This window comes from Leptosomus discolor, chromosome 13 (assembly GCF_034619465.1).
Source record: "Leptosomus discolor isolate bLepDis1 chromosome 13, bLepDis1.hap2, whole genome shotgun sequence".
NCBI classification, from domain to species: Eukaryota; Metazoa; Chordata; class Aves; order Leptosomiformes; family Leptosomidae; genus Leptosomus; species Leptosomus discolor.
The window spans coordinates 1,047,699-1,191,877 of NC_141403.1; the positions used below are offsets into that span (position 1 = coordinate 1,047,699).

Here is a 144,179-nt window from a genome sequence, read left to right on the forward strand (position 1 = left end):
GGGCCCGGCAGGCTGGGGTACAGGAGCTGCAGCCCCCCGGCTCCGGCCTGCCGCGGGGCACAGGCCTGCAGGCAAACATGGCGGCGGGCCGGGCCGGGCCGGGCCGGCCTGCGTGAGGGTCCCCTCGGGCCCACCCCCAGCGCCAGCACCGCCCCAGCGGGGAGGCTCCCCGGGGAGGCGCAGGGGGGGTTTCCGCAGCCAACAGCCTCTGAAACATCACGTCGCCTCGCGCTGGTACCCAGGTACTCTCAACCCACAGGGACCGGCATCTTTTTTGACATCACCAATTTCACACCACTTCCAACGGTTTGAAGATTTGTTAAAAATATTTATTTCCCAGGGTTTTAGCTTTCTGGCTTCTGCGCAAACTAACCACCAAACCGTGGGCAGCAAGGGCAAGCGCTTGTTTCGTAAGAGGACTACTTGCTGCTAACTGAAAACAAGCATTTTCAACGAGGCAGCTGTGTCAGTGCTGTGAATAGACAAATCAGCATCACATTGAAGATCCAATAACCTGCTAATGAGCCTTAATTTTTGGAGCCCCCTCCCTCCCCCATTTCCAAATTTCAGTAATTTCAAAACCATTGATGTGTGCTGCCAGAGAGTTATTTAGCTATGCCCTCTGACATCTTTTAATAAAAACCAGAAAAATGGTAGCGGTTTTTTTTGAGTTATCAGAGTATATTAAAAACCTTGTTACATGTATTTAACAATTTCTTTTTTTTTTTTTTTTCTTAAATAAATAGCAAAGTGTCCCCAAAATGAATGGAACGCCGGCACCATTGCATCGATAGAAACTTCCATACTAGGATGAATACACAGTCATAGTCTGGAATATTGCATAAAAAGGTACTTTGGAGGAAAGGTGGCGGTTGCTGGTGCATCTTAGTCGGTGAAAGCATCAACCCGTGAACGGTCCGTGCAGCGGTATCGTGACGTGGCATCTTTGCAAAATCTCACCGTCCCGAACCAGGCGGCTGCAGAGGTGGCCTCGGTGAGACTCTGCAAGAGAACAACTCAACGCAGGACATGGACTCACCACCTGCTCCCGAGAGCAACGCGGCCGATGGCGTCACACGAGGGGCTGACCATCTCGCTCTCTAGGCAGAACACCACTAGCTTTAACCGAGGGAAATGAACCACGACAAAACCAGACAGGCTGACTAACACTCAGCAGGGCAAGGGCTTGGAGAGCTGAAGTTGCCAACTCCTTAGTCAAGAGGGAAGAACGCAGCTATTTGCCGTGACATCAAAGGGTACAGAACCAGGCGGCAGTTTTTGACGGGCTTCCCTGGGCTGAGCTGGTGTTACGCTCAAGTCTGACCAACAGCCTCTCTTCAAACCGGGCCAAAGCCTCAAAAGGACAGTGCTGACGGGAGAGCAGCCATGGTCGGCACGCCAGAGAGAGCCTGCTGCCTTTAACTCACCCCACTGCGCGCGGCAGCGCTGCCGGAGCAGCCACGACTCCGTGCCCTGGGGTGCAGCGAGCTAAATCCCACCTTTCTGCTTCTGTTGGCTTAAATCAGACCCTCGTTACTTTAAACAGACTTTATTGTATTTAATACATTATAAAATTTGAAAAAATTGTAGGAAAGCAGCAGATTCAAACCAGAGCATCTCTACCAAATATTAATTATTCTGGCCCCCTTTGAAAAAACACAAAACAAAACAAAAACAACAGGAAAAAAAAAACTCATTCAAAAGAAAAGTTAACCTTTCACATCTGTGAGGGCAGACAAAAAGTGTGCGACTTCTGTACAAACTACATTTAAAGTTTCAGTCGACTAGCTTTCCACTGCAATGGATGGTCCTCTCCTGAACACCTGCCCATCCACCTCTAAAAAAGACAGACATAAACCTCCATACGCAAATAAAGTTGAGTCAAGGTGTGTACACGTTAAAAAGTGGATGGCTGTTCGGCAACGGAGAGTGGGTGAAGAGTAGCCTACGTATCCCCCATGGCAAGGGCTTGTACACCGTTAAGCGGGCCCGAGTAAGGCCTAGGACACTTAATGGCCATCATAGCAAGCACCAACCCCATTTACCACATTTCTGTCGTTGCATTTCCTACCCTTTGACATATACATACATATATATATGTACATACATACATATACATACATATTTTTAATATATATGTGTGTGTGTGTGTGTGTTTCCTTTTACACCTTGAGGTTATTATTATTACTACTATTCCAAATGTTCCCATATGAATTCAGGTGTGGTCTCTATATTTGATATAAATGTGTCTTTTATTCAATTTTAGTTCCAGGACTTCAAACGTTTGGAGTCCAAACTGCACATGAAACGTCCCCCTTTTTTTCCCCTCTCTCTTTTCCTTTTTTTTTTTTTTTTTTTTTTTTTTTGCATAAAGAAACACGTCCATTTTAGTCCAGAGGCTCTTGCTTTATTCGAATGACGGAGGGTGCACGAGATGTCCTTCTGAGTTCTCGTCTCAGTACGTATTCACTGAATTGGGAAGAGTCCACCCCACCTCCACACGAGCCAACAATCTCAAAACCTCTTTGCTGTAACCTCTCAAGTACCTGCAAAAAAGAGGAAACAAGCGCCAATGTATGAGTAAATAAACAGACCACGTGCTGTTCGAGGGTGATAACTGCTGTTTCCAAACGGATCCAGCCAGGAAACAAAAATGGTTACACACATCTGCTAACTGGTTCCTTCAGCGTCATTGTAGTGGACTGACTTCTGCTAGCTTAGGCCACTCAGCAATAAGAAGCGAAACGAAGAAAAATACATTTCATTTTTTTAGTACTTTTAGCAAATCCAGTATTCTTTTAGCCACAGAAACCTGCCTGGAAAAACGCATTCTCTGCTCCACAAAATTTACAACACAAAAGGGCAAGCACAGGATTGCACAGCAGATGCTGGAGGATGCTGAGCAAACACCTCAACTAAACGGTGACAACGCAGATATTGCTGTCGTAATTTCAGAAAAGCTACCGTCGTATTTTCTAGAGACTTAAAAACCAACCGTGACAACGGCTTGTGGCTTCAGTTACCTGTGGTAAAACCTGGGACCTTTTAACTTTAATTATGGGACTAATGAGTTCTGCCTATTCTCCTCCTTTCCTTCCTTTTCACAACCTGAGTGGTGCTTCCACTGGGAAATACAATGGCAAAAAGAAAAAAAAAAAAAAAAGGAAAGAAAAAAGACCCACAAGGAAAACGAAGAGCCAGGCAGGGCTCTCGGAGCAGCAGGGGGATGCGCCCGACAGAGCTCACCCAACAAATGATGGTGCAAAGCCCTCAGCTCCCAGCACCAGCTCCGGGACAAGAACGTGGTCTCCTTCCACACTGCTGTTCCTCTGTATTTCTTTTAATTACCCATGTTCAGGCTGTAACCGCAGGGCTGAGGCATTCTGCCCCTTCTCTACACTCTTTGCTGCTTTCATCATCACCTTCATCTGTTCTGCTGCCCATCTGTTCGCCTCACCCGTGAAGGAGACTCTTCCAGGGCTTCACCAGGGTCAGCCGTGATGGTCACCGGCCCCAAGGAGGGGCTGAGGCTCCCGTACCCCACAGGATGTAGGACCCTCTGTCCACCATGACCAGACCTCACTGGGGTTGTGCTGGGAGCAGGTACCTACCGAGTCTCGCCCAGCCATTTCACCAGTTAGCAAACTGGCTTGCATGCGTGCTGGGTCAGCAAGGGCAAGCAGAGCAGCAGAAGGCTGCAGAGGATTGGGGTGAGGGGAGAAACGAGCTGTGGGTTAAAAACGCTTAAAGAGAGAGACATGCCACGTCTTCACATGTATTGCTTCAGGCTGGCAAATGTCTTTCCAGAATACCTGAGCACGGCTAACTGCACAGCACATCTCAAAAAGGAGGGGGTGGGAAAAGAGACTTGAAAGCGACCATCAAAACATCCGCGCAATTTTTGTTTACCCGGATCTTTAGCTTTTAATAATATAAGCCAAAATCCCCCACAAATGTCTCAGTGGAAGCCACTGAAACAATAAAGCAGGAGAACTTAGGTCCTGAGAAAAAATGTGGTGGAAGCAACTGGTCAGGAAACCAGCCCAGGCCTGGACAGACCTTTTGGTCTGTACCTCGTTCTCCAGGTCTACTGGTAGTCCCTGTCCTGCCCCGCATTGTTATACAGACCAGGAGATGCTTATGTCCCTCCAGAACGGAAGCTGCAGCAATATCCATGTGGGATCACCATCTCTCCTGACGCCTGTGCCTATTTCGCCGCTCTGATTCGAGTTGTCCACATCAGTCGATACGCTCGGCAATTCTCGTGTGGTAAAAATGTCAGCACCGGAGTCAGTCAGCAGCAGCTAAAGGATACAACTGCTTTGAGAGCTTCCATACGGCATGTGGCTGAACCACCCTCCTTGGAAGCCCTATCCCTCTTCAGCTCTACTCTTACACCTACGGCTGGTCTGAATTTGCATTAGTCACTGCGACAAAACAGCTTTGATGTTTCAGCCGGACAGCAAAGGCCAGTAAGAGACAACTGTGCAAGCCCAACAGGGGTTAACCCTATCTTGATAGGCCTAGATCGGCCTGCCCAGATGCCTGTGTTACGCGCTGGCATGCACGCTGTGCCTTCTGCGCGTACTGCGGCGCTCGGCTCCCCTCCTCTGGGGAGAGCAGAGCCTCCGCACCTGGACAGCGGGACCCGGCGGATGGAAAGAGGCCAAGCTCAGCTCGCAAGTCTCTTCCGTGTGAGAAACTACTCACGAGTCTGCAGCATTTAGGAGGCGTATCTAAACCACACAGCGCCAACAGAGCTAGCGACAACTCCAGACGTGAAGGAGCGTTCTCGCTCCAAAGTGCTGGCTGTGCAGGATGTGCTAACGAGCTGGAGACAGGTGTGTGAGCTTGTTTGGTTTTAACCCACAAAGGATAAAACAGATCACACTATAACTTACAAGTTTATTATAATTATTCCAGAAGTTACCTGCACTTGTCTCCCAGACTTTTTCTCACCCATTTCGTTCACTACTGATTTTAGATATTGCTACATCGAATCACAGAATGGTTTGAGCTGGAAGAGACCCTCAAAGGTTATCTAGTTTGTCCCTCTTCAACTAGACCAGGTTGCTCAGAGCCCTGTCCAACCTGACCTGGAATGTTTCCAGGGATGGGGCATTCACCACCTCGCTGGGCAACATGGTCCAGTGTTTCAACACCCTCATTGTAAAAAATTTCTTCCTTACATCATGTCTAAATCTACCCTATTTTAGTTTAAAACCATTACCCCTTGTCCTATTGCAACAGGCCTTCACCATGCCGTAAGAAAATTAGGAAGAACTGCTGAAAGGGAGAGAGGAGGGTCTTCCCTGAGACCGCAGGAATGGACAGGTCCCTGTTTGCAACAAGCAGGCGTGGCTTCGGGCTTGTTACCAGAGCGAGGCGGAAGACTGAACGTGTTTGTCCAAAGTAAAAAGTAGATGGGGATTTATTCAGGAAGTATTAGAGGGGTCTTTATCAAACGCAAGAGACCTGGGTAACACTGGAACAAGGACGCACCAGTTTTTAACCACACCTGTAGTAACTTTCCCCCACTGTTCCCTTCCCATGACATGCCTTGCCTGGCAGTCTCGTTGAAGGGTCGAAGTCTCCCTAAGGTGTCCCAGTCTGAAGGACAGCAGAGGGGGCTGAGGCAAAGTCCCCTCTACGAGGGTAAGACTTGCCAGACGCCTTCTGCTGTGGCCACAGGCTGCTCCCTTCTGCAGAAATACCAGGTCCTTTTTCAGGAGGAGGGAGAAGAAAGGAGGAGGACGCTGGCTGTGTTCTCCCTCTGTGGAAGTGTGGCCCCTCCTTTCAGTAGCTGGTCAATGCTAAGGTCCCATCATCTCTTTCTCACGTTAATTCCCCTTTCCCCTCACTTCTCACTTGTTACACCCAGAATAAGAGACCGGGACTACTACTTTTTCCTCCTCCGTTCCTCCTGTTTAGTTTCAGAGCTCCTCTGGACTCTGGCAAATCAGAACATCACCTTTCTCAGGTGGAAGGACAGCTCCAGGCACCCTCACAACAGGCTCCGTGGGGATGTGGCATCTCCCCTCCCTGCCTCGAGACATCCTTGCGCCCTCTCATTAAGCCAGAAAACAATTTATAATGAGCAGGGCAAGGGACTGGAAGCAGGCTTTAATGGTCACCTATATTCAAATGTCACAAAAATGTTTCTCCAAATGTGCAATGTCTTTATATTGAGGCAAACCTATATCTCCTGGAGCAGGTTTTTAACACTACTGTAGTTTGCTTGAAAAGAAACTTGGTGATGGTCTGTGTGAATTAAGTCGAGACAGCAGCCCTGACTCCAGAGAACGAAATAACTAGCTCAAAGTCTCCAGTTCGTTTTGTTCACCAAAAGGCTCCGGTGACAGGGAAGAGGGTCAACCCACCGGCGCCGGGCCAGCAGGCTGCCTTCCCGAAAACGCACACGGGACCTCCTACCTGCACTGAGTTGAGGTGACAGTATCCGTTCAGGGGGAACCTGATGACGTGCGTCGAGTCGTGATTCCAGCCAGCGTTGACAGAATTGCACATCACGTCACCGATCTCTGGAAACACTTCTTCTATCAACGACTTGTCGCCGCTCAGCGTAATCCTCTCGCCAAGGTCTGGGGCAACTCGCACCACCAGGCACTCGCAAGACTTTGAGAAGCGGCCACTCTCCCGGTCCTGTTTCCACCTTTCCATCTCTCCCAGCATGGGCTGAAGCTGGAAATACTTTGCTTCTTCATATAACAAACTGTAGTCCTGAAAGACACGTATATCACCGTGCACAATTAAGGAAGAGGCATTGCTAGCGCACCGCTTAATGTCCGTGGTTACTCAGGCTGATGCCGCTCTGGATCTGGAACCCTTCAGACACAGCTGGTAATTACTGGGGAGGGAGGTGTAATAAAGTAACGGCGCAGGCGAAAAATAACCACCAGCCACTTGAACAGACTGGGTATAGCAGCCGTCGTGAGGGGAGGGGGAGGCTGTGCTTGCTCAACTCCCTCCTGCTATGGAATTATCCAGGCAAAAATCACACTTTTCCCCGTATTTCATCCCCACAGTGATGTCATAGAATAATGACCTCATTGAACAGATGGAACAGAATTCAATCAGGATTCAGAAAATTCATCACTAGGATCCATCGCGTCTTACAGCAATACTAGCAGGCACTGTAACAGGTATAAGAATTTAAATGAGGGAGCCTGCAATGGTTCTAAGTGTAAAATGATCCAGATATTTGCATAATGAATTGCACATATTACTGCATTTTAAAAATTAAGTATTTTTTAATACCTCCCCATTTTGCCGACAGTATTGTTTACTACATTGTCTCAAACGTCAGAGCAGAGAGAATGCATTTCTAAGCACAGCCAGTACAGAAGTAATTTAGAACTGATGATCTGGAGTCTGTCTACTGCCATTTTTTACATGAAAAAAAAAAATAAAATAAATCTTGTTTTTCTAGGTTTAAGAGCGTAAAACCATTTGGAAATTTTTTATACGGAGAAAAGCAACACATGAGAATTGGGGAAGACAGAGGAAGAGAGTGACAACAAAGGAAGACTGCTGACAGGCAAGAGGGCCCTGAATTTGAGCTACAGACAGACTGCTTTATGAGAATGGGACACCTAAACCATGCTCGAGGTACTGCTTACATTTAACGTGTAAGAAAAAGTAATCTAATCTGTATATTTCTGAGAAACAAGGACTGCTGTTCATTTTAAACACCGATCTTTAGGACACCTTAAAGCGTAACTGGGAAGGAAACCCCTTTGAACCCCGTGTTGGTTGGGTGAACTTGCCAGCAGTTCCATTTTTAATTTCAGCACAGCTACAGTGCATTTATGTGCTAAAAGGCTCTGCATGTATAATTCCTTAACATGGCACGGGAGGTGGCTTTTCCTCTTTCTGCGTTTCTGATCACCTTCAGGACGAGTGCTGAGAGCAGCACAAAACCACGCCAAGGCTTCAAAAGAGGGAGCAGATGCTTATCTCCTGGTTCCACACGCCCACGGTGCTCAGGCAGACCTACCCTTGTCACGCACGGGAGAAGCAAGTGTGTGTCTGCAGCAGATGATTCAAAGGCCGCTGCAGTACGGCTCTTGAACTCAGCCTCATACCCACTATGTCCCAAACACCCGAAAATCTGCCTCAGATAGAAGGGATAAAAGACCGCGCGCCAGCGTGAACTCCTCTGACCCCTCCCCGTCACCTCTCCAGTCCGCATCGCCGTATTTCCCACAGGGAACCAGTGGCACAGCCAGCCCGGCGGACAGGCGCCCATGAAGGGAGGATAAAGATCTGTTCTGAACGCCCCCGCGGGTCCCCAGCGCTCCACTCGCTGCCACCACCCCCCCACCCCGCACAGCTAAACGCGGCTGGACACAGAGCAGCGCGCAGAGGCTGAACTCCGCCCCTGTAGGCTAACAGCTAGCAGGGTGAACTACCACAAACTTAGTTTGTTATTAAAAAGAAAAAAGCAGGCTCTTTACTATAAAGTTTAAATAATAAACGTGGAACTATTCATCCCTGACTTTTCTAAAACTCCCAAATAAAGTATTGCAGTATGCATTCAAGAGTCTGGGGGAGAAAATATTCTACGACAATGCTCAAATATCACCATGTGCGCAGTTTGTTTTGTCAATACTGTGATTCCCACACCATTCTCTGAATTTCAGCGTGGGAGTGGAAGCTGGAGCTGCCGCAATCAGAGGGGAAGCATAAAAGCAGATGAGAGGACAAGAAACCAGCCAAGCTCATGAGCAGTCGGCTCCAGACTGTAACATCCTTTCTGTCTCCATCAGCATCCTACAACATCTAGTTTCCCTAGGCCAAACATGGCAAGGTTGCGGCACGATGTTAGAGCCAGGAGGGGAAAATTTACTACTGACACCGCTCTCGGAGAGGCTGACAGATGCCCCTTTAGCAACCCCAGGCGTACTTCTGCCACGCACCCGAAAGCAAGCACCGTGCTCCCGTCCCCCACCTCCTCGTCTAGGGCTCTGTTTTGACTACAGGCCAGACACTTGCTTTACCAAGGTACATGCAAAACACCCAAGTCCCTTGAAATCTCACCTTGAAATCATCAGGAATGAGGAGTTTCGACGTCCTTAAAAAATTCAAGATATATCTGAACATCTGCCCATCTCTGTCGATGAAGTAGTGTTGCTTGAGACTGTCGAGGACAATGGGCTCCGTGCCGTCGAAAAGCCGGCCGATTCTGGAGAGGGAACAAGAGGCGAGCGGCGGGGTCAGACCAAGCTCGGCTCAGCAGCCGCTCCAACGGCCCAACGCTGCAAAACCCCCTCGTGCCCACGGCACCGAAGCAGCTCGGTGGCTCCGCTTGGGAAGAGCAAGAAACTCCGCTGGTTTCACCGTTTCCAACCACAATTTAAGCTGCAGTTTTCCCGCGTGGCCTCAGAAACTTCTACGTGGCACAGCTGGGAAGATGGAGGGGAGGCAGCTGAGGCAGGAGCCTCTCGCACCAGCCTCCCTGCCCGAATCTGTGTCTCGAGAGATGACGTCCCCTCAATTGTTTTGGACGCCCCTCTTGATAGCCCCCACCAGCAGACCCCTTCCCACCCCCCCCGATGCACCAGCCCCCTTGATTTACCCCATTCTGCTTCCCAGGGGACTGCACGGTGAGCCTGGTTTAGTTTGGAAATTACACTTGGGAAATGGGGGGGGGGGGGGGGGAGTTTGATTGTTTGCTTGGGTTTTGGTTGTTTCTAAACCCGGCTCATTTTTTGGATGCCATTGACTGGAACCAGCGCTCGGACAGGCACAACCTGGGGGGCAGCACATTGTGGGAATAAGCAGCGAGGGATACAAAATTTGTAGTGTTTCAATGTGAGGTAACAATTTCACAGTAAAAATTAACCGTTTGTGGCAGTTATCAATTAGCGCACTCTAAAATAATCAGGAAAAATCCCTCAGCTTTTAGAGACCACCCACCGACCACGAGAACTACGCAGCGCCCAGAGAGCCTCCGCTTGCCAACAGTTCCTGCAACCTCAACCGCTGGATTTCTAGATGTGCGCCCCACAAACCTGCTGTCGTTAAGAGCAGCAGGAAGGGCTGAAAACTGAACAAAACCTCCGCCAGAGTGACACAAAATACACATCGTTTGCAAAACGCTCCTGAGTCACTGGTGGTTTCCCAACGAAATCAGCGGGAGTGGCTGGTAGGTTCGATTTTCCGTGCCTATTTATACGTCTGTACGTGCAACGTGGAAGGACTTTTGATTCTTTCCAACACCAGAACTGTAAACAAAACAGTCTCGAAATAGCTCCCTTGCAATACGTCACATGGACACTCTGCACGAAATATCACCGACAATTTGTGACACGATTTCAGAGCCTTGTCACAACTTGTTACACTCGGCAATATTCTGCAGATCCTCTGTTCTTAACGTTTTAACAAAAAGGCTCATTCGTACGCAGTTTTTGTCCCAATATGACTGATCTGTTTTGGAAACCAGCACAGTAAAACCTCTGCAGGTTACTGCAGAGCATGCAATCGTATCACTGGACACCAGCACGGAGCCAGGGGACCGACAGGCACTTTGATTTCCCGATCACACCCAGTTTGTGACGTAGGCAAGGTACGAGTCTGTCTTCTCACAGCAAGGATAGAGCGAGCACAATGAGCAGTCATGGCACGTTATTTGTGTTTTAAGAGAAGTGAAGAAACAACCATTCCCCACCACCAGCAGAGAAAAACCCCACCAAGAACTCAGAGGTGATCAGCCCTCCTGGCTGCATGAACCACCCCCCGCTGAGAGACGCCCCATCCACCAGCCAGCAGAAGGGGATATCTAGGAAAGGTTCATGAGGCAAAAGACAGAAGCACTTCCCAAAGAGGGGGGAGACAGCAGGGCTTGCAGCAGGGTGCCAGGGAACTGCAGAGGGAAGGGGCTCCAGGTGACCACCCGCAGCCAGACACCCTCCCTTCGGAAACGGCACAGCCAAGCCAGACGGAGTTTGAAGCGACGTCTGTGCCCGCAGCAGGGACCCCGGCAGCGCACCCCGTCGTAAGCTGTGAACGGAACACAAGTCTCATCTATTCTTGCTCACCAGCCAGGAGAGATGAAGACCAGGAAAGAAAGAAAATCCCATTAACGATTCTGTAGGGAACGCCTGAATCAATTCAAGTCACATGAAATCCATAACATGTAAGGAATTAAATATATTTTGCAGAATGATCAGGTACAAAATACTTTTTTCAAAGCCGTCCCTCAGAACAATTCAAGCTTTCTTTCTCGGATACTTGTTACTGCCTGCCCTGCTGCTGAAAATTTAAGCTGTGACAAGCCATATAATACCAGTTCCTCTTCACTAGGTGGATGAGCAACATTTACGTCTAATATGGATGCACTCAGCATTTAGAATTAATTTTCCCCTATACTTAAGTATGTCATCTTGGAATCTGTCATGGAATACACTCACAAAACATACATATTTGGCCAAGTCAGTCATTACTAAAATGTATAATGGTAATTGGTTTCTGCAGCATCTTCCTAGTTCTAAATTACTACTATAATTACATACTTTAAACCTCTAGGCTTTTTGTCTTCATTTTATTAATTGTTTAGGAGAAGAACAAGATAGTATCAGAGGACGGAGCCTTCTGACAAAACCATAATGCTGACTAGAGCGCCCAGCCATCAGGAGTGCTACTTGGGATCCGAAAGGCTCTGGGCTGGGCTGGAAGAGTTCGCAGAAAGCGCTGCCTGAGTCCACCACGCCTTTGCAGCAGCCGGAAAACCCCACAGTCCCGATTCCCCAGCGTCCCCCCTCCCCAGGATCACTTTGCAACCCACAACTGCACTTTCACATGTTAAAACAGCTTTGGAAGGGCAGACCCTCAGCAGAGAGACTTCTGTGAACAAAATTAAAGCCTTTTTCCTTTTCAGATGGGAAAAAATGGTAGATTCCAGCTTCCCACACATGGCCTTCAGGGTAAGACTTGAGATAACAGGGGACCTACAGCCGGTGGCAGGGTCCTTCTCCTAAAGCCTGTCGGGAGAGGAGGCTGGGCTGCGCCAGGATCCGGGGAACGGCCAATGCCTTCCCCCTCCAGCCTCCCCCCGTCCTCCGGGTCCCTGGCAGCACAGCGGCAAGCTCTGCGCCGTGCCTCGCTCGGCAACTTGTCCGTACAACACGCTCCGAGTCACCACCCTCCCTGTCACCCACAGCTCCGCTCGGACTCCCCTCGGTCTCACACTGCCGTTCTAAATGCTTAAGAGACAGCCGTCCGCTGGCACGAGAAGCGACTGTTAAGTCACGTTTATTATAACTGCACTTCCCAAGAAAACCTGAAAGATGTTTTTCTCTTTTTCTCCATCTTCCTGACAACGTTGCCTGATGTTTGGCAAAGAAAGGCTTTTTTTTTTTTTTTTTAAATGCGTAGCAGCTGAATGGATTTCCAATCAGGAAACTGCTTTGAAGGAGGCTTGCAAAATAAGCTGCTAATTATGTACAGAATTAGCCAAATATCAAGGGTAAAGGATAAGAAACTGTCGTCCATTTACAAGTGAATGTACTTCTGAAATATTTAATTAAAACTAAGAGGCTGGAATTTTCTGTATATCAGGAAAATTAATGTCCCGTGGGTTGAAAGTACGACCTCCAATGGGTAATAATTAATGTCTATGGCTTTAAGTATCACATTCCACTGTCAGAAATCAAATGCTTCAAGGGTTGAAAATACAACCAGTGGAAAACTCAGCTCCATCAGAGAATTTGGTTTTACTTTAAGGACACAAAACAGGTACTGACACAAGCCTGGTTTTAGCGGGAAGAAAACAAATGGATATGGAAGAGATCAATGTTTTACTTCCATAAAACACTGTAGGGATCCTTCTCCCCACAGGCCAGCACTCCCATAGCAGCACTTCTAGACCAAAACTCTAGCATGGGAAGATGACACTGCTTACAGGATTTTTCAAATTCTTCCAAAACAAGCCTTGCTCCTCAAGTATAAAAATACACTCCATCTGCAGCAAAACTGCATACATGGTGTAAGTGTTTATAACCTTGCTCTCTCAGTGTATAAATATTTATATATATTATTATACACACAAAGAGAAAGACTTCCTTGTAGTATATTCTGCCTCAGCTGAGAACTTGGGAAAGCAGCAATAATTAGGAAGAAGATGGGCCCATATTAATTAAACAAGTCAACTGTTGCACAACTTTCTTAACGCTAAGAAAAATGACATGGTGCTGCAGATTGCTTCAGCGGACAGAGTTAAAATTACTCCCTTTTCTAATCAAAGGAATACAAGGAACATGGAAAAGCTGCAAGCCTTGATGTTTGCAAACATGCAGAATATTTCTATCTTTCAAACTAAGGCAGAAATAACCTCCCTTTTTTTTTTTTGTTTGAGAAGAAATAGCTTCCGTACTATTGAATGTATTCCGTACATCATTTCTCATACATCAGAGGACACTACAAAACCAAAACTAACAAAATCTTTTGCAACAAACTATTTTCAACAGTTCTAAGCTGTCGGCTTCTCCTGCTCTCCGTGTCTTTTGCAGAACGACAAAGAGGGAGGGAAACTCCCGGCGCGCAGCCCTTTTAACACCGCACAGAGGGACCCGTGCGGGAGAAGGCGATCGGCGACCCCCTGGCACCCGCGATCCCGCGCCAACGGCGAGGCAAGGAACCGCCTGGGACTGCGCCGAGGTCGGATATTCCGTGGCTGGCAAGAGGAAAGCCCTCATGAAAACACTTCTCTCTCCCTCCAGCAATGAATGACAAGGCACAGTAAAAGTATTTTAGCCGAAATCTTACTGACCTGGTTGGAGCCACCGTGGCAAAGTGACGAGGGGTTCGGCCCTTAGAGCGAGGGAAGGCAAGTTTCGTGATCACATCACTACGCCTATGCGGCTAACGGGAATGCTTAGTTAACACTCTGGGGTGGGCAGAGCGCGAGCTGGAATACGCTTTCACTTTTTTTTCCTCGGCAACATTTTAGTCCACGTTGTCCTTATTAATTTCTTTTCATTTTCTTCTACTGAGTGCTCAAAGGCAATTTGCATAAGAGCCTATTATAAATTAGATCTGTTTAATGGTACGCTCATCTCATGGCTATTTAATTTTACATCCTCGTATGTCTAAATTACATAATTCTGCACTGTCCCCTAGAAGCGAGCGCATCTGGAGAGGTATCCACGCCAGGCAGAAACGCGATCCTGCCCAAGCGGAGAATGACGGGGTTTGTGCTCTTTTTTCACCAGGTTTGTGCTCTTTTTTCACAGGGCCACTTCAGCCGTAACAACCTGCTCCTCTCTTTTGAGTACCTCACCTCACAGACCCACAGCGACTGAATGCCTAGCAATCTCTATCACTCTGCATAACAAAAGTTGGCGCATAAACATGATATAACAGAATACATTTGCAATTTTCAGGAACATATATTATGAAAACCGCATTTTAAACAAATACCCTGTTGTAATCTCTCGCTCTCAGTGCTATTATAATTTGTTCTTATCTCTTCTTCCTTACATTTAATTTAAGGTTTCATGTCCATGAGTCTCAGAAATTCCTTGGCACAGACAGTTCCTACATTATCAGAAGAGGCATGAATACAATGACTATAAAGCAAAGGTAACAGGGGAAAAATGTATTAAAACCCAAAATCTCATTAAACCTTCTCTACAAAAGGTATTTATACAGGAGCCAAAACGACAGAGCAAGAAGGATGTACGGGAGGTGGTATTAAAACACCAGTTCTTATGAGATTTAAAAGAAAATGTTACATGGCACTTTAAAGAACAGATAAATCCCAGATACTGAGTAGAAGGATGTCAAACCTCTGTGGAAATATTTGCTAAAGATTAGAGAACTGAATCATTAGCATGGAGATAATTTCAAACATCTTAAGATTGTCATTTGAGCGTGGAAGCAAAAGAAAAGGTAAGGGCAAGCTCAGAGGGCTAACAAAACATTTAGAACAAATTGAGATAGACAAGAAGTGGTGAACAGTCTTAAATGCAGAGTAAAGCACGTGAGGAACAGATGGGAAGGATCCGAAATGACGAGGTGGTATCGTCAGGGAACGCATCAGAGAAAAAAAAAAAAGAAGCATGGGATTTGCTATAACCTGCCTGATCAGAGGCAGCACCAGAAGCAGAGATGAAAGCAAATCAGACATATTACAAAAGGAACTAATAGTCCTTGGATCTAACCCACATGGACAAACTGACACATTAACTGGAAAAGAATAAACCGCACAACACCGCGTAGTCATGTTGCAGGAATGCTACTTGCACGAGAGCAAACTGCAGCTTTCTACGCTGCAGCTGAGCGTGGAGGCGACGAGACGTGTAAGCAAATGACAGTTGAACAGAAGGGGATATGTGGGTCACAGGAAACACTGGGGTGAATTAAAAAAACGGATGGCGAAGGCTCCAGGAGTCAGTAGCAACACCCTAATTTGTCTGCCTAAAAAAGGAGAATTAAAAGAAAAATTAAAACCTGTATTTTCCCTGCTAAACAGGTGATCTAGCTACCTAGGAGATTCACACCAGAAGTAACAATTACACTACAAATAGAGCTAATACAGTAACTCCCCTGCTGTCCATAACAGGGACCCAAATGTCCAACAGAAGTAGGCCAAAAAACCACAGGCTCTGTCACAGCCTTCTCCCGGAACCTTCAAAGCCCCGCTCCCAAACTCAGAACCATCATCCACCCAGACCCACATGCACTTGTAGAAACGCTGACATGTTGGAAAAGAAAGGAATAAACAGTTGGGATGGGATGTCAAGAGCTGGTGACTCATGGCCAGAAAACTACGTATGTGGGCAGATGGAAACGTTGCACGACGGCAGCAAGGGCGAGGCCAGGGGAGCACTATCCCCAGACCACGGACGATGGGCCAGGGAGTTTCTGTTTACCCTATACCTCCTCTCTCTGCTCTGGCGTACCAGAGATGCAGACAGATAAGAGGAACAGGCTGCAACCCAAATCTGCATCTTTTTGCACAAGGCTGGGCGGGTAAGGGTTTTAAAAGCAATTTCAACACCGTGGCAGCCAAACCTCCTGAACCTCTAAGCTGCGTTACAGGCTTCTGATGTGGCTGAGGGGGGGGGGGGGTGTGTCTGTCCCCTGCTCTCCAGCTGTTCCCCCACCCCAAACCAGGATCCTCATCCCCACAACCCCCATCGCTCCCGACACAGCGCGGTTCCTCCACCTGACAGACGCTGAAGCTGCTGACGCTTCCCAAGACACCGCGTCTGTCCCTGACCCTCACGGTTTCGCTCGTCCCCACACACCAAGCACTCCCTCGAGCCCTTTGGCTCCCAGAGAGACCCGCCCTCCAGAAATCCCAACTCTTCCCATCCCAAAACAGGCCGGTCCTTCAGCCCAACCGCTACCTACAGAGCGGCCCCGCAGCCCCTCTCCTCCTCTCGGGCCCCCAGAGCCCCCTCCGCCCGGGCGGCTCCCATCGGCCCACCCGGCGGGCCGCGCCGAGGGGACCCGGAGCAGGGATCCCTGCCGCCATCCCCCTCGTGAGAGGGGTTTTGCTCCAGCCATCTGGGAGGACGGCAGGCAACGCGCCGCGGCCCACCTGCACGCCCGCTGACCACCGCTATTTGGTGCTTTACATCCCTCCTCCTCGTGTTTTTTTCCAGGCTCGCTCACGCGCTGGATATACTGAGGAGCAGACTGCAAGCCTTTAGGCCCCACATCTCCTACACGTTTGGTATCTTGCAAATAAGTCCTTAAAAACTTTTTAGTTTTCCAGAGCATATCAAAACCACTTTTCCTAAAATCATTTACACCAATGAAATGTTAAATCAATTATTCATGCAAATACTTTCTCCATCTCTGTTTTTTGTAACCAAGTTTTCTTGGCAATGATAACATTTCACAGAAAAATTAACAAATATTCTCTTTGCTTGCCAAGATAATTTTACTAAGCTTGAATCCGATTTCATTGAGGTACGTTATTTATGTTTTATCTTGAGGGAAGCTGCCTATTAAGTTAGTAGCAACCGTGTCCTTTTGCTTATGATACGGTTATTACCAAGCTATCAGGAGTACCTTTAAGTTATTAGGGTGCAATGGCAAATTAAGTACTTTGCGTCATAATTAGCTAATAACTTTTGAATTATGTTTTAATCATGTCTAAGATAGTCAGGTTTGCTGTGAGTACAGATAATGGAGGATAGGAGCAGAACCCGAGTGTTTATCGTTCAATACCAAAAGCCAGAAAGTAGCTAAACCAGTGGGTGCACAACATCCCAAAGGCCATGATAATCTATATATTCAGAACACTGAACCCCTTCACAGGCAGCAATGTGAAAAAGCAGAACTCGTGTGTCAGGATCTCATTTAAGTAAAAAGCAAAAATATATTAGCTCCAACCCACCCGCCTTGGAGCCTGTCAAGTTTTTAAGAAAAAAGACATGTTAGCAATACCCTATCGATAAACCTGTAAATGCAGATTCTACGAAGAGGGAACACTTAAAGCAACTTAGAAAAAGCTACCAGAGCCACTTCCCTTTCAAAAATCTGGATGTTGAAAAAAATCCAAGCAACCAACAAAAAAACCTTCTCAGAATGGGGGAAATTCTTTGATGTATTCTTTCGTACATCAAGTTTGCCCCTCAGCTTCCATAAATTTCATTCAAACCACTATTATCGCTCAGTATTTCCTCTGTACCCTCGAGAAGACTCAGCATCAAAATTCCGTGTACAAATCACTGGAAATTAGGAAACACTCCGAGATTCCCCACGAAATCCCTTAGAAAAGTAGCAGCAAGATGAGCCCTGGATCCAAACCCAACAGATACACCAGTTAAGCACGTACGTGCTACGTAAGACGCGCTACGACATCGCTAACTCTGCCCCTTTCCGGGACGTTACTTTGGGAACCAGGCATCACGCTTCACACTCCTGGAGCCTGTGCCCCTGCAAGCGACGCTCACTGCAATGAAGCCACGGGAATCAGGCTTTCCAAGGTCTTCACGGCTCTGGCGACTTAGCCAGAAATCCTGTCTACGTTTTGTGAACTGCTGCCTCCTCTCAGAGGAAGGACAGCACGTTTCTGTCGCCAGGACAAGAACATACTTGCCCTTCCCTTTGAAAGGGCTGCACAAACTCCTCCTGCACTGCACTGCCCGTAAAGGCAAGAGACTGGGCAAACCAACCTCTGCGTGCTGTGCGGGGGGACTACAGGGACTGCTTCTCAAGGGAGAGAGAAGCCACTTCTGCATTAAAGCCTAAGCAAAAGCTTCTCAATTAATGAATAAAATTCAGAGAGAGCAAGTGCTTCTAAAACCTTTAGCTGTCAACTATGATGAGCCTGTGTCCCCAGAAAACACCGTCCTCCAGAGTCCAGAACGGAATAAAGTATTCCCAGATCCTCGCTCCTCAATAAATACCCATGAAAGTCACTTGCAAAGTTCGTAACATCCTTCTCCAGTGCAGTTCACGCAGGGGACAACAATTTGCTACTGCTAGTTGTGTAGCAGAAGCCTGTAAAACACATTAACAGGTTTCAACCCTGCTGCTCAAGTTGGGCTCCGACTGTCACGAGATAAATTTGCCAGGGAAGGTGGAAAAGACGTTCAGCCTGCTTTTTTAGAGCCCTACAAGAATACACAAAGGGAAAAAAAAACCACCAAACCCGTATAGAAAGAAAGTTATTAAAGTAGTCCAAACAAGCTTCCCAAGTAGGTCAGATACTAGAGATGCTCCTGCAAGTTTCCTTTGCAACCCTCCCTCTTCATGCAACGCTTTAGACTTGGTCTTTAATGACCTCCCGTCTTCCCCCAGCACCCTCAGTTCAGCACGCAAGCTGGGGACAAGGCAGGGTCGCACAGCACAGCGGACTGCTGCCCGTGGGACCCCTGCTTCACCTGCTGGAGGAGCAGGAGAACGTCTGGTGGACGAGGAAGGGGCTGCAGGAAGGGAAGGCAGGCAAGGCGGATGGGGGCTGCCCTGGAGGAACGAACTCTGTCCAGGCTACGCCAGATTTCCTGCGCGATGCCACCACTAAGCACGCCTGCCTTATTTTTTTGAGGTCCTTTAAGCTAAGCAAGAAGGTACTAGACTAAGGAATGCTGCAAAGAAAGCATGCAGGAATGTTTCTTCAGAGCAGGACTCAAACCATACACAGAAAATACAGCCCAAGGACACATGCTGAACTGAGGAGGAACAGGAGATGCTGATGACCTGTTTAGTAATTAAGCACCGCATTTCTCTGCGCACAACAGGAGGCAATCATGTATTGGAGATGGTATTACAACACATACACCACAAAGACGACAAACTAAGGTCACCTTGGCTGCCCTAATAATGTTCTTTTCCTATAAAGCTGACTTTAATTGTGATGAGAGGAGCTGCAAGGCCAGCTACACAACAACACATTTAGTACCTCCCTCAAACATTTGTGCTGTACTTTACTACTCAGCTGACCTGCTCGCAGATTCCTCCACCTAGACCAAAAACGGTACTTCCAGGCTAACATCCTAGATTATAAATTCTTTGAGAAAGGCAATCCAGATAGAGGCAACGAAGACATGGGTGTTACAAGCACAGAATTTAGCATGAGAAACACAGGACCGTACACCGATCTTGTTTTGATTAACTCTAACTTCAGATACCCTACAATTACATTGCTGTGATTCCTAGCGTGGACACAGAAATGTGCCTACGTAGAGAGATGTGTTTATACCTGTATAACTCATTCCCACACATTTACATGTTTAACTGCTTCCATGCTAGAGGTTGAAATGATTTAAGCATTTCAGTAACTAGGAAAATCATACCATTAACCAAATCAGTTCATACAAAACCTGCGTGCTAATCAGTCAAGAGGACAGGAAAGTCCACCTAAAAGAGCTTAGACAGTGGCTCTAAGCAATAAATAATGCTTAATGCATAGGTTGGAAATGCCAAAGCCACGCCTGCACATTCTGCTGGTGGTGGGGGTGATAAAAAACACACAGATAACATTATTTCCATTGACAAACTTTACATATACAAACCAGCGGCTTTATTGTTTATTAGATTAGCTGCTGTCATGGTGTAATCATCCCTGCAGCCATACCAAACCCAACAGGATGTCAGATGTATTTCTGTGGAGGAGGGAGAGAGAGAAGAAACGAAGAGAACCGAGATACGGCACAGAAGCACTATAGTCCCATAAATAGTGGCATAAGGCATAATTAATCCACGTATGTGAAAACAGACACTGTAATTGCAGCCAGTGAAATCCTCAGAAACACCCCATGACAAAACTCAACGTTACATCATGGTGCCTTTAACACCCAACAGCCAGGATGTGATCCAGCTGCCTAAACACAGGCGTCTGGTGCTCGAGGGCATCTCCCGAGGGGCTGGGGGATGGCACGGGGACACTGCTGCAGCCTCGTGCCCTCCTGGAGCGGCCACACGAGCCCAGGCAGGAGCGGCGCACGGGCCCCAGCTGCCCGTGTGAAGGCGACCGTACCCCACTCACAAAGCGACCAGAAACTAACTGTACCAAAATCCATATATTACACAAAGTCTAATGCTATTCTTTCTAGACACCCATTTCAATAGAAAGTCAGGCTTTATTAAACAAAAAATAGCAGTTTTATACGATATGAAACTGTGAGCAATAGTTTGCAGTGCTCCTGAAACGTGTAGGAATTTGTAACGTTTTTAATTTAAGTGCTATTTTACCCTGCAGTTCAGGTTACCCTCACACAGAGGAGCTGACTGTTCTTACCTTCTTCCCGACATGCAGCTTTAGCAGAGGGAACACAGAAGAGTGCTATCTGATGTACTCTACTGCAAGTGTGTTAGGATTCCCGTTTCCTAAAAGCAGGCAGTCAGCCTCAAGTATTTCGGCAGGGTGTTGAAGCGAGCCGACTCCAGGACCGAGCCACAGCCAGGGGACAGACACCGACAGCTATGGAGGGCAGCCCAGCCCACCTACGCAGGACTGGATCTCGTTCCACACCACCCAGCCCGTGCACCGCTGCTCTGGTGATCATGCCGCTGAAAAACTATGACAGCTCTATCATGGAGCAACTAATGAATTCTGAACGCAGGCAAACAAGTGGGAAACGATCTGTGGAGAAACAGTCAAGTAAGCCTAACTCGATCAGTCTGGAGGATTTACGATGGTGAGGATATGTACCTTACGTCTGCTGTGATCTTTCTGGTAAAAACCAGCACAACCCAACCAGCCAAAGTTGCCCTGTGGCAACTCCAGGCTGCTAATAAACAAGAAGTTGCCTACCAAGCTCAGCTCTGCTTTTAAACCAGCAGAAAGACGCTGATCACAGAGCAGCCTGCTGCTTGAGTGTGTACGTTTTCATTATTTCGTTCACTTAACTTTGAAGCCTTTCTCTGCAATGATAGAGCCAAATTTAACTACAGCTGGATTAAAAAAAAAAGGCGGGGGGGGGGGAAAGCGCCACTGCCTAAGGGTCTTTCTGCATCTCTCTATCAGGGAGTGAAGTGATAGGACGAGAGGTAGTCTTTTCGAACGGGAAGAGGGGAGATTTAGATTAGATATGAGGAAGAAGCTCTTCTTTACTGTGAGGGCAGTGAGGCACCAGCACAGGTCACCCAGAGCAGCCGTGGCTGCCCCCTCCCTGGCAGGGCTCAAGGCCAGGCTGGATGGGGCTGGGAGCAACCTGCTCTGGTGGGAGGTGTCAGGGGGGTGGAACCAGGTGATCTTCAAGGTCCCTTCCAACCCAAACCACTCTCCATTCCACCTGCCCTTGTCCCCAGACACTGGTGCCCCTGCACAACTCTCCTATCAACAGATGACGCTGCAGCTTGCATTAATGAATGACCGGTACTGAAAACGCTGATCAACCACCAGCACAGGTACGTACGCCAAAAGGCTACGACTCCCTTACCAACAAGAAGAAAAAAAGCCAACAATTTAGTGAGGAAGAAAACCTGAACTACAAAATACAGTTTTTCAGAATAACGCAAGCTCCAATACAGGCATTTTCATTTCAAGCCTCCGTGCTTGCTGAAAATAGAACGTGTTACAGCAACGCTGCGTTACCCCCTCCACTTGAGTAGCTACTTAATACTGATACTTTTTGTTCCATATCTGAATGTAATAAAATTTTAATTTAGCAGAAATCCAGGTGTTTTGGTAGATTTCTGATTTTTTTTTTTTCTCTTGCATCACCACAAGGCACAGATATAATTGTTTCTACTATCTTTACGGGAGATCTACAGAACCGCATTATCGAAAGGTGCAGAAGCCTGAAAATAGTTTGGGGTAATCAGGAACTGCACTGTTTCATCAAAGCTCTCCACCCCCACCTCTTCAGAACCCGCCGGTGTTATAACAAACAGTTTGGGGCTATGGGAAGATTCTGATTATTTTCCATTACCTCCCTAAAAAACCCCACTTTTTGAGAGTTGAGAGGCAGGCAGAAGCCAGCTAACACAACGAAAGGAAGGGATCTGCAGAAAGATAATGCCCTGAACAACCAACTCCGACTATGGAGCCAGATCATCAAACTATATTCTCTTGCTAACCACCACATGCACAGAAGTCTGTGCCTATTTGCATTAACCAAGCAGTCCTGTGATGGAAACCTAGGGTGCAGTCCTTGGCCACTTGCTTTTCCACAGCTTTTCTTCCCCCGGTGTGCACCACAAGATGCTTACCAAAAATAAAATAAAATAAAATAAAATAATCACAGGAGGCAAAAAGGACCTGGGTGCCCAGTTGTGAAGCCGGAGGCAGAACCCGCTGCTGAGCACCAGCTTCGTGATGGGTTTTAACCGGAGGGAGAAGGCGCCTGAGGTCAGATCGGGCCCTGGGGCACCACCGCTGATCTCACAGCGGCGACGGGGTCAATAGCAAAGCAGCAGGACAGCTGAGATGCGCTCCCAGCAGCCCCTGTCAGATGCTGGCCCCGAGCCCTCCTGCTCGTCAGCGGCGCCCACAAGCCCCACTCCATCCCTGCCCCCAGCACCCACGCAGGGCTCCAGCCGCGGCGGGCAGCAGCAGCAGCACCACACAAGTGACCTTTGCTGCCTCTAACTGCCACCAGCCGCCATCTACCTGCTCTGGTGTTCCAGTATCTCCGGCGGGGACATGCCCCAGGGACTGCTGTGAGGAAGGGAGGAAGGAGTCTGCCTCATCCACACCGGTAGTGCCAAGGCAGTTGGCAGCGGCTTTGCCGGGATCCGTGAGAAGCGTTGACTAAGACTTGAGCCTGACAACAGGCTGCCAAGAGGAAGGGGTATTCCTCGGCTGCGCTTCAAGGGCTGCTTGTTCTTCAGGGAAAATCCTCTGCTAAACAATACTGAGGGGTGCAGAACCAGCCAGTGTATGACTGTGGAGAGCAGCTCAGGCTTCTTCGCAGGGTCACAGTCAGGCAAGACGTCTTTGCTCCTTAGAGCCTGTGAACACGGGCAAAATTAAATTCCACGTGTAATTTTGGGAGCACACTACTGGCTTATTATTTATCACTGGGCACTTAGACAAGACAAAGAAGGGGTTTCACCTCAACCTCTGAAGCAGGGAAAGCTGGCAGGAACGCATTCCTGCCGGCTGAACCATGCGGACTCACTTCTGACGAGGGACCGGCTCCCCCCTGCAGTACCTGCCCCCCCACCCTGCTCCCTCGCCGCTGCCAGTGTCCCGTTACCTCGGCAGAGCAACACTAGGACAGCAATGAGGAAAATCACCTCTCTCTGCTATGATGGATGTGCCCTCATTTCAGACATACATTTAGTCAGCAACGTGCTACAACAAACTTGACCTTTATCAGGACTAGATTTCACTGACTCTGGGTTTTTTTGGGACCTCACCCCATTTATTTTGTTCTGGCTGCAGTCTCTGCAATTTCCGGCTGACAAAGCTTTCACCACCGCTCACCTTTCCCAGCGGAAGCACGCTGCAAAGAAAAATATTCAGGCATGCAAGGCCAAGGGACAGCATACCCTCTGTGGTCCTTCACAGCAACAGAAAGGCCCCTTGGAAGAAATGCTCCCGGAGGAGCCACAGCCAAGCCATCCCGACCGGGAACAGCCCGGCACACCCTGGCAGAGCTTCTGCAGGCTCAGGGACATGTTTGGAGAACAACATGACCAATTTTCCTTCTTTGAATGAGAACTGTGCTGCCAGCTTTATGCTTTTTGCATGGTACAGAAGCCTGTTATATGTCCTTCGTCACTTCCAGGGCCCTTCACGTTTGTCATATTTCCAGGACTTCATTAATAAAGAGAAGGAAGGACTCACACCTCTGATTTAGCTACTTAGCATTTTAATAGGAAATACAGTGACCCACATGGAAGCTAAATGCAATTGAAAGTCACAGCCATACCAGCTGTTGTTCCTATTTTCAAACCAATATTTTATGCCTTGTAATTGTACCAGACAAGCAGCTACTTCCAACAGCAACCTTTTCACCCTTCCTTTTGTGGAGCCGACCGAAATAAGAAGCATGAAACGTACCTGATTAGGGCTTTTATTTCTGCTTCCAAAGTGGGGAATTAAAGGCCCACCTGGAACCAGACCTCTGCGGTCCAGAGAGCAGCATCCATTCAGTTTCGGGGAGCCACGCCATTAATCCGAAGCGGAAGCGGGGAAGCGCCATTGTAGCTCTGCTGATGAGTTTATCAGGGAAAGGCTGGTGTGAAAGGCATGGCCCAAGGCCCAGCTTTATGAGATAGCAGTATTAGAAACTGGGAAAATGAGAACGCCTGATAAAAAGTGGAGCCTCCAAATACATTCCAGCTACAGAAAAGCAGCAGGTTTTCTCCTCGCCTCTTCCCGTGAGTGAGATCTTCCACGGGGGAAACACAAGCAGAGAGGCATTTTTCCTGCCACCATTCCCCCAGCTGACATCTTCCTAGAACAACCCTCACCACCCCTTCCCTCCTCGTGTATCCCCTTTGTCCCGAAGAGGCAGACACTGCCACGGGGCTCTCCTCTGCCGCAGCGCGCTGGAGCCAGCGTGACGCCCTACGGTGTCACCGCAGCGGGGCTGGAGACTGCCGTGAGCAGGGGTATGGCACAACGCCTCCACCAGGTTTTGGAAGGCCAGAGGGAAGATTAACATTCAGGGCAGCTCATTCACAGGAGAAGCTAGTAAAGTAAACTTAAACCTTCATATTCCGCAAAGGAGGAGCACGTTGTTTTTTCAGAACGTTAGCCAGATGGGAGAAAAACCCATTTAAAAGTCAGACACTGGCACATCAGGAGCCAGTCATGATGGACAGCAAAGTGTTTCGAAAAACTAGAACAGGAAAATAAATACAGTCTAGATGTTTGAAAAGCATACATGGTGTCTGCTTTTCACATGCTTGATGGTGACTTCAGTCACACGCAGCTGTATCCACAGCGCTTGAAGAACAAGCAAATCATCTTATTGTTTAAAACAGAACATGAGCAGTTTCTTGTGACAAGCTCCCCAAGTATAAAATTAAAAAAAATATTTTTTTTCCTAGAACTCTGAAATGATACTGATAGTAAACTAGAATTTGATAGCAAAAGCAAATAAACAATAGCTTTTTAGGCTGGAGAAATTACCATCATGGTGTTATCTAATCTCTCCCCAGAAGTCAAGAATTATGACTAAACCCTTCCAACACAGATATAGCCTGAAATTCTATGTCAGAAGTATGTCCAATTGCATTTGGCAACCCTTAGTCAAGAGAGAGGCTGACTATAATTGGCTGAACATTCAAAGTGCTTCATTATTCATGTAGGAAGGCTAGGTAAAAAGTGTTTTGTAGTCCCAAGACACTGGAGGGTGTGTGTTATTGGGTAATAACCAATTAGGAATGTTGACAGCACTCTGCCTTTAGGATCACTCCGGCCAGTAAAGCACCTGGGTGTACGTTGTTGTGCAAAGGCACACACCCACTGCCTACTGCTCAGTTTATTTAAGCAAACCTTTCACCAGAGGAAATGGAGGACAGTCCAAAGGATGTGTATTTGACAACACAGTTGCATTCAAAAATACTGCTTCTTCATTCTTCCCTCTGCCCTCCAAACCCACATTTTTTCAACAGCACTTCTGAGTTTTTGATACTACTGCTTATTGGAAACAAATCTGATTTCTTCTCTGTTTTATTGCATATAGTCTACCAAACAGCAACACACTTATTATTTGCAGTAAGGAAACACCAACAGCAAAAAATCAGCTCCTAACCGCATAATCTGGTAAAACACACCACTATGACATTAAGCAAATACTGCAAACTCAGAACAACAGAAATCAAAGATCTTCCTTTTATGCTAGTCTAAGAAAAACATATGAATCATCAGTACAGGTATGCAAAAGATTCAGAAAACTTCAGTGTTTAAAAATTAACAGTTCTGACACTTGCTGACAAGAACCAGAAATTCAACACCCATTCAGCTCATGCTAGAGCAGTCCAACCCTTTCAACTACCTCCCCAAAACAAGGCTAGAATGCACTGATGGTACAAACACTAAGTTTTCTTTCCTCTTTTATTTTATCACTTTAATGCAAAAAAACCAAACCAAACCAAAAAAAAACCTCTGAAAGTTTGTATTCTGATCGAAAGCAAAGCCATTTTGTACCAGATGCCCAACAGGGCTTTCATACCTACAAAAGAAACATTCAAAACTTTTCCTGAACGATTTGCTTGTTTCAAACATGTAAAATATGAATTCAATTTGTTATAAGGAGGAACGTATCAGTTTTTCTGCAGCTCTCAATTTCTGGCTTGTATCCTATTTAGCCTGTCCTGTGGCACTGAGAGTACAGCAGCATTTTCTCTGAAATCCCTCGGATGCCACCTCACCCTCTCCCCCATGTATCACAGACGATGATGTTTTGATGAAGCATCACGCACAGGCCCTCAAGATAATGGGTTCAATGGGATACACTTAAAAGATCATTTTTCTCTTTTGTATTGACTGCTTGTGCCGCTCTAAGGCAGGAAGGGCTTTCATTTTTTATGTAAGCTGCGAGACCCCGAGGGCCCTCTAAACTGTTTAAGAGGGATCAATTTTCAGATGGGTGGAAGGGGCCCAGCAGACCTTCCCGGTGCGGAACGCCTTCTTCCCCTCGGAGCGCCGACAAGTTTGGGCGAACCTCACGGCAGCTCCCAGCGGCGCCGCTCGCCGGCATGGCGGCGCGTCCTACTGTTCAGGATTTGTGGTTAGCACTCGCACAGAACTACAATTTATAGCGTGTACACAGGGAGCGAAATAAGGAAAAAAAGTTTCACAGAAGCAAAATAATCGCTAGTGCCGATGGAGATAAACAGCAGCAGAGCTGCTAAGCAAAGCAGGCCTTGGCAGCGGCGCAGCGGCAGGAAACCATCACCCCGTGACAAGGGTTTAACACGCTGCCATTGTTGCAATTACACCCAGGCAACCTAACAAAACACATTCATTGTAGGGCAGAAAATATTTCCAACTCAACATTGCAACATTTATTTTTTAATTGCAGCACAGAGGACAAAGACGACTTTTGGGGTGTGGAAGGACGTAATCTGTCATCTGCTCCCAAGTGACACACTTATGGCAAGCGCTGTGTATTATAACTTTCCATGCCACAATAAGTAACTACAAGCAATTTCTTAGGCAAGGAATGCAAAGGGTTTGGGTGTGGTCCTGGGAGATGCTGCTTATCCCTCCATCTCCCTCCGTGTCAGCGGGAGCCGAAGGCAAGCCACATGTTGCTGCACCGGGACTTCACCTGCCCCTGTTTCACGTGTGTGTCACAGCTTGTGGCAGCGCTCTACCTGCCTCACATGGAAGGAGTTTTTACCGTTCAAATATGGCCTTCTTGAGAACACAAATACAATTTTTAATTAAAAGGAAAGGGATTTTAATAGGTCACTTAAAGAACAATTATGTCTACCATTTGACTGACAGGCATGTCACATTTTAACATGAAAACCCCACTGGGGTCTAAGAGGTAGAATTAATCTTTACCTTTATAAATTGTCGAACTGCTGAAGTATACCCTGTGTATGCTCAACCATTTCATCTTGTGAACTGCATCCTTTATTATTCTCCCCTTTCACCTTTTTTAATCCTTCACAAACACAAAGTTTTTGATTCAGGGAAACCGAACGCCAGCGCTGCTCCCCTTCACCGAGTGCCTGCTCTGCACAACGCAGCCGTGTGAGGAAACCGAAGAGACGGGTCCTCAGCAATTAGCCCGGGTCCCAGATGCGGCACAGCTGAGTCGGCTGGACGCAGGAGAGACGAGCCCAGGCGGAGCGTCGCGCTGTATTGCTTGGAGCACCGGAGCTGGCCAAGCATCTACCATGGCACTGCACAGGGGAAGGGCTGGGTGGGAAGGTGACCGTGAGCCCACTGCTCTCCTAAAGGCGTGCCCTTACAAAGCACGCCACAAGGAGTGGCTACAAGCTCAGCTTAAACGCTTTCCAACTGTTACAGGAGCCCCTGGGTTCTCTGAAGCAGGCAGAAAGTGCCTTGAAAGTGCCGTGAAAACTGTCCAAATGAGTTGTAGAGACAACTGTGCTGCAAGAGCCCCACAGACCCAAGCTAATGTATGCATCACAGCTGGGGACAGCTTGATTACCGATTCAAAGCCTCAGTGAAAGAGATCAATATTAATGAGTCTCAGAGCATCCTTTCAACTGATGTCACTAAGAGTGAAAGCATCATCTGAGGCATCTATAAAATACGCTGACTGCTTAACTACTCAATGAAAGCTCACCATTAACAGAAGCCAGAAAACCAAAGATGTGTGGAGAGAAAGGGACAAGCAAGCAAGCAATGTGCCTTGCTCTGGTCAGGTACAGATCACTTGTCACCTTTGTGAGCTCCGACTCCTTCCAACAGAGACAGAAAAGTTTCGATGAAAAAGAAATGAAGACAAAGCAACGAGGGAATTCAGATGATGGAAGTAGGGTTGATGCTCAGAGCAGAATGGGGACAGAAGAAAGATACTGAAGGGCAGGAGTCAAAGAGACAGCAACATCCTGAGAGCTGTAGACTAAGGGGAAAGAAAGATTGGGAACAAAAGACAAAGGAGAAATAAAGCTTGCCAGATGATAGTTGTCCGGTTATGACATTTGAACGAACTGCAGACCAGTTAAGTTAGAGGAAACGTCCACATAACAGGAACCGGTGACAACACCCTGGCCAACGCAGCATTTATGCATTATTTGCATTAAAATGAGGGCAGATAACCCTTGGGTCCTAAGCCTTTTCATCATTCCCTACGCAACCTTTGTGAATACCTCCCCAAATGGCAAAGACACTTGTATACGTGAAACCCAGCCAGAAGGCTGATCACTACCAGAAAGAATTAAGCCAGAAATTGGAATCTATATCCTAAAGCTCCAAACACACCCAAGAGGTGGCCAGGTGTTGACGGTAAAACTGGAAGCCGAATGTTTACTTCTGCAATTACGTACGCACTAGATGCCAATTTGCTTAGCAACTCCATTGCAATTTATGAAAGACCAGTGAATTACAAACAGTTTATGAGGCAGCAGGATGAGAACCCAGTGCTAACATACAGAGGTTCCTGAGTGCAAGGTCTGAGCACAGCAAAAGGCAAAACAAACGACTGAACCTCAAGGCTATGGTTCAAACCTGGGCCCCATCAGAAAGGACCGATAAGCAGAATACTTCAGTGCCACCTCAGTTTCTAATGGGCTTTTCCTTATCAGACCAGCAAGACCCATAGCCTCAGCACTCCTTTCTTCCTTCCCAAGTATTTTCTTGGTCAGTTGGAATGAGAAATACTGCTCGGGTGCCTTCAGCCTGGTCATGAAGCCACGCTATTGGGTAGGAAAGTGCAAACACTACAACAAACTGTTTCTCATTGATAAATTTCCATCCATGGAGCTGATATCAAGCAGCCTTTGCAATGAAAGGATTTCTCAGAGCACAGACCCTTCCAGTAGTTATTGACAACCTCCCCTCTCCGTGACTTACAGGTTGATCCAACCCATACAACCTCACACAAGCCTATTGGGAAAGGGACCTGTGAGCCATACTGACAACAGGGATATGGATTCTCTTCTTTCCCCTCAAGAAAAACGTTTGTTACTTCAGAGGACTACTAGCCTCAGAAATAAGGAGCTGAAGCCTTTAGCTGTGTAACACTCCTGAATGTAGAAATTTATTCCCCCCAATATTTCCATCCACACCGTCATAGCCATGCAGCCATAGTTAAGCATAGCATGAACCCCCGCAATATAAAGTCTGCACAACTACTTTCTCTGGGGTTGTGCATGTGCAAAGAGCACTCTAACAACCCTCTACCTTGATTTTGCTGTCATTTTACACGTTTGAGTGCAAAAGCATTGAATGAGTAGAAACCACCGCTTTTTATCCTCCAAAAAAAAAAATACACAAATCCACTTTTGCTGACCCGTAGAACAGGAAGACATCGACTCCACGGCCCCTTTCAGGGGTGACTCACCACCAGTTACTACTGACCACATGATGTGAGAACCTGCTAATCTGACCCTGCTATTTCTTTCACTTAGTCACCGGCCACAAGCAACAGCAACAACTTACTGACCTTGCAAATTATACATATTACAGGACTAAGATTAAGATAATACTCACTTCTGAGGCGACAGTGATGACTGACCTGTGGTGATCATTAATTGAAGCAAAATGAGGTCAATATATACCCCCAGTTCAATATACACACCTAGAGATACAATCAATCTTGGTTCAGCCAGGACCAGAAAATATCCCTCTGAGCTCTTTATTGACAGACGTGTGTTACAAAAGATTTCTCTTTACAGTATCAGTTGTGTAAATTCTCGGAATTCTTGAAATAGGCATAAAGTACACTATCATTCACAGTTCTATTTATTTTTCCCCCAAGTTTGCATATTCTGTTACACCAACCAGAACAACCGTACAGCCTAACTGTATCGAGGGTCTGATCCTCCTGAACCTCATTCCTTCACTAACACATGCTACTGACGATACCAACGTCACCAGCTGTTTATCTCAGTTACTGGCATCTATAAATATTTACGCTTAGAGATAGCAATCTTCTACACTTTCAATCATCATCCCAAAGCATTTTACAAATTGCTTTTTTGTTAGCCTTTGTAGGAAGCAACCAAAGCTCAAGGTTAAATCAGTTATCTTGGGTTACAGAACAGGTCAGTGAGAGAGTCAATGGACTTCCCTACTCCAAGCCCTCCCCTCCTTTTGCCGCAAGACCATGCAGCAATCAAGTGATGGAAATATAAAAGGTGAATAACTAGATGAGCAAGCCAGGATAGGGAATAAAGATTAAACTGAACCTCTGCCAACAACTTCTCCCTATTCCCCCCTGCCAGGAATATTACAAAATGTTCAACCTGCAGCCTGGACCACTCAGACTAACACAGCTGGCTGTACAGCAACACTGGAAACTCTCAGGGAAGCTTGTCCTTTACAATTTGCAACACAATGTTTGTTCTCAAAAAGTGCAAGCCTGCTGCAGTCTTTAGCTACTGCAGTGTCATGGTTAGTTAAGAACAACCACCTCACGGGGCTTTGATGTTGCTACTCTAGAAAGACCACCAAATACCTCCACAGATAGAGATGTGCCTTTCAGGATGATGAATTAAAACAAGGAGAGTATAAATAAAGACGTAATAACCCCCGTTCTGTCAGTATTTGCTTAAAAAAAATAATCCCCAAATGCTCATTAGTTAGAAAACTTTGCATTTATTTCGTTAAACAATGAGCATTACACAGCAGCAGTTTGAGAGCGAGTAGGAAACGTGTGACGGGGCCGCTCTTGTGGAGACATTACAGAGGGAGTCCTACGCAGAGTGCAGAACATCCCCCCACCACAGACCTCCTACCGAACCAGCAGTCTCCAGCACGGTGTTGCGACCTGCAGAAGTTCGAACTAAGGGGCCACGTCAGTGTCTTATTTTGGAACCGGGCAGTCTACAGATAACAGAAACTGCCAAAGATCTGAAGGAGGCAAACAGCGCCAACCTGCTGAAGTCATCGCAGGTCCTTGGAGGCCCACCAGGGCTTGCTTGCAAACTGTCAAAAAAGGCCAAGGACAGTCTGGGCATTCCCTTAAGTAATTCTGTGCTCTTGATGCAAAAGGAACCCTTAGCAACCAAAAACATGCCAGCGTCCTAACTGGATCCGAGTGTGTGAAATTTAATTTCCCTGAGGGCTGAGAGTGAAGATTGGGTAAGAAAACTGGGACACGAATGGATTGGTTCATATGAAAACCTGAAACAGCCCTGGGCAGAAATTTGGAAGTATTGTGAAATATCGTATAAGAATCCATCTTCATATGCAGGGAGTAACTCAAGATGGGAGATGTAGCAACGCAAACAGATACCCTGAAAGGTCCTACAAAGAAACATATACAAGGTTTTTTAACCCCTGTCATTCTATGGTGGATGTGGCAATCCGGGACCATGGTGTTATGCAAACGTTTGCACCAGACGACTTGGACAGAACTAATTAAAAGTCCAGGTGCTTTGAACCCATGAGATAGGTAAGACAACACTGCTGATATTGCTGATATCAGAGAGATCAGAAACTAATGCTCATATGATCAAAGTTAAACATCTTCCCATTTAGTTCTGACATCAGCTGAGGTTGTCTTAGCCTGATGCACAATGACTTCTGGTGGACACCATACAGAGAGCATTTGGGCTGCGAGATGTAGGAAGACCAACGCCAAGCAAAGCGTTCGATCCTGCTGCAAGACGACAATGCACTGAAAGAAGGAGAGTAGGCTGCTCAGGTGCAAATACCAGAACTAACAGGCCTGTGCTTCCTCTACTCATAATCGTAAATCCTAAGGCCTCCACCCATTTTCCACAGACTCTGGTGACCATAGGGAACAACAGGACAGCATGCATGTGCCTTAGCTCCCAAGGAAGAAAGGCTCCTTTGGCAGACCCTCATCCTGTACCCATCTTCCTTGGAATAAAAAAAATTGAGGCTTTTTCTGGGCAGTAAAAAGGAGACTTATTTTAAAAAAAAAACTTCATTTGCAAAAAAAACACCAAAAAAAATTTGGTGCACCCAAATCTTTAATAGATAACTTTGTATTGCCAGGTATCATGCTGCAGTTCTGGTAGCTTAAAGTAAACCAAAGGCTGTTGAGAAGGGGAGGGCGTCATCTAGTTCAAAACAGAACAGATTCCAAACCCACAAATAGAATAGAAACAATTTGTTTGGTCGATTCACACGGTCGTATGAATAACTATCAGTTGACAGCTGAGAAACAGGAGGAACCACATGTGTATAGGTGAATGCATCAAGGTCTACAGGCTTGGTGCAGAGTGCTGCACAGAAGGACACCTGCCCCCTCCTCAGGCATTTACCGTTTCTTTAAGCAGACTGACCTGACATTAGGACTTCTTGGCGGATATACCGATTCAAATTGCCTTTTCTTGAAACCTAAGTCTGGCAAATTGTGTTATTCAGCTGCACGAGATCACACCCGAGGCATGGTCTCACCGGTGGCTTAGGAGAACCTGAAGCCTATTGACGAGGTAAAATAATCATAGCGGATCTTCCTTGTGAAAACAGCAGGTTCTCCCCGGTCTGGAATATAACTGGGCTCCTTTGAATTCTACGCTGCCGGGTTTTTAAATGAATTTTGGCTTGGTTTTTTTAGCAGTATTTCTGCTTCAGAATTTAAAATTCTAGGATTACTCAATTCAAACCATTTATTAGATAAGCTGCTTATCTGTTGGATTGCTTCACTGGGGCAGCCTTTGGCCAAAACACAGATAGGCTCCGATTCCTTGGTTTCTTCAAGCACAAGAGCATTTGAGAGAAGCCTTCAATGGTCTTCCCATAGCAAAGAGCAGGGACTCAGCACCAGCAGCCAGCTGCTTTCACAGTCTCACCTGGGTTTCTTTGGCAGAATGAACAGATACTTCTCAGTAGGTATTTTACATATCAAGTCACAAACCAGTTTGGGGGATCCTACAAATGAATGATGGAAAATGATCCCTGCGAGCTACAAGTCTTTACCTGGTATCATTTAGGAAACCCCTTTTTTTAAAGTACTTTTCCCAATTCCCATTCTACTGTCCAAGAAGGAGAAAATAGAGGCACAAGATGAGATGCTACTGAACCCAAAAGGAGGAGGAAGAGCACACTTACTCCAAAGCAGAAACTGCTCTATCAGGATAGGTCTCCTTCACACCAGCAGGTCATAGTGACTCCAAAGCTGCTGGTTTGGATATCACCCTTTCAATCTCGCAAAGAAAGATGACTGGTACCTGGCCCACAGATGAAAGGTTCATTTTAGGCTTCTGGCCCTTAGACTACATGTAATACGAGTCAGAAGCCTAATGACTTTCATGTCTCAACCTGTTAGATACTGGAGCCTGCAACCTATGCCTTGACTCATTCCTGGAGCAGTGCTCTTTCAGGAGAGATAATCAAGACCTTATTTTTCACAGGCAATACTTCAGATGACAGTAAGCCTCAGGAAGCTTCAACTCACCCAAAGCTAGCTATGAGACCCTGCCTTAGTTTTGATCTTACACATGTGATGTTGGTAGAAAACCAAAACATACAACCAATGTTGACCAAAACCTTGGATTAACTAACACTAACAAAGTAGACTGTAGATAGAGACTGACCGGGTCAGGCTCCAAGGAACAACTTGTATTAAGGTCCAAATATTACTGGATAATTTGTACCCAGTGCTCACCATATATATATATATACACATATATATACACCCCCCCCACTCCCCACCCCCATACAGACCCCCATTGGGAAAAAAAATCAAGGTAAAATCTCACAGACAAAAAACAAACTACTATAGCACGATCACCAGCTTACTGCTTCATGCCATTGTCTTGACATCCAAAAAAAGTTTAGTAATTGCTCTTTTGAAGCTGCTAATGTGAAAAAAAAAAAAAATCTCAGGTTCTGGAAGTGGCTGGGAATTCCAGGTTCTAATAGCTATGCTGGAAATACTCAGTCATCAAGGGGTTCAAAAGACACTTACTGTCAGAACTGAAACACAAACACATGTCAGAACAACTTGAAACAGAATGACTGTAACTCAGAGTTTGGGTTTTCTTTAAATTATGTTTGAAGAGCTTTAAAATGTTTAATTTATTAAACCAACTTTGATACTACAGGCAAAACTTCCACTTTCAAGTGCTACAATGGCTCAATTGAACACAGAATACATTAAGCTTAAATTCCACTGCCACCATACATCCTTATGAAAGACATTTCAGTGCTTCTTCGCTTAAAAAAAGTAATACGCTATCCCAGTGAATTTGACATGGAAACAGAAGCTGCATGTATTAATAGCAAAAGCCTCTCATACTGCATACACAACAGTTTCAGACACCATCACTACTCCAGCTACTGAAAAAAGGCTAAGTAATCACAACTCCTAGTAGTTAAACACAAGCAGGTCCTAAAATAAGTTCCCCCAAACAATAGATTCTGTTTTTGAAGAACAGTTTAAGTTTTCCCAGACACTGCTTCAATCAGACCCTGGCAGGGCTTCTACTACCTCCTTCTGCCTGGCTCTCCTTGAGGAGGTTGTCGTAAGAAAGGCCATGTGCCCAGCTGTTTCTCTTTCACACGCCTTCATTTACTGTTCTCGTCCCCCAGCCCTGTCAGCTCCCAGTGTCACTACTCCAGTCCCACCTCAAACTACACAGGCAACGCTGCAGAGGCAGTCGTCCCAGCGAAACCCACGCTCAGAACAAAATCACATGCCGCGAAGCGCGCCTCGCACCCTTCCGAAAGGCGAGCCAGAGTTGTGGGATCGAGAAACTGAACACCCCCCCCCGCCCCCAAACGCTGGGAAGACCACGAAGGTAACCCTGCCTTCCCCCCAGGGCAGGACCTGGCGGTGAAGGGCAAGGTACAGACTAACACCGCGGACACAATCAACGCCTGCTCACTGATAACCAGCTCTTACAATGTCATTACAGCGTTTATCTGCCATCACCACCATTTAACATCCACACTTTGTGCTCAATGCCCTGTTGGTTTCTTAAAGCTGAACTCTTATTCCATCTCCTCTACCTACACCACTTGCTCACGCGTGCAGTCTTCTAACTGCTTAACACCAGTAAGCTGCCAGTCATACACGCTTCATTCAGAAGGTAGGCGAGAGTTAAGAGTGTAATTATCTGAAAAGTCCTAAGATTCCATAAAAAGTATTCAGCTGATGCTGTCCTATATTTTGCTACATTCAACCCTGCCTTTACCTCAAGTGACACACCCGAGATTACACATTGATAGTACAGGAGAGCGGTTACTGCTCCAAAAGAAACAAAACAAATACCCCAACACCCCCACCTTCGGGCTTCAATGCAGCATCGCTACAGTTTTTGAATGTAATAAACCACAGAACGGGTGCCCTGGCATAAAACCAGAATTCTAAGTGGTAGAAAGTGAGTGCTCTTTACTAGCGACTTTGTTTTAGCACACACACACAGGGATTTGAAGAAGTGCCATTTGTCTGAAACAGTGCAGCAGGGAAGGAAAAGTCAGTCTCTAACCTCCTACGAACAAAGAAACCTAATTTAATTTTGAAACAAAAGGAACTAAATTTATCATTCTGAGACAGCCCCAGGACGTCCAAGCATGAAATGGAAGAAAAGGAGTTGCCAAAGACATGCAGAACAAGCTTTTTAAAGTTACCTGGAATCGGGATATTTTGTAAGCGTGGCCAAGCTGCTGGTATACATGTGCCCACCCACATCAATGTGAACTGGTGCGTTGGATTTTGTGAGCTGTGCTGGAGTGGGGATGCCTTGATTGTTCAATGGAGATGCAGGGGATCTAGTGATCAGAGGTCTTGACATATTGGGCCGACTGTCCTGTGAAGAGATAGACCTGGGTTAATGATCTCCTTAAAAACCTCACAGAAACCCACAGTCTCCAGTCAATAGCACTGTCTCATAGTCTCAGCTTGTGACTTTTTTTTTTTTTTATTAAAGCACAGACAAATATTTGGCAGTTTTTAAAATGAATCCAGCTCTAAGAGTCTTAACTGGCTACGTTTTAAGTAGGTAGAGTGGGGCAAAACGCCGCGATAAAAGGCACAAAGTAGAAATCATGTTCAATAAAACAAGTTCTTCCTGAATACTGCTCATGACAGACAACCCATACAAAATAATAAAAAAAAGCTCATTCTCATATTTAAAAGCTGATAAAGGCTCTGTCAGAAAGAGCTGCAGACAGAAAGACCAAGAATAATTGCTGTTTTCCTTAATTAAGACGACCCCAGGCAGACCTTCAGTTCCTTCCCAAGCCCTCCGTCACTGCCGTACCGCCAGAACAGAAATACAAACCCTCAGCTCCTCCATCCTGCACACTCTTCTCTCGAGTTCCCAATTCACATATCACGGAAACAGAAGCAGAAACACCTGGACTAGCCAACCGCTCACGGACTGCAGACCCCTGGACATCGACAGCCTTTGAGAAAGACATTTTCCATTTAAAAGTTACACGTCTGGCGACAGATGCCCCGACGCGCCCCGCAGAGGCTGCAGGTCTGAGCGACTTCCCGAGGCCGGCGAGCTCCGGGAGCGGAGCGGGAGCCGATGCTTTGCCGAGGAAGCCAACTTCGAGTCCCCAAGGCAGAGCCGCAGCGCCAGCCCGCGCGCGGCGGGTGGGGCAGGGCAGGGCAGGGCCGGGCCGGGCCCGAGCCAGTAGGGCAGGCTGCCCTCCAAGGTGGGGATTCACAGAGAAAGGCAGTCGGCAGGCGAGGGCGGGTTGGAGACAACCCTGCTTTCGACTGCAGGAGAGCTCCGAACCGGTGGAATCTTACAGGGATGCCCTGAGAACTCCAAGCCCTTGCAAATGACTAGGTTTTACATTTAAAAGGTAAGCAAAGCAGCGAGAAGTCAGGTACACTTCATCACAAAACTCTCTTTGTTCTTTCGACACATCTTTCAGCTCCAAAAGGGGATGGATTCCTTGTCAACATCTCTGCAGAGCCGGGCAGCAAACCTCACAGCAGCGGAGCACGGCCGTGAGACAGAGTCACGGGGTATCCGGACTAGCAAAGTCCGCCGCCACCGAAAACGTCATTTCTCCATTTTTCATGGCTGTTGAGAGACTCAAACCATAAAGGCAACATGAGCCAGGTAAACGTCTAACTGAAATGATTTACAGGCCAATGTTGCACAATAAATCCAAGTAATATGTAACAAAAGGCATCTATAAACCACAAGGTACTTAACTAATTTTCTTTCATACGCAAAAGCAAGCGTAGGTCAACTACTGATAAAAACGAAGGGGATGAAGAAAAACATCTAGTTTAGATGTTGGGGCAGGGGAAGGGTTGGGTTTCTTCTGTTTCTCTATAAGCAGAAGTTAATATAAATCTGCAGAAATACCACGCTTAATCACTACAACTGCTTGAGGAGGCGCCTGCAGCACAATGAAGACAAGTCCAGACAAAATGAGGTACACACGCTATGCAAAACTAATGTCTGCTATAAATGCTATGTGGTACAACCACCACCCAAGATGCTACTGATCTGCAGCACGATATTTAGTAAAATAATGAAGAAAAAATTAAAAACAACAACTGGAAGGGTGAAAGTAACGAGGCAAGGAGTGATTCAAACTGGGGCGGGGGTGAGGGGAAGCACATGTTGGACAATTAGCAGGAGGAAAGCAGCGGGTGCAAGGAAGGGGACACACTTCAGTGCTTAAAAGCAGACAAACTTTGGAAAAAAGTCATCAAGGAAGGCTGAGACTAAACCAAAAAACAAATTCTGTAACTTGTACAAGACAGACACTGCCACCTCCCTGGGCAGGATCCTCTCTGGCAGAAAAACACAGCCCTGTTGCAATTTAGCACACTGCAGCACCACGGAGCCTGTAACAGTTTTTCAATTGGACACATTCTCCTGTATCCCCTGCCTGGGGCTGCTCGGGAGAAAATGAACAGATTTGCAGGGTTAATATTGTAGTTAGGCTGGGACCTCATTCAGCAGAGCTGCGATAGCGCCGGCTGCCTGAAACCGTAGCAGAACGTGTAGTATAAACATCACTGCCAGGACAGGAGATAGGTCAAAGGACTGTGGGCATTTTACAAGGAAAGAAAAACCAAAAAACCCCTCCAAAAAACCCCCCAACGTAAGTAAAGGGAACCAGTTTCCATACACGAGACGTAACCAAGCTGCCATTTACCCAGTTTACCTACTAAAACTCCCAAGAAATAAAAACGCTTCATAGTAAAACCTTTTGCTATCTTATTTCACCCTCCTCCTTCTCAACATTCCCCATTCAAGTTACCTGCATGTATCGTGCCTCAAGAAACAACGCTTATCTGCTCAAGGTTTAGATATTAAATACAATAACGCTGACCTTGCTCCAGCCTTAGTTCGCGAAGCACATTTCCCTGGATAAAACCAGTTCACTACTGTTTTGGAGACCACTCTGAAATGAGGCAATAGTATTTCTGTTGCAGTTGCCCCAGAGCAATTAAAGCAGAAATGGGATTCAGAGAACTGGGTGCTTAAAACCCCCCCCATTTCTTCTACGTGGCACAACGGGCTAGCACAGCCACAGCACAGATCACCACCCAAAGGGCACGGCATTGAGACCACTCTGACATTTAACAGATCAGAGTGAAATCATTGCATTAGGGAAATCAATGTATTGGTTCAGCTACGAAAAGGGTAACACAGGGGCAAACAGCCCCTCTGAAGAAGTACACGGCCTGCTGTGGCTTACTGCAAACACGGAGGTGAACGAGCTTAGGTAAAAAGTGGTGAGAACAAGGCACTGCTGGTCAATTCAGCTTCTACCACCTGAAGCGATTACAAACATCATTCTTCAGAAACAATTACGGGAGGAGAGAAGGGAGTCGTAGAAACAGAACTCGGCGGGATCCAGCAAGCTATCTAGAACAGTTGATGACCAGAAGGATCAAAAAGCTCTTCAGAAGCTTTTGTTGGAGTCAGGCAGGTGAGACTTGCAGCCAGGAAGGGTTTCTGGCTCAGCCACGGCTGTTCCCACACGGGAGATCACAGAGGTTGTCTGCCTCGGGAACCACACCAACGTTATTCACGAGTGGGACACAAAGCACAGCTAATGCCTGCGCGGGCTGGATGGGCAGTGACCTTCCTGATCTGTCAACAGTCCGTTTTTCACTCGGTACCTTTTCTTCTCAAACATTTTAATATTTACCCTACAAAAAAACTAAGGAAGAACAGGCAATCCCAGGTTTTACAACTGTTCCTGTGGACCAAAATACTTCAAATACCCTGTAAAACATTTACTGTTATTAGTACTTGAAGATTCTGCCCCCCCCCCAACTTTTCCAAAAAATGAGTTCTGATTTCCAATCGGAATGAATTTATTACTGAAACTACACACTCAAAAGTGCTCAAATCTGTGCACTAGGCAGGCTGAAGGCATTGAGGTCACATAAAACTTTTCAGTTTTGGTTCAGCACACAAGAACACTGCTCTATTACAGCAGTTTGGGGCTCCTCCGCTTTCCTGCTGATATTTGAAGGAGTCTTTGAACAACAAGCAGTTCACAGGCCCAGGTCTTTTGAGCAGATCTGGACCATGTTCTGCTCTAGGCAAGCCCTCCCATCAGCTCTACAGGAGCCAAAGGAGCCCTGCCTGCACGCCGCCTCTCTGGGATTTACAAAAACCTGTATGATTTAGAAGTCTTTCCACCAAAGGAGACCGAGCACCACGGAGGAGAGCTTTCAGATCTCTTCTCCCTGACTTTTTCTTCTATACCACATTCTCCCCAACGCCATTCAAGAACATTGTTAAAGAATAAGCTTTTACATCTGGGTTGAAAAAACACAGTAGCTGTAGGGCCCAGATGTGCACCCATGCAACTGGTCTGCCAAAGAACACCACCACCGGAACCTTGTCAATCGTCTGGTAGCAAGCGGAAGAAATAAGAGGTATCTGAAGAACGCAAGTCACTACAGTATGCTGCTAAGTGTAAAAATAATAATAATAATAATTTAAAAAAAAATAAAAATCAAAGAGACAGGAGGCTTCCTCCTCCCCTCAAAACATTCGCTCACGTTAGACTGCTGTGATTAGCAGCGGTTTCAGAAGTGTTATTTACACACTGGTCTTGAGTAAAGTCATTCCAGTTCCCTTCTTAAGCCAGAACCGTTTGACAAAACCCACGCCACTACAAGACAACCCGAGCTCTCTCACAGGAGGACCGACATTCGAGTACAAACACCTTCTTGACTCACTGGACCGTGGGGATCATTTTAGGTTGCAGGTCAAGACCTTGCTGGCCAGGATCACTATAGCCAACATCTCCCCTGTGCGCCAGCCCAGCTCAAGCAGGAGTGTCTATCTGCTACTCAACATACCGCAGCTCTGGCCTTTGTATCAAGTTCTGAAATTATCGGATGCTCCCTGTCACAGTCCCAGCAATTATTACAGCCGAGAAACTCAAATTTACATATTTCAAACTCTTGAATTTTTTGGGGGGAGGTGAGGACGAGCTTGTGTTATCTAGTCTAGACATTAGAAACAATAATCATGCAGTAGCTTACTCTAAAGCATCAAATCTGTATTCATTATCTTTTTTTCACAACAGAAAGCCATGAGAAGTGTTTCTCCTCACAAAAGCTTGGTGCCCAGGCAGAGCTGGCAACAGCAGTCAGCACACCCACATCAGCCACCTCCAGCAGAAAAGTCTCCTCCGAACACATACATCCCCCTGTATGGGGGATGAATCCAAACAGTGAACAACTGCAGCAGCTGGAGACAAATCCCTTCTCCTTCAGTACAAAGCAGAAATCACTCAAGTGTCATGGACGGCTACGCACCCGACTCTGAAATAAACAGCAGGCGGATGCTTCGGGGTGCTTGTGGGATGTGGGAAAGCCCAGTTCAAGTCCCCCATCCAAACCAGGAACATTAGGACTACTCTCAGATTTGGCTCCGGCACAAGTGTCCCCACTGTGAGGATGTACTTTTTTCAAAACAAACATTTCATTAAAGATTAAAAAAAAAAGATCACGATCATGCCTCACCACAATACTTGAATAAGTTCCCCCCACTTTTTTTCAATTCAGCAAAAAGAGTCGCCACAACAAAGAGGCTGGAGAAAGCATTTATTCACCATAAACAGTATCAGTACAGTACAAACAGCACTTCTGGAAGCCGTAGCAAGCACGCAGAGATACAAAGCTACGCGTCCAGGAAGCCCAGGTGCTTGTCCTGCTGGAAGACGAAAATCCCACCCTGGGCACCTCTACGGGCTGGTGATGTCCTCACACCAAATTCTCTGGCTATGGCTGCGGAATGCTGCACCCACAGATGACACCAGGTTGTGCTGGGCCGTGAGACAGAGCCCTGCAAGGTGGCCAAAGACGACCACGTGCACAACACGGAGCATGCACGCTGCATTCTTCTAAGGCATGCGTGCCACCGAGTGCCTTCTCTTCACCTTCACTCTGAAGAGTCCACCGTAAAGAAGCTGCCCAGATCTTTGGCAAAAAGTCTTCACCTGTAAGCACATCCATGCCCTTTCTTCTGCTCCTTCACCTTTAGACCGGTGGCCAGTAGCTCTCCGAGGACACGGCTGGGCTGTACTGGTGCCGCTGGGTCTGCAAAACAAAGAACAGCGCATTGTTTTCCCCAGCGAAAATATGCCGATTGCACTGTCATATTTTGCCTTTCATCAATACAATCTCACTGCTCTGTCTCTCCCAGCTGTGAGCTTTAGGATTGCTGACTCTGAACATTACGAACTACAAAGCAAAACTCCAAACCAATTGTGTTTGAATGCCACACCAGAAGCAGGCCCAAAACACTATCAGCTGCAATTCAGTGCCACGCTAAGCCCAGACACCAGGTCCCCTGGAGGAAAAGCCTCATTTTAAATCCTGAATGTCTGTTAACATGTGACCGAAGGTCAAGTTACCCTACACAAGGCAGTCAAACACCATGGAGAGCTTCAGAAGTAGGAAGGTCTTCTCGAGATGCTGAGGTACCCAAGTGCAGCAGAAGATCTACTACTACACCAAGCAGCTGCTCGCTGCTCACTCCTCCCACCCCAAGTGCCACGTTTGCAGCACTCGGTATTATTTGCAGAAATACACCCAGCAACGCATTTTGGAAAGGTGGGTGTCACAAGGCTGCCTGAGAGAGGGGGCAGAGATACCCAGAGGGGTCCATCAGAGCCAGGGTGTAAGCTATAGGCCATCATGAAACAAAACCTTGGCTGAAACCATTTCCTGGAGGTGCCAGGAACTGTGTTAGGCTCTCTTCTGTATCCTGCAGTAGCCCAAATACAGGTCAAACCTACAAAGGCAACAACGGACCCCCTGTCACACCACAGTGGCTACAGCAGTGGTGACTGGAACACTTACCTGACAGGACAATTTCAACTGCTGCATCCTCCTTGTCCCAGAGGCACTGGCCCCAAGGCAGAGGAGCGCCGATCCGGCCCCTTGAGATGGGGGTCCCTTGAAATGGGGGTCCCTTGCTCCACATCCCACTCGCTGGCTGCTCACAGCCTCCTTGTCCTCCAAGTGCCGGCGCTGCTGAGCACGTACACCCTCTTAGTGCTGCAAGTGCTGGAGAGATTGTGGTTGCATTTCCTCAATAAAACGAGCCTTGCTGGGATTTCATCAGAGCTGATCAGGACCTAGAATAAATGCCACAGGTGCAGAGAACCAAAGGCAAGGGGCTGCGGGAAGTGAGGTTATTTGTGCTGGATGGAGAGCTGCCTACCTGGAGACACAGGACAGCTGAAAATGCCCTTGGACAAGAGCCTGAAGACACTTTGAGAATCCCAGCGCCCGGCCTGTAGCACACAACCAGCTACAGCAGAACAGCTCTAACCCTACCTCCAACAGAAACTGGCCACCGAGACCTTAAGAAAAATCTCCAATCACCTGAAGAAAAAGGATTTAGGAATAAGGACAGGAGTTAAATGAGGACCTGTGCTTATGCCAGTATGGCAGTAAAGGCAAGTCCAAAACCCGGAAAAGGTCAAGTTTACAGAGACAGCGTGTACCTTCTCAAGTGCTTATAACTTCTCTGAAGATTCCCCTAAGCCTTGAAACTGCAGACAAAAGTTTAATACCTCCCTCAAGATATTCCATAAATTTGTACTCTTTATGGAAGATTAACTCAGCCCTTTGCTTGTTTGGGTAAGCAGTGCTGAGGCCTGCCCAAATGTTTTAATTTATTACACTCAGGCCTTGCAAGTAAAGCTCTCTTCTTCTGCACTGCCTACCCAGTTCTTGCTGCGCACACCCTCCGTGCTTTGGTCAAGCAAGTGGTAAACGTGGCTGGCGCAGGACTGGACTTAAGCCCTCAATGCAAGCAGGATCTTTGGCCTATATCCAGCCCATCGCATTATGTTAAAAAAATCCGTGTCTAACTTGGGGGTCCAGCCCACATTCCCTACCCCCAAACACACACATTTCCCCGAGCCACTCCGGCTTTCATAAGGGAAGCAGACGACTTCTATGGTCTTCAGACGCGCCGATTCAACCCCCTCTCGGGAAAAGCGGCCATTTAATTTACAAGCAAAACCGGATTCGAAAGCTGCTCTCAATTACTGCACAGCACACCACTGCCCACCTGACACCCTATAATCACAGGGTGCTCACCCCAGGATGCAGCAGGCAAAACCACCCCCTAACCACGCTGGAGGACGCAGTGTTTAGATGCAGGAGGACATCAGACCAAAGGTCAACAGACCTGCTGTGCTGCTTCTAGTGGCGTCCTGTGATAGGAGCCGACGGGACAGCTGGCATTTCAGGCCACTTGCTCCACGAGGAGCTGGTCTGTTCTGCACCGGCTTCGACTCAAACGAGCAATAAAATTGATTTAGCAGTGACCAAAAGGAAGCGTAACTCCCCAGCCTGAACCTTCTCTAACTGGACATGTCCAGCTCAAAGTATTTCATGAGGTGTATAGCAAAGCACCTCAGTGACCTTCACTCAACCTTCTTTATTCTCACAGGCAAAAGAGGGATCCTGCCCGATAGCGCAGAAACGATTACAAGCCAGCAAGTGCCAAGAGATCCCTCAGTCTCAGCGGAAAAAGGCTGCAGTTATTGTGGACACTTAAGAAAAAAAAAAAAGGAATCACTGTTATGAAGATGAGCAGTCCCTGGGAAAGAGGCTGCCAGGTCTGAAGAGTGTTCAGCAGCCTGGCAGCCCTGCCCACAACACTACAGCTGATAGAAAAGTCTTTGCTTCTGCCGCCCCGAGGACAGCTTCATTTACTTTCCTTTAAACCTGGAAAATAGGTCGCTTTTCTTCTCTTACCTCTATCAAACCTCAGGTAGCAGAGACAACACGAATTTACCTGTACTTCATAGGAAAGCAAGCACACAAAGAGAGGTTCACCTTTTGGCAAAGGACAGAGATGACAGACCAGTTCTCCTTCATACAAGGCTTCATTCATTCCAGCGAGCAGCATCAATCCAAACCCTTTGGACTTGCTGCAAGAGGAGTGGCCCGCCAGCGCCGCTGCAGGTAACCTACCTACGTCCTCTGGGGCTCCATCCAGAGTCCATCCGTCCTCCCTGAAAGGGGCAGCCTCTCCGGCAGCTCTCCCCAGTCCCTAGGAACAACCCAGCACAGCACAGCCAACAGCTCCTGCTGCCTCCCTGAGGGATGCAGGCTCTCCCAGCTCATCCCCTGCACACCAGCGAAGACAGGCGTGCAACCACCACCTCTACCCCGTGCATGTCCGTGGGGTTCAGGCCAGGAACGGGCATGGGAAGGGACAGGGGAGCTCTCGAATCCATCTCCCAGCTGTTCCCAGGTGGACGCCTTGCAGGTTGACATATATTAATAGTGTAATTTTTTGTCAGACTTCTCACTCAAGAGTTGTTGCCTTTTATCCACTTCTAGCAGGCACTCTCTGCATATTTTGCAAGAGTCTTTACATAAGAAAAGGGCATGGAAAAAAAAAAAACCCAACACTCCCTCCTGGGTTTAGAAGGAAAGGACTTCTGCTTGCCAGAACCATGCTGGTACATTTGAATGCAAAGTTAAACAAATCCTTAAAGATGGTGTCAAAATTTGAGTGGGAAAGAAACCAACTGGTTACATTCTTCTCGGATCGAGTTTGTAATTTGTCCGATAATCTTCTGGTGAGAAGCAACACCAAAAAACAAGCATTGCTAAAATCTGTTTTGTTTGCGAGTTAAGATCCTATCAGTAGTACATGAATAAAGATTAACATCTTGAATTACAGTCATATCTGAAGATTTTAAAGACCCATAAAAATGCAGACTTCAGTGGGATAACTGGAAGATCATCATGAACTGTCAGAATTTGAGAAATGGGGTTCTTCTTCTTTAGATTTGACTCTCAAGCTGAACAAAAATAAGCCCATACTGCCTTATTTGAAGTTAATTTACACTCCAGTTTGAATAGCACCTGCCCTTGGGTATGTTCCAGAAGAACGTCTACCTTTCCACAAAGGGAGGCTAACACCCATTGTAAAACTTCCAGAGGCACATTAGATGTCTGTTCCCCCCCCAGCAATTTCACCCTTAGAAGTAGAAGGAACGCTGCCAGTTACAGCCTGTGCTGAGGAAACATGAGTTATAATTTTACCCTGGGAAAATTGCTGAACTGGGAGCTTCTGGTGTGGCATAGGTCTTGCCTTCGCAATCCAATGGTTCTTTTGATTCAGAGAGGCTTTGAAAGGGTGGTGATGAAAAACATAGCCTCTCCCTTTGAATCAGCCAGCAGCCTGCTTTCCTTTGCACTTTTAAAATTTGGTTTATTAATTTGCCTAGGGGCAGAAAGAGATAATACTGACCCATCTCGAGAAGATGTGTTTTCAGACATATCAACGGAACATTCTCTACTTCAGACTGAACATGCAAACAACAAAAAACCCTCCTTCGGATTATCTGAAGAATTTTAAATCTGGAATCACCTTACCAGGCTTAAGAAAAACACAAGGAAGCCTCTATTAGCTCTTCCTGCCATACGAAGAGGAGAAAGGAAAGGGACAAATTATACAGATCCACTAAAACCGTGTCTTTGAAATGCTGTTAACACCCAAGAGCTCTAAGCACTCTCCAGATGTTTCTTACAGCAACCAACAATAAAATATTCTCAGATGGAAGGGTCATTTTGAAGGCATTGCGTCCACTTAGTAATTACGGGACTAGACAATCAAACAGACAGCCAGCCTCATCCATAACCTAACTGCAGGAAAAAAGGCACAAAAGGGCTTTAAAGCCATACATTTGTAATTATCTAATTTATGATGGAGATGTAAACAGAACTGCAATTTTGACGGTTACAGTTCAGGCTGGTAGAGAATTAAGAATATGGTGCAAAATTGTAACCTTAAATCATACATCACTCCCTCCAGGACCGATGCAACGCAACGGGCAAAAAGGACTGACTTTTAGGAGCCCTGGCATCATTGCTGGGTTCTCCTCCTCTCTCCCACCCACCTCCCCTCCCAGCAGGTCTCTGAAGCTGAACTTAGCAAAGCCAACGACCCTCTCTCTCAAAACCTATAACCTACTGAAGCCCCACCAGAGGGAGGACAGTGCGAGGGAAGGGTAAAAGCTGCACTTACTGAGATGACAGGCTTTTTGGAAGTCCTTGTTAAGACAGACTGCAATAGGGAGCACTTACTCAGCTCTACCACGATTCCATGCATTTCCAGGGCTGGCTGGGGCTTTTTCTTCTCCTTTTGTAACTCCCATTAAAATTATCAGCCTACGGATTTCATAACAAGCAGAAGAATGAAAAAGGCCGAACACTATCATGAGAGAAATCGTATTATCATTAGCTATTTCAAAACGCACGTGGGTTACTTAACACCTCGGGACAGGCGGCGCAGCACCACACGGGTGCTCCCGGTGCTCCTTCAGCCTCCTGCTAAAAACACACATTCAAGGCAGCACACAAGGATGGGGGCTCCCCAGGGCTCTGGAAACGGGCTACCCACACAGCACATGGGACCTGAACCAAACACCATCAGTGACCCAGGCACCTCCCGACCCCCACCCCATACCAACATCTGCCCGTCTTTGGATTTTAAATCCCTTGGAGGAGGAGGTATGCTTTGTGGGGGCTGGTAGGAAGGGGCTGAAGTCCTGACTTCAGCTAAATACAGCCAGGGTTAAATTCAAAAGGTTCCTTCAATGCGGCAGCACATGAAGGTTTTTAGTTTGTTTTACCTCTTTTCTGGTTTTGAAGTTTTCTTAAATGCTGGGAAAGCATTTAGTGACAAAGGAAGAAAAGGAATGGTAGGCATACGACTATGGGGGTCAAGTGGCAATTTTTTTTGGTCATGTGAAAGGCAGGATTTGAGGAAAGGAGAACACAGGAGTCTGCTCTGAAGGCAGGAAGAGTGCTTGGCAAGTCAAGGACCATATGGCATACGAACAAAGCGTAGTTTAGATTTGGTTCATTTGATTCCATTATGTGTAAAAGATACTTTAGGATCCAAGGCTAAGGAACACAATTTTGATTCGTACTGTTTTCAGACCTGTAGGGATTTCTCCAAGTAGTCACTGTGGCTCGTATGATAAAAACATCCATCTGGCAGCTAACTGTAGTGTTTTTTGCCCACAAGGGTAGATTAACCCTGAATCTATATAACCATGTGCTATATGCTAACAGAAGCCATCACTGCCATGGCCAACCTCAAGAAGCAGCAACCCGCTATCTAGTTGTAGACAGAATGACCTCTGCTAACTAGCTCAGTAAATGCTTAATTTTATACTAAAAGGCTTTTACTTGTCTTGACACCACCACAGGCCACACACACAACCTTAGAATAGCAGATGAAATCTCACACAATACACATTTCTTTGGACAGCACAGCCTGCTTCTAAGTTTGTATTCGTGCTTCTCTGGTCATTACCAACCTGCAAAGCGCCGCGGCTTGGACAGCAAAAGGGCCTGAAACTGTTTAAAGAAGCAGGAAAGACTATGCCTGTCTACACGTGTCAATCAAGCGGCAATGCCCGTCTCACCTTCTCTAGCTATCGGCCTTTATTGCCTCCAATGTACAACGCATCTCCACAAAATTGAAAAGCAAGAAGTAAAGACCCATCGCCATGAACCGACAGAACGTACAGCTGCGTTATGGCACAAAGCAACAACAGGGAAGAGCCACATCGTTGGATGATTCTGAGGGACAGCTTGAAATTAAAATGCAAATGGCAGCTTCACCAAGACAATGAAAGCTAAACAAAATACAGTTGTTTTTGAAACATATAGAAGCGAGACAGCCCAGGACACACACTGTCACTTGCCACAGCTGGATCAACCACCACGGGGTAAGCATTTAGGTAGGAAACTTCTCTTTTGGTAGTTCTGTAACGGGGCTGTTGGAGAATCTGGCCCTTGCCAAGAAGCTTGGCTTGCCTAATTCAACTACAGATGAGGCAGGAAGCTTTATATGGCATTATCCCCTTTTGAAATAACACTGGAAGAAATCTTTTGTTGGGTTGGTGGGGAAGGGGGGGGAAGACTTCATCTAACTAAAGCCAGAGAAAACCCACTGAATATCCTGAGTGGTAATAACCAGCGAGACCGTGCTGGTAAGGGAAAAAAATCCTCTAGAGCTCCAAACTGACAACTCTGAACTACACCTGGCTTCTGCAATAGAGAAAAAAACAACTTTAAAGAAGGATCAAGACTACAAGATCTGGAAGTATATATATATATAAAAAAAGGCAGTTTGAGTATCAAAAGTATGAGAAGGTGTCAGGCAGAGACAACCACCAACTATGATGAAACAATAATTTTAAAAATCACGTGCAGAAAACCTACCACATTCCAACACAGACCTGAAAAGTGGAAGAAACCATCACAAGAGGAGAAGTTGACAGGTAAAGGAACAGATGAAGGGGCAGTTGTACACACTGACACATCTGGAGTCTTCAAGAGACCAATTCCAGATAAAGTCTGGGAGATAACATCTGCAAAGGACTTGATCTGGAACCAGGTAAATTTGAGGGAAGCATCAGGAAGGCCTTACGGCTTGTGTCTGTCCTGATGCTTGTCTCCTGCCCAGAGGAGCAGTGCAGGAAACCATCAGCTCCCTCCCTGGCATGGAAGGGGAGGAAGCCGAGAGGCTGAAGCACTGCTGCTCCTGCAAGAGGCGAGGAAAGGAGGCAACAGAGACACAAAGCGCGTGCTGGGAGCGGGAATGCGAAGCAGCCCCCGTTGGAACAACAAACCCCCGCCAGAAAAAGAAAAGGGCAGGCAGAAGGAGGAGGCAGCATTTAGTCGGTAAGAGCGGGGAGAAGGGTGATGAAACAAGAAAAAAACCCCACAAACATTTAATATGACAGGCTTTGGTCTCCCCTCTGGAAGAAATACTCGAAAAGCTTGCCTTCAGGAACAGACGGATTCTAATGTCAGGAATAAAAGAGCATTCGAAACAAACAGGAAAGGTTTCAGGGGTCTTGTGGTGATCATCTAGTAGAGGGCAGCAGAAATTAACTTCAGCAACCATTGCTAAATCATAGATTTGTCTCATGGCAGCATCTTCTGTCCCATGACAGACACACTCGACTGAGCGCTCGATTTCTGCTGACCACCACCCTGGAGTTGAAGAACTGAAGGGGATTAGTTCAGGGGCAGATTTTTCTGTGGGGGAAGAGGGGGTGGAGTGGAAGGATGCACAGCAAGATCGTTTTGTATTTCAGCAGAAACCCTAAACCTCATGATTTCCACCCTCAGCGCCCCGCACAGCGAGCAGAACTTCAATCCAGAAGCCAACAACGGGTGAGGGTACGTGTGCGCCTTATCCCACACATTTGACAAGCAGTGTGGAATGAGGTGTGGCCAGTGGAATTCCTAACTCCAGCCCTGGCCGGGAAAGGTGGCTGGATGCCAATCACGCCATCAAGGTCTCATCATCTACACCCCAAGTAAGGTCCTGACGATCACAACACTTTCTCACATTGAGGTGTGCCACAGGGACATAAAAAAAATTATATGGCAGCCACAGGGTTTGACAGCCACAGGAGTCTTTACCTGCGACACACTGGCTTTAACAAAACCTCTTAACCCATCTCGCAGTGACGAGCCGTTCGAAGTGCTCAGCACTGAACAGCTTCACCAAGAATGATACTCTCCTGCCAACAGCAACTTCACTTGACCAGAAGCAAGTCTGGAAGCTTCTAGGAGGCTGACGCTGTGGTAACTGGTGGAAAGCATCTAGTAATAAGGATGGAGGTTCACCAATGAAGCAAACCAGGAGAGTCACCTGGGACTAAGAAACCCAGAAGAAATCTGAATACATGGCTGACCCTGAGCTTAACCAGTAGAAGTTATATTAGAAAAGGGAACAGAAGACAACCAGATAAACTCTAAGATGAAAATTAGAATCGATTACGATGATTGATTTTTATAAAGGGTCTAACGATACAGTGCAAACTAATTCCTGAAGCCTGCCACCATTTCGTACATTTAATTCAAAAAAACCCTCTGTGTGTTTTCATTTTTTCTTCCTCTCTTTCTTCTGGCTCTTTTGCCATGCTGACGCTTGTTTGCATTACGTCTATTTTGAGCTAAATTAAATAGGAGAAGCAGAGTTTTGATTCAGTAGTAGCAATAAATGGGGTTAGCTTGGCATTGATCTGTGTAAAGGGGCCAAAGCTAGGACTGCCAGAAGCAAAACGTGGTCAGTGAACTCTACAGCACCAAGAGTGACCCTGCAGCTGAATTCCTAGTCCTGATTACAACAGAAAGAGACTTGCTTTCCTGAACAAAGAGTATTTCAGGCAGCAGATTAGCAAGAGAAAGTCTACTTGCAAGGGCAGACGGAGGGAAAGGACCAAAAATAAGAACCACAGCACACTTCAGAGGATTTTAGAAAGCTCCTGAACACTGCAAAACACCTTCCTCGCTCCGTGTTTCTTGTAAGCCAGTGTTAGGTCCATATGACAAAGAAACATTTTCCTTTTGCATCTCAGCTAAACAGCTTCAGTTAGTAAGTGCGCAGCAGGGCAGATGAGCCAGAACCACGTTAAGGACAGCATGCTTAAAAAGTTGCCTCGAAGACTAAGGATATTTGTCTTACAGCCCTACAGAAACAGAGATCACGTTTACCATAGGAGGGAAGGCCTCTTTCATAAACCGTGCTCAAAATTCAGCCAGCAAATTTATACAGGAGGAGAATTTCACAATCCTTAGGAAACAGGGATCAAATTCGCTCCCTCTCTGGGTGTTTGTGCAGTTGTGCAATGCAAAACAGCGAAAGCGCAGCAGTAAATCCAGCCTCATGACCACCGAGCTTAATCAGAGTGTATCTACGGCGGAGAACAAAGTGCCTCTTATTCCCGCTGCACCGTGATCCCACCGGACCTCAAGCCAAGCAGGGTCAGCTCAGGCCAGCGCTTGGATAGGGGCTGGCAGAGCGCTGGAACCGGCCGCTCCAAGGCTGAAGCGAGGCCGCTTCCCAGAGCGGGGGCACACGGAGCGCCGGGCTCCCGCAGACGTCCCCACCAGCGCCGGCGGCCACCGCTCTGGCGGGTCCCGCGCGCAGCGCAGCCCTGCCCAGCGACCCGAGGCCGCAGCAACGCTCCCTGGCCCCGGTTTCCAATCTGGGACTTTCGGGTGGCGCCGGGCTGCGTGTCCAGCGCTCATCCTTGCTGGAAACGCAGGGATGGGCCAGCGGCGCCGCCCCACTCCTCGTGCTGGCTGCACCAGGAGCCGCGGGGACCTCAGCCCCCACAGCAGAGAGGAAAAAAGACACAGAATCACTCACCATCGCTACTTTCGCTTTTAACCTATTTCTTGTCCATATTGTACAACAAATGCTCATTAACACAAGCGTTTCCTTAAAAAACAAGGATCACAAAGCACTGACCCACGTCAAATCCTTATGAACAAGCCATTAAAGGTCTTCAGCCCATTCTTCCCTCCAAGCCCCATAATGGATTTTTGCTTGCTGTTCCACCACGTAGCAAGGGGCAAGGCGGGGATCCCCAGAGGAAAGGGAGGGCGATTTAAGGAGTCTGTCAGTGTACCAACAGACTGCAAAAAATTAAGTCAGAAATCTGCCACACACCACCCTGGTTTTTAGTGCCACCCATTTGGCTTGCCACTCTTATCACAGGTTGACTGCACCCTCCATTTTTTTTTGGTGATGTTTTCGTGTTTGGGGTTTTTTTTGGTTTTTTTTTTTGTTTTTGTTTTTTTTTGTTTTGTTTTGTGGTGGCTGCAACATCAGACCATGGGACATGTGGTTGTCACGACTGCGAACTTGCTGACTGATTTATGGGAACTTACAAACCCACAAAACTAAAAGATATTTGTTACTCACATTCTGAATGTTCCTTTTACCTCTCACTGAATAAACCTTGGCCACACCGAAGAGAAAGTTTATTTCTAGCCCAAAATTTGATTTCCCTTCTGTAGAAGGAAGCCTAAACGAAATGTATCTTGGCTGTGGAAATCACCCCACAATATCCCCCTGAACAGATCGAGGTCACTATACCTACATTGGTAACAGCACTTTGAAATTCATCTGTCATTTTAACTGTTTAGCAGGCATCGAGACACCTCAAATAGATCGGTTCATTATTAAAAGCAGCAATTACTGTAAATTACACTCTTCACAGCCTAAGCTTTAAATACATTATGATACCTGCCTGACCATTCCCTTTAAATGAGGACAGCTGAGGGCTCAGACTCACCATCACGCGGCAAACAGCCGTGCCACCTAGGACTGCTCTTTTTTTACCACTCCTCTCCCCAAAGTTAGCACCCCTGCAGCAGAGCCGACCAAACAGACCGAATGCCCACGCCTCCCGTGTGCCAGTGCACAGACCAAACACGGCAACTCGAATTGCTGGTGACGACGGCAGCACCCAAAACCCAATAACCCCTCGGCCAAGGTTTGCTGTAGCCACTGAAGCGCAGGCACACGGCACCTTTTGCTGATTCTGCAAGGGAGCAAAATCCTTCCACAAAGGAGGAGGGCAGCCGAGGGCAGTAACATCAAGCTAAGATTTGCCAGGACTTGTCTGTCAGAGGACAAAGTCTTGCATTTTAACCATTTTTGGCACATTCCGCATTCGGTATTTTCAGGAGCTTTCTAGGATGTTTATGAAACAGCTGCAAGGTAGGCAACTAAATTGACGGCGGCACAAAGAATGCCTTCCCACATTCCTCTCCATGCTCTACATCGAAGTCAATGAAGATGTAGTTTATATTTCTGTAATTACAGTTTGTTAAGAGAAGAACAGATTAAGTTAAGGAGTCTGTACTCTGCTTTGAATACCACAGTGATGTGGGTTTTACTCAATAAAAAGTCCAGTCAAAACATTACTCGGAAGGAATCCACGCTCTGATATCGTCCAGCATAAAAGGATCTACCTTTACACCAGTCACGTTAGTGAAACCAATCCACTGGAAAGTGTTCTTATGAGAGCTATCCTAACGCAGGTGGCACGCAGAACACTGTCAAGTTTCAGTCATTTAATATTAACTACCAAAATATTACACATTCGGTTTATGACATTTTTGTACCATACATCATCTGCTGTTTGCTTTTAATCCTGCATTTCCCCCATTAAATACTTACAGTATTTATACAGCCTTGTAAAACTCCAGTACAAAAGAATAAGCAACAAGAACTCTTCCCCATACATTACTTACCAACTTAATTATGTCATGTGAAAGGTTTATGCACACCAGCTGGATCTCATTACAGCTGTTTCTGTCTTTTTAAAGTGTACTTTATCTGGAACATTGAAGCCGCTAACAATTCCACTTTAAAATATGTTGAGCTGGCATACATACAAGCTTATACTGCAGGATGCCAACTCATTAAATAGGTTCACAATAAGTCAAGTTTGTGGACACTTATGTCTGAAGTTTAAAATGCATCAGCTAAATTTAAATATTTCAAGCCAACTATGGCTTATTAACTGAACGCCTCAGCCTAACTCAGTCTTCTCCTCCTAAGCATCACAGTAGCCAGAGAGATGCTGCTCCTCGTACAGTAAGAAAACTAGCAAGAAAGGAAAAGTTTCAAGAGAGCGTTGGCATCACCTCCCTACTGATCAGTGCTAGGACTCCGAGGTGCGCCATCTAAAGAGGAGGACTGCCAGAGCTGTGAAGAATTCACCAGTGAGACCATCAAAGAAGTCATTAAATCCTCAGCTGAACCAAGGGAAACTTGTCGCACACTTTGGTGTTACCAGTTGAGAGGCTCCTGTTCAATCATGAGGCAAGAACCGTGGCTTAATAAACGCAGAGAACAAAACCAAGCATAAAAAAGAATCATGTGCAGTGATTTTATTTTTGTTGTATATTTGACTGTAATTACTGTCTTAAGTACTTTAATTGCCTGGCATCTCCTCAAGTGCCTTGCCTGTGGCGAGGGGAGGCAGGGCAGTTTATAGTTTGTTATTAATGAATGAAGTACAAACAAGTTTACCTTGTCTGTGATCAACATTCCCATCAAAACAGTTGGAGAGGAAAATGCGAAGGGGTCCGTTCATCCACAGACCCAGCGTGACTGTGTTAATATCTGCTTTTTAATGATTAACGTCCTTCTGCCACGACACCGACACCTCCGAGGGGGACCTGGCAAACACTGTTACAAGACCCACAGGAGAAGCATCATCTACTCACCCATTCCTCTTCTCTTCCACAGCCATCTGCTCTTGGCTGCTGATGTGGGCATGGAGTATGGGGACAGACGCCCCTCGGGTCTGGCCCCGTATGACCTTTCCTGCACGCATTTGAGGTGAGAAAAGGGGGTGTGCACCGAGGGGAAACAGGCCCTGCTTTTTGCAAGCGAATCTGTAGGGTCATTTACAAGTGCTCTGGAATGACACGCATCCAGCCCCTCTCAGCTGGAAATAATTTTTGCCTGGAGTGGAAATGGAGTGGAGGGAAACAAGAACGAGTGACAAAAAGAAGCCCATGCAGGATAAAATAAAATATATTCGCCTGCTTCATTAAGAAATTAGACACAACAAGCCATCAGTAAAAGTCAGCACAGTTATATGAAGATGGCAAGGCCAGGAAGAGGGAGAAGCAAACTGCTATTTTTCATGATTAGTGAAAAACACTGAGAGTACAAATTTGGCCATTAGTCTTGGTTTTCCACTTAAATCGGTACGGGAGTCTGCTGCTTTTAGGTAACGTCGCATTCACAGCCCGGCAGACCATCCACCGGCAGAGTGAGCTTCCCCACGCGGCCATCAGCCCACCCTGACGGCCAGGGGCTCACCTCCGGGGCGAGGGCAGCTCTCCCCCCCGCCTCGCCACTCAGGCTGCCAACAGCAGTGACACTCAGGGGCAGCTCCAGTGGCCTCCTCCGCTGTGAGGATACTTGCCCACTACAATTCGACCGAGACCACTACTTTTCACATAAGTCACCAAAAAACCTGCTTTAAGAACAGCTAACGACATTCTGTTACTACAGAAGAGGGCTTTCCCCCCCCACCCTCTTTTGGGCTAGATTGCTGGTGCAACCAGGTCAACACCTCTCACCAGCTCTCAGCCACGCAGCCCACCTCCTCCTTACGGCCTTTAATCAGCGGGGACACCGTCTCCAACACTGCCATCTCCTCTCCCTCGAAGCACAACTTCTCACTCTCATGGTATCACCCTGCTGGTACGCAGCCAGCACGCTTCTCGCTCCAGGGGGGTTTATGTTGTGGTGGCCACTTCCCATAGACCTTTTTTTTTCCCACAGTAAAACACAAAGCTTTAATTTTCAAGTCACAACAGAACCAGCGTATTTGACAGTCTCCAAAGCATGACACTACTGCTTTTACAACAGGGCTGAAAGCATCCCCCTACCATCGCCAACAAGTAGACATTACCGACCAGAGGAACACTTCTCCTTGCATAAGTTTCTCATAAAGCACATACCCCTGTATTTTGATATAGCTGCATATATAAAGCATGGAAACAGATGCCGTAAGTACCGATCCGAGGTCTCCTAGTCATTAAGATGCACAAGCAGGAACTTGATAGGAGAGAGATCTGAAAAGAGCCTGCACAGAAGTTTGAAATATATTTATGAAAAAGTGGAGTACAGTATGATACCAGCTTAATTTCTTCTCTGCTGAAAGCTAGCACCCAGCCACCTTCCACCAGAACCAACAAGAAATTCCTGACTTCAGAGCTATGACCCTACATTTGTTTCCTTAGTGTAGAAAATATGTTTTGACTAAACACACCACTGAGGCATTTCAGGTTGTCATATAGAACACGAACTGACTCCACAACAAAAATGCAGGCATTAACATACAGAACAGACTAGCACACGCATGCCATTTTGGATGCAGACAGCTATTCATGGAAATGATTCAACAATCCTAGTATTCCACTAGGAGACTGAGAGTCAGACAAACACGGGAAAACCCAAGACTCCCCAACTGTCTCCTCTTCTCTAGACCCCCTCAGCCTCCCGCCTGCCCTCCCATCACACAGTAGAGCTGCTCTCTTTGGCATCCAGGTGGGATGAAGCTGTCTCTGAAAGCAGGAACCCACCAGGGTTCTTCTCAGGAATTTTATGAAGTAGCTTAAAGACTAATGGAGTGGACGACTAGTTTATACAGCACGTTGATCAAAAACATGTTTTCCCCAACTTCCTCACTGAGTTTTAATAAGATGTGAATGAGAAATTGATCCGGACACTTTAGTTTACAAGGAGTATTTCAAGTAGCTTGAGGAAACTAGTTTATTATCCAGCAGGCATAAAAACAAACATAATGCTTACAGGCCATTTTACCACAGTGCTGACAGTGGATTTCTTTTGGGATACATACCCAAGGACCAACACTTACTCTGAAACAAAACTCTATAGGAAAAACGTGGTTTACGTGTCACATCTTTTAAGGTTAAGGAAAAAAATCTTTAGATTTCAATCCCCATAACAGACGAGAATACACTGTACTTAATTTACATCATATTCGTTTTCTTCTAACTAGCTTGAAAGTTGAAGAAAACCAAGACTCCTCCTCCAGACTTCACTGTTCTCTTACATTTTCCTCTAGCGTTTCTACTTCAAAGTAGAAAGACCCACTGCATCTATCTTTTCCTTGATCAAATCTTGCTTCAGTGCCTACTACGTTTGTTATTTAGCATTAGGAGAGAAGGATTTTTTTTTTAATCCTAATTTCCTCATCCAGTTTTAGCACCTCTTAAACAGAAGCATTATTTCCCACCCCTTGAATCCATCAAACTAATCCAGCAGAAGCACAGTGGTATACAGAGATTAATCTAGTTTCCAAACTGACATGCTGCAACAAGATAGTTGATAACGTTTTCTCACCCTGCTTTCCCTCTCCTCCTTAATTTTCCATTTCAAATTTTTTCCAGATATTTTCCTTCTCACAGAATTCTTATATTCTGCCTTCAAAATCCTCCCAGCACAGTTAACCCCTGCTTCCCAACCTCCAGATAGGTCAGCAAGTTCATGTCTGCTCTCCTCCCCTCCTAAAAATCCAGTCCCTTCAGGTAGAGGAGGTTAACAGCTATTTCAGAGCACTGCCACGAACGTTAAAGAGAAAAAAAGGTTTTCAGATTGGGGCTTGTTTTGGAGATTTTCACTTTTACAAACAACTGGGGGGAGGAAGACAAGAGATTTTAGTTTTTCCTTAGTTTCCTTTTTTGGGGGAAAACCCGAGAAGACCCAAGGAGCCCAGCGCCACGGAGGTCAGCGGCGGAGCCCAGCACCCCTGCGGTGGGGCGGCGCGGTCGCTGCTCAAGCGGCGGCGTCTGCAGGAAGGACGGGGCCACGGAGGGCTCGGCCACCCCACGTGCCGGGCAAGGGGCCGCTGCCACGAAGGGCAGGGTAGTCGCTGCGGCTCTGCTGCTGGAAATCTTCACAGCAGAATGCCAGAAAAACCCCACACCAGAGCATCTGACAGCAGCTGACACAGGTAAGGTCACAACCCTGTGGCAAAAGAAAGTGTCCAGTGGAATCCAGCACTTTACGGAAACAGAAATGCTTAATAAGTTAGAATATAATAAAATTCTAACAATAAGTTAGAATATGCAGTTGAGTTACCAAGCACAAGAAGGGGAGGGGGTGTTTCGCTTTTCTACCAAAAATTTGGATATGGGCCTTGTGAAATCTAAAAAATTAAAATTATCAGCTATTGTATCTTTTCCTGGAAAGATACAGATTTGATCTGATGCTTTGGTATCTCTCAACAATTAAAACAAACACACATAAGCCTCTGAAAGTGTCTGCCACACCTTTTACATGACTGCAACAGCTCTACCACATCGTTACCCCGCACTGCAAATCCAGCTCGCTCTGACATTCAGGACCCTGAACACACCTATTAGCAGTCTGGAAGTCAATATACCACACTGAAGAAAATTCACTGGTTAAAATTCCACTTTAGCACAGGCATGAGGAATCCTTTCCTAATGAATTACCACAGTAAACTTTCAAAGTGTGGAATTATCCCCCTCTGTACCACGGGGAGACGTTTGCCATTTACACAGTACTGTCAGGCTACTTCTATACACCAGTGCATTAGCATTTCAATTAATACTCTGTTTAGTACTGAGTCACTGCACATTTCAAACTCAATACCCATTTTGACACGTTGGTGCTTGCTAGTTACAATGAACCTGGCTTTTCCTCACTTTTTTTTTTTTTTGGCATTCCTTGCTTTTGGTACTTTTCAATGCCTAAAAGTGAAGGGAACAGCTTATATGTAAAAGTACTTTCCGTGGAAACATTTGTATCCAGGCTCTACTTAAGAGATATCAAAAAGCCTCACAATGTTTTATTTGAAACCAGCTGGCAAATGCAGGTGCATTTCAAAAATAATGCATTTAAAAATGGAAAAAAAAGGTAACTTGCAAAGACTTCTAAAGAGATAAAACCAGAAAAAAAGGCTGCTTTAGAAGTGTGTCAAACACCCCAAAAGAAAGGCAAAACTACAAAGTTCTGACAGGATATTAAAGTTGTTTCTGCTTTCTAAAAATCAAACTGTAACTGTGCTACCCATACTGCTTTGGATTGGCAGCAGCTTCAAAGCCAATTTTGAACAGTTTAAGTCTGACACCAAAACCATGTTAGTCCTACTCTGCCTGTTTTATTTTCAAACAGAACTTGGGCAAAAGAGCCAGAGTCAAAGGCGGGGGGATTTGCATTGCCATCCCTGCTAAAGAACATAAATTTTTCAAGTGTTTGCGCTGGAAAGAAATCATATTCCTACCAACATTAGTCAGAGAGAACTTAGTTCTCACACGGCTTCATGGACCACAGAGCTTTGCATTATCCCTTTTGCCTCTAAGAACAGTTACTTTTCCACCCCCAAGTTTGCCAGTCGCTGATTAGTGTGCATTTTCAGAGAGAGAGAGAGAGAGAGAAGGAGAGTAGGTTTTTTTTCAGAGAAACTGTAATTTCAAAGAGAGATAATCAGTAAGATACTTCAGCAGTACCAAAATAAAAGACAAGAGAAAGTGTGAAATATACTGAAAGGCCAAATAGTTCTTTCTGAACTGGTTAGTTGCCAAAACCCACATGCTTAGAGCATCTTATTATGTTCCACCGCTCTCAAAAGCATTTTAAAGAACAAAGTAGAAATGTGAACCTGGTCTTGCAACGGTCTAGGGGAGCTTCCAGAAACCAGTGTTATGATGACAGGAAAAAGACAACACGTTTTCTAAACCAAATACGGAAACTACACTGATAAACTTGATAAAAGCCCACACAAAGCATCGTCTCCTGACCACCACAAACACTGTCTGTACTAATTTTCTAGCTAACTCCTGCGATAAACAACTGCAGTCGGTATCACTGTCGTATCCGAGACGGGGAAGAGCACACAAGCACCCTTTACGTGAGCGCTGCTAGTCATAAAGCGATTAGAAACACTGGGAAACCCTCAAAAAGGCAACCAATTCAAGCAGGTTCACTCTTTTATCTGACATTCACACACGTTTTGTACTACAGCCGGTAGGTCTGTCTGTTACAGCATCTGCGCCTCCCATTTATACTTTCCAACTTGTCAACCTAACACTCTCACTTAGGTCCTCCTAATTTGGCACCAAAGCTATATGGGTTAATTACAGCACTTCAGACGACTCGCATACTCCTGAACAGGGTGATTTCAATTCCAGGGAAGGAATTTATCAGGCACGTCACAGGTAACAGCCAGCCCTTGTAAGAAGGGAGGAAGGAAGGAAACTATTTCATCCCACTTCACCTTCCTTGCTCCTCTTCCCCACCTTTCAGGCCCAAGGAGAAAACGGTCTCAACCCACCCCGAGCAGAACCGAGGTGAGGAGGGCAATGTGAGCGGCTTTCCCCTTCTCTTCCGTGCTAACCCCCCAGAACCCGTGCTCCCACGCCCACGTCGGCCAGGCACACCACATGCTTCCGCTGCTGCTTCTCCAGGGGAGCTCCAAGCCAGAGGACACTCCGTAATTAACCACTGACGGTTTCCTATTGCACTCGAGAGTTTCGGTGCTGCTCCGTGGGGTGCGCTGCGGCCCCCTCACCTGTGCAAGCAGAGCTCACACCAGCAAGGCCAGCACGGGCTTCGCAGCCAGTGACCACGTACCCCAGGAACAGCTCGGGATGACGACACTGGACTCAAAGCCAAAGCACCAGACACAGTATGCTCTCCTTACCCCAACCTCTCCCTGCCACTTTTGAAGCCAGTAGAAGCACACAGAGAAAAATCAGCAGCAGTGAAAGCAGCAGCTATGTGTGTCACTGCAGTGAGGAAAAGCCCAGGATTCAGCTGAAGGGTGCTGAGAAGTCGCTCCTGAAATTTCTCCAGCAATCCGTAATTTTAAACGTACACAAACGGACACACATTAAAAAAAAAGGGGTGATGTTTTAGGGAAGTCATTCATTTATGCATCACGCTTGTGACAGACAGACGCAAAAGCAGCTACAGCGTACACAGGCACCAATTTTTGGGGAAGGCCGAAAGCTGTGGCTCCTTCACGAGAGCTACCAAGCACCAGAGTCCCAACTACACAGCCTCCTCTTCCTCCCACTCCCTGTATCAAAAAACCCCCAAACCAAAACAAACGACAGCACGGTCAGACCCAGCTCCTAGGCACCGTAAGGAGGAGCGAGTGAAACGAAGCACTGTGCTAGAGATACGCCCAGCTCAGACACCATCCCAGCACCTCCCCGAGACCTTTAGGGTAAGAAAGCAGAAGGAAAGCCAACGCTCATCCTCCAATAAAGAGATCCCTGCCCTCCTCCTTTTGCAAGGACGAGTGCTTCATCCTGTGTCACCTGAACAGCACCTACCAAACAAACTGCCTACCCCCATGAGATATCCTCGCTACCAAAAAAGCTACACTCAAACCCCCTCTCCTACTCCCACCTTGGGGAAGCTTCACCCAAGGATTCACAGTCCATCCCTCCCTGCAGATCACACCAGCTTTGTCTTCCCGGACCCTCCCCAATGGAGAACCACAAGACTTACAGGAGAAGCATCGCTTTCCCACCGCTGGTGCCACTGGTCAGAGAGAAGTGACTGCCCCCTGCCAAAAGCTACACCACCCCAGGGCGTTACCCAGGCTGCGCTACCCAGTCCAAGTCCCAGAAACCCCGCAAGCCGCACCAGCACAGCGCATGAAGCCAGTCCCAGTCCCGAGGAGGTGCTACCTCCAGTACCTGTGCTCAGGGCTGCGTTATAGGGAGCAGACAGGCCCTGACCATACGGGCACGGGGGGGAAGTGTTTTCATACGCTGGTGAAGTGAAGAGAGCTTAAAAACGTCACTCACTCCCCGTTCAAGTGAGCTGTCCGAGCTACAGAAGCGTGCAGACCCTACAACGGTAAACAGAGCAACTAACTAAGAATTTCCTGCAAACGTTTACACTGCATCTGTGCACTAGAACTTTGACTATTTCCCGAACTAAAAGTGGCATTAAGAACACATCAAACGCACTTGTCCTCATGAGGGATTAAGTCCTTCGCAAGTTTGAAGGTTTTCGGATCAACTAACTAAAACTGAGGGCAAAAGCACGTGAATTTCTAAAAGCCCGGAAGAGCCATTTTTCCTTGTGGATAATCCCCCAAAAAACAACCAGAACAGAATTCAGTCATACGTCTTTCAATGTTACTTCTAGATCAAGGTATTATGAGAAGTTCCAATCCCTTCCTTACTCCCCCCTCAAATGCCTGGAAGAGACTTAGAAAGCATTCCCTGGAAACATGATTATATATTTTTACTATCACAACACTAATAAATCTCTCCTACATCAGATAAAATGCAGTTACCAACACTTGTCCCTTAAATCCAAAATATGATAAAAAATTATCTTGCACATACATATTTGGCTACATGCCCTTAACGATTTCTTTCTGAAAAGAAGGGTGCATTTATTGCTTCTGAAACAGAAAAGCAAAATAATAAGAAAGAAAGGACACGGGGAAGAAGCTGAACAGAAGGGCTTCGAAAGTGACTGAAAATCTACAACATCGCTAATTAGGTTCCAGCTCCTAACACAATAGTGGGTGTAGCGTGGTCTGTTATCAAGTTTGTAGCCAAGGGCACAAGACAATACAACCCCACATTCAATTTAATTACAGCCTATGGCTTTTGCAGTAGTGGTGTGTTTCAAAGGGTTTAAGCACTCATTTATTTCTGCACCACACATGAAATAAGGCAGCTCACTGTCATACAGACTCACCAATTAGACTGAACACTTTCTGATCTCTTGCTCTCTAGGAGGAGAGCAGTGGGCAACGGGAAATCTTTTACAGGATAATCACAGAAGGCTTTTTGTTAAGAAAAAGCCCTCTGCTGCCTTTAAGTTTGTGCATTTTATCTTTGATGTGCACAGAGGAAGAGTACCAACATAGTCATTTCACATTCTATAGAATTTTCAAAGTGTCGAAATACAGCAGCACTTCAACGACACTGTTTTTTCCTCCTAATTGTACTAAAACGTACATCTTCATTTGAGTGATACAAAACGGGTCACCTCTCGCATTCTTACCATCACTGAAGGCTGGACCAAGCACGTTCTCTGACTAGCTCACAGGATACAACTAAATAAAAGGAGTCTAATTTCTAAAAAGTAAAAATATTTTGAAAATTGAAGTGACAGTGGAAGAAATCACCACCTGAAATAGTTAAAAAGTTTAGTACCTCCCATATATCGTGCCAATGCAACCAGGAGGACCTACAAAGACAGTACTGGACTTCAAACTCCACAACCACAATTCTAAACACATGTATTGAAACACCATTCTCAGATTTTCTGTCAAATACTCTCTTAAGTCACCTTAAATCAACTCCCTCCCCAATAGCTGATCCAAAACGGACCAACTTCACTCTAGGAAAGAAAAACCAGTTCCCTTAATTCCTTTCAGTGCCTACACTGCCCCCAAAGCTGTATACGAGATCACTAAGCCTAATCTGTATTTTGCTTTTCTTGGGAAACATTCACATGCTTACCAAACCCATGTTAGTTATAAGGAACAGAGCCTGTCTTCAAAAAAACCCCAACCCTTTCTGTTCAACAATCTTTAGAGGCATTCCATTACAAACACTGACTTCCACTGAAGACACCAATAGCCAGGATTCACGCATTTCACTACAGAAACGGATAAGCAAGCTGTCTTCAGGGACCATATTTGACACCCCCGCTACCTTATCCCCTGCCTCCGAAGGATTTCGGAGCAATTTTGATGACTATCAGGTATAATAAGTCCCTTCTATGGTTAACTACTTTCTACACCTGTAACTTAGAAGAAGATGAAAATCTTCCCCATTAAACTCCCCCCCTCCCCCCCCCCAACAAGCAGTTTCCTCTAAAGTAGGTACCATTTATTTCACTGTAGGTTAAAGTTCCTCTAACCCTCAGACTTTAAGATTTTAAGTTCAGCTTTTCTTTTAAAAAAGACACCAAGCAAATCCCAGATCTTCTTGCAACCCGAGATAATCCGTTAATCGAGGCGGATGGCACCAAGGAGGCAGAAGGGCAGCCAGCACTATAACCTCTGAAACCAGATCAACAGCAGCACCGCCACAAGAACTAACAAGGTATTTAGCAGTCATCAGGCTTAACAGCTACTGTACTTTAAGCCTTTTAAGATGGGGATATTGCCCCATCTATTATCTGTACAGAAATGAAGCCTGGCATCCTAAGCACCCTCCCCTGAAGAGGTCTGATGAGTTCTCCTACCCTGTACATTCAGAAGCACCTCGCAATGACTCCAGCCGAGAGTACCACAAACATTCGTACAGAACAGAAGCCTTTTTTGTGGCCGTTTTATGGAAGGGAAGGATGTCCCCAGATCAAAGATGAAGCAGAAAGATTCTTATCCACCTCCAAAAGAGCCAGACCGACTTCTTAGTTACCTTGATTTGTTCCCAGTTGTGCCTGCTGCCTACTGTGCTACTGTTTCGCCTTCTTCTGCAAAACCTGCGGCCAGAACTAGATTTCTGGTTCGGGTCAAGGTAAGCCCTTCGAAAAGAGCGTAAGGTGACGGGAAGACGTGCCGGATCAAAAGAAAACAGAAAGGACAGCACTGGATTTAAGGCAGGAGGAAGAAAATGGTGAAGGATTCCCTGGAACAGCCAAGACAAACGCACGTGGGACACGTTTTAACGACCGAGTGTTTGGTAGCTATCTTAATAGCTGATGAAACTCCTCACAAGCAGCCCAGAGAAACCCAGCTGAGCCAGAGAACCAACGTTAACAGAAGCATTTTCAAGTGACAAGCAACTCTCCTCACCCATGGCAGAAGCCAATCTATTTTCCTGGACCTATTTTTGGGTATTACTACTGTAGTAAGTTCAGCATGTACCAGATCTATAAATCTCAACAGCCACCACCACATTGTAGCATCAAAAGCTTAAACTTCAGCTATTGTTCATCTTTCAGTAACACCAGACGAACAACAGCCAAATTGCATCCCTCTGTCATCAGCTTGAACTGAAGCACTGCTGTCAGTGACAGGAAAATTGCTACACTTCAGAGCAAAGAAGGGCTGAAAAGGAAGTTGTGCCATGATGGCAAAGTGCTGTACGCTTCGAACACGCTCTGTGAACGCTGCTTGCAAGGCTGCAACCCAAAGCAAGAGTCGATCAAGATGAACATTTCATGTACCTTTCCCCAGCTCTGGAGGAGGCTCCTACAAACACCCAGTGTCGAAAAGACATCTTGGGGCTAAAACAAAAGACGGGAGCAACCACAATAGAAAAGCATAAAGTTAACATCCTCGCTCGGATTCTTAGCTCGTAGTCAGTGCAAACTGAAGACATCCCCTTCAGCGCTTCCGTTCCGCCTTTTCCACACCTCGCTCCGTGCTATAAAACACGAGCAGGCGCGCACGCGGCGGCACAAAGATGCCAAGAAACCCACTCGTCACGCCACCATTTTTTCACCAGAGTATCGCACAAGTCCATGAGCGCAGCAGAATCTGTCCCCTGAAAGAACAGCTACAAAGACAACCAATAAACTACAAGCTTATGTCCTTCGTGTTTTCAAGGCATCGGTCATATCGGTCAGCAGCAGACTTTAGTGTCACGTTACCTGACGAGACGCATTCAGCAGAGAGGCCTGGAAAGTCTTTGTTTATAATTAAGCAATAACGATTGAGGGCCAGGGCATTTCCTGGGGATTAATGACTGGCTGGGAGAGCCGATGGCTTGAGGCAATGCCTTGGGCCATTAACCCCAGCTAGTCATTAATTTCCCCAGGAAATGCCCTGGACCTTGATTAGTGTAACTATTATAAAAGCAGGCTAGGGAGAAAAAGTTTAGCTTTAACACCCTCCCAAGGAAATCTATTCCACAGACAGTCTTTTTGCATTTTGTCACATGCCAGAAGTAGCGCCTAAGTTAAAACCAACACAGGAAGAATTGGCGATTAAAAAGAAAAAAAAACGAAGAAAAAAAAAGACACTTTTCCTTCTCCTAAAGACTTAAGAACGAGTTTTGTAGCAAAGACAGGAATCAGCTCCAAAAGCGGCTGAGCAGTTTGTTTAGCTCATTAAATTGTGAATGGAGACGAACATTTCCATGTAACTACGGAACAAACCCACCCTGTCTAGTATCCTCGCCGACTGCTCTTTTTCTTTCTTGATAGACTCCAGAAAACAGCACGTGCCTGCGCACTCCAGCATCTGTTTCAGACCTTTCTCCCCCCAGCCCGCCACCACCGAGAACTACGGCTCCCACGGCTTCGCGCAGGAAGCGCAGCTCCGCGACACGCAGCGCAGCGGCTGGATTTCTCCTCGCCTGAGCTTCACGCAAGGGCGAAGGGATTTGTGGGCTGGGGTGGAGATCAAGTTCCCCAGCCTGATGGCTGAACGCCCCCAGACACCTCATTTCACAGGTTAAGGACACGCATGCCCCGTCACCGCTAACTGCGCCAGCACCGCTCTGCCCCTACTCGCACGCGCTGCTGCTCTAAAAAAGCTGAACTATGCCTGAAGTTTCAAAATTACTTTCAAGGTCATTAAAAGCAAGGGAAAGAAGAGTCTAGGGTTAAATACACCGAAGAGCATTAGCTTATACCTGAAATAATGAGCTAGAACAAAAACATTATCTGCACATAATCAAGCCTCTAAGCCATTCGGAGACACCAGATACACACAGCAGGAGATCAAACTACAGGACTCCACTGAACTGGTCCAAAAAAACCCCACCACCAACCACCCAGCTAGAAAGGAGAGGTCACAGGTATTTTAGAGAACGTAGATGCTTATGCAGGCATGCCCTGGAAGCCCCCCCCCCCCCGCCACCCCCCCCCCAATTAGCCTGCAGGCTGGTTGATTAGCTGGCAAACCCTTTGAAAGGGTCAGTCTGTCCAGAACTGGTATTTCCACTCGGGAGACAGCTCAGGCATGTCACAGACCTGTGCTCTCCGGCTGCCAGCCCTGTTCCTACTTGACACAGGAATGTCAGGGGGTTTTGGAACCGGCCGGCAGGAAAGCTCCTGCTAAACTCGGTATTTTAGGGGGCACAACGTAACCGCAATACGCCCCGTGGATTTAGTCAGAAGGACTTCCAAACTTCAAGCCATTTGCAGAGGTGCAGCGAGTCTTTAATGGAATTACTTGAGCTCCAGCACCGAAACACCCGAAAGGACCTTTGGAGGGGACGGGGAGCAGGCACCAGCGCAGCGGCGGGGGTCGCGTTAAGGCACCGCTCAACAGCGTTTTTGGCAAGACCGCTTCACCCCGATGAAACGCACCTAATGAACCCGGGCTCGTTCCGCAGTTAAGCTGCGCCTCAGCCCGTGTAACCGTGCTCCTACTGCCTGTTTCACCACTACGGCAGCTAACGCAACTAAAGCCAATTTGCCTTATAAAAAAAAAAAAAAAAAAAAAAGAGCAAAAAAGAAGCGGAGCACTGCCAGGAAACAGAGCTATTTTAAATAAACAAATACAAGATGAATGCAATTGCCGTATTAACCCTCTTGTTAACTTCTGAAGTTTAAAATTACACCCTCATTACTAGTGTGTAATTGAGTATTCTCCCAGCTGTTTCCTGCATTTGAGGTTATTCAAATAGTTCATTAGCACATCAAGAACACCACACACACTAATGATACCTGATGCCCTTATCTGCTATTTTGGCCCGACTTTCATAAAACTCGCATCTCCCGCAAAAAGAGAAAGAAAAACGGGGGAAAAGAAAGAAAAAGGAGGGGAAGCAGAAGCCCGCAGGGCAGAGCTGCCGGTGCTGCCGCCGAGGGGGGAGCAAGGCAGCACCCGGGCACCTCTTGAGTCCGACCCACAGGCACGGCAGCGAGCAGCCACCGGACGGTGGCGAGGAAATTGAGGGGGGGGCAAGGAAGTTTGGCAACTCACGTCCGGGCTCGCTGGGTGCCTGAACAGCGAGAGTCACCCCAGGAGCCACCCCAGGGCTGGCAGTGTGTGCCCAGCCTTGGGGGAGATGGGGGAGAAAGGAGGAGGGGTGCAGTGGGGGCTATTTGGGATGGGGTGTGGGGTTGCCACCTCTTTTTTTTTTTTTCCTCCTTTCTTTTTTTTTTTTCTCTTTGCAGTTACCTGTGTGGGGGAAACAATAGCAGGTGAAACTACTGTGGGTGAGGTGGTGCTTCTGTGCCCATTGGCTTCAGGGAGGAGGTGAGGCAGGGGGTCGTGTTTCACTGAGACCACCACCACGGCGGGCGCGGCGGTGTCCAGGGGCTCAGCGGGGCGGCGGCAGAGTCTTTTGGGGGAGGCGGACGGCCCGCAGGCATCGCCGCCGGCCGCGGCCCCCGCCGGGAACACCGCCTCGTAGAGGGCCCGCTTGGCCGGGGCCACCGCGGCCGCTTCTGCCTTCACCGGTGCGGCGTCACCGTCTTTGGGCAGCACGTAGGGGTTGGCGGCAGGCGGCCTGGGCCGTGGCCCGCCGTTGAGGGCGGCAGGGGTGTAGCAGCCCCCGCCGGCGGGGTGGTGGAGGAGGTGGTGGTGGTGGTGGTGGGGAGGGGGGTGGTGGTGCGGCGGCTGCGGCCCCCCCAGCTTGGTGCCGATGCCGGCGATGCTGTTGAGGGTGGCGATGGAGACGGCGCCGATGCAGTGGTTGGTGTAGGTCTTGGAGAGCTTGGCCGCCTTGGAGAGCATCTGCATGCGGGTGCCCAAGAGGTTCTTGCCGATGGCCTTGTTCTCGTACCAGGTGATGTCGCCCTCGCTGCAGTGGTCCCGCGGGCGCTGGAAGAAGGCCTTGCAGAGGGGGTTGCGCTTGGAGAGGTACTTGACGAAGCTGGCGTAGGGGCAGAACTCGGTGCCAGTCTCGTACATGCGGGGCAGGTTCTCCTCATCGCTGCTCTCCGCCCGCTTCTTGCTCCAGGAAGACGAGCGCGACTTGTGGTAGGGCCCCAACGCCTTGAAGTAGACGAACTTGCGTCCGTCCTCGTCCACGGCCAGCCCGAAGGAGTCCTCCTCCAGCTCCCGCTGGTTCTCCCGGCCCCGCGTGCAGAAGTACATGCAGGTCTCGAACCAGACCTTGTTGAGGAGCCCGAAGGGGCTCTGGGTGCTGAAGACGCTGCAGGTGTAGAGCTTGCGGAGGTCGGCGCGGGTGATGGCCTGCTTCTGCACCACCGGCCCGGCGCCCTGCTCCTCCAGCTTGCGGATGACGGCGGCCAGGGTGAGGTTGGCGGCGCGGAGCTCGGGGTCCTTGGTGAGGTCGAGGGTGCGGCAGTAGGGCGGCTCGTTGAGGTAGCGGTTGAGGGAGCTGCGGATGCTGATGAGGGAGGACTTGGAGTAGAGCTGCCCGCTCTTGGAGCGGGCCTCGGCGTAGAAGGAGCGCAGGACCCTGCAGAGCGCCCCCTTGTCCATCGTCTCGAAGTCCGGGCTCTGCGCCTTCTCGCTCAGGTACTCGCGGAAGATGCGCACGGCGTAGCGGGTGGCCAGCCGCGTGTTCTCGCTCAGCCGCGCCCGCTCCGGCCGCTGCAGCAGCAGGGCCGCCTCCAGCTCCGCGTCTTCCGCCGCCCCCCCGGGGCCGCCACCACCGCCGCCGCCCCCCGGGGCAGCCACCGCGGCTCCCCCCGGGGCCGCCCCGACGCCGCTGCCGCCGCCGCCGCTGCTACCACCGCCGCCGCCGCCGCCCGGAGTACGGCCCGGGGCGGGCGGCAGCGACTCCGTCTCCTCCTCGCCGTCCCACTCCAGACCCATCTCCTCTTCCTCCTCCTCCTCCTCCTCGTCCAGCAGCAGCCCCCCATCGGCTCCGTCCTCCTCCTCCTCCTCCTCCTCGTCCCCCGTTATCTGCACCTCCTGGATCTCATCCTCCTCCTCGCCCTCCTCCTCCTCGCCGGCGCTGCAGTAGCGGTGCGGGCGGGGGACGACGCCGCGGCCGGGCGGCCGGTCCCCCGCATTGTTCCCGCCGCCGCCGCCTCCGCCGCCGCCTCCCCCTCCGCCGCCGCCGCCGCTCCACTCTCCGCCGCCGCTGCCAGGCATTCTCGCCATATTGCCGTCTCCCTGCCAGTCCTCGGGCAGGGCGCATGCGCTATATTGGACCGCAGCGCCGGAGCGCTTTTGTGTTTTAATGACCTTCAGCTACCGGGAGGCAAAGCCGGGCTCTTAAAGGGGCCGCGCTCCCAGTGGCGGCGGCGGGGAAGGTGCGGGAGGGGCTGGGGATGGGTGGGGAGGAGGAGGCAGAGCCGCGCATGGAGGGGGGGGGGGGGGGGACACCGCGGGGAAGGGAGCGCTACTTACCGCGCCCGCCGCTCACCTCGGGTCCGTCCCTTCGAGCAACGGAGACAAGCGCCGGGGGTGGGGGGGAACCGTCGGGCCGGGGCGAATGCCCCGGCCCGACGGTTCCCCCCCACCCCCGGCGCTTGTCCCGCCTCCCCATCCCTGAAAAAAAAAAAAAGAAAAAAAAAACCACCACTCCGTGTGTGGAGCGGCTTTTTCGGTAGGGGCGGACCGCCACCAAGCAGCGGGGACGGAGGCCGGCACGCCTCGCACCTCCTCATTTCGCAGGAACTTAAAAACAAACATAGAAAAAAAAATAAACCGGAAAAAAAAACCCTCAACCCAAAAAAGGGAAAAAAAAAAAAAACCCACCCACCCAAAAACCACAGGCTGTGCTCGTCCCGGAGCACGGTTGTGCCCCCGACGGGGCGGACGCGATCCCCGCGGCATCGCACCTTGAGCCGGGCGCCTGGATGTCGGTCGAGGGGCTCGGGAGGAGGAGGATGTTCGGGGTTTTGCATCATCCGTGCGGCTCGGGAGCCCGCCCGGGAAAAGCCGGTCGGTAGCCGCTTGGCTTGTGGGAGCCCCGGCGAGGGTAGAAATGAGGACGCGGGGGCTGAGGCGCGCCCCGGGCCGCAGGGTTTAGGGCAGCCGGAGAGCCCTGAACACCCCCCCGTGCCTCCCAGGGAGCCCGGCGCTTTCCTCCGCCGCCCCCTCCCGAAGCGACGGGGCCAAACCCGAGGGGACTCCCGCAGCCCGCGCCAGGCAACGCGGGGGTTACACCGCCGGACCCAGCGGGGCTGCTCCGCGGGGGGCTTTGGCGGAGGGGGGAGCCCCTAGAGCAGACCAGCGCGGGCGCGGAGCCTCAGCCCTGCCCTCCGCCGGCTCCGCGTCCCCCCGCCCAGGGCGCGCAGCCCCGGAGAAGCCCCTTCCCCGCCCGGCTGCGCACCCCTCACCCTTCCTCCACCGGGAGGGGGCTTTGGCCGGGCTGGGGTGGGGTGGGCACAAGCCCACTAGGGAGGGGACGAGGCAGCCGCACCACCACAGAACCTCAAGCCTCCCCACGCCGTCGGGCCGGGAGATTTCTTTTATTTGGTACTTCGAAATAAATATTCATTACAACTACTGGCTACACCTGAAATTATAGCCTTAATTGCAGAGCTGCTGGCCCGAGTTACCACATTTGCTGCTTACTCATCCGTAGGCAAGCGCTCAGCGCCGCGGTGGTTACCGGGGGGGCTCGGTGCCGGTGCCGGTGGGGGGCAGTGCCCAGCCCCGGAGCGGGGGCCGGCGGCCACGGACGGGGCGTCTCGGGCAGCCCCAGCCCTCGCCGTCCAGGCAAAGGTTGAATCCCAAAGAAGGGATGCGCAAATTGTGGAGCAAATTAGGCCAATTCGAAACAAATCAGCATTCCAGGAAGAGAGCCTGCCACTCCCGGAAAATAATTGAAAAGAAACCTGGCACTGGTATATTGATGTCAGCCTGGAGTAATTAATTACACGGAGGTCAAAGTTGCTGCACGCACCAAAGAAGTTGTGCTCACTCTGTAGTTTGAGAGAGGATTATGTTCCCCCTCAGGTCAATGGCATATATATATATATATATATATATTCCAGAGATTTTTTTCCTATGCACATAAAGAGGATGTAGATAACTCCCGCCCGCCCCCCTGTCATATGCTATCTACAACCCAGCCCTGAGACAAAGTCTTGAAGACCTTCCCATGAGATGGAGCAGATGCTGAAACAGCTAAAGCAGCAAGACCTTCTTGTGGTTAAGATCGAAATGCCCCAGACAAGCTCCTTTCAGGAGCTATAACAACCCACTCTAGAAGACCGAGAACTGCAAGGCTTGCAGCATACACCTTTTCTACAGAGTTTTGTTTTTTCTTTTTCCTTTATTGTTCCCATAAATGCTAAAAATGACATGATTGGCGTTGACCTTTGAACTTGATCCTGTCTTAAGATCATAGAAGAGATGAAGCCACTTTCTTCTTTTAAGAAGAGCTTTTCAGAGCCATATGAGCGCAAAAGGTAATTGAACATTTGGGTTTTTTAACTTTAAAGAAGATGAACACCAGGTTGACAGCTTCTGTACTTGGATGTTCATTTAATCACCATTTCCTGATTACAGGAGGTGAACTATGTTGACAGACTGGGAGCTGAATATGGAGCCCAGTGTACTAATAGTAAGTGTAAAGGACATAAAGAACTTGCAGTGACGTTGGAGGGGAAAACCCTCCATATGGATCATCCATCTTACACACATCAATGGGAAGCACCTCAGCAGCCAGGGGGAATCCAGAGAGCAGCAAGCGAGGTGTTGAGAGCGCTGCAGGTGCCCGTAACTGGGAAGACACCCGCATAAGGTATATGCCTGCATAACCTACGTGTGTGTATGTGTGTGTATGTGTATATGTACACATCTGGAAGTTAACCACATATATATGTTATCTTACCTACATTCCTAAAGGTTAAGATTTAGCCTAGTCAGTTGTATTCCAGAAGTTTAAATCCTATTGTTCAAGCGCTCAATTTAGACGAGGTAATCGAACTGCATTCCGAAACTGGCAGAGTTGCACAAGGTTGTCTGATGCAAGGTGGCATAACAGCATTAGACTGACGGCCACTCCACCCTCCACGGCACTGATCGGAGCTTTATCCTGCCGAGAGCTCCGCGCAGGCACAGACAGTGTTATCCCCTAGGACGCGCGGTTGGAGGCTGATTCTCATACGGGTCCTGCCCACACCCGGAGAACACATTTTATTTCTGCTGTCGGTGAAGAAGATGTAACACCCACAGAACACGAGTAACGCACCTGCCCCACTAAGGCTGCAACCCTAGACTGGATTATCCTTCCTTTTTCTATACTTGGAGATCAGTCCATATGCCACAGAACCAGCACGCCAGGTTGAAAAACAAAACCAAAAAACCTCCTCCATGAGTCAGCTGGGTTACAATAAAGGTAATGCTTGTAACCACATAACCAAATAGTTTCGGGCCTTTCCCCACTTCTTTTTTAAGCTACTCTTCCCCGCTGGCCCCCGGTCTGGCCCTTGGCAAGCAGGGAGCTTGCGAGAGCCACATGCTCTGACAATCCGACTATTGTGCTGAAGCTCTCCACAGCCTTGTTCTCCTTCAGCCTAACACGGGCTACTTCTCCTGTAGCCTCTGTAAGCGGGTATTTCACCCACAGCCACCTAAGCCTTCCTTGGGAGGTGTTTCATCACGAAGCCTCACTAGGAACCAAACCGGAATATCCCCCCAACAGCCAAGCAGCAAAGAAAATCCGTTTGGCTCCTTTGCTCCCTGGCATCCAGTCCAGGCATCTAGAAAAGGCTTTAAAAAACCCAGTGCTTAAAACAAGCTTGTTGGTTAACCCTGAGGCTTTTTAAGAAAATAGCTTTGTCTCCACATACACTGTTACTGTTAGTTCAAATGCAACAAACATGTTCTTAAAATGTGTTAATATGTTTTCTAAACACAAGGTATTGTCGCTGTAGAGGCAGGCTATGCGGAAATTGGTATGAGAAATCCATATTGACACTACAGAACTAGAAGGCAAATAACACTTGGGACTCTTGGAAAATTCACTTAGGGAAAAAGCATGTCCTAGAAATCCTTCTCCCACCCAGAAACACGCAGCTTCGAGACAAGCTTTTTTAGCATTTCAGAACTGTTACTTCAAAACGCTATTTCCATTTTTATTTGACTCTTTTACTTGCGTACATATTTCTAGTTGTTTCCTTATTTCTTGATATTAGGGACAGCTGATGCTAACACATAATGTCCTAGAACAGATTTTAAATCTCTTTTATTTTAAATTTTCTTTTCTAGGTTAGCGTCTCCTGTCCGCGTGGCAATGAAATGGCTTTATGTAACTCAACAAAGGAGACACTGATTTAGGAAAGTAATGGTGTATCCATCAGCGCTAAGTTGCAGCTGTTCTTAATGAATTTTAAAATATAACAGCTATTTCACCTCTTAGATTGTCATATTATGAAATGTTAGTGGTAGTTGCGCGTATCAAAGCACGAGCTACTACCGACACATCGTGAAAGTGAAGGCAGCATCAAACCAGCCCCCCCCCAAAGCGCCGCGGTGCCAATCGAAACTGTATTTCTGAAGTACGCTCGTATTTTTTTTTTTTTCCTGCAGGTATTTGCTGTTATTCACTTGACGTCTTTTATTTTTCTCTTTTACAAAAGCAATATTTTTGTTGCTGAGGCCACGATTTGTTTCCCGATTGCTCCTTTTTCAAAACAAACCAGAGAAAACCTGAGTCATCATCTTTGTAAGACAGCACGCGTTCAGTGCTCGGCAAATTAAAAGTCAAGACTTCGTGAATCATCATTATTTTCAGTGACAAGCAGCTGGAGCATTTTTCCTTCCAAAAATACAGAAGAGCTATGTTGTCAGACAGCTTGGAGAGAGGCAGGTAATAAATTGCCCTGCACTGCATAAAGGTTTTAGGGGTCTTTTAAAATGTGCTGGAGGTGAGTTGCCAGGAGATGTATTAATGTTTTATTTCGCTGTGTTGTGGTTTGTGCTTGTCTCGGCTTCTGCGGCGATGAGGGCACTCGAAACAAACGGGCTGGGCTGGGAGGCACAGCAGCAGCTCCAGCAGTTGGCGGTTGCTGCTGCGAACCACCGGCACCGAGCAACCCGGCGTGTCAGTGGCAAAGCGCTTACCCTCCATGGAGAGGAAGAGCTCTCTCTCCATCCAGGCGGACAATTTCAGTCAGTTTTTAGTCCTTCTCAACCGGGTCCATAAATTCTATGTGGAGGTGAGGGAAATTTAGAAGGATCAGGCCAGTAACTCGAGAAAGAAACCTCCGCAGAGAGGTCCCTGTGAAACCACAAAGCCCGGTTTATGGGTGTTGTAGGTCTGCGTCAGTGCAAGTTTTCACTTTATACAGGGTTTTTAGTGCTATGTAACAGCATAAATTAATGCTATATTGGATATGGAGTTTGGGAAATCCTATTTTCCATTGATAATCTTCCAATAAAAAAATTTATTTTGAAGTTCAGGCTGGAAGTCACACTGGACTGAATGAATCTAGAAGTGCAGGGAGGGACGACCGGTTATATGACAACAGGGTCTGGCTGAGAAGGCTCCTTAAACATCCCTTTAAGAAAAAAAGGAAGAAAAAACCCGAGTCTTTACAATTTAACACCCAAAAATGTAATGTAGCAAGACTCGGAAGAAATGCACTTTCTACCTTGTTTCTGCACCGTACGGGTTCTGCCTTCTTTACTTTTTCCATCTCCATTGCGTGACCCAAGGTGTCTGTGCTGCCACGAGGCGTGCTGAGCGCCGATTCCCGCGCAGGGCCAGAGGCAGGGGTTCACACCCCACAAAACTTATTCAGGCCAGGCTTTTCTCAGAGCCGGGGGTCCCTGAGGGACGGGGCAACAGCCAGCCTTCAGCACGGCCTGGAAAAGGGAATCTCCCTCTTTCCGTCGGCTAGTGGCTTTAAAGCCGCTTTATACCATGAATTCACTGTCAATATACTTTTGTTTTGACTTAGTGACTGAAATAAACTGATTATTCCCCTTTTCCACCAGTATTATGTCTGTGTCATAGTGAATTTGGAAATTCCTTTTCAGGTATTTATGTAGCAAAACCCCCAGCACCAATGGCCTGTCTACTTGGATTTTCTTCTCTCGATTGAGCTATCTCAGCTGGGTTGACACAAACCCAGTTTCAGCAACTTTAAAACTGGGCAAGTTCAAAGGAAGCCCACGGAGGGTGTAACCACACGGTTAAACAGTGTCAGACCCCGCTCAGGCTGTCACCCAGACCCACCTCTCTGCTGCTGAAACAGTAACTTACAATTAAACACAACTCTCTAATTTTCACATGCCCCCACTTTGTTCTCCCCTGTTTTATTTGATATGATGTTTGCCTCTCTGACCTGTGCAAACTTTGCACCTGTTTTCTTTTAAACCATTATCTGGTCATGATGTTTTCTGGCCCTAATAACAGAATGCCACATTCCCTTCTCACTGTGTGAGATGCTAAAGCATCTCTAGTTGTCTGTGAGAGCTAAACACACAGAAACCATCTAAGTAAGGTTTGCACCACAGATGACACCAACCTGCAAAGCAGCATTTCAGTAGAAAGGAATAAATTCACAGGTCATTCAGAAGAAGAGCAGCACAAAAGAAGGGATAAAACAGCGTAGCTAGTTTACCACCAGCCCCCGTCACGTCCTTTATCAAAGCATGATTTGATTCATATCAAGAAATAAAGTGGTAGGACATGTGGCAGAATATTGATGAGGAAAGTTTGCCTGCTGATTTTGATTTGACTGGTCCTTTATGCAAAAGCACTTCACAAAACAAATGTTGCCGGTGCGCGTGATTTCAGGTAAAAACTGGGGGAAATCTTCAGGATACTGTTGGGACTTTCATTTGAGGTTTAAAGACAGAGGCCACGTAGTAAAAGAGACCTTTCAGGTCTCTTTGCAGTTTGCACCTGCAGTTTGCTGTATTTTAAGTTATAAGAAGGCAAAGCCTGGAAAAGCAGAAAAACGGAAACGATTCAGAGATAAGATGAAGAAAGCTTATAGAGTTTAGTGAAAAGGACTGGATGCTCTGGATGTATCTCTCCTGTTTTTTCAGTACCAGGTAATACTAAGATGAAAAATACCATCTAACAGATGGTAAGCATCACTATTTTGTTAGACTTTGCATTTCAAAAACCCCACTTCTGCAACTGTTGAGAATGCTGAAGTGCAAAACTTTTTTGTCCATCCCTGAGTTGCACCATGCTTTGAACAGCCTTGCCTTTTTCTATCCATGAAAGATTAAGCTGGGCTTGATTCAAAGTTTCCTTATTTGAAGATCAAGGCTAACATTCAGTTTCTTTTCACAGAACTAAAGGTGTCATCAAATAAAAATCATTTTCAAAACCCTCAGAGCCAACATTTTGTACATTCATAGACTGAATTATTTAGTTACAAGCAGGTAGTTATTTGCTATAAAGACCCCGGGTTTTAGGATCAATGAGCATTGTTAAAATAAGCAAGAAAAAAATTGTAAGCTCTTCTTTTGCCTTGGACAAAACAAGGTTACATTTGCAATTTGCAGCACGCGATCTCTCTATTAGCAATCTTGGCAAAGGTTTATCGGGTTATTCTGAATAATTTCCTCCAAGTTACAAGTGTGTCACTTGGTCCATTACAGACCTGTCCCTACAGTTTGCTCTGCTCTTTACCTGTGTATTGTCAGACCCGTTCTTGCTGATTGGTGTCAAAGGAAAAAAAGCAGTTTCCAAAATCAAAGCTTCAGTGTGGAAGGATATAAACTGTGAAATCCAGATCCATTGCTTTCATTCTGGCTTTAGTGATCATAGAAACCTGCTGTAGGGCAGGACTAATCTGCCAGAAAATTATTATTGAGCCCTGGTAACTCAGATATATGTGCAGACTTGAAAATGTTGTTCTTTGTGCCAACTCCAGGTCCTACAAGAACCTCACATGGTATCCTCCACCTGGCTCAGAAATATGCTGCATTCCACTGTAAAGAGGAGGAAGTTTGTTAATTCCCAGGCAGCTGTGAACAATTTAATCTCTTTCCAAACAGCCCCGCATCCTATTCCAATTGCGAAGTTTCTTGGGGGACGGGTAGTTTGAAGGGCTGGTGAGAGATAACAGGGCCTTTATTTCAAGGTCATTCCTGCGGATTTGGCCTTGAAAGTAATATCTTGATAACAGGGTTGCCAAATCTCACAGCCTCATGATACTTAGTGGGTTTGGAGTTTCCTCCTCCATATGCTAGGATGGAGGGGTTGAAAATTAGTGTTTGGAAGACAAGTTTGAAACCTTGAATTACTGCTCTGTAAAAACTTGGAAATCAGGTGGAGAACCACAGTTTCATAATTTTAGGAAGAAGAAATCCCTGTGGCCTTTAAGACAGACTCCTTAGTCTGAAAACTGGTGGTCGGCACTCCTGGGATCTCCCAGAGAAACTTGCCTATGAGAACTGAGCTGGTAACTTGACCTGGTTTTCTGGACAAGTCTCTAAATTACTGACTTCTTCTCCTCTCAAGACTTCTTTATCAAAAACCCGCCATTCAAAGCCTAGGCAAGCCATTTTTGCCTCCCCTTGGCAGTATGTTTAGAAGAGTCAAAGAATCACAAGGAACTACTTCAAGAAATCAATATCCACGTTTCTTTGCGTTCTCAGAACCAGTAACTTTGTTCTGATTATTAGAAGGTCTCTGCATTCAAAATCTGTCTATTTAAACCAGCTGTTTAAAAGAATAACCAGGCTTTCACCTGATACGGTTTCCATGGGAGCTACCTGGGGCTTAGCCATTTGCAAACATGGCTGCTTAGGTAGATAATTAAATTACAGTTAGTGAACGCAGTGTCCTTCTGAAAACCTGACCTTTGGTCTTTCTGGCACACTGGTAGAAGAGTAAAGGAAAATACATCCTTTCTGTGCTTTATGTATCCCGTACCACAATTTTTTTTTTTCCTCTAAAACTAGCTAGATGTGACTTTCAGGACACTTCTACCAAAAGCTCCTGCTATTTGACTGCATTTTCAGCTCTTCGAGTTGGATTGTTCTGCCCAACTCTAGATACAGCATTTAGTCAGCTTAGTTCTTCTATTTTCACTGGAGTTCCCAAATTTTAAAGCTTTTCTTTTGTTCAGCAAGATATATTTGGCTTGGCTTAGGCTAAAATGTTTAGTAATATTCTCTAAGAACTAGTTTTATTCCATCAGAAAGTACCAGCGTTTAAGTACTTAGGAATCTCAGTCATACGTAAAGTGGAGAGGCAGAATTACAGGAGCTTTGTTTGTGAAGCTAAAGAGATCAAAGTACCCCGATTAATTTGTCATGTTTTTGGGATGGGCACCGTATTTGAAAGGAAGTTCTAGATTCAATTTGTTAACCCATCACTTCAAATGAGCTTGTCAGATCCCAAACAGGGAGGGACAGAATTTTGTCTTCTAAATTCCAGTTTGGCCACTAGTGCCTGGACTAATTAGGGCCAGGTCAAGAGAACCCCACACTCTGCTGAATAAACTAGAAAAATCCTGATGTCCCACTGAGGTCAGCAGCACTAATTAGTGCCCATGGACTGGAAATCTGCTTGAACCTGCCTGCTGCGCTTCCTGGCTTCGGCCACATCCAAAATCTTAGAGGAAAACGATTCTGATGCTGTATCACGGCAGAAACACACAGTGGGTCACTCACGGGCTAACCTGTCTGCCTAGGGTTTTTACAATCATTCTCTCCTACTGGGGTCGCTGAAATACTGTTGTACAGAGGGTACAAGCCCAAAGGCTTTTTGGCCACTCAACAGAACAGCAAGTTTGCCCCTTGCCGGGGCAGTACCTCTGTGCCCGGCTTCTCAGCTCTGTGAGGTCCAAGAAGCCTGGTGGTATTTTGGGAAGTCATGTTGAGAGTTTCAGCTCTCAGCAGTAGCACCAGTAACACACAGAAGCTTCACAACCACCTCCATGTTGAGGACACCTGTCAGGTCTTCATTTCTTCATGCTTCCTGGCCACAAACTCTGAGCTTTCACAAAGGTTCTCCCTAATGCCATGGACAGATGCCACCACCCCTCTTCGCTGTCCTGCTCAGAAGCTCACCTGAGGGACAGCCTGCTGAACCCCGGGTTTGTGCACGCCCTTCTCTGAAGGGCTGTCCTGTCTCTCAGGCTTCACCTACAGCTGGGTAACAGTTGTTAAACCAACAAATACACCTAAACCCAATACTTTTTCAGTATTTTTGGATATGTTAGTGCAGTAATACCTGCAAGCTTACAGCATTCTTACTTTTTTACCTGCTAGTCAATAGGAGAATTTTGAAATAAAAAAGTAAGAAGAGTTTTCACCCTCTGAAAGCTTCAGAAAAGTCAAACAACATTTTTCATCATAATTTGAACATAAGCACTATTGTATTTGTATTAGGCAAGTCTCCTCCACATAGTGCACCAGTAATAATACATTTTTTAATGAAAGATGGCAAATACTGGCCCTAGAGTAGTTGCTCAAAGTCTTATGCATAAGCGATTATTTTAATAGGCAGTAGGCAAGCTAGTGCTTGCCGGTATGAAAGGTTTACCCTTCATTTTAACCTCAGAGAAAGAACCATTCCCCTGAATTTCTTCTGCTTTGCAGAAAGGACATGAAACAGCCAAAAAATGTTGTGAATGTTCTACAACTTTGGATACGTTTTAAATCGGAATAAAAAACCCAAAACAAAACAAAAAAACCCACCTACGCTGAAAATAGACTAATGTAAATAAGGAAACAAACAAAAACTGTTAATAAAACTTCTGGCTTGGGTGACACAGGAGTCTTACGCTGTGCTAAAAGAGGATCTTTCCCCTCGAGTGTATCTAAAATGTCACCGAGTCAACAGAACAGTACGCAGAAATGGGCAGTCATTGCATTGTATTGGCATAACCAGCTTGAAGATGCTTGGCTGGATAATGAAGAGGACACACTTGTCCTGTGGAAATCACCTGTTACTACAAGGCCCCTGTTACCTAATACAGAAGCAACCCAAAAGCATGAAAAGAGAAACCCCTGAACCTAAGACCCCTGGTCGCACTTCTCCCTTTGCATCCTACCATGAAGAGTGTCCTTTTGTGCTGGGCTGACGCAGTCGGGGTTGACTCTGCTGAATCCGCCAACAGAGTAAGGTTGACAAATAGACCAGGGAAAGGAGAATTCAGTCTCAGCTGTTTGCAGCCATCTGAGAGCTTGTGGTGATCCATGTCACGCTCACGCAGTTTGCGCTCGCTGCAAAATGTACACACCTTGGGGGAAAATATTAGTAATCTGGGCACAAGAGCTAAAGGCTTTCCGGTAGAATAATCTGCATCACATATTTGGCTTAGTTTCCTCATGGAAGGAACAGGAAGCCCCCTTGCTCTGTGTAGTCAACCGTCATTCAACATACTATTCTATTTTTAAAGGACATTCCCAGTAAAGATCTCAGCAAGGATGCCTAGACTGCTGATGTGCATTAAGATATATGTGATATATGCGAGACCTTAATGTTCTCCTGTTAATACAGAGCTCAGAGTCACGAAGATTCTCTAGGAGAGAGCAGGAAGCCTAGAAAATCTCCCACCATGTCTGCAAAACCAGCAACAGCAGGGGCAGCTCATCTTGGACTCATGACAACCAGTCTGACACAGGATGACTTGCAAAGTCATAACAGATCCGAGTTTCACCGTGGGCATTCCTTTTGAATAAAGACCCCCTCCCCCCAAAAAAACCCCCAGAAATCCAGACCAAACAAATGGCTATTGCCTCCATTCGCATCCTGTCTTGCTCCTCTCGAAACACTGCTGTATCAGAGAAGATCTGATACGAGGGTGTCACTGCTGGGCTGGGCCAACCAAGGAAAATAATCTGGAACAGTGAATGGCAGGAAAAAGTGGGGGGCTGGAGTTGGACTCCAAAAGAATATGAAATGGTTCTGAAATTGCTCCCACTTAGGTTGTGCTTCCCTCCCAAAATCCCCGTGTGCTCCCTAAGTCTGTTACCCGAAACTTCACAGCCCTAAAGCCACCCTGTTGTCAAACTGCAATTCATCCCACACTTTGCTGAGAGGAGCATTTCATAGGAGAAGACGTGGTCTGGCTGCCTGCAGTTTCTGCCCACCAGTAGTCCCAGTGGATAGAAAAGAGTCACTGTGGGAGCATCCCGATAACCCTGATCCGTCTGACGATCCTTGGGCACGTACAGGCGTAGTTCATGAGAACAGGTAACGCTTCTCCGTAGCACAACTAAACTTGAGCTCTGCTCTCCTAGTGAGGGGGCAGTGGTGGACAAGGTTCAGGGCCAGAGCGCATCTGACACAGAAACGGGAGGGGACAGATGTGACAAAGCCAGAAAAAGGGTGCTGTAGAACCAGGCGTCCTTCATCCCACGGCCGACAAGAGGTGGGATCTGGCTCTTCTCCCTCTCAGCAGTGACTCTCCCTTGGTGAAGGCAGCAGCAGGAGCAAGTCTCATTTTCTAGGGCGCTGGCACAGGTGATGTAGAGTTGGGGCCAGAGCTGGTTTGTTCCTCAAGGCCATCTGCTGCCCTCAGCAGCTTCTGCACCGCTAGAGCCTCAGGTCACCCTGTTCAAAACCTCCAGTCAAACTGCTGGAGTTATAAGCGCAGCCTAAGTAAATTTGCTGTGCCTGTAGAGGCAAGAGAGGATTTCTCCTGGGACACTGATAAGGACTCAGACAGTGGTGCCAAGCAGCACATATCTTGCAGAGGTCATGCAAGTGTTTTTGTTGGCAGACAGGGTCGCTTTGCCCCAAAAGTGGCTGGAAGGGACCACGAAGTCTGGTTTTATGGCACGCCAAGGCTTCTCGAATTTGCCTTTTTCACAGCCCCCAAAGAGGTACAAAATCTACTCGTTTCTCTTTGTTCACTCCAGTCAAAACCAACTGTAGAGAAACTGATCTTAGGCCCCATCTCCTGCTTTTCCTCCTGTGGTGCCACTCTCGGCAGTCCAGCCTCACGCTGGTAAAACTATCTGATAAGTGTCCTGGGCCTGGCACTCTTCCTTCTGCTGATATTCTTCTATGAGAATGTCCCTAGATTTTCCCCTCTCCCTTGTGCATCACACCCAGGTAATGGAAATGCTGCATATCGGTCCCAGCTCGGACAATGCTTCCTCTCCTCATCTGTCCTCCACTCTCTCCAAATCACCTCATTCTTTCTCCCATACCCTCTCCTTCACCACTTGTTCTTCCTCCAGGAATGAGCAGAGGTATGTGCCCAGCTGCCTGAACTGTTTCCTAGATTTCCATTAGTGGGGATTGGGGAGATGAAAGACAGGGAAAGGTGGGGCAGAAAATACACTGAGCTGATATGCAAAGTTACCCTGAACATCTCTTCTACGATCTCCTCTTTCTGCTTATCTCTTCTCCTTTGCAATTCCTTGAAAACTGGCAGGAAAAAGCTGCATGCCTGTCAGCTTCAAAGCAGGAGAAGAGAAAAACCTCTTCCCCTCTGAGCTGTGATTACATCTCAGGATGGATGACTTCCCACACCTCTCCAGGAGAATCCCTGGCAGCTCCGTCATTCCTATGGGGGCATACAAACAGCTGAACAGACAGCGCTAATGTCTGTGGGAAAGACAGAGGGATCCTCCCCCTCTTTCTCCAAGTCCCTCCGTTTCTTATGACCCTGCCCGCCTCCTCAGGAGGTCCCAGCTCCTCACCTTGGCGCACGTACCAAACAACTGTGACGCTCGACTCAAGGTGGCACCAAGCGCCGCAGTGGTCTGCCAGTGCGGATCTCCCCAGCCACGCCTGGGGAACCTCCGTGCCTGCAGCCACCTGTCCTTGCAGGAGTCTGGGTACAACGGGGCCCGGTCCCTGCCAATCTCCAGTATTCATGACCACAAGGTGTTCCCAAACAAAGCAGGAAGAAAGAGGAAAAGCCATGATTATTTTTTAAACAGCATATTTGGAAGCGTTCACTTAACTTCTGGTTTTGAGTTTTCAGATTGCATTTCAAGTCCTGTTCTGCTTTCCTCTTCTTCTGCTGCCCTCTTCATTCACCCTCCATCCCAAACATAAGGGCTAAGGATGATTGTTTCTCCCTTTGAAATCCGAGAATCTCTTCATTCCTGGATATGAGGCACTGGGAAATATACTGGGAGGTGAGGAAAGAGGTTTGGCAACCCAAGAAAGAACGCAATAAACCAGTCATTTCCTTTCAAAGCACTAAACTCCACACCCTAGAGTTAGTGGTCTTTATGACAGCCTAGTCAAACAGAAGAAGACTCAGAAAAGCAGAGGAGAAAGGTCCTGTGTTTCCAAACTGATGCATGGACAAGGTGCCAAATGATTGCATTTCTTTAATTTGCCACAACTGGGGTTAGCTTTGAGCTTGGAGGAGAGAGAATAGCAGGTTTTTAAGTACTGCTTCTGGGCCTGGCTCAACACTTCTGTTGCCATAATGAGTCAGACGTCAGCGGCAACACACACGACAGGATGCAGGCCAATGCCTCGGCAAATGAAAGTGGGAAAGGAGGGCTGAAAAATAAGGGCACGTGGCAGGGAAGGAGGACTCTATCCTCACAAACGTTTTGAAATTATAACCTCAATTTCCTGCGTTTCAGCAAATAAAGTCACTTCAAAACAAAACCGACGGAAAAAACCCTCCAGAATTCTGTGCAAGATTAATTTGCCAGAGGCAGATCTTGTTCCATTAATTGCCATTTGCCATGTACCAAAGCCACAGTCCCCAAATGCTCTTGCACTCTTCCCATCAGGCAAGCACACACACGATTAAGAACATTTGAGCAGTCATCCTTAGAACTGTGAAAAAGATAAATCCTTAAATGAAGGGAAATTAGTCTTCTCAGCCACAGAAACCACGGCCTCAGATGCTCCTTCCCTGTGCCATCCATCAGGGCTCCCGAAGGGCTGTTGGGTGTCTGGGGGTAGATACCTGGGTCTGGGGACAGACTACAGGATGGAAAGTGCATTGATGGCAAACATTTGAAACTTTGATTTGCACCCTTGCTTGGGTGCAGAGTCCCTGACATTGGGAACTCTGAGCAGTCTAGAGACACATCTTTGGCACTTCTCACCTCTCTCAGCTGTCACGTACTCCCCGATTTCTTCTCTTCTGCCTCGTATTTCCACTGCTTTTTCTTCCTCCTGTTTATTTTCAGACTATCCCTTCTACTCTGCCCCCTCTTTCAACTTGTATCACCATGACCTGGAGAACTGATATGCATTGCCTCGTGCTCTTCTTTACTTTCCTTTGTTCCCCCCGACAATTCATCAAACAGAATTGTCACAAAGAAAATATTTACTATAAGAAATTACAGCACTATGCTAACCCACTAGTACAAAATGACCAACTACAGAACTATAAAAGACCTCCCAAGTCCCTTCCATCCTGTTACTAAGCTTCCTTTACCATTTTAGGACTTGTCTACCCTTGACAGTTTTACTAATGTGACTGACTAATGGAAGACTTTTCATTTTATTTTGACCAATAACTGTACTGACAGAGTCTCATCACTGTTAGCACACTTGCATTGCTGTGAAGGTGACCTACTCAAGCCACCTTTCTAATGAGAACACCACCACCCAACTGCTGTGCAGCTACGAACGGGCATCACTTCTTTGACCTTGGATATACCACAGAGACCGTCTTCCATCTTAGGAATTAGTGTGACACGTTGCAACTTTCGTCTTACAAAACTGTGTGACATAAAAACCCTCTACTAAAGCACACAGAATTCAATGCCCACGTTTAAAACCCTCTGGTACCTCCATTTCCACAGTGTTAGACAGTGCTAACATGATACAAGCCAAAATGGTGAGGTCACTGCTCCAACGGGAACACAGTAATGAGGTGAAATATCCACAAAGAATTTGCATTCACGTGCTCTTGTTCTGGAGTCAGTTAATGATTAACACAGATTAACTCCTGTACCTTATGGACATAATATCAGGGTTTCTCTAAAATGCAGGGATACACAGATATACTGTAATGATTTTGAAACAGGTTGTATTCTTTAAGATTACGTAGTGGTAAAAAGGAAAAATCTTACAGAATATTAAAAATGTGTATAATTCCTGACTTTGCTGCCAAGGACCAGCCATTATTTCACATGTAGTGACTCGGTATTTCAGGTCATGCCTGCCTTGCGTGATCCCATGCGCATGCTGCAAATAGAGAGGACGTGATAAGGCAGCAGGAACATGATTAAGCTCTGATCTGAGGATGGATCCCGACTCTCTCATGTTGCTGAGAGTTTGTGGACACCAAAAAGAATATGGTCAGTTTGCTCAGAAAACTAAAGGTGTGACATTAATGCAAGTCACCCAACACTGGAGTCTTCCATCCAGCCACATCTACAATAAACCCGTTTCCCCGCTAGGTAGATTAAAGCCAGCACGGCTATGCTGCTTCTCCTGCTGCCACGTTTTCTTTTGCACTTAACGATCTAATCACATCCTCTTTTTTCTACAGGGCCTTTGCCTCATTTGGTGCCCAGGATGGACGGGACTCACGGAACAGGCATCTGTAGTCTGACAGTTTGTCTGCAGATTTGCCTGGAGCTGAAGATACATCCTTTGATTCTATCCCTGGCTCTGCCACAAAGTTCCTACCCTAAGATACTGGACTAGTCACTTAAACTAAACCAAAGTGGGCACCAAGAGCCTCCTTTTTATGCTGCGAGCGCCTGACTCGAATCACTTGAGATCTCATTTGTGAAAGAGCTAAGCCCTCATTGCATTCAAGTGGGGCAGAATGCTACAAAAATGCTAAGTATTCTGAAAAAGATAAAGACACTCAGCAGCTCAAACTTAAAATTAGTGGACAGTTTTAGCCATGATCCCCCTGGACTTCCTTTTCTGTATGCAAAATACTTCTTCCAGCATGGGGACAGTGTGACAGTTACAAGCAAGTCTTTGGGAAATGGTATTTTTGAGGTTTCAGATCGCCATTTGGACAAAAAGGAAACCACCCACAGGTCTGAGGGGAGGACTTCTCACACAGCTTCCAGGTGTTCAGGCTGTCCTATGTAGTTGTTCGAACCAGCAGACTTTTGGCATTTCTAGGTCACTTGCACACTCAGTTTAACTGAGAAACCTTTCCCCAACAGGATTCCACCAAACCTGAAAACAATCCCAGCAAAAAGCTTCAGTTTTGACAGAACTTTTTGTGTCAGACAACTGCTTTGTACGTGTTCCCTGCCTGGACGGCTGAGACTATGGCAGGACTCTCTGGGAAGGCTGTGCCAGTCCCACCGTACGAGTTTCTGCTTCCAAAGGCGGTTGCGCTGGGCAAATTCGAACCAGGCGTGCAAAGGCACCTCTTTCCCCTGAACTCCGCTGTACAGCTACGGATGCTCCACAGCTCCAGGGGAGCTCACCTGGCTCAGGTCATCGTGCCATGCTACAGACACAGAGGGTGACCAATCTCCTTGGGAAGCCCAGTAACTCTGGCCATCTACCCAACCTGCAAGGCCTCCAGATTTGCGCAGGAGGGTACGCTGCTTCAGACTGAGTCAACTGGTACAATATTCTATAAACCATGTGAATGAAGCTGCCACCTACGTAAACGTCACAGCTTTGTACCTTCTTCACATACATATGTGCCTGTCCACACGACATCTGAATCTCTTCATCCTTCAGGGACAGAGAGTCCCTCAGAAGAGAGACCACCTGTCCTTCAAGGCCAGCGTCAAAGGGCAGCAAGGAGCACCCCGAGTGGCCCTATTTCCTAGGCACCGCAGAAGCAGGTGCAATCAAAGCTGTTCCGAGGAGAGGAGCCACTCACCCCATCTCTCTTGGATTCCAGCCAGGAATTTCTATATCCTTTTTCAGCAAAGCTTCCCACCCTTGGCAGACGACAAAATTTAGGCAAGACTCTTGAAAGAGACGGAAAGCTTTCAGGAGGTTGCGGCAGCAAGCACAGGCTTTGCCGTCTGGGTTCTGGGCACATCGCTTCTACCAGGCATCAGGGCAGTCTGCCATTCAGATGGTGTTACCGTGGGAGCGGTGCTTTTCTGCAGCGTGCTACAGTTCCTTGTGCAGTGTCAAATTTGGTATCATTTTGACATCTGGTCTGTGGCACTCATCCATCTGTTGTAACTGAGTAGGTGTTGGGTGGGGTTGGCAGGAGAGGCTTGTTTAAGTGTTTGTTTTCATCCTGTAGAGGAACTGCAGAGAGCTCAGTAACTAATTAAATACTCATATTTAAAAAAAAAACCATGTGTGTACTAATATTCTAAAGAAATGGCGAATAAGGCAGCTGGTGCATCTCACTGCTGAAATGCGGAGGCTTTGTTCCCATTTCTCCTCGGTTCCATGTTGTTTCAGGAAGCCTTCCCCATCGGGCTGGCACTCTGGTTTCTATTCCTGACTCAGCCAAATGCCTCCTGGCTGAATTTGGATAGGTCACTCCATCTTCTATGCAGCAGTTTCCCTCTCTGTAAAATGTACCCAAACTTAAACAGCTTTTTTTATAAACTTTGAAATCTGCTGATGAAAAATGCAATGGAAGAAGTGGCCACTATAATTACTATCATTATCTTGCTTTGTGGTTATTCTATCCAAATAACCACCGATTTTAATTAACCTTTGGTGTCATCTGCTCATAACAAAGGAGGGGTTCTCCTGAACACAGTGGAAACACGTCCACAACTTCCACGCCTGCCTCTCCAGGTAAACCTGTGTCTTTTGGGAACTCGTTTCTCTCATTTCACTCAAAATAGAGCGCAAAAGCACTTCTCTCTCTTTAACTTCCTACCCATAACCTTTCATAAACGCATGGTGTACCAAGCAACCCTTTCCTCCTCCATGTGTGACTAGGGAATGCTCCACCTGCTCGGTTTTAACTTCTGGACAGACCCTGGTATTCATTTCTTTGCCTCAGGACAGTGACTCCTGCTGTTCCGTTCGCCAGTCTACCAGGACATAGTTGCACTTTCTGTCTAGCAATCCGTTTTACCCTGCTCTGTGATCAGTTTATGGGTTGAAGAAGTTAGTGATAGCACTTACTAATGCCTTCAGCAGAACGTTTATTTGCAAACGTAACAGATAACCAAGGAAACAGGGGAACACCCTATGCACAGCTAAATATAGCAGTTTTCGTCCAGTGTGTCTAATCCTCTGAGGTTCTGACCACCTCCGCAGAAACTCTGGCACAGGAGGGATGCTCCGAGCAGCTTGCAGATTGCTATTTTGTGGCTGGCAGCCGTGAATGCCAAATTCATTAATACTCAGAATATATTTAAAGATGTGCACCCACCTATGGAGATTACACAATCTGCCCTTGAGAACACAAGAGAAATCTGTGATCGGTCGGTTCTCTTTCCTCCCTGCCCCCTCTCACGCACACAGGGCACGAGGTGTCACCCTCGGAGTCTCCGCAAAAGGAGTTTGTGGGAAGTTCATCACACACTGCACGCTGCCCGTTTGCTGCTGCCCCGGTACGGCCGGGCATCTCGGCACTCTCACGGGTCAGTGATTTTGCAGCCAAGGTTACCAGTCCTGTTAGACAAAACCAGAGGTCAACTCCTGGGCTTTCAAACGCAGTTTTTTACAAAATACTCTGTAAGAGCAAGACAGAAGCATCCGCTGGGGACACTAATTAAAAAGGACAAAATGTGATCTTCCTGGATTTTTTTTTTTAGCTACATATAACAACAAAATTCAGCGTTGGCTATATCACCCTGGAGTCACCTACACTTACCTATACTGTCACTCTTTACTGCCAGGGAAAGGTGGAGGAATTGAATTGATTTTATTTGTAGATCAGGTTAGGCAGAGAGGTTTTGCATTATTATTTCTTAGCTTGCAGACTAAAGCATGTATCGTGTGTGGGAACAAAATTCATCTTCCGTTTCTCCACTGTGATTTGTGTCATAATAAACTCTTAGTTTCTTCTCTAAATTATTTCCCCTCTCTGCAATTTCCTCTGGTGACTCTCGGACCCTGAAGTGCCACTAGCTGCAAAATTACAAATAGGAGTATTTTGAACTCTAGTCATTCACAAGAAACTCATAACCCTGACATCTCACAAATATTGTATTTGCTGTGAGATGAAAGGAGCTTATTCTGTGCTTTAACCATGTCCTATTCATTTCCATAAACTAGAATTTCTCCCTATTCAAGCATCTCTCCATTTCTTTCTTGCCCACCCTAGGACTGACAAAATTTCAAATAACCCATACTGAACTGAACATTTTTCACTACTCATTTTGCAGCAGAACATGACCACCGCAGGAGTAAGGGAAGGAACACAGAAAAGAACAGTGAAATTACAAAATTTAGTAATTTTTATGGACAAAAAATACAAAAGGACCAGTACAGTTCTCCTCAAAAATGGATCACCGCTTTGTTGTAAGGGACTTACTCCAGTCTTCACAGAGCCTTTTCTCTTGTCTCTCTCCCAAAGGCCAGCCCGGGTGAACCTCGCTGTGCCCGCCCATGCTGAGCAAAATGGTATTTGCTGTCAGTTAGGTCCTGCATCAGGGAGTTTCCAGGTGGTGTCAGAATATAATTCCTCTTATCAGCTTGAGAGTCGCTGGCTTTATGTTTTATTGTATTTCTGATCTTTGTGAGAACATTGCTCTGGCTGTTTCAGTTTGCCAAGGCAGGGAAAGACACGGAAATAGGTGGGAGTGATGCTACAGCCAGTTCTGGGCAGAAATTTAGAAAAGCTGAGTCTTCCAAGAATAACACCAGTTTCTTCATTACAAACTAACATTGCCACACAAACCTTTTCCTAATATTATGAAAGAGTAAAATGAAACATGTAATTTATTTTCTTTACTTTATTCTTTATATTATCTACCTCCATCATATTCTCAGCCTTCTCTAAACAACCTAGCTCGCCCACAGCCTGGCGGTGACTTGCCAGGCCCCTGTGTTTTTGTGCATTTTGGGTCCCTTCCATGTTTACTTCAACTTTCGTACAACGGGGTGACCAGACCAGTTCACCCAGCTCAGGGGCTCTCTCCTTGCAGGCCAGGCTTTGTACCCCCCTGGTCCTGGGCAGCCCCCCCAGCACAGGGCGAGGAGCCTGGCTGCATGAAGTGGGCCCCCTCTCGCTGCCCTCTGGGTCCCGGGGCTGCTTGGAGCATCTGCAGCTCTGCCGTCAGCAACCCAGCACCCGACTGCCCCTTCCACTGCTGCTCTACTCTCACATGACACCCAAAATAAGGCTTTAAGGGGTTTTTCATAACCTGAGAGTGTATGCAGAGAACTATTTCTTCTCACATTTGACACTTCCCGTGTTGGCAAAGCACCAAAATTCATGCCATCTTCCTCTCCACATAACTGTGTTTGGGTCCCCAAGTTTTTCAGAGGCTTGTCTCATCCTGGGTGACCAGGCCAGACCATTTTGACAATGTTGTTACTTCCAAATGTACCAGCATATTGTTCTGAAAATTCATCCAAGTTTTAAAGCTCACCCCTAGGGTCTATCTGTGGGTATTCTCCTGTCATCCTTGCTCACCTTTCACTCTTCGTTCCTGCAACACTTGCCGTCTTTGGTAAAACAGACACTAGGGAAGAATTTTGCATCTCACCTCATCACTGCTAGATTTTCTTAACAGCATCTTGTGAGAAAAGTTATCAAAGACTTTCTGAAATTTCCTCTAGAATTTATATTGAATGGTTCTGCATAATCCATAGCTTCATTGAGACACTTCAAGGGCTTTTTAGGAAGTTAAAAAAGGCAGGCTTCTCTGTTACTGCATCAGTCATGCTTAGGATTAAGCTCGTGTGCAGATTTTATAACTCCCTAACTCATACTTCAACCTTTCTTTCATTTTCATGTGGCTGAGATGATCTTGATTTTAAAGTGAAATACGTGCCATGTTCCATCGATTGGGTATAGCAGAATAGTCTGGTTTTAAGGGAAACTTGTACAATTTTGTTAACAGCCATCAGCCTTGATTGACGCCATCTGCTATGGGAGGTTTGTTACTTTAGTATGTCAGTCCTGCAGTTTCTCTTCTGATACTTCACTGTAATTAAACAAAATAAGTGGAGAGTGAATGAATTTCCAATCAGTAAAAACTGGTGGGGGGATATAACATAGCCTCTGCAATACCGTTGTCAGTTTTCACTGCCCCTTCGAATCCAGCAAATCCACTAATTCTCTTTCAGATACTTGTATTTCTCATTTGTTTGCAGAAATGTGTCTGTTTGTTTGCACTTGAAATTTCCTCTCAGTCCTCCTGTTTCCCATCTTTCATTTTTCCTTGCCAGTTCACGTTCCTTTCTTTTAAGTTAGCCAGGGCTAGATTTCCTTTTCCCAAAGGTTACCTGTTTGGTTCCTCATACTGTGTTTGTTTTTTCTTGCCTTCCTGCTTCCTTTTTGGTTTCGGGGTATGCATACCTTCTGTGATGCAATTATGGTATGCTTAAGTAGTTCCATGTTGAGGCTAAGGATTTTGATGTCTTCACTTCTGAGTCGTTTCCTTCTCTGTACCTCTTTCCAACCCTCTCCTCCCTCCAAATCCAAGAAATGTAAAGGATTACGTGTTAATTGCAGTGTAGTTTAAGTGCTAGCTAGCTATTAGATTTCTATCTCCACCCTAGAAGGCTTTGTACGATGTTTTGTGATTGTTGTGTTTTACTGGGGTGGGGGGTATTTGCGTTAGCTTCCTTGTGGAAAACCGGCGCAGAGCCAAGGCTCTACACTTCCAGACACTGCGTGAAAGGCCGTTGTGACACCAGCAGCAAACGCAATCTCAAATACGGGTCCTGCGAAGGCACGTTGTAGGGAGATGACAAATCCAGGTTGGGCAGACCATTTGATGCAGGGCAGGCTTCGGTAAGTTCAAGGGCACTAGCAGGGCTTCGGAAAAATGTGGATGTGTTATCGGGCTGGCGTTCTCCAGGAAGGGAGGAGTTGCTTTGCTTTTTTTACACCATGACCCTGTTTAACTGTGTTTGCTAAACAAGAAACTGGGAGAAGAGTAAGGAAAGGAAAATCCTGGTTTAAAACCAAGAGACACACATGCTTTGTTTTAGCATCTCCTGCCACGGTAGGACAAACTGCTTTAATCAGTTTCAAAACCGATTCACAGCTCTGGAACCTCGGGGAAGAAAAGAGGCACTTAAAGGAAAATGCCAAGAGCACAGAGAAGGGGGGAAACGAGAGGATCAGGGAGGAAAGAAGTGACATCTTGCCTTCTGCTCACATACTGGAGCAGGAGTAGGATCGGCACAGGAGATGAAAAGCAGGAAAAATGGGGAAAGGGTCAGGCAAGAGGCGAACAAACGGTTTGCACAGAGAGGCTGGCCACAAACGACACCCATCGCTGACTGCAAGGCTGCAACCAAATCCACACGGGTCCAGCCTAGAGCAGGGGACCGGGGAGTGTTTCCAACCCGGACGCCTGGGCCAGCCGCCTCCCAGCTCCACGCTGGGCAAGGGCCCGCTGCCCCTGCCTGGGAGCCGCCGAGGCAGCCCGCTGGGAGCCACGTCCCCGTGCCGGAGGTCTGACGAGCACGGCGGGCACGACTGCCACCACGCACGGCGGAGGGCACCGGCACAGCGGTGTGGGGCCTGTGGGGCTGGGGCTACCCGAAGTCACCGGGAAAACTGTCATTCCTGATCTCGGTGCAGGATGAGACCTCCGTGGGAGAAGCAGCAGCAATCTCCAGTTTTATATTAAGTTCTCTGTGGCCTTGGCAGTAAGACAACATTATGTTCACTTGATTTCAGCTTTAAAAGGAAATGTATAAAAGAAGAACAGTACCAACATATTTTTAGGGCAGACACAATTAAAAAAAAAAATAAAAATTTGAAACTGACCCTTGGCAGCCTGTTTAAAAGAGCTTGAAACTATCTGAACTTACACAAGAAAGAAAAAAAAGGAAAGAAAAGCATGCCCACAAGGGCTGAAAAATCACTTCAGTAATAGATGACTTTTAACTTTACATCAGAAAATGTTTGGCAGGCATAATTTTAAAGTGTTAGGGAAATGTGTGTGGTAACTGCTTGGGTGAAAGGGCAAATGTAGTCCACAGTGAGATTTCTCAAATGTTCACATAAGCAATCAGAATCTGGCAGGGCCAGCTGCCCGTGGAGAGGGGCGAAGAGGATCACAGCTCTAAACTTTGAAAATTTAATGAAGCCCACTGATTTCTCACAGGAGATTTTTCTTTGAGCGTGTTCATGTGTCATGGGAATGCTAGTGAGCAGAAGGCTCTGACAAAGTGCCAGCTATAAGGCATAAGGGAAACAAAACCCTCCAAGCCCCACCAAAGGCCAAACCACCCTTTTCTTCTTCCAAAGCTGCAAAGATTCTTGACGCACCAAAACCCTGAGCACCCTTACGTGTTCTCCCTGCTCACACAAACAGGCCTATTGACATGACTGGGGTTATCGGGAGAGTCTTGTAGGATTGACCCCTTTTCAAAGGGACCAGAAGAGCACTGATCTTCCCAGGGCTTGCGTGGGAACGTGCGCAGAGGCTTGAGCCAGCTGGCAAGAGGAGCAGGCAGTGCTGCTGGCGTATTCACGGGAGCAGTAGCTGACTATGGGCTTACAAAAGCAAAGAGGGACATCAAGGCAGAAAAGGAGGTACAGAGCTAGGAGGATAACAAGCAGACCAAAAAAAAATGCCGTTTAAACCAGAATTTAGTCATCCTTAGTTGTATGCCACCAATACCTAAGCAGCTTGGTTTTGCTGTTCTGCTGGAGCAGCACCCTACCAAAGCAGCGAATTCCGTTATCACCTCTTGTGGCACAAGATGCTTTAAAAAAAGTAGGTTTCATAGTTCAGACACCCCAAACATCTCCTGTCCCAGTGCCTGACCGCTCTGCAGCAAGTGATGACACTTGGGAGCGCGTTCGCTTGCGAGACCCCCTGGAGCGTGGGGCCGGGACAGCGGCGCGCACCCAGCTGCAGTGTCGCAGGCGCCTGCGTGCCAGAAACGAGGAGGCACCGAACGTCACTGCGAGGCAGCGAGGTGCCCCAGACCCGAAGCGGGCTTCTGGAGAGTGACAGAGGTGCCAGAACTATCTAACAGCCAGGCCCAGCTGAAAACGTCAGAGGAGGGAACCAGACGGGTGAGTCTTACGCTCCTTGTCAGAGTCTTGACAGGGTGTGGGTAATTAGTTCGTTTAGACTGGAGACAAGCCAGCAGTACCTTAGTCTTGATCCCACATAGGGGAAGCATGAGGGGGAGTGAGGGGTACCCAGCGACTCCCAGGAATGGGCCATATCCTACACGTAAAAGGTTGGAATTTGGTTCTGGTTTTCACTTTCAGCAGGATTGCGCCAGCGTTCCAAGTCCCCAAGGACGCATGAAAGCCATGTGTCTGCTTGGCCCCAACCGTTGGTAACTCATACTTTCCATATGAAGTTCACCATAAAATAACAAAGAGAAATGACTTAATTGAATTTGTTTGGAACCCAATATCAGAGGAGTGTAACAAACAGAAAGCAGTCAAGCGCCATACAATCAAACAGCTAGGGAGAAGTTAAAAATTTCAACACGCATGCCGCTGCCTTGTGGAAAAACAACTGAAACTACTACATTTAATATGGCTGTGCTTCTATAATAATTTCCATGCAGGCGTGGAGAAACCCTTGACATATTTTGCTAAAAATTTCCCCATACATTTCCTGGGACTAAAAGGGAAATTGTAGATCTCTGCAGCCGAGTGATTAGCCCAAGGTCATAGGGCAGGAGATCTGGAAGCAGAACTTTGGACTCTCGGTGATGTACTTTAACCACAAGACCATCCTTCAGTCTCCTTCATGCTGATGACTTTGGAACTAGCTTTAAAAGATCCAGTGAGATGCAATGATGGGAGCGCTAGATAGCTACACTAGATAGCCAGAGGCAACAAAAATTATTAGAGACATGTGGGGGTACTTCTAAACAAAAAGATTAAGACCAGAACTATTTCATTTAGAAAGGAAAACAGTAAAAGATGATAGAATTGAGGTATATAAAATAATGAATGGTGTGAAGGAGAAATCAGATGCCCTTCATAAAACAAGAGGGCACCTAATGGAATTTAAAGAGGCATTAGCTTATAAATGGATAAGGATATCACTCTCCAGCTTATCTCTAAGCAACCTGTGGAACTCTCAGTTGCAGGACATTGATGTAAACAGTTCAAGAAGATTAAGGAAAAAAAGAAAATACTGTATATAGCCAGTAATTAATACAGATTTTTGAGCTAAAGAAAATGCTTCTCCAAAGCCACAGTCTTCCCCTCACCTCTTTCCCTGAGAAAGAGCTAACTTTTTTCTTATTCATGATTGAGTCTCACCTGCCCGAGTGCAGAAAGCCCAGCAGAAACTGCAGCTGCTTTCTCCTATGTCCCCAAACCAGCAACATTCCTGCCTACATGTTTTTCAGGAAGCCTCATCCTCAGAACAGCATCAACAGCCTAGAAATCCAGTTTTCTGCTAATAGCAAAAATCACATCCTCATTTGCCTCCAGGAATCCCAAGCTGTCCTTGTACCACAGAGGCCACTGTAAGGAAAACCTGCAGGATATGGAAAGTTGCACGGTCTCGTTCTTTCCCCCTCAGCTCACATCTGCAGCCACCTTCAAACTCCACTGCTTCTTTCCTTCCCTTTCCCTCTTTCTCCAGAGCCAAGCTGCAAATCCACCTGGATTTCATCAATGACCATCTCTTGGATGTCTAGGGTAAATCCACCAGCCTTTTTTTTGTCTGCACAGAATGGAGCCCCAACCGTCCAGCTCCCCCTTTTGACTCTCTTTGAGTCCCTCCATCGGTGCTGCATCTGCCGACTTTCACCAGTCTTCAACGCCCTCCCTAACTTCCCTGCAACTGTGAGCCCCCAGTGACGAGGAGGGTGTCCATGGTCCTCTGTCAATCCAGCCTGCCGCCTTCTCCTACCACGGCCTTTGCGCCTTCACCGACAGTCGCCGGCTGGTGCAGCTGCCTCGACATCTCCCGTCGGGCCCGCTCCAACACAGACGGTGAGCCCCTCTCACCCCTTGCCCCATGGCACTTACAGCGAAACAGGCCGCTAGCGGTACCTGGTGTCAATTTGCCCGTCCCTGGCAAGCCTGGAAGGTCTGCTGACCTTGTGTGAGTGGTCCTTAGCGCGTGGATTATCTCCCCTCAGTGTTCAGGAAAGTGGTTGGTATAATGGGTACATAAGGGGTTACAGGAATGATAAGGATCCTCTCAATTATTCAGCACCGGTCCCTGGTGCTGAGCGGATGGTCCATCAATCTCTGAACTAAACCTCTAGGTGAGTCTTGGCTTCTTTAGAAAGCAGCACACTTTGGGGAGACCCACCTCGGTGCTTTAGCTACAGACCCCCCTTTCGGCCCTTCCCCCCGGGTCTGGGTGGCCACGGCACTCCTGCCTCCCCGCCCCGACGGCTGCGGGATCGTGCTGACGGGCCTGCGCTCCCTCGGACAGACGCGACATGCACTGTTGTCCCCTCTCCCGCCTACTGCCGCTGCCGGGGTCGGGTCACACAGGGAAATAAAACTGGATTTACTTCCTAAGAGCACTTTGCCTTAACTTTGCGCTCCTACAGCAGCCCCTGGATGCTTTGGTCTCCCACAGTCATTTCTATGTTCTCAACGTCTGCCGCTCCTCTCCTCTCTTCCCCCTGCTCCTCTGGCAACGCTGATGGCAGGAGCTGTTATTAATTACTCGTTGAATACCTGCAGTGCTCCGCTGCAGCAGGAGAGACGGCCCTTCCCTGCCAGGATTTAAGAGCTGGGTTTACAAGCAGACTAGGGCGCCGAAAGTTTGCCAGGGGAGTGCATGACGAAGAGGATGTTTTTAAGTTAACGCCTGTAAGAAGGTGAGGAAAAGAGAGATGGGCTCTTTGCTCGTGTTTCTTTATTAAATCTCTCCTCACTTTGTTACAGAGTATGATGAAAATAAAGTGAATGCCACTAAATAAATTAGAGGAAAACTGTAGGCATTAAAGGTCTAACTTGGAAAACATGAAGAACTACAGAAAGAGAAAGAGTTTTGCAGCTGGAACCGAGAAGAAACGAAGGTTCCTATCTAAAGAGCAAATCAGAAATTCCTCCCACTGACAAACATTTATGCAAAATTTTCACTGATCATAAAACCAGACATTGACAGAAGATTTTTCTTCTGTGAAAAATTCAGGTTATTTTTTTCATTTTCTGTCAAATTTCTATTTAATGAAAACTCAAAATAAATGGTAGTTTTCAGGTATGAGAAAGGTTTTGTAAAAGAATCTCAAATCGCTTTTTGACAGATTTTTATATATATATTAAAATTTATTCTTTCTTAAAAAAATTAAACCTTTTCCCCACTGACAGAAATGTTGATGAAAAAACTTAGTCAAGCATAGCCTGTTGGAACAGCGGGTAAGGTCACCGAGGTAACGGCTTGGCAGTGCCGTTTGGTAAATACTCTCCGAGTAGCCGAGGTTTTAAAGACGTGCCCAAAGCAGAGCGTTGCCGAACTCAAGGTCTCACTCCCAACGCTGCATCTGCTAGATGACGTATCAGAAAGCGTTCGTGGAAACCACTGCCTGAACAAGGCCAGTTTGTACCCACGGTGATCGTCACTTAGCTTGGCCAGTTACTTCTCTTCCCTCCGGGATTAACTCCCCGGGTGTATTTGCAGGGAAGAATCACACCGCTTTCCCGGCTGCACTTTGCCGACAAGGACATCCAAGCCTCTCCCGATCTCCTTGCACCAGCCAGACACGCCGTTCCCCGCCACCTTCCAGCCGCGGCTCCAGCTGAAGTTCACCTTCCCCACGGGGGGACGATGGGCAGGACGGCGAACACGCGGCACTGGCACTGGCAGCTCAGGCCTGGGCACCCCCCTCCTGCCGCTGGGACTGCGGTTGCCTCCACCGAACAGGCAGCTGGCGCGGGGGCAGAGCGGAGTCACCGGTCCCGGCTGAGGGGTAACGACCACAACTGTCAAGGTCTCGTTTGAGAAGCAGAAGCAGAAAGAGCCACTAACCCGGGTGTGACAGACCCGTTTCCCTGCCCATCCCCGGGCAACCCGGCTGTGACACTGTTACCTCTGGGGTTTTTAAAGGCTGGTCCTTACTCGTGAAGGGCGCTGGGCAAGGAAAAGCTGTTGAGTAAAAGCCCCTAAATAATGGGTCAGGGTGAGCTGCCCTTTGCCCCAAGGTTTGCATCCCTCACCCGTACGCTTCGGCTACAGCCAAACCACCTGCAAAGCCGCATTTGTGCTAACCTGTCGACCACATCAAACCAGTAACTTCCACTGCCAGTGGAGGTAACCAGCCGGATGAAGAGCTGTCAGGGAAAGGTTATCAGGTGAGCCACTCAGTTCATAAACATGGGTTTACAACTGAACGTGCCACAGCATCAGCTTTGGCTCAGCTGGATAGGGGATGTTGTTTATCCCATTTCTGGACCAAAAGCATGATTAAAATACACATTAGAGAACCTGAGATTATTAAAGCGACAACATACATCATCGATATGGAATGTGCTAATGGCTTCCAAATACATTAAGATTCTTTTTGAAGGTGTTATCAGCTAGGAAGATAGTAGTTACTCCCTCCTCCCGCCTATAGACTTTCTCTAAATGTGTATATATATATATATTCGACTTAATTTACCAGAGAAGTAGCGGAAGAAGCGATACCTCTGCCTGCACAAGTGGTAAAGGTGGACAAAATAAAAACAAAGATGCGCATTTTATACTTTCCTCCTTCAAACCGAAAAAATTGAAATTGTATTCTGCAGGAACTAGGACAACAGAAATTTTAACACAGAAAGGGAAATTAATTCTCTGTGAAACAACACAGAAGTCAATGGCACTACACCAGGGACGGATGTTACCCAGGCTGTAGAAAGAAAACATAAGTGCAACACAGACCAACAGAAGAGATTCCATTTAAAGTAAGAATTATGTTTCTTTCAGAAAAAAAAACAACTAACTAAATTTGTTTCCTGGAAGGAGATCCAACTTGGCTCCACTGCAGCAGTGTAAAAGGATCCAAAATCAGTAACAGCAGGCATCGCCGCTAAAATTTGCTTCTGATTGACATGGTTTTTCCTCTGGTCCCAGAGCAGAGCTGAGCACATATTGGCAGTGAGGCGCAGCGGTTACTGCACAGCACAGGAGCAAGGGGCTAAAGCTCTGGTGTTTGAAACGGCTCAGCCAGGGAGTCAGGACATGGGCTTAAACAAACCACGGGCGCTCTGCGGGGCCGAGTCCCACCGAAACGCTTCTCCTTCAGACCCAGAAGCCCGAGCTGGGGAGGGCAATAATCTTCATTACACCCATCTTCTACGCCTGCTTCCCCGCGCATTAGGATGCGGGGTCAGACCCTCATCACGGGGGCGTCAGCAGCACGGAGGGACTATCAGCTCCCTGAAGTACCAGCATCTTCCTAAAGCCAGCCGATGACTCGTCACACGGAAGCAGGAACTCTGCGTCGTGCCTTGGTGGCGGCTGTTTGCATATACCAGCACACATTAATAAAGGAACAGTAACGCACCGTGATCACAGTCTGCGCGTCTGCGGCTGCTTTACGGTATCCTGAAAACGCTCCTCAAGTAGTTGGAACACAGCAAGCAGAAATTATCATTTCTTCCCAGCTGGGCTCATGTGAAACGCTGTCTGACTGTGACTGGCAGATTTGGTATTTTGTTAATTGTGAGAGACCCCACTTTGAACAACGCACTCACATTTGTTATGATCAGTGAGTATTTCCTTTCACATTGCATTTTCTCCACACATAAACTTATCACAATCCAGGGAAGAGCCCATGTGCGCAAGCCTTCCCCGCGCAGCAGGGGAAAGGCTGCCTTTTTTTGTACACGACAGTCATGCAATTTTTCATTTCTGCCTGAGTGAGAGCCACAACAACTGGAAGTCTTCCTCATGCAAAATCATTTGTTCTCAGGTTCTTCCGACCTAAAACTGAAGGCTCAATTCAGAGACATCTACTAAGAAGCGCTTCTAGGAAACCAGTAACAAAAGCTGCACTAGACATGAGGAAATTGTCCATTAAAAAAAAAAAAACAAACAAAACCAACACCAAAAACCTTCTAGGGAACTACGCTGATGTGACAGATGAAATTGTAATGACAAAAAACCAAAACAAAACAAACTCAAAATCCAACATAGTCCTAAAGTTTCACTGTAATTTGTCTTTTAAAAATCTAATGTACGCCAAATATTCCCCCCAAAATCTTGCACCTAATTCAGTCATGTCCAAAATGGAATTCAGGTGATAGCAGCATTTCTAAGGGACAGAGCAACACCTAAGGTCCGAATCTGACTTAAATCCCGAAGAATTCCAGTGAAATCAATGGGTACAGCAGTGCAAATCAGCAAGAGATCTAAATCTGTCCTAGCTGATTCCAGATCTATCTTTTATTTGCTATATGGCTTTAGGCAAGTCAGTGACCTTCTTTTTATTTCTCAGTTTCTCCATCCGTAAAATGGTGATAATACTGCTTGTAATACATGAAGATCGGGGGGACTAGTTAGTCCCCTAACACGGTCTGAGTATGAAAATTGCTGGGGATCGATCATTTTTAGTCACCTCCATCACCTTTATTGACTCTTTATAACCTTAATACCCGGTTTCTTGCTTGCTTGCATATTTCTCTTTTAAAAACCACGAGCCAGAGCTTGGAATCCTCATTCAAGTTTTACGCTGTTTACTTCTATGGCAGGATTCACACGAGGAAAGCGAGTACAAAATTCGGAACTTGGCCCCAACAACAACAACAAACTGCGAGGATATTTCAAACAAGACTCATAAATCACTGCGTGAAATTAATCCCGTTTACATCCGTTTTTCAGAGCGCAGAGGAATGCGTGTGTTAATTGACCCACTGATGCCCAAACAACAAGGGCACAAACAAAACCGCCGCGAATCCTTCCTCACCCTCGTTCCAACAACGCACGCTGCGCTGGGCTCTGCAGCAATAGTCGCTGTTGTTCAGTGAAACCGGGGGCAAAATAACCCCAAACAACAACCAAAAAAACCCACAACAAAAAACCCCACGGAACGACCCAACCTGCAAAGACCCTGACAGCTCTGAGAGGGACCTCTAGCGTGTGCTACAACATTTCGTGTGGCGCTCCGGGCGTCATTAATACACCAAAATCACCGCAGTCATTTTGAACAGGCGAGGGGAAGTTTCGCCAAGTGCCTCCGACCTGCGGGGCCGCTGCTCAGCCCGACCCGCACCGGTGGCAATGACCCTCGGAGGGATGAGGGGGTGTTGGGTTTTTTTTTTGGGGGGGGGGGGCACCCGGCGATGGAGAAGGCACCAACTTCCTCGCACCGGCCCGGGCTTCCCCCGCCCGCCCCCGGCGCTGGTGTGGGGGCGTGTGGAGATGAAAGATGGAAAGTTGCGTTTCAGGCGCAGCCTTTCCGCTGCCAAAAATCATCCCCCGAGACACCAGCCCCACGGCGCCCGCACCCCCCAGTGCCGCCGCCCGCACACCGAGCGCTGCTGGAGCTGCACCGGGCGGTTCTGCCCCGTCCCTCCCCCGCCGCTCCCTCGGCAGCCCCCGCCGCTCAGGAGGGAGAAGCGTTTCGCCCATTTTTAATTCGCCCGAGCAATCCGAGCACGGATTGCCCGCTGCCCGCGGGGCACGCTCAAATAAACTTGTACCGCGCTGATTAGAAACAGGCGGCGGACGGCTTTTTTATCCTTTTTTTTTTTTTTTTTTAATGGTTTTTGAGGCGGCTGAACGCGGCTCCCTCTCTTCCGGCGTCGGACACCGGGGGCCGGGGCAGCGCGGCCGGTTCCCGGGGGGTGTATTTGGGGGGGGGGGGGGGGGGAAGGAACGACCGCCGTCCCGCCGCCAACGGTCGCGGCGCCTCAGTCCCCTCAGGCCCCGCGCGCCTGGCGGCAACGGCGCCTCAGCCGCCTCAGCCCCCGCGCGCCGCGGCGGGAGGGGGGGGGGGGGGCGGCGCGGAGGAAAGGGCGGCCGCTGCCCCGCGGCGCCGCCGCCTCGCCCCGCGGGCCGGGGGGGGTAAGGGCCGCGGGGCCGCCCTTCCTTTCGCCGCCCCGGCAACAAAGGGAGCCGCGGGGGGGGGGGGCTCCGGAGCGGTGGGGGTGCGCGGCGGAGGGACGGCGGGGATGCGGGGCTGGGGGGGGAAGGTGCCTCCCGCTCGCTCCCTCACACACACACAGACACACACACACAATGGCGGCCCCCTCCTGCAGCCCGGCGGAGAACAATGCCAGCCGCGCACACCCCCCCCCGCGCGGAAACACACGTTTACATTCAACAACACCCCCCGCACACACCACCCCCGGAGCCCCCCCTCGGAGAGGCGCTGGGGAAAGGAGGAGCCCCCCCCCCCCCCCCCGCCGCGCAGCAGCACCCCCCCCCCCCGCACCCCCCGCTCTCCCCCTCCCCTCCCTCCCTCCCTCCCCGCCTCCCCGCGGCGCTGCGCGGGGGCGCGGGTTGCGCGGGGGAGCGCGGCGGGCGAGGCGGCCGCGCCGCGTCCCCGCGCGGGGTGCGAGCGCCCGGCACATGCGTGGAAGCGAGCGGCGCCCGAGTCCCTCCGCACCCTGCGCTGCAACCCCCGCCGCTCCCGAGCAGCCCTTACCTGGAACATCGGAGCGCAAAAGTGTCCCTCTTTCTTTTTTTTTTTTTTTTTTTTTTTTTTTTTCTTTTTCCCCTCTTTTTTTTTTCTTTCCCCCCCTTTCTCCCCCTTTCCCCCCCCAACTCCCACTTCCGATATTTCTCTCTGCCGGCAGCGGTCTGCTCTCCTCGCTACACCAGAGAGAAATGCAATAGCTTGGCTAAGGTAGACAGAGCAAAATACAGAGAATAGTTGCTCCAGGGCTTTGAAACCCCTCAAGGCAAGGATCAGGATACAATTAGCTCATGTCTCTACCTCCAGTCTGAATCAATCTCCGAAATAAAAGTTAAATTAAATTAACTGATCACACGGGCATAAAATTGATCTCCTTCGAAACGTGCATATAGATAGAGATATATATATATATCGTGTGTATTTTTTTTTTCGGATTTTTTTGGTGGAAAAAACAGTCTCATTCCAGCCTCCAACTTGCTTTTTACTCTCCTCTTGCACAGAAAAGCTGATTTTAATCGTTGTGATTAGTTTTGATGTAACGTTTCCGCGGGCGATTTCTGCAAATGGATGGAGTGTTTCTTTGCCAGAAGAGGGAAAAGCAGCAGATGATGATAATTATAAGGATTGTTGGTTGTTTCTTTCTTTCTTTCTGTCTCTCTCTTTCTTTTTATTCGTATTTAGGTCTGTCTCTTCACTTTCCCGAGTTGACCTGACATTGCCATTGCACTAAGGTCGCACAACTTGTTGATTAGGATCACCTCCCGTTTCGATCGAGGGATATGTGATAATTTGGCAGTGGAGCAACACATTTTCTGTTCCCTTGGCTATATAACTTCCCAAATGACGTGTATAAAAATAAGCACATGGAGTCTGCTTTGCCCCAATCAAGTCTGAATCAATGCCTGGGGGTGATACACAAACTCATTTCAAATGTTCAACCATGCAGAATTGCAGAAAGATTGAAGGAGTTGCACTGCATTTTTTATATTTTTTTTTTTTTTTTAAAGCAGCAAAATTAAGAGAAAACAAATCCATGTAAGCAAACCCAGGAATTTACCACTTAGGTTCATGTGACATGGCTCGCAAATGCTACTAACTTTCCTTCTGCAATTATCCAATTGAAATGGAGCCGTGCCTTTTTTCCTTTTCTCCAGCCGGGAGTTTGCAGCTCCCTTCTCCTGAAGAAAACAATACCCGGGGATAACCAAATAATTCACAAACCTTATTCTTGATCAGTTATTATCTTGTTCCCTTACTCCCACCATTCTTCACCTCCCACTCCACTGTACATTGCTTTGTGCAGAGCACTGTGTCTAGAAGCTGCGTTAAATTGTTGTTGTTGTTGTTGGGCTCTTTTGTCACGAACCCACGGGTCACCTCCCATTAGTGTCACATCCTCGCAGTATACTTTTGTGAAACGGTATGTTTCTAAGCGCTTCACAGTCCATTAATTCAGAGACTTTGCTGACATTTCTTATGAAAAAGACCAGGCTGTGAGGCCAAAACTGCCCAATAAACCCACCGAATAGAACCAGAGGTACCCGGCGGAGACCTACAATTAGCTTTTTATTAGATGGCTTCAGTATTTTAAAGAAAGTAATGCAAAATAGAACAATCGCCTTTTTTCTCCTAAGGCAGTTGCTGCAGCCTAAGGGATGACTAATTCGCTTGCTTAAAAATACATCCAACCCAATACATTCTTTTTGTCTTTCCTCTTCTCTGGAAATGATAAGCATAATAAGGCGGCAGGACTTCTCACGTAGGAACGTAGGAACGTAGGAACGGCACCATTTGCAAAGGCTTTGTCATTGAGGTATAACGAGCACAAATATCTTAGGTCAATTAACCAGGAACGGCTGACAGAAATTTAAAGGAAAAACTTTAAGTCACCACACACTCACATGCCCCAAGAAACACTCGACATGGCTTCATCTTCAAATTTTGGTTTTGATATTCTTCCAAATACTAGTAGCACACGAGAGGAAAAACTCCCCTCAACCATTTGTGCCTCCCCCAGCGGGGTTTGTGAGGAACAGGGTCGTCGCAACCCTTAACTAATGGTACTCAGCTTTAGCAACAGAGTCATTTTTAAGTACTTAAAGCTGGTTTAATAACTTAAAGATTCTCATGGTTTGTCAATTGGAAGGCAGTAAAGAAACTGTACAGTTTTCCATGTGGATGAAATGACCAGTTACAAGTTCAGTAGATCTGTGTCTTGACCTAACTTTATTTGTGTCGTCTTACAGTGTGTCACCACAAAATTCTTTATGGCTCTTTGTATGTGACTGTTTTAAATGCTTCACTGCTCTTCTCTTTCTAATAAATAAATAAAGCAATGCCAGCAGCCTGGCACTCATTAGTGACCTGCATAATATAGAAAAAAAAAAATCAGTAAAGGAACAAATTTTAATTTCAAGCTTGCAAGTGGCTATTAGGGAGAAAGGTGAAGAAAAATAGCAATGTAGCATCCTTTAAAAAAGTGAAAAATATCCTTGTGCTGTTATTTTACCTGCAGGAAAGAGTTTATTAAATGATGTCAGCACTAGATAAGGAAAGGTGGATTTTCTTAAAAAGGGAGAAAATGTATGTTTTACCTCAAGAAGGCTCATTTGGTAAAACTTTCCTCTCTGAGTCAGAAAATCACGGGCTTAAGTCTCACATCACGTCCGTGGGATAGGGCTCACGCCCGCTGGAGTAGCTGCAAACCATTTTGGGTAGCAATTGTTTCCTCCATTTGTCCGCTGTCGTATCGTGATGGGACTGCAGCCTGGTCCTTCCCTCTGCACCGCGGTCAAAAATACAAACGCACATGAGGAAACCAGAGGCATTCTCCAAGAAGCCGATCTTAACTGCTCCCCCCAAGTACTATCTGCATCTCTTCTCACATGCAAATCAAACATTTCCATAGTGCGTTCCCGGGAAAGCAGAGGAAAGACCCTGGCTTTGCTTATTCTCCCTTCTCACAGCTTTCAACATCTGCAGCCCTCTTACCTTAACTCGGGCCTGAATTTACTGCTGGTGTGGCCATACTCTGACCTGGGGATGGATTTTTGTCACCGGGAGAGTTCTCAAGAGATCAATATAACCCGAAAGGGCTGTCACATATATCTAAATAAGTTAGCAAGGTTTACCTTTATTAACTGCTCAGAGGTGATTTGCATACAGAGGAGAACACATTAAACCAAATTCTGTTCTGTTTTACTTGGAGTTATCTTTTTTTAAACAGGTTTACACAAAACTACATTGTGTTTGTGCATTATGAATATTTTACTGATGCTGAATAGCAACCTTAACGAGCTCAAACTGAGCTCAATATTTGATTTCTGAATTTTTCCTCAAATCATCACCTGTTCATAATTAGCCTGTGGAAAACTATAGTAGTTTTGCCGTATCATTGTCAATGTTAACAGTTTGGAAAATTGCAGCTTTTGAAAAGGCGGATTTTCCAACGGCTGCAGATCACATGGGTCGGCTTGCTAAAAGGCATTATTTCTGATTTAGCTGTAATCCTGTCTGGAAACGAGTACAGGGGCTCCTCTCAGGAAGGCCCTCATGTCAGCTTGACCTTCTTTTCAAAGTTCCCTCCTGCAGTTCCATAGGCTTGATGTGTGCTGCGAATCTTGTTCCAAGAATATTGAGAAGAGCGGCTAAGTGTGGAAAGAAAAGATAGCAATAGTTGCCTGCATTAGATATTTTGTAAGTGGATCTTTTTTGGTTTTAGAAAAATAAAAAGGATTTGACATTCGCATTTGAAGGGCACGATTTATGAACGCAGTTTCTCCAGATTTGTTTTCCTCAAGGAGTGTTAAAAATAACGTGTTTTTTCTTTATTACCAGTAATATTTGATGCTGTATTTGAAGAGATGGATTTTGTTATTTAACTGTGAAATGGACTGAACAGTGCGAACCATGCCAAGCGGCAAACCAGCCTAAGCAATAGCGTCTGAGAATAGCAGGGAATGAAGCCACAGGTCTGCTACAGGAAGGTGGCCGAACTCACGCAGCAACAAGTACTTCCACCCTGTTTCTGTGCAGTCCTTACGTACCACTTGCACTTACCCCACTTATGCCCTTTTGCTCTTAATTAAAAACCAGAAGCTGAATAGAAGTACATCCATATCCTGCTACAATTCCCGGTCGTGAGGTTGTCTCTCTGTTAGGCAATGCAAATGCACACAGAGACAGAGCTAGCGGTGGATTTCCGTGTGGATCCCTTAGCTTTGCCTTCAGCCGCCCAGGTACGACAGTTCTGCCTGCCGGTCCCTGTAAGAGGAGGTGGTGTCTCTCTCTGCGTTCACCGCACCCAAAATCTCTTGAACCTCAAGCTCACTCGGTTCTCTGCTTCAGAGAGTAAGACCAGATTCTGTGCCTGAGGAGAAACATCATCGCTGGAGTGGGACATGAGGTTCATTTATGTAATTTTATCATTGGTATAAAAACTCACAGATTGAATTAGTTTGTTCTCCAGAAACATCAATTTTTAGTGTACCAAAATCTCCCGGGAGTTTCTGCATCAATTGTGGAGTTATGGATAAGCTTATAGACTGTATGGGTAACCGAGAGAGCACAGAGTAGTTTCACAGGGAGCCTCTCCATGTTTTTGGGTAACTTCCATGGGTGCCTTTCCGAAGGCTTCAGCGCCCCTAAATCCCTCTGCCAGCAACGGGAGCTGCAGACTCTCAGACCGCCAGCAGATCATGACGCGTGTGGGTAGGTGGAAAAAGAAGGGCTTAGAAGATTGCCTCTGAGCGTGCAGGGTTGAAAGCGTGAGCCCTGGTGCCATTGCCTCCTTGTGCGTGTGCATTTGTAATGGACTTTGGGAAATTCTCTGCATTTCCCTGATGTTCTCTGCCTCCCTCTTCCCTCCCCCGTTATTCCTTCCCCTGAGAAGCAGCCCCTCGCCTCGCTTGGTGATTGCAGAGCCTTTCTGAGGCTCACAGTGGGACAGCACCGCGCTGGCTTTGCTTCCTGCCTTCAGCCACTTGTTGCACAGAAAAGTCTGCCTGTCTTTGCTGCAAAAGAGGTGGGAGAGAACCAGTTCTGCACAACCTGTGAGGGCAGAGTTCACCTCTGGTTCTGCTCTCTTTTACTTTGGCTGGATTTCTCCTGTGCACGTTTGAAATCTCTCCTCCCATTGAAAGCCAGATGTTTCATTGAGATTAGGCAGTATGCTTGGCGAAAGGACTAATGCGCCCTTGCAGTCACTGTGGGCTTTTCTGGGCTGGATCATGTGAAATACCAGCAGGGTTGGATGTGGAAGAGGCTTCAGTTGGTCTAACCGTTCAGATAAGGCGTGGAGAATTCAGGGCATAACCGATAATGTATCTCAGGAGATTGTACAAATTGCTCTAAGATTGTTCCAATTTAACTGCTCAGCTCATTCTAATTAAAGACTACACGGAGGAAAAGAGGGTGACGTGTGCGTGTGCATGGATGTGTGCGTGTGTTGGGGGAGAGGGGAAATGGGTAAGGAGAAAAATAAGCATTTGATTAATTTGGTTTTGCTATTTTATATTCCATTACCCTATAACAAATAACATGGTTTCTAGAGGTGGTATCATCTGCCTCATTCTCTGTTCATCTAGTCCAGAACCACTCAGTTTTACTTCACGGTCGTATTGCCTGAGCCAAAACTACTCATGAGAAGCTCTATAATACAATGGAAGTACCTTCAGGGCACCGTAGAAATTTATGTTAGTGTATCTCTTTGTGCATCCTTTGGGTGTCAGAATCTCTCTGCTTTCCTACCTATAAAAATTATTCCCTGAGCACACCTATATACACAGAGACAATGAGCAGAGGTATTTGGTGTTGTTAAAACACAAAACATGCCAACAACCTTCCCTCCTGGATTTTTAGCATTAAAACCACCGTTCTCAGAAGCGTTACTCAACTGTGCCATGAGTTTTCAGAGAGAAAATTGACATCAGTGCTACAGTACTGTCTTTCAATATAGCCGGATTTCTAAACACACTCTTCCAGAAAGTGTGGGATACCAGCATAAGGTGATACACCGAGATAGTTATTTGAAGTATGAATTTCTACCCAATAAACCATCTTATTCAACTGAGGATATATTTCAGAGGGAATCACAATACAGCTAGAAACTAACTCAGACTGTGTCTGTGTTTTGAATAGCCCAGGGTCTGGGAGTGTGTATATTGGTCTGGGATTGTCAAGCAGTTGGTCTGGATAAAGGAAGGGGCAGATCGTAGAAGCTGAACAGGGCTGTTCCTGCGTCCGCCCTTCAGAAACGGGCCGTTCCAAATACCGATTGTAATGAGTGATCCGCGGGTTTTGGAACCAGCCTCATTTTCTAGACTCATTGTGGAGCAAGTGTGTCTTCTAAAAAGGGTATTTGAAAGAGATGCTCACTACTCTTCTGCTAAAGAAGCAGCGACTCTCCGCAACATTGCCTTTCCAGAACAAAAGTGTATTATACTTTGTGCTGTATTTCTGTGTGGCAGACATTATCCTGTGCTTTCAATGCTAAGCATGAGCTTTGAAAAACTGATGTTGCTAGTGTCTCCTTGCTCTCTCTTTGTAGAAACAGGAATCTGCGGAAAGCAGCTGTACTTTTCTCTTTGGAATAATTTGGAGAAATCCACTTTTAAATCAATGATGTTTTTCTCCTAGCCGCTTCCCGAAAAGCAGCAGTTTTTCACCTCATACCGATTTTACATCACTGTCATTTCCCAGGTTTGCAAGGAATTATAGGAGCTGGGCTGCTCTAGCCATACTTGATGGATGAGTTTATGCAAAGGAGGAAAGGTGAATAAATGTTAAGCCACTATGTGCTTCGTTCTTGGTGCCGTCTGTAGCGTGTATGTCACAGCTGCAGTTACAAGGGTAATTTTCGTGTTTTAGTAACGTCCCAGTACCTTGTTTCATGCGAGAAACTTGTAGATACCGAGGAGTAATAGACAACAGTAGGTTTTTGGGTAGTGATAGCAGCCAGGGATATGAACCTTGCGGCCTCATCACAATCCTTATTTGTTCGTTTCCTGGTCAAAAATAGTGACTTGCCAGAAGCTCGTCAAGATTTTAATTCATGCCCTGCTGGTTCTGTCACAGCTGCTAGGGGGACATGAAGGGACCTACAAGTTTAAAGAGGTTTTTAGTTGACTGCGTGTGAAAATAGATCCAGTCATCTCCTCAGGCAGAGGCTGAAAACGTCTGCCAGGGAAAAACGCCCATCTGGCAGAACTTCCCCTCTCCTGCCGCAGTCACTGGAAACTGCTGCGCTAGTTCATGCAAAGGCAATACTCCCATGTACACCTCCGGGCAAACTTTCTCCAGCCCAGCCAGCATAAGGCAGATGTTGAGAGAAGTCCTACCTTGGCAGCCAACCTCCTGCTCGCCAGCTTTGGGGTTTGTTGTGGTGTTTCTTCCAGTCTTCAGTCTTCTTGTGAGCGACTGAAGCACGGAGTGTACATGGCAAAGGGGAGCCCCTGGAAAAGAAGGGACGTGATGGTCACCAAGTACAAATCCAGAGGCAGTTCAAGGAAGGTGGCACAAAAGAGGCATCTCCCAAGCACGCACCGGCAAGTGAGTGTTGCTGCCCAGGCCATACCTATGCTGGAACACTCCCGCGAGAGATAATAGTAGCAATCAATGCTGGCAAGGAGTCAGTGGCTTGGTGTAGCTGGCATAGTTGCTGGTGCAAAGAAAGGAATAGGGCTCTCTGTCGAGGCAATCGACTGCCTTCTTCTCTCTCTACAACTACACTACCTGTGCACACAAATAGCTACTCCAAAGTGAAAAATGACTAGTGTGGATGCACTCACACTGGCAAAATTGGCTTATCCCTCCATGCCCTGCACTTCTCCAGCAGAAAATGCAGAGTTTTTCTAACGCAGTAGCAGCCACCTTCACCCTCCTGACATCAGCCAACAGAGAAAAGCGGTTTCCAAAATGATCAGGAAAGGTCACAAATACTGAGAAAATATTTTTTCGCCTTTGCCTGGGGATTTACTGCCACTTATCAATGGCTTGACCATGATAAGTGATCGACCATGATTGATTTCTCTGTTAGTTTTAAAGAATGATGCTCTCAATTGGCCTTTTAAACTCAGCTAAACCACCCACACTGATGCCTAGCACAGGAGTGAGCCTCTCTCAGTTATTTCTCTGTGCTAACGTACAGATAGACGTGGAAACATTCTGGTTGTGACTGTGCAGCAAATTCAAGCCAAACTTAAATCAGAGTAAAATCAATGAGGCCACAGAGAGAACCTTGCCAATATTTACTACCTTATACTGGTCCAAAATAAATTTCATCTGATCATCAGTCATCCCCAAATTCAGGATACACCCATGCTTTTTAATTCATCTCAGGCTTCTCACAATCCTCTTCAATTGCTCGGGACAATGAGCACCATCAGCAAGTGTCACTCTCTCACTGTTTATTTTCCCCTGCCAGCTTGCTAGAGCAAACACTTGTTGAGAGACGTTTCGGTGTCCCCTTGGGGAGCGCTCCATTCTCACCTCCTTTCTCGCCAGCAGCTACAGCCCAAAACCTGAAGGATGCCAAACACCCCTGGGGAGGTCCCGGGCTCCTTTGACAGCTGTGGGAGGGGAATTGGTGCGTGCAGCCCTTTTCACGAAGAAGCTGAACTAACCAGGTGCAGTCTGTGTCAAGGCTGGCCTCATTTTTCTTCTGGTATTTATTTTCTGTAGCACGCCTTAGAATTTATTGGTCGTGGTTCCCCAGAAGCTGAGTGTCCTTGCTTCCCTGGGAGGATCGGGTCAATATTCTTTCAGCTGCTTTGCAAACATTGGCTGGCTAATCCATGCGATACCCCCCAAGACAGGAAAACGAGGCAGAGAGATTATATGACTTGCCCAAAGCCACAGAAGCAATAAGTGTCAGGCTTATTATGAAGAGGGCATACAGATCAAAGGAAATACAATGAGAGCTCAGGAGTTCCTGTCGCCCTGTCTGCTTTTCACAACAGAGAGCAGCACTGCTTTTCTACTGTACAGTTTTTACAGGATTTTTTTAGTAAGGGATCTTGTCAAAAGCTCGAAGGAAATCCAAATAAATCATCTTAACTGTCCTATATTGGTTCAGATGACTTACGTTTGTGAAAGAAACTTGCACACTTGCCAGCTTTCGGTGAGAAATGATGTCGTAAGATCACAAAGGCACATTCTCTTTCTCAAGTGAAGTTAATACAACAACTTCCCTCTATGGCCTTAGCTATACAGCTGCAGGATTTTTTTTTACGTATGTCTTTTGAATCTTCTATTCTTAACTAACTTAGCTGCAAAACTTTACTAACTGGAAGATTTAAGTTGCAAACTTCCTTGTAATGAATGCTTGGCTTTTTTAACCACAGCACTTCAGGGAATGAGGAACTTGCAGATAGATGTGTACCACACCACCCTTCTGGCTTTTTCAAAGAGTTACTTGTTGCACCTGAGTGATTTGTATGTCCCAAGAAAAATTCATTTTCATGCCAACTGTACTCCTTGTCAAACTGAAGTCAATAGCACAGATCTATAGAGCTAAATACCCCAGGTTTATACTTCTCGTTTCTATTTCGATCTCTAAATTCATTTTACTGTGGGGTTTATATCACAGATCCAAAGTGTAACCCTGAGGAAACAAATATACTGAAATTTCATGTTACTTTTAGTTCTGGTCACAAATATGCTGTGCTACATTTTTTTTCAGGTTTCAAACATTACCTGGTTTTACAGGAACTCCTTTGCAGGAGTAGTACTGAGTACTCTTCTGCAGGTCTGTGTGTGTGTGTACATACACATGCGTATCTCCATCTGCCTGTGAGCAACAGGCAAAGTCAAAGCTATGCACAAACCCCTTACTTCTGCGTTTCCTAATTTTTAAATGATGAGCTCTACAATCAGTGCTCTATTCAGAATGACCTTTTCCTACTGAGTTTCCTGAAATCATTTATTTTTCAGAGAAAAATGGGAACATCAGAAAGACTGTTGGGCAGACTGTGGAGAGACTTGCAGGAAGGGGCGTAAATGCCATGGTCTGAAGTGGCTGGATCACAGCCTGCCTAAAGGCCCTCTCGAGGTGCAGGTGCCCGTCCCCCTGCTGAGCCATCGGGTGTTTCTGGGTGAGTGCAGACGGCAGCCGTCCCTGCACGCGATGGGATCTCCGGTGACGGGAGGTGACCTGTTCCCTGGCTGCCGTTTGGAGACAATCTCATCTTCTCAAAGGGTGTTTTCTTAATTTGACTTGCTGGACTCGGCTGTGTGATGGTATTTGGTTACTTTTTACTGTTTCTGTGTTGCATGGGAGTATGCCAGTCAGCTCCTCCTTTGAGAGGCTGCTCATAATAGCCACAAGTCCATTCACTGGTTTTTAAGAGTTTTATTTTGCCCTTCAGCCTGCTAATTCCCTTTCACTCTCAAACTTTACACTCAGAAGCTTTTATTCAGACGCTATTTTCTGAAATCAGGTTATCAGTGGTTTGACAATCAGTTAATATTTACTCCTCAGTTCCTGTATCAAGTCACTGAACTAGCTAAACACTTAGGCAGGGACTTAAGTCTCATTAAGCTCAATGATACTTAAGCACATATTTAAATGCTTTGATGAGCTGAGGCCTAAAGCCTCCATATTGTTATTACACTAGATTAAACTGGCAATTAAAATTTGCTGTTTGGAAAAATGAGTGATTTCTGATATTATTGTTAGAATGAGCATTCCTTTGAGCATACTTGCTACCGTATGACTTGACAGAAATGCATGTTACGTTCCCCCAGCACAAAATGAAAATAAACAGCAGCTAAAGGGAAAACTCTTGCTTGTGGGGATGCTGGTGTTTCCAGGTGGTCTGGATCACGAGGGTTTGGAAAAACGTCTGTCCCAACCAGTCATGTGTGAACAGGCAAAATTAGCTGGGAGAAGGTGAAATAGCTGCTGTCACCGCCGTATTGAATTTTGTAGGTGATTCTGTATCAGGTTACCTTTGACTGTGCAGAAAGCATTCCTCCTAATGTCACTTGCTACATCCTTTGAGCATGGGGTTTGTAGCACAGCTAGATTCATAAATCTCTTAGCTATGGTGTTTAAATGAACACACTCCCGACCTGTTTGTTGTTTGTTTTTTTTCAGTTTCTTAGTGCTTGGTTATACCCTGTGCACTCACAGCACAAATGCCTAAATCCTCCAGTTTTATTTAGTTTTGGTTCTGCTGAGCTTCATTTCAGATTTGAGAGGAATCCAAAAGGTAGGCGATGCTGTGCCGCCCGAGGCACATTTTGGTGGGTGTGGGCACAAATTCCAGGACTCCTGGGGACTGCAGGTCCCCTGCAGACCTGGGCAGGCCCTCCGATCCTTTCTGCCTCCCTGGGACTGGACGTTAGCTGGCTCACCTTGTTTCCTAATCATGTAGTTCTTTGCTTTTCTGCCTTGCTTCCTATCTGGAGAGTGCTGGTTTTTCATTATTTAGTTGAGGATCCTGAGCACCAGTTGTTGCCTCCTTATGTTTACCTTCCATATTTGTGTGCTTACAAATAACATGATCTGAAAACAGCTAAAAGGTGGACAAACAGATCTGAACCATGTGGATTCAGAGAGTAAGATAGGTAGGTGTAAGGAGGAACATTTTGCTTGTTTTGAATGAATTTGATCATCGCCTCTTGGTGTGCCTTTTGATTTGTTACTCTGATGCCAAAGCCTTTAAGAGAGAAAAGAGGACTAGATGATCTTTCGAGGTCCCTTCCAACCCCTAACATCCTGTGATTCTGGGATTACATCCAGCTGGCTCCAGTGGTGATTTGTTTACTAAGTCGGCAATACCTTTAATTTGGGATAACGTTTCCTTTGTAAATGAGATTAATACACCCAGTGTGAATGTGTAGGTGTTGCTTCATTCCTCGCCGTCACAGCTGCACTGATGACATCTTCCAGGCATCAACAAAACCACCGTGAACTCACTGAGAAGACTCCCATGGCAGAACGCTAACGCAGTGAAAGGGACAGCAGCTTTAGTTGAACTCTAGGCCAGTGTGTGTCCACAGACACTTTGCTTCCATGGAAACGTATAAATAGTGGGAAGATGTCTTTATTTTTTAGGATGCCAAAAATAACAGTAAGATCCCGCTACCTGGTAAATGCTCCAGCGTAATGGTGAGCCCAGGATACGGTCCTGCAGGACGGAAGGGCCTCACACCTGGCGCGCGTCCGTGACAGCACAAGGTTACCGACACCGTCAGCTGTCACTAAGCACCGGCAAGATCAAGCTGAAAAAGAAGGGCTTCTTCTCCTGGTGTAAGACAACATCTCAGTGTGCATTGTGGAAGCTTGCCCCTGTCAGATGCCTGCCGCTTTTGATTCCTCATCATTGCAGATATTAAGGTTCAAATACGTGTTCTCATTTGAGAGTGACCATGTGAAATGACAAGCAGGAACTCCCAGTATCACAATGATCTCACTGGCCAGGGACTACAGCATCAGAAGTGCAGGCTTATGACTTGCTTCAGAACAGAGCAGTAAGAGAAACCAGGCTGGAAGTAAAATCTTTGTAAACACAGAAAAATGCATTTCGTGTAAGCACTGGTTTGAGTTGAGATGAAATCTTCGTTCCAAAAGTTTAAAATGTCTTAACCTAGTCCTGCTTGATTTCTTCGTCCTGAATCATCTTTTATGTGTTTAGAACAGGACCGGATGAAGTAGCTCACAACGAATCAAAAGTGTTATAAAATGATGGCGTTTCCATAAGCTGCTCCTGCTCTTCTGGGCCAAAACCTCAGCAGGCACCACGTACCCTCTGTAAATGAATCTTTCATCATGGAGCTTGGTCTTCCTTTTTATTTTTGGCATCCTAATATATAAAATCAATGTAACAGTGTTTACACAAGCAGACTGTAAATGAAATAGTCTGGGCAGATTTATTTCATCTGAAGATCTGGCTCATTATTATTTGTGTTAAAAAAAATCAATGTGGAAAGAACCCTCACAGTTCTTGTAATTTCCCCAAATGAACTTAAGTTATGAAGGGGGTGCGTGAGTGGAATTACAGAAGAAAGGAAGAGTGAGTGTCTTGATAATTAGTCTTGCCGCCCTCCCCCCATATTACTTCTTTTAGAAGTTGCAATATTAAAAATCCCCCAAACCAGCCTGCCCTAGTCGTCCAGTGGAATTTGCCGTACTGTGACTGTATAGTTTTATACTGGAATCTACAGTGTGATTATAAACCAGCCTTCTTGTGTCCTAAATTTTACGGCACAAAGATTGCTTGGAGGAATAACCCCTTTTGTTTGGCGCGTTGGAGCCCAGATTGCCATGACTGTGGCTCATGTTTTGTTCATGTGTATACATATGTATATATTTTCACTTTCCGCTCTTTTTCATTTCTCTTGGAGCACTGAGGCTTGTGTATTCGCTAGTTTTAGATTTCTGCAGCAGGGGAGCTGAAGAGTTTGCTTTTTTTTTTTTTCCCCCCCGTTTGTTCCCCGAACTCTTCTTGCAGTTTAACAAGTCAAATACAAAACACGGGGGGAATAAACATCCACATGATGGTACTGTGCGTGGTATCGCATCATTGATTGGATATACTGCATTGGAACATCACACAAAAGAGCCTGTAACGAAAAAAATTCAGTTGCCTGGAGCTTTGAGCTTTCAAATTAGGCTAAAGAGGTTCCCTTGATAACCAGCAGTGTTGAAGCTTTCAGTATTATTTAGCTGCCCAGGCATCAGTAATGGTTTCCAGTTAGAAGGGCCTGGAGACCTGACACACCGGTAAGGTAACCCACCTGCCCACTCAACACTTTGGGATCAGAAAGCCTATCTAAAAATCTTCAGTTTACCGAGCATAACTGAGAGTGAATGCGACTCTCCCTTCTTCAACACTATCTCCGTCTGTGCAGCCTATTTTGCATCAAAAGATCCATTTGAAAGTAGAGATCCCTTAGAGCTAAATATTCTAAACTGACAGAAGAATTTCTAGTGGCACACCAGCCTAAAGCCATATTTTTATGAGGACATCACTTTCTATTTCTAAGCTTCAGTATGCACTCATGCTTCCTCATCGCCAGGAGCCATGCCACATCAAGTTGCCTCCTCCCAGCTTTTATGTTTTTTTAATGGAGTCCAGTTTTCTGCCTAACTTATGGCTATCTCCCTGACAAATTGTCAGACACCTATGTCGCCAGGCAGGAGGTGTCCTGGTACAGTGCGAGCCAGAAAGGACATTGTAGGTGTCATTAAAAAAATGTACAGGACAACCTTCTGTAAATCTGATTATTCTTGAAGGTTGTGAGGGATTTAAAAAAAAAAAAAACAAAAAAACAACCACCAAAACATGAAAAAAGAGACAGCATGCAGTATTTAGTCCTTAAGTATAAGATAGGAGCTAGCAATAGACAGGAGCTTTAAGTTCATGGGCCTGATCCTGTGCTACTGGCCAGTGTTGCTGTGAAGGGGAGCTGTGCTGGACTCCTGGCACCAGCAATGCTTTGCATGAGTGCCCTTGGGTCGTCTCTCGGGGCAAGGCTCCCGACTCCTTGTACATCTTATTCAGCACCGAGCAGACTGCTTGCACTGAAATAAACTGCAATCGCTTTAGTGTCTGGCTGGAGCCTGACAAGTCATACTGCTGGGTTTGGAGAAACAATAACGGACCTTCCTCAATTTCATGCCATAGGAGAGCACTGCTTTTACAGTAATGAAGCTCATTTTTTTCTGCGATGAAAAGGCGTCGGGGTTTAGCTGCTCCCTCACGGTGCTGGGGAGTTTAACATTCGCTAAAATATTCTAAAGGAGTAGCACAGGATTTCAGTCCTAAAAATTCCGCATCCATCAAAGAAGGTAGGAATTTTTATGTTAAAAGAAGAAAGATGTGCTGTTATAAGTCAGCAACTTAAATGCCTTTATCTATACAGCCTGCAAGACATCTGCAGAACATTCAGCAATTAAATATGCCCCCAGCTGAACAATAATGTTGCTGCTTGGTCTGCATATAAATTAGAGTGAGTTGAGGGTGGGTGTTCAAGCTGGGCTCTGTGGCTGTCAATATCCTATGCCACAAGCTGCCCTTGAAATCACCCTGGAGTCTGCAAAGGGCACTCGTAAAGGTCCCAGCCACACAGCTCTTGCCCCCTCGCTCCGATAAAGCAGAGCACAGATCCTTGAAAGAGGGATAAGTACTAATCATTCATCATCTTGGATAGCTTGGATTCTCAGATAGATAGATTAGTCTCTCAGCCTGCCAAATATGCCTGTTTGGGAGGGACAGAGGATGAAGAAGGAGGGCGTGGAGTATTTCACCTCCAGATCTCTGCTTCTGGCGCGTACCAAGCCAGGCTGGGAGCATCTGGAGAGTCTCACCTCCCACCCCAGCACCAGGTTTTTCCCAGAGGTGCCACCACACATACAGCTTGGCTTCTAGACTGCTGAACTCACTGCAGCTTCCCCTGCTTGGCAATTTTGGCCGAAGAGCCAACAGACTGTGTCTTCTCCCCCCCAGTAAATGGCCGGTCCGGCTGTGGTTTGGAGGGGCTGGAGAAAGTGGCCAGAGAGGGGCTGCTTTTCTTCCACTGCATCATTTCTGAGGGTGCCTGGAGGATGTTGGCACACCTGGCTACCCATGGAATTTTTGTTAGAAATACGTCTTTTCTCTAGCGCCTTCTGTGTGAGGATCCCAAAGTATTTTAAAGATGTTAAGGTATTTCATGAAGCTGCTGTGTTGCTCTAGTGAGGAAGACAACCTGTGGAAGGAGCTGGAGGTGCCCACTCACATGTATAGCAGCAATGGCTGCAGCTGCTCAAGGGGTAAGAGCGCTTGCTCTGGTCACCAGCCCCCCTCCTCTCCCAGAGGTCACCCCTTGCAGGAGCAGAGGTAGCGGGACAGATGCCGGTCCGTGCCTCTGTGGCTCCTGTGGGGGCTGGTGCAATGGTGTATGTTCATCCTCGTTCCCCAGGGAAGCACCAGGAGCTGGAGCAGGGATGCTTTCCATGCCCCTGCTCAGATGGAGGGGCAGGGACCATGGGTGGAGAGCTGGGGGCATGGACAGCCGCAGCGGTGAGATTTGCCAGAGCTCATCTTTCAGGACCTCAAGGCATGAACTTCTCAGATGACTTACACCTTCCTTATGCCTGTAGCACTTCTTTGCTTACACTAAATTGCCTTGAGATTAAAAAAGGGGGGAAAAAGAAAAGAGCATTTAACTTTGCCTGTTGGGGCTTTTCCTCCCACAGAGCGACAGAGGCCACGTTTGTACCTGAGAAGCTCTGGCTTGCTCGTTGCTTGCAGTCGTAACCTCGCGTGGGTAACCTGGAGAGCACAAGAAAACACGTCGCTGTGTGGCACAGCACCTTGCATGTTAACTGGGCTCAGGCACATGTGGTTTTATAGTAAAAAATCCAGTTGGAGCTCTGTCTTCTGGGCAGAGCTTTCCATGTCACTTCTCAGCAGGAAAGAGCTACTTATTCTGTGCCTTGAATCTAATTGTAACAGCACCTTTCTTTATAAGCACTACAGAGTATCTGTTTTCTTTCAGCAATTTTATGGCAACAAACAGCTTATATCTCTCTTTCTTTGTCAGCTTTTCTTTTTTTTTTTTTTTCTTTTCTTTTTTTTTTTCCTCAGCTGTTTGAAAAGAAGCCCTGAATTTAGCCTGGTACAAACAGCACTTGACTTGTTAGAGGTGGTATAATGGGATAAAGGGACTTAGAGGATGCAGGTAACAGCCCTGCATGTCTCAGTAACCGTATAAGCTTCTGGGAGAAAGGTACAGAAATATCCAGAAGCAGTAAATATAGTAAGGTATGCATAGGGCAACTACAGACCATTAGCTGGGGACCCATAATGGAACATTGCCATCTTTAAAGGTATTTTTGTTTCTACAATTTTTGTGACAGTTTTATGGCAGTTCTGTAACTACTGTACTTCACTGCTTCACAGTGATTCCTTTTTATCTCTTGAGACTATTCCAGGATGTTAGGCTGTAATATATGGAGAGAAGAGCAATCATTGCCTTGCAAGTTACACATGAGAGAGTCATATAATCAATGGCTCTGATGTCATAAAAGTCACAGTCCACTGATCTGATGTCACTGTGATGGATTGGGACTTTTAATGCTTCATTTATGGTGTTTAAAAAAGTAGGGGAAAGGGTGCTTATGTCAAAACACATGCCATTCTTAATGTGACATTAACAGAGCTAAATGGGATGCAGTGATATTTATTTATTTGACCGCAGAAGTGTGATCCAAGTTCAGTGTTAACAGCATAAATGTGGCTACTTCTGCGTGCTTTCAGAAACCAGTGGGCGAGTGCCAGGAGCAATGAATATTTACTCCAGCTGAGGATCTCCTCCTATGTTTTAATTAATAATAAGGGAACTAACGGCTCAGCCATGACTTTGCCCCAGGTCAGGGGCAGCACATGGCTGAGCTATCCAAGGAGCAGCCTGGGAGGCTGTGGCTGGTGGTGTTGCAGTCTGCTCCTGCTTCCCACATGCCTTGGCAAAGGGAATCCCCCCAACTTGCCCTTCCTTTGCTTGCGGTAACCAGCCTGTGGAGAGAGGAGGAGGAGCAGGGACTGGCATGAAGGTCTGCAGGTATTGTGGGCAGAGCTGAATGGACACAGCAGTCATGCAGAGGTGGCTTTCCTCCCTTCCCTGTGGTCTGCAGTGAGGGAAAGCTGTTTGAAGGGGAACATGTCATGGCCCTTAGCTTCCAGGTGAGACGGTGCAAGATGGGTCATGCGGGGCCATCAGATTCCAGGCATCCACAGGTCACGTACCGTTAGGATTTGGGACTATAAACCGGCCCGGTTTCTGTTTTCGCACTCCTGAGGCAACAGGGCCTTTGGAGGGACATGGGCTGGTGCCACGTGTCGCTGTGCAGTGAGGAGAGGGAGTGTATTTCATTTTCAAGGGAGGAGCTCGAGGCCGGCATTTCCCATCCTGGTAGTCAGCCGTAGCCCTCTACGGAAATACATCAGGTGGTTGTTTCTGCTCGAACTTTATCGGGCTGGCCTTTGCGAGTGTCACTGACAGGTTTCAGGGTCTGTGCATGCTGGGGACATGGACACGTGCATGGCTGGGGACAGGTTGTGAGTCCCAGAAACGGCCCTGGGCCCGCAGGACTTGGTATAATTTTGACTTGTGTTCAAGAAGCTTTTCTTCGCAAGCTAGAGGACTGCAAAACCGAAGTTATTCTTTAGCAAATGCCACAGCCATGAAATCACCGCGTACGTGAGTGTCATGTGTGAGAGCGCCACTGCCTCAGTTTGCGACAGGCACTCGAGTTTTTGCACCAGGAAAAAACCAACTTGAGTCATTCCCGTGCAACAATCCTGCTCGTCCTGGCTGCAGTTAAAAGGTGATCCTTGTCACGTTGCCAGAGAGGTTTTCAGCCTTGTGCCGGTGCTGCTCTTAGCTCCCCTCTCCCTCCCCTCCCCTCCCCTGCTCTCCAGCCTCCGCTTTGCTTTCACTACTTTGCCCATAAAGTCCCCTCGGCCAAAGAGTGTCCCCCTTGGCTCAGCAAAAGCGAACCCCGTCCCTTGGAAGCGTTTCCAGCGGGCTCTCCAGGGCATACCGGCCCTGTGCTGGAGCGGGCCCGTGGGCTCACAGCCAGGTGACACCAGGCGTCCCCTCCACAGCGGGACGGCGCGTGGTCCTGCTCACTGCCTGCCGCCCTGGGAGCAGAAGATCTCACCCACAGACTGGGATCTTCTGGCTTCGTTTGGAAACATATTGTGGGTTCCCTGGGCAAAAGCGAAGTGGTTTATCTTTGGGTTCTGGCGCTACGAATCCTCTGAGGCTTGGGATCAGGGCTTTCGCTACCATCAGAAACCCTTGACAGAACCACTGCCCTGCACTGCTCTGTATCTTCCCAGGCATCCAGCGTACTTTCTCCTCCCCAAAGGCGAAGTTGGAAAAGAAGCCAAGGGATCCATTCCAGGTATCTGTACTAGTGCATATTTTTTTTTCACCATCATTTTAAAAGTATCATACAGTCCCCTTCCTTCGTGTTGAAAGCAGAGTAAGAGAACTCCCAATTTCATGCCCTCAGGCCCGAATAAAAGAATAAAAACAACACAACATTTGCATCTGTTTAACAGGCTCTGTTCTAGAAGTCTCCGTGCAAGAAAAAAAAGTGGGGGGAAAAGCCCCATCACTCCAGGTTAAATGGAACCATTCAGAGAGTACCGTGGGAAGGAAAGGCAGAGAAGAAAATTATTGTCATAAATGACCTAGGAATTCATGGCCTTGCGATTGCAAACACAAAGTCTAAAAAGGTTACATTCTCTTGCTTCTCTGCCTACCCCCGATATCAATGAACATCAGCTAAAGGTGGCTGAAGAACCAATTTCATGCATCTACTGTAGAAGGAAATGAACTGAGCCAAGGGCAAAAATAAAATTATACAAATGTTATTATAGACTAGCCTGCTTCTGTCCTAGTTTAATTCAAATTTCAGTGCTGCAGGCTTTGCTGCTGGCAGTAGCCTTCCTGAATAAATCAACATTTGCTTACATCTAAATTATTAGAGAAACATGTGACTTTGTTTATTGTATAAATTATACGCAAGGTTAAAGCATTAACTGTTCAACGGGCTTTGTGCAGCCACACAATCGCTCCCATCCCCCGCAAACCCTTCTCCCCCAAACACCATTGCGAGGACGAGCCATCCAGCGAGGCCTCTGTGGGGGCTGCCGGGCAGCAGGGTGGCTAAAGGCACAACTTCAAGGCCTGTTCCTCCATGGCGCTGCCCGAGGGGGAATAATTTACTGCTGTGCAGAGCGCAGAGGGGAGGCAAAGCCGCCTCGTGCTGCCTGGGTCGTGCTTCAGACCGGCTTTGCAGCAGAGCTTATGGCTGCGGGAGGTGGTCGGGACGGTGGCCTTCGGTGCTTGGGCACATTTACAGGCAGGAGGAAGAAATCTGCTGCTACCGGGGCTGTTGCGATGGCGGAGGGGTCCCCTCTGCTAGGGCTTGGCTGGCTGGGACCACAGCAGCCCGGGGGCTGGGACCACAGCAGCTTCGGGGCTCCAGCGAGCTCGTGTGTGCGTGAGCCCCAGCCTCCCCGTGGGGTTCCCAACCTTCACGGTGACTGCTGCTGGGTTTCAGCTGGGAAGAGGCTCATTAAGAAACCTAAGCAGCTTTGTGGCTGTCACCAAGCATGTCCCAGCCCTGAAGGAGCCCGGGGCTGCTGGGGCAGCCAGCGGCGCTGTGGCCAGAGCCCCTTCCCCCCGCTGCCAGCTCTGGGTCTGTGCGGTAACAACTGGTACGGACCCTCCCAAGTGGTCTCGTTTTCCGTAGCTGCTTTCCTTACTGCTTCCCAGAGGGCAAAAAACAAAAGCAGTTTGCTTCCCCTTGGAAATACAGTCCTGTGCAAAGAAAAGCGCCGCTGTAACAGTCCTGAGCACTGCAGCAGTGTAACTTCAAACTGCAACATCTGGGATTATTGCTGCCAAGTATTGAAGGATCCTCTTTCTAAAAGCAAGCAAGCAAAAAACCCAAAGGAGCCCTTCTTCCCCAAAGCCACTATCGTCTCGTAGACCGGTTGGTACTGTGCTTTTTGTCACAAGTGTATCCCCACACAGCAGCTGAGTAAATCTTTGCCACAAAGGTATCAGATGCCGCTAGCTCAGGGTCTAGGATTTGGAATCCAAATATATGTCTCCTGGGTTCCTGCACTGAAATACTATCTGGAGGTTTTTGTGGCCAGACTGAACTGCATATTTTATTTACATTTAATTTACACTTACAAATTAATATATACTTTCAACGCTGTAAAAGGGATGTTGAACAGAGCTGTAGTTTTATATTCAGCAACAGGATGTAATTTCCCTATCAATAAAATTGTTGTTTGTTTTTCTCTGCACTCGATTATTATGGAAATTTCACAGTTTCTCAGCTACACTGATGTCTAGTGAAATGAGCAGGCCACTTATGTGGAATTTTTTTCAAGTGTCCTTACTCTTTTCCATTTATGCTAATGTTGTTTCATGCTAATAGCAGACTATATTTTGCTTTGATACTATTAAAACCTGGCTGGCTTGAGTAAAGGGAACATTTTTATAATGCTTTCTGGAAATGATCTAACGTAGTAAAACCATCTCCATTAAGAGTGTGGTTTTGGAGGAGACTCTGCTTCCCCGCCCTTCAATCCAAAAACTGAGAAATCCTTTAGACATAAATTAATTTCACTGACTCCTTTTCCTATTTTCGTTCTTTGTAAATGATAACTTACTGTGTAATTTAGCTATGCTGCAAGGAGCACTTCTTCCAAGAGGAATTCGGGAAGCACATATTGTTTATCTCAGCCTGTGAACATGAGGTTTACAAATCCCATTACCAAATAATGGGATTGGAATTCCAATTTCAATTTTATGCATCCTCTTGCAAAACCGAGCCCTCCTTCTCCCTCCTGAGTAGCTGAGATCTTCCTTCTCCGTTACATGAGGCTCTGCGTCCTCATAACCTGTCCCAGTTTCCTTCCTGAATATTGCCACAGAACTCAACGGGGCAGAGCCAGAGCACGATCTTTAAACATGAGAAATTCACTTTCAGCCTGAAATGTAAACGAAAGTGAATTCCAACTCCATCACCTGAAATTTATATCAGATCTGTGAGAGGGCACTTGCTGATTGAAAAGACTCAGAGCAGAAAATCTGGTTCATATTTTGGCATTTCTAACGACAGAGTAAGGCTGCCTTCTGCGAGCGCTCAGTTCACGCCTGCCTTTGGAGCCCCCCGCCCCAGTGGCACCGAAAACAGGGCTGAGGAAAACCGGTTCAGGTTCCCCGCACACAGCCCGCCGGGGAAGGCGCCCAGGAATCCCACGGCCTTTCTGGGGGAGGTGTCCCAATGCAAGCGAAGCCTTCCTTGGCGTCACGCTGCTTCTTCCACGCGCTTACACCGGGGATGAATCTGGCGCAGCGATGCCTTCCCTCGGTTGGAAAATCTGCTGCGTCTGACTGACAAGCCTGGGCACCGAGGTCGGCTCAGAGGCCTGGCTGCACAGAAGGCTGTGATGAAGACATTTTCTCTCTCCTGGCTGACCTCCTACAGCCGACAGATTTGAATAGCCTCTTCCCCAGCTGACGGAGTGACATACAGGCTAGCAGAGATCAAAAGCACTTACCGTTTATCTATCTAGTTATTCATAAAGTCCCCCATCACCGTGGTATCTGAAAGCCTTCAATGAGAGTTCCCCAGGGCCAAGAGCCTCCAGTGCTTCCTCACAGCAATCAAAATTGCTTCCTGAGGGTTTGGGTTTTTTTCTTTCTTTCTCCTACTCAGAATTTTTATCCATTGCTGTGGATCATTGTGGGGATTAAAGGGAAGATTGAATCAACTGGGCAAAAAGCTTTGGCTGAATTTGCATACACTCTCAGCTGGCTCTGGTGTTCTAGCTTCTGATCAAAATTCTTACTGTAAAAGTAAAAAAGTGGCTGAAGAGAGGAATTAAAAGTTCCCAACCACAAAGTCCTATGGAAGAAGAAACTGACAGAGACAAGACTACCATTTTAAGACTGAGACTGGATGGGTTTTACTCACTGAAAAGACAGGTAAGCTCATGGATGACGTATTTTTACAAAAAGATACAGAATTTCCCAGTGGGAGTTTTCTCCTTCCTTGCAATTTGCACAGTGCTTTGCCCATCAGTCACTCAATGCTGTTAGTTGGGGAAACAAAGTGCTCGTTAAGTGAATGACTTGCCAAATGAGTCTCACTGGAGATGGAGGCAGTGGCCGGTGGGTGTTGGTAGAGAAAGGCAGAAAGATCATCTGTTGTAACAAAGGATTTTAAACGTTTGGTTAGGAAAAAATCTCTCTCAATATGTTTCTACTCGGTTAGATGTCGTCCTGTTCTGTACTCATTGAGCTCTCCCAGGTACCTTGGACCAAACAACCGTGGTGTGTCATGGTACAGGCAGATAACGCTGGGCTTAAGACATTTGTCTGCACACCAGGGGCTTGTGCCATGGGGAGCGTGGAGGGCATCGCACGGGCCCCAGCCACTGCTCCAGACTCCTGCCGGCCCTACCTGCTGGTTGCCCCAGCCTCGTCCAACTCTCCAGCATCTCGGGGGCATCAGCCCACCTTGCAGACCTACTGCATCGTGCCGCTGCCTCAGCAGCTTCTCTCTCACCCACCTTGGGTGCCAGCTGCAGTAGGCAAAACGCAGAGAGGCGTTAGCATCTGGGTGCTGGCCCACAGCATCAGTAGATCCTGCTCTCCTCTTATTCTGGGCATTCGGTTTGTAGCTAGAGAAGACCTGACAAGGGCAATAACACATCTTTGGAGTCCAGCTCTCTGTCTTGGCTCAGACTTGATATTTTTGAAATTTGATCTAAAATCTTCATGTTCGCCTCCCACCAGGCTCTATAAGGCGTAACCCTTTAAGTTGGAAGAATTCATCCCCCTGCATAATCAATGCTGTTGGATAAATACAGTATCAACTCTAGCAGTTTTTTCTGAGAGTTTTACAATGCTGAGCATTTGTCTTAAAAATGCAGCTCCTGAAGGCATTGTTGCCTACAAATTTCAAGACTTTTTTAGAGCAAGTGAGAATAAAGAAAAAAATGGGAAAAGAAGAGCATTTCTGTAAAAACGTTCCTATAATTTTTACACTAATCTCATGATTTCTTAAAATCTGATTGATGATTTCTGAACCCTTACTTCTAGCATTACTAAAATACCATGGGATAGCTCCAGCTTTACACAAAAGCAAATAAGTGTTCAGTATCTAATATCAAAACCCACACTGCAAGCAAGTTTGGCTCTTGATTTTCATCTCTGGCCTGTTCTCCTTTCTGTAGTCGCCCAACCTATACTAAAAACTAAACCCAGGACTGTTGAGGGACTGCGAAATGGTCCTCAGGTAAGACCAACTGATAAAGATGTACTATGCCTTGACATTGATGCTGCCAGTTTATTTTGAGACTGCAAGCAAGTTTTTTAATTGGTCTTTGTTCTGTTCCCTACTTGTTAAGCCTCTTTTTACATCACTCTTCCACTTCTCATCGGTATCATGAGACCAAATTCTCTATTGTTTGAGAGGCCCTGGGATACTTCAGTGATGGACATCCTGGAGTTTCTGTGAACAAACTATGAAAAAATTCAGTCAAGGGATGCCAGTGTTTGCTTCTGCCGATTCACATTAAATAGTCAATGATTTATGAAGAACTTGTTAATTAGTAATGTGGCCAATCTGATGATTAAAAAGAAAACCAAAGCAACAGAGAGGAGAACCTCTACTGGATTATCTTATGGAAAACGCAATCAGGCTACAAAAGCAAGCTAAAAATAAAACTAATATCTTCTCCATTGACCCCAGGCAGTTGCAATTGGATAAAGCACTCTTCAGTTTGTTCCCAGCAGTTTTGTGCCGTGTTGCTCTATGACAGGACTAGCAAGTGCATTCTGCTTGGAGGAAGATTCATCTTGGCTGTGCGTGGGGGGGAGTTTTGAGGTCCAGTGGAGCCTTAGGAGAGGCATATTTCAGGTGCCTACAGTTTTATAAACACAGAGTCGGAGAGAAGTGGTTGCTGTCAGAGAAGCACCTACTTACCTCTTTCTTTAAACATTTGAATGGCGTGAGCTATGGTACAGGTCATTAATGTGACAGGGCAGAAAAACCTAGTTTAAAATAAATCTGTCCTTTATTGCCCAGGCGGTGTCAGGCATCCCTTTATTTTGTGATTTGGCTCTATAGGAGACCAGGGTAGTGGAGTTCCATTTTGGTAGACCAGTTTTTCTCACAGAATTTGCTTTAGCATTATAAATATGTTAAACTATTTTAAGTTTACATCAGGAATGGCTGCAGTAAATACACTAAAACTGTACTACACCTGTAGAGGAAATGAATTTACTGTCTGTTGAAGTATCCTTTGCTGGTTTATTTGGTAGTCTTTAGTCTCACAGTTACTAATTTAGAAAATTCTGTCATTCATAGTGGGGCTTCCACTAACTGGTCCTAATTAACTGAATTCTGACATATGTGTAAAAACTTGGTGGAAGGGTATTCTGAGCAACTGTTCTGCCCACATCGGATGTCACATACATCGTGCACAGAGCAGTGCAAAGGGTGATAAGCTGCAGTGTCCTGCATGTATAAACAGTCTTGATTTTTTGGTTAGGAGCATAATGTTCTATCACATGAGAAGCCTGAGCTGTGGTGTTAACCTCACCTAGCTCAGGGTTTGGGAGCATTGCAGAGGTGATATTTTCAGCCCTGGAGGGATAATGTATCATAGTTGAGCACCTTGTTCACAGCAGTGCTGCAGTCCTGAAATAGGCTATCGTCACCTCTCGGGGCTGGTGGCTTTGTGCTGCGAGGTAGCAGTGGCACCTAGTACCGTGAGGTGAGGGGACGTGAGTGTGGAAGGACACAATTTAATGAGGCTTAAAAATTCCTCAGGCTTTGTGTCCCACTAAGCTTTGGCTAAGTGAGGACAGGCACAAATAGCTTGGAGTTTCACACTAAAAGAAAAGAAAAAGAAAGAAGTGTTTCTATCGCTTACAATCGCGCAGGGATCATCCAGGCAGCGTCCCTTAGAAGGGTCTGCAGTGATTGCCTCAGCACGACGCCAGCCCTAAAGCAAGGCCTGGTTTTCGCTCCAGCTGGCACACGAACCCAAACCCTGCCCTGGCCGGGACAGAGGAGACCGAGCGGCAGTGCCATGGGACGCCATGAAGTCTCCAGTTCTCTGTCCTCCGCTGTCCAAGGGGATTCCACCTCCTCTGTCATTCCCAGCTGAAGAGGGCTCAGAGGATGAGGGTCACTGAACTGGCTCTCCCTTCTGCTGAGCCCTCCATCCAAGGGCAGCTCCAGCTGGGGAAACGACCTGCTCCTTTTCTGGCCAGCTGTTGAAAAAGCAGTGCCATGATCCACCCGGGACAGGATTCCAGGCAGGGAATCGTAGATGTGTGTGAACTGTATCTTACAACAGATCCAATTCCTCAGCCCCTGAAAGAGGCAAAACTGAAGATACCCCCGTTTGCCCAGAGTTTCATGTCACATTGCGCTGAGCCTGAGGAGGCTGCGGTTACGTTGTGAAGTGTGTTGACTGTTTTGGCTTCTGTTATGACGTGCCTAGCTTTTGTCAAGCACTGTGTAGTGTTTTGACACAAACTTTTGCAGCGGTCGGGTGTTTAAAAGTTGGCCAATAGCAAATAGCTCCACACTGCCAGAAGAAATTCAAGATATCTTTTGTGCCTCTAGATGTGAAGCTTGCAGCAGCCCATAAGCAGATGCTAAGAAATTGGTTCAGCACTGACAGAGACGTGCGATACGCTGGTGCTGCAAGCTCAGGCACGATGCTGCAGCACAAACGTAGCTTTCAGGCAAGCTGACTTGCAGGAGAGAACCGTGTCTGTGCCCACTGGTGGCTCTTTGTCATCTCAGTGGGGGATTCTAACCCAGGTGATCAGGCTTGATTTTGCCTAGCTGGGAAAAATGACAAAATCCAAATCCAAAACCTTATGACTACGAGAAAAAGTGATTGCATGGCTTTTATGACGGCCCACTTTAAGGGCTTGGCATCCCTTTTCCACAGCCATCTAACTAGAAACAGCAGAAGTGGATGCCAAATCTAGACACCTCCATTCTTGTTGTAGCTACAGAGCTTCCACAGGACACAGCGGTGGCGGTACGTATCAGAAGCACACGTGGCAGGTGTGATTAGGAAACAGAATACACGCGCAAGGGTGGTCTTGTACCTGCTGCTGGTGCTGCAGAGCTATAGATGGATGTCCTTTCGGCACTGAACCGCACAGGTTGAAGGTGCTCCTGTCCTAGTTGCTGGAAGTTACTATTCCTGCCAGAAGCCATGATCCAGTGAAAGCTCCCAGGCAAGGCAGCTGAGTGAGATTAGCCAGCTGAGGAAGGCAGTTTTGCTGACTGTCTGGCTTGAAGCAGATGAGGAAGGGCTTGCTTGCCCTTTTCTTGGCAGAACTGAGGTGACAATGCTTTCTGGTAGGGACACAGTAACGCCCAGTTAGGAATGATAGTCTTTGACAGGCACAGCTGTTTACAGAATCCATGACCTAGTATGAAAACTTCAAGTGTCACTGGAAAATTAGCTAGACAGTGGCAAACATAATATTTACAGATGGGAAAAATCTAGCCAGGCTTTTAGGCATTAGAGGGCTATGGTACATGGGTCTCTGGCAGCCATAGGGTTGCAGGACTCCTGGCTCACATGTTCCTCCTCCAGCCTCTCCCCGCTTCTGCCTTCCAGCCTCCCCCAGAGGCAGGGTCAGCTGGAGGGGTGACCCAAGGGATGTCCCTCCCCGTGCTGGCATCCAGCGTGGTCTGTCCAGCAGCAGAGCTCGGCAGCTCCAATAGGAAAGCGAGCACACACAGCCTGCAGTTTTGGCTGCCTGCAAAAGCAAGTGCTGGCCCTCAGCCCTGGCAGCTGGAGTGCAGCAGTGCAAAGGGAAAGGAACAAAAGCACCGCTTCCTTTCTCTCCTCTTCGTCTATTTATTCGGTTAGTTAATCCGGTTTGGGATGCTGTCTGTTCTGTGGGCAGCCGGTGCCATCCTCAAGCTGCTGTAGCCTTGATTAAATCCAAGCAACTTCATAAGGAGAGAGCTGCAGCTCTGCGTGGTGGTCCTACACTGTGCACACAGCAACAGAGAAATACAGTTACACGTAATGACAGATGCAGAGCGCTAACGTAGGTGTTAAACCCACGTGCAGCTCACAACCCAACAGGGCTGGCTTAACCCCGTGGCTTTTCAAGGTGAATGGGCTGAAGAGCTGGAAGCTGACAGAGTGTGTGGGTCTTTCACGACAGGTCTTAAAAACCAAAGTCACAACACCTTTCGTCTGAGTGGAAGTTCGCTTGGGAAAGTTCAGCAGTAATTTTTGCTCCTTTCTGGCCCTGCCTCCCAGAGGCAAGTCCTGGGTTTTTTCATACTTTGGGCAAACTGTGCAAAAGGGATTGTGGTAAGAGCCCACTTCAGGTAGGTAAACAAAACAAAACAAAGTGAAAGATGACTTTAGCATTGGATTTTGCATATGATCGTGTTAAAATCCCTTATAAGAGCTGAAGTGTTCATCTTCCTGGTTTCAGCTCTCCTCTTGTACAGCGTCTTCATTCTGAGTGGCTCCCTTACCATCAGCAAGTCTGAGATCCATGAACTGGAAAAGGATAGCAAGAGGGAGGGATAGAGGAAGAGGGAGAGAAAATGAGCTCAGAGATAATTTTTTTGTCTCTTGATCAGAGTCCTTCCAAGAGAGACATACACAGGAGTTTCCACTGCATCGGCCACAGTTAATGAGGCTGCAAGGGACTCTTTCTCAGTAGGTGACAAGCCCACTTTTGAGGGCTCAGCAGATGACACTCGTAGCATCGTGTGCTATTTCCAGCCTCTGCTACCTGCCTCCCTTTTGGAAGCTGGGTTCCGCAGCACTCTCCAGGGTGGCAGCTGTGGCACGTATTCCAGTGACTTGCTTCTCATCAATTAAAGGGCTAAGGAAGTAAGGCTCACCGTAGCTGAACAAGCCAGGTTTTTCTCTGAGGATCTGTAGCATGTGCACAGGGAGAACGGGGAAAGGGGTGGGAGCTTTTGGTCTAAGAGTGGTACAAAGTGTTTTACTGGCATAAGTACAGCTGTGGAAAACAGAGGGTTTATTGTTTACCATGCCCATGTTTCACGCAGAGCCAGGGAAGTGCTGATGAAGCAGTCACACTTGGGGGAAGGGGAGGAAAGAGGATTGTTTGTTCAGTAGGGAAATTGTAAAGCCACAGACAAACATTGCTCACGCTCTTCAAAAACTCACCACCGCTCAAAAGGCAACATCTGAGGTCATCTATTAATAGGATTTATGCTACTGAGCAAGCTGTCTGGAGAATACAATAGAAATTAGTTCCAGGGCACCTTTGCTTCCTGATACTTTTGCAATCCAAACAACAAACAAAAAAGTCAAGATTGCTATCTGTATTTCTTTGAGTGCATAAACTTCTGCCTGAAATTTGGCTGAGGGTAGGTAAATGCCATCCAACTGTGTTTTTTCTTTCAGTCTGCTTAAAATACAGCATGAAGAATTCCTCGTTGGCTGTAATAAGGGTAGAGGGAAGGGGGCAGAGGAAGGAGGAAGCAGCCTTCCAGCTACCTCAGCCAAGCAGCTGGCTGCTGCCCAGGGCTGGGAGGCGTAGGCGCAGCAAGCAGAGCCCCGGTGATAGGGTTCCCGGGATGCAGCACTATCTCCGACCCATCTTTCGAGCTGCCTACACGGCCTGGAACGCTGCAGCTCGCTTGCCGGAGCTGGAGTCAGGACATTCCTCCTCACCGTCCCTGCCCACTTCACTCCCTACAGAAAAATGCTTCCACACAGACCTTTGCTACAGTTAAAGAGCTGCCAGGCACCTCTCTCCGCTTAATTTTTCCCCATCTGCTTAAGTAACATAAATTCTGGATTTCTGCTTGCCTGTCTCAGAGTGTTGCTGGCGGGGAAGGGGAGGCCACATGAAACAGCTCAGCTCTCCGTGGCCCCGGGGTGTGTCTGCACGGCCTCCCGCGGGCAGATGTGGGCTTGCTCTGCCGTTTGCTCGGAGACCAACCAAAAGCCACACACAAGGGTTACCTGGCTGCACGTCTCGGCCGCCTCCAGCTATGCAGCTTCCCATGAAGAAGCCAGGGCTGGAACCCTTGGTCAAACCCAGGATTTGATACCTCCAACAGATCAACGTTCTCTCGGTGGGAGAGCTGTGTAAGGAGACCTCATCGCTGACACTCTTGAGGGGGTGACTAGAGGTTTTGAGGGAGATTTGAGGGCTGATCCTTTCCACCTAGGTGGAAGGAATTGGCACATAGCAGAAGGAACAGCTTCTGGACCTGCTGTAGATGTGCTGTTTTTGCCAAAGGACAGAAGAGGTTCCTGGATCACAGCCTGAAGGCTGGTGGAGAATGTGCACAACTGCAAATACAAATGGCATGTCACATCACCCTGAAAAAGCTGTACCACGGACATTGCAAGAGAGGAGGGTATAAACACAGCAGATCGGTGGTTTGTGACCAGCAGGGGAAACTAGGAGACATTAAAGATTATGTTCTTTAACATTTTCTTCAGTGGCCTGGAATTGCAACATCACTGCCAGCAAAATTTGCAGACAACTCTTAAGTGATGAACAGCAGTGGGGACAATGACACAGTGATGGAAACGCCTTGGAAGGACAGGCCCATTCAAAAGAAAAGCGTTTCCGTGCCGAGAATACAAGCTGTACCTGAGGGGCGTAGGAGGTGGTCTGTAGGGTGGGGCAGGGGAGGCAGAGAGCACTCAGGAAAGCAGCTGAAAATGCACTCCCTGTGGGACTCCGTACGTCTACACAGGTAGGAGCAGGGAAGGAATGTTTTTGTGAATACCCTGATGAGACCGACACTGGTGTGCTGCCCACAGAGCTTGGGTTCACGTGGTGAAGGGGAGGTGGGAACCACGGAAAACAGCGGTGAAGAGAAGCACAGAAATGGTTGTGCTGTGTTGTACGTTGTGCTGTTGAGTACGAGGATGTTGAGAGGGAAAAAATACTGGCTGCTGAAGGGCTCCTGAACTGGTGCTGGTGGCTGGAGGTTGAAACCACACAAATTCACACAGGAAGTTAAGTGCAGGTCCTCAGTACAGAGGGGGATTACATGTGCAGTAAGGTAGCCAGGGAATTGGTGGGGGTTTTGCTTCTTGGTATCTTTAAATCAAGATAAATTGGGGAATAAATTACTTGAACAAATATATTTTTTTCCTTGTCTTAAATTTGATGAATCTTTGATCCTAGATGAATCATCACTTGCGAGCACGAAGGGAGTGTGCTTACTTGGAAGGACAGTGTATCTAAGGTTCAGGGTCTGTGTTGCTCCAAGTACAGACAGACAGACATTCTGATTTTGTAATGGGAAAAAGGTAGTTAAAGGCAGTTAAAAGATGATCGAAGCCCAAGTGTCACAAAAATAACACTGATTAAAATATTCTGATCCGAGTGTAATGGCAACAGCAGATTCTTCATTATAAAGGTGATGCTGCTAAAACTTTTATTGTTTGCAGGTTTCTTTTCAGTTCTGCCAAATGTGGGGCACTGAGAGCTTTCTGTTTGAGGAATGGATCTATTTCCATTGCAGGGATATAATCATTTCTTCACCAATTTCTTTACCCTCTTTTGATCTGCTGTGGTTTGCAGCACAGATTTCGTGTGCCAATTCTGCCCAGGTCTGTTTTGATTTTTGATGCTGAAGAGATAACACTGCAGATGATCTTGAAGGTCAGATGAAGGTAGGAGAACTGCAAAACAGCATGACTTTGCACCCAACTGCAAGCTGATTGGGAGGAAAATAGTTGCAACCGGACAGCTTATGTCCTGCTAGCCTAAACCTCACGGGACAAGTGCATTTCTCCATTTAAAGGGTTAGCATTGCTTATTGTAACTGTACAAAGAAAAGAAATGAAGCCCCTTGTGGGATGTGGTGTTCTATTAGCCGATATTACCATCTTTGTTTATCCACTCCTATGCCATAAAACCTGAACATGTGCTACATGTCCTTAGGCACCCATTGGTTAATTTACTTGTGCAGAGTAAGGCAACGAAATAGTAATAATAAATTACTAAACATAGTACAACTGGAACAAAGATAGTCTACAAAAATCCTTTCTTCTTTTTTTCCTTGGTGTTTCCTCTCAGCCATAGATATAATATAAAACTACACGTGAAAGTATGGTCTGACACATTAATAAATCTTATGAGAAAAACTAAATAATTCATTAAAACAAATTAACAAGTTAATAAGAGCAGAAGTGAGTTAAAATACAATAAAATATTATTAATACATCTCAGCCTGTACCCAGAGCCTGTTTAAAGTGAATCAATGCACAATTAATGGGAAGCTGAGCTCCAGTTTCTGTATGACTATGTATAGGGCATATCATGCAATATCATCCAATCTGCAAGGTGTTTAATCTCTTTAGCACTTCTGAAATGAAACTAAATGTGATCCGGACTCCAGGCTGCTCTGTTACTGCAGTGATGGAAATTTTAGAAATAAGAGAAAGTGGTAGCCAGAGAATGCCATCTATTTTGTGGGAGGGCTCTCCACGGCCCCCTCTTCCCACAACTGCAGTTTCCTATCTTCATAATTTTTCAGTTCAAATAGGAACATTTGGTTTTGGACAAAACCATCAGAATTCTGTACAAAAAAAGAGACAATTTTAATTGCAAGAAAATCATCGTACATTTGTTTTGAGTAGGTTGTTGGCTCTATTGTAACTGTGGCATTGATTCATGAAGTTTTCATTTTTTTTTGTAATGGGATTTCTGTGATGGCAAAAAAATTTGAACAAAGGAGACTGTTGTGGGAGAAAAAGCTAAAGGCAGTTTTGGAGGCCAGGAAAATTAACTACGGTGCAAGGCTCCTGTGATTTTGGGTGAGGGCAGAACTTGAAGGCCTGCTGAGTGAGGCCACTTATGCGCTATCCAGGGAGAGGTGATTTCACCGGGACTTTACAGACTTGGCCCTGAAGAAGCAGGTCCCATCACTTTGAGCTTTTTGCTCCATAACAATTTGACATGTTGAAGTAGATAGTATGGTTTTTGTGTGACTTTTTGTCTGTCATGTGTTTTGTCCTTATCACAAGGTAAGTGATCCAAGAACTCTGAGAAACTGCTAATTTAAATAGACATTAAATACCAGGTGTAGAGTAGAGTTTGTCTCAGTGAGAAACCTGTCAGATTCATCTCTGAAAGAACTTACAGTCCATTCTGGAACCTTTCTTTTGAGAGAGGTGCTGCTCTTCTCAAGCGTAAGGGTGGCCTTTTGTATCTTGCTGGTGCTGTGCTCCCTGGGGACTTTTGTAAGAGGCAGCACTTGGATTTTCTTTTTACTCTGGTGGATATTGTGGAGATCAAAAAGACAGTTGTGGCAGCAGAGAGAGTTGAGATTGTTGAGTTTTCACTGCTGCAGAGGCCACTACAGGAAGGAAAGCTGAGGCCAAATCTTGGCTTCAACGAGGGACCTTTCCCTCCTCTACTGCCATAAGCAATGACAGCTGCAAAGGCGTACCCTGCCTTGCCGCGTGATCACTTGTTTGCCTTTCTACTAGCCATGAGCGTGGTCCTTCCTGGCTGCCTGATGTTAAGCACGAGTGGCCCAGCCTGGAGGGAAGCGCAGCAGACACCTCTGGACATAACCTCCAAGAGAAATATGTGCTTCAGCTTGGTGAGCTGTGAGAAACAGGCGGCTCCTGAGAGCAGAGGTGTAGGGGCAGGGAGTGTGGGGGCAGGAGCGTACAACTCACTCGGTACGCGTCACCGACACCTTCAGCACCAAAAAGGTAGCAGCCCCGGCAGAGCTGATTCGGAGGAAAACCAGGAGCCAGAATGCTTTCCAGAGCGATCCCCCAGCTTTCCTGCCCTGCGTCCAGCCTGGTTTTATGGGGTGTGTTTGAGAGCGATGTCAGTAGCTTTGCTGTGACAAAGCCCAGATGCTGCTCTGGGTGAAACTCATCTCCGTGGAAGCTGAAGTTAGAGCGGGGCCGTGTCTCCGGTGCCCCATGCACTTGTCACACTGGAAGGAACGAAGCCACCTTCTGGAGAAGTATCCACAATGGATGTGGCGACTCTGCTCTGGGTGTGCCCCGCTTTTCAACGTTGGCCATACAGAGACTTAGATGTCCAACTTTTGGATAGCTGAGGAGTTCTTGCCGCCTGTCTCCAGCAGCCTGGAGATTTTCAATACTGCCTCCCTCAAAAGTCTGGCTTTTCACCCTGGTCTCACCCCCAATGATGCACGTTGAGATGGGGAAAACAGAAAAACAAGCCAGGCGTTTGACCTGTCTTTTGTAACGTGATGTCTCTAGGGGAACTACACGTTCCACATTACAGCAGTACTTGTGTTCCTGGCTAATACTAAGATAAGATGGGACCAGTTTGAAACTCTCTTTGGGCCACCTCGCCACCAAAAGAGCAGGTTCTGCCTGAGTGGGAAGACAGGACTCTCCCACGCAAGGGGAGTCCTGGCCCCATGTAAAGGTGCTCTATGGTTTCCCTACTTGACTCAGCCCTATGGAAACTTCCAGGGCTCTCCAGGCCCATGGGAGGGTCTCCCCTCTGTCTGGAGTTCGGCAATTTGGGGCAATAAGGGCAGGAGGAGCTGCCAGAGGGGCGAGTCTCCCTGCTGTGGTGCTGGTGGGGGCCAGCTTCATGGCAGTTTTATTTTTTCCTCCCGTATTCAGTTTGAAACCTTTTTCTGGGTTAGCCTTCGGTCCTGCGGTGCAGATGTTCAGCAGCCTGCATTCTTTTGAAAATAATGGGTTATTTGCAGGGCACAGATTGTCCCCAGTTAAAAAAAAATAACCCCCATCCTTGAAAATGAAAAACTATGCCTCTCCTACTCTGTCATCTCCTCTAACGCATTGCACTGAGGGTTAAAGGCGTGTCTCCGTCTCCTCCCCAAATGTCTTTATTAATAGCTTTCAAGTATTGGCCTCCTTAGGCCATGGGCAGATGCAGCTCTGGACATGCTAGAGGCTGCATAGCACTCAAGGAGATAAGACAGTTTAGTTTAACACAGCACGAATGATTCCAGCCTCCAGTCCCAATCAAAGAGATTTACAGCTGTTTTAAAAAGACAGTAATGTTGACTTGACTGGTGAAAGAATGCATGAAACCACTCTCAATAAAAGGCCTGGTTTTAACAAGTAAATAAATGTTGGAAGCACAACATACATAACTTGGTTGTTATTTCATTAAAAATTAGCGTAGTAGCCTAATTGTAACACATCAGCAATATTTGTACTTTTGGAATTAGCAGTCAATACCCCGCAAGAGAGACACATCCTTTAGTTAAAACAATTAGCAAAACAGACAGTGAAACAGATCTCCTTTGTCACCATTTAGGAGCAATTTAATACACTCTGTCCCTAATATTTTACGATGCAGAAATCCCATTCTCTAAATTCCTTTTCAAGCCTCAATCCCAAAGGGCTGTTAATTTGATCTTTTTCTACTTCTTTAATGTAAGAGACCTCGCTCAGCACCTCCCCACACCACTGGGAGACGCATTCGGGGCTCAGACCAAGGGAGCCGCCCCCCCCCCGCAAAGGCACAGAGGCGACCCCGCGCCCCGCGAGGGGCAGCTCCGCGGCGCTGCCGGCGAAGCGGCCATCTGCCATCTGCACCAAATCATTACCAGTGGCCTCCCCTGACGGCGCGCCGTGTGCTGGCCCAGCCTGGTGGGCGGCGCACCGGGGGCTGCCGGTGCCGCAGCCCGAGCGCGGGGGCGGTGGGCGCTCGGAGGAGCGGATCGTCTTCATCCCTTCCCCACGAGGCACGCAACCTGCTGAGCAGACAGGTGCTGGCTGGGCTGATGTCCATGGGCGATGAAGCCTGGTTGTCCTAGGATCTGACATCTATATCTAGACCTCTCTGGGTTTTTAAACTGATACAACATGAAGAATGTCACTCTCTGTTACTGTATGTGCGTGTCTCATGGATATCCTTTGAGCAGAATGCCTTGACCGTGTCTGCCCTGCTTTCTTCAGCTGATGGATTTTGCCATTGTAGTGGGCTATTGTTTTCCATAGTTTAATTTATCCTTCAGTTCAAATGCTTCTGGACATGATTACAGTTAGACTCTTTCCCCAATACTGTAACAGCTCTATTGTTTCTACTTATGCTTTTAAAAACTTTAAACTTCATCTTAATAAATCTCAGTTATTGAAACCAATGTAAATTCTGCCTTAACATATGCAAAAGCTTTAGAAGGAGCCTACTGTGCTAAGCATGCTTAAACTGTATTGGTGTCAGAGGGAACAGATTACATTGCATGTACTACAGCACTACAATAAGTTGAGTGCTTCCTTTTTCTTCCTTTTTCTGCCTTGTATCCAACTGCCTCTCTGCTGGTATTAAAAAGATTTTGTTGGCTTTGCTTGGTCCAAAGTTTAAGTAAAGCGAACACAAGCTTCTATAAAACCTCCCTCTAAAAATACGTTCCCAAGATACTCTGTAAAAGGCAAGGACAACGTGTATTTTTACATCAATGTACTTTCTTCGTCAGTACTTGAGACCTTGCTTCGACAGGACTAGAGCCAGTCAGAGAAAAAGACTCTGAACAGAAAAGAAACCTGTTTAATTGAGTCTTCACCATCTTGCTCACAAGAGGAAACAAACTTTATGTTCAAAGGAGTTTCAAGAAATCGTTGTGGACATCACCCAGAGCAAGACCACGAAGATAACTCTTATCTAGGCTTTGGTCTGTTTTAGGTAGGCAGCATCCCATAGCAAAGGCTTTTCTGGTCCAGAACAGGGGGGCAAGAGGGTGTTTCAGGTTTGAGTCCATTTCTGTTCAGCTGCAGTCCCCTACAGCCCTGCTGCTCCGATCGCCTGGCCTGGAGACCCGGCTGGGGCACGCCGGGGGGCTGCACCGTGGCTCCGTCCTGTTCCCCACCTGCCTCTCCCCTCCTGGAAAAACCAGGGCAAGCATTTTCTAGGAATGCTGGCGAGATGGCCTTCTAACAACCCAGGCTGTGCTTTGCATCGAGGTAGTGAAGCCTTGGTGTGCTGATCAGCACCTGCCAGCGTAGGTTTACAGAGGATGGGGCTAACGGGACAGTCCCCCCGCTGTCAGCACCAGCAGGCACCGGAGAGGCGGTGACAGCCGTCGGGCTCTGCAGCTTCCCTTTCTCCCACCCTCGGGTCACGGCACAGCTGAATCCAGGCCGGAGCATGTCGCGGTTTCCTAGCACCCTGCCTGCACACCCGCGGAGGGGTGACTCCAGGCGAGTGTCGCTGGGAGATGATACCAGCCCCCCGCTCAAAGCAGCTTTGTGCCGTGCGTCCTCACATACCATCTGATACATCAGTCTTGTGCTTGTGCTTGTCTTTTGTACCACACCCTAATTCTTCCCAAGTCTTCCCTTGCCCACAGTACGGTATATCTGGCTGACATACCAGGAATTACAGAAACAGAAATTGCTACGGTGTGTAGGAATGGTGGGGAATCTGTTGGGATTGTACGAACATTGTCACATGCCGTTAAAACTCAGTTTCATTTTCTCCCTTCAGGCTCTTTTCAGGATCCTCGGTACCCTTGCAGATAAATAAAACTGGCAGAGACCACCTCAATAAGCAATGAATTTCTCATTTCTCTCGTAACCCATCTGACCCTGTGCAGGCTTGTCCACACATCGAGATGCTCAGGTAAGGACTGAAATGGTGGTGAAGACCTTGCACTGGCCCTTTGCAGTGGAAAAGGCCACTTCAAAACTGAAGGTAACTTAGGGCCTGGGACACACTCCTTCTGCCTCTAGGAATTCAGCCGTCTTCCTAGGGCTCCCTCCCTCGGGAGCTGCTTTTAGGGCTCTTGAGCTTAGCGGGTGCCAGAGCTGCAGTGCACGTGTGCCACAGCCCAGCCCTTGCTGAGAACAAAGAGAAAAAGGTCGCCTTTCCTTCAAAGGAGGCTTTAAAGTGAAACGAGCAGCTTCAGCTAGCAGGAGGCAGGTCTCACAGACCCCCCCCCCCCCCCCCCCCCCCCTCGCACCTCCCCAGCTGCCTCTCATCTTCTTCCCTCCCACCCTCGAGCAGATGGAGGCAGAGGGGTTGTGATGGAAAAAGGGGAGGGTCCGGGTGGGTAGCCAACCGTGGACAGAGGTAACAATTTTAAATTGCTCTTTGGGCAGAAGCTCAGCTCTCCTTTGGGTTCTCCAGCCCCGCTGAATGACTGGATGCTGCTGCAGCATCCCTTCTTCCCCACAGTGAGTACCCTTACACCAGCGTTACTCAGGGCCAGGTCTGCCATGAGCTAGGTGGGGGCTCTGCAGCCTCTCCTTATGTGATTGAGAGCACATGCCGTGCTGATCAATGCCCACAGTCCTCTTATTCTCCCTTCCTCTCCTCTTCTTTCTTATAAATCCTATCCTGTGACTACTCACAAAGGCACACCACAATTTTTGAGTAAAGATACCGAAATCTGTTGTTAAAGGTACTTATACTTCAGTGTTCCTCATTTTTGATGTGGCTTAGGTGGTGCTAAGCAGCACCTTTTTGCAGAGGTATCATTCACAATAATATTATTATTAATGTTATGTGATATAATAAAACTACCTAATATTAATTTTGACAGAAACATGCAGACCTAAAACATACAAAAATATTTTGGCTTCTCATACCCTGTGTTCTACTTGTACATCAGCCTATGGGGAAGAACATAGGGTGTCAACCAACTTGAAACATGAGGACTTATCTTTCAAAGGTCATTTTTTTGTTTTGTTTTTAAAAAGAGATATGTATCATTATCATTAACAAAGGAACTATACTTGAAGAGCAATATCTGCCTCAAAGATTTGCAAGTCCTGATTCAAACCATCTGTATTAGTGGAAATATTTCCAGTGACTTCAGTATGCCGTGGATTAGGCTTGTGTTACCATACTTGTCTGATCAAGAGCGTTGTGTTCAGGCACTGCTGCAACAGCTAATACTTATGTGGCCCAGCAAACAGAATTATCATTCTAGGCTGGACAACCTAAATGCTGTGTGGAGGGATAGCTGGTAATTTAGGGTACAAATCTGCAGAAACCAGCCTAGCAGCATGCTTGCCATCTAAAACAGCCTATAGCAGGCGAAAGAAAAATGCAGAGAAAGTAGGCAAGGACTGGATTTGCTAGAAATTTGTTCCTCTTCTGGGCAGTATGTGATTTTTTTTGCTTTGATCATAAAACAGGAGCTCTGTCTTGGAGCTGCGTGTGGGATTAGCTCTTAAGACACTCATATCTGGTCTTTCCAGTTTTGAAAAAAAATGCAGGACTTTAGTTGACTGTTATATTTCTTTTGACTTACAGAACCCTACAAATTTTTCATTGGCTCCAAAGTGGATGGAAACCTGTTGAGAAAAATATGCTCTTTTGGGTCTTTTTTCCATGCCTCCACTAAAGTATTCTGCTGATATCTATGTGTCCAGGTGCTCTGGTGCTAATCTACTGTCTAACACTGTGTCCATTGACATCACCGCTATTTTATCCCAGAAACTCTTCTGACCTAGCCTGCTTTCAGAAGAGGTTCAGGGCCACAAATCCTGATGAAAAGAAATGGCTTTTTCTAACCTGGAATTAGCCAGTTTCATCTCTGATCCTTTAAGCCCTGCTTTTGTCTCTTTGGTGAGTGCTACTCAGCTAGCTGAGCTTGTCCCGCTTGCCAGAATCGTTCCTTGGTGAATTTTGTCTTCTGGACACGGAAGTCCTTAGTAAGGGTAGGTGGCAGCAGAACAGATTTTAAGGAAGTAGACAGTGCCTTTAGATGCTTAAAGGGGTATAACTGCCTACTTTTTCAAACAGGGCAAAGCCACAGATCCAAACATGTATTCAGTTATGTGTCAGAAGAGATTACGGCTCTGCTGGGTAAAGTATCTATCCAGGATCATTCTCTTGGTCAAAATGGATTGCCTTCATGAAGGAAGGCTGTGGTGTTGGAAATGAATCCTGCAGATGGATTATTTGGCAGCTGCTAGCTGCCCATGGACACATCTTTTTGCAGAATGAGGTCTCCTATAACCTAGAATTTACTGACACCTCACTGGGGAAGTGTTTGCTGTGTTAGACAGCTCTTAACACCTGCAATGTCAAAAGAAAACCATATAAATGGAGGATGTGCATTCCGTAGTGAAAAAGCTTTTTATACAGCTAACTTGTTACTTATTTGAGGCACTTAAAGATAAAAAAAAAACCACAGGGAGAGTTCATTCCTTATAATGGACTGTCAAAGTCATCAGAAGCTGTGGCAAACACAGCCAATAAAGAGAAAAGCTCAGTGGACTGAAACAGTTTAGTAGCTCTTCTACAGGACTTTTTTTTTCCCCAGCAGAAGTCAGAAATACACAGGCAAGTGTTCAGAAGTAATCTTGATTGAGGATTTTGAGGATATCACTAATCTTTTCCATGTTAACACATCCCAAAATCAGTGGTACCAGTCAGTCAAGGTGAGTGCCTCAGATTTCTTCCACTGAGCTGCAGTACAATGTCTGACATGTACTAACAAACAGAAAATTAGCTTTCGGCTTCGTAGAGTACATTTGTCTAGAAATAGTAAGCTCAGTAACAGGACCATGAGGTCCAACTGTAAACCCAATCCTAAAAATACTCTTCCCTTCTCTTAAAGTGAATTTAAATCTTGTGAAATGTTAGGGAATGCCAATATAAAAGAGCAAAAACATTCACCTTCAGGTGAGACAGCAAAACAGCATCATCCCACATCTGCATAGC

The 144,179-nt window shown here is 47.0% G+C and overlaps 1 protein-coding gene across 2 annotated transcripts; it reads right to left on the reverse strand.

Moving 5' to 3' along the window:
• Window positions 1-2,387: 2,387 nt before the first annotated feature.
• KCTD1 (potassium channel tetramerization domain containing 1) lies at window positions 2,388-71,123 on the reverse strand. Of its 2 annotated transcripts, none has more exons than XM_086472651.1 (6): window positions 71,001-71,123; window positions 68,837-70,825; window positions 36,572-36,750; window positions 9,058-9,202; window positions 6,433-6,738; window positions 2,388-2,546 (listed from the first exon to the last, which is right to left on the reverse strand). In XM_086472651.1, the coding sequence occupies exons 1-6, from the start codon at window positions 71,121-71,123 to the stop codon at window positions 2,388-2,390; spliced, it is 2,901 nt and encodes a 966-aa protein (XP_086328777.1). The 2 variants fall into 2 exon arrangements, with proteins under 2 accessions (XP_086328777.1, XP_086328778.1); XM_086472652.1 differs by lacking the exon at window positions 71,001-71,123 and having other exon boundaries at window positions 68,837-70,311; window positions 70,387-70,600.
• Between the last annotated feature and the right edge of the window lie 73,056 nt (window positions 71,124-144,179).

Coding starts and splice junctions, on each gene's coding strand:
- KCTD1 (XM_086472651.1), bottom strand. CDS start 71,123: ATGGGGAGGCGGGACAAGCGCCGGGGGTGGGGGGGAACCGTCGGGCCG. Junction 9,203..36,571: donor ACAAAATATCCCGATTCCAG/GTAACTTTAAAA, acceptor TTCCCTCTCCAG/AATCGGCCGGCTTTTCGACG. Junction 2,547..6,432: donor GTCACCTCAACTCAGTGCAG/GTAGGAGGTCCC, acceptor TCTTTTTTGCAG/GTACTTGAGAGGTTACAGCA.